The sequence below is a fragment of the Halichoeres trimaculatus genome, unplaced genomic scaffold (genome assembly GCF_033239565.1).
Source record: "Halichoeres trimaculatus isolate MK-OKI-2021-1 unplaced genomic scaffold, fHalTri1.1 fHalTri1_scaffold_15, whole genome shotgun sequence".
Lineage (NCBI taxonomy): Eukaryota > Metazoa > Chordata > Actinopteri > Labriformes > Labridae > Halichoeres > Halichoeres trimaculatus.
In genome coordinates, this window is record NW_027437193.1 from 8,972,287 (window position 1) to 9,083,571 (window position 111,285).

At 39.9% G+C, this 111,285-nt stretch overlaps 2 protein-coding genes across 4 annotated transcripts; one reads left to right on the forward strand and one right to left on the reverse strand.

Moving 5' to 3' along the window:
• The first annotated feature begins 3,758 nt into the window (after nt 1–3,758).
• LOC141804624 (acyl-coenzyme A thioesterase 3-like) lies at nt 3,759–9,445 on the forward strand. 2 transcript variants are annotated; one of them, XM_074689161.1, is made up of 4 exons: nt 3,759–3,821; nt 6,757–7,235; nt 8,266–8,453; nt 8,530–9,445. In XM_074689161.1, exons 2-4 carry the CDS (start codon nt 6,779–6,781, stop codon nt 9,136–9,138), a joined length of 1,254 nt encoding a protein of 417 aa, XP_074545262.1. In that variant the 5' UTR covers nt 3,759–3,821; nt 6,757–6,778; the 3' UTR covers nt 9,139–9,445. The 2 variants fall into 2 exon arrangements, with proteins under 2 accessions (XP_074545262.1, XP_074545261.1); XM_074689160.1 differs by lacking the exon at nt 3,759–3,821 and adding an exon at nt 3,906–3,961.
• Nucleotides 9,446–9,842: 397 nt separating this feature from the next.
• Nucleotides 9,843–82,530, reverse strand: zeb1a (zinc finger E-box binding homeobox 1a). 2 transcript variants are annotated; one of them, XM_074688434.1, is made up of 8 exons: nt 82,410–82,530; nt 33,975–34,151; nt 21,892–22,044; nt 21,348–21,550; nt 18,829–18,946; nt 15,794–17,562; nt 14,948–15,125; nt 9,843–14,807 (listed from the first exon to the last, which is right to left on the reverse strand). In XM_074688434.1, the coding sequence occupies exons 1-8, from the start codon at nt 82,465–82,467 to the stop codon at nt 13,210–13,212; spliced, it is 4,254 nt and encodes a 1,417-aa protein (XP_074544535.1). In that variant the 5' UTR covers nt 82,468–82,530; the 3' UTR covers nt 9,843–13,209. The 2 variants fall into 2 exon arrangements, with proteins under 2 accessions (XP_074544535.1, XP_074544536.1); XM_074688435.1 differs by lacking the exon at nt 82,410–82,530 and adding an exon at nt 80,893–81,101.
• Nucleotides 82,531–111,285: the final 28,755 nt, after the last annotated feature.

Sequence of the window (111,285 nt, forward strand, 5' to 3'; positions counted from 1 at the left end):
TTTCTGTCCAAACATTAAGAAAGAATTCAGAGAGAAAAACAGTCAGATTTGTTGCTCAAAGCCACATTTGCATTTTTAGTTCATTAAACCGCATCACTGTTTATTTCATTCTGACTGTCTGACCTGCCCAAAACTCCTCACACAGACTTTCAAACATCTTTTGTTCGTTTCAACACGCTTTTCTCTCTGTGTTACCTCTGCTCCCACTCACAAGACACTAAAGCCCGTCTTCCAGCTCTCAAATACTTCATCTCTATGATGAGCTAAAGAGTGAACATATCAGGTTAGTTCGGCTTTTTGTGGAGGTACAAGGTGAGTCACAGTGAAATCCCATCCTCCCTGACCTGCTCTCCATTTACAAGACAGATGGAGGCAGCAAACACTTATTTAACTCAACCTTTAACAAAGAGAAAAAGACTTTTCCTCTAGCTGTAGGACCCACTATGATAGCAAACACTGAGGGGAGGGATTATTATGTGACACCCAGCTGCTTCACAGCCCTGACTTACAGCAGCATGGCTGCAGGATGTGGAATAAAGAGATGGAGCACTGCCAACTCATTACCATTTTGTTTGAGATAATGCATAAAACAGGAGAGATGAGCAGGATAAAAGCAGAAATTAAAGTACGAATGACTGGTTTGGAGTTAAAGGCAGAGCTTTGTCTGATGAAGTAAAGTTGAGTAAAAGGTTTGAAAGGGAGGGAAAGTGAAGAGGAGGAAGAGAGGAGTCTAATGAGCTGAAGCATCGCAGCAGGAAAGCACAGTGCAGTTTGTTCTTCTCACACTCTTAATGACTCCTACTAAAGAAGTGACAGTGATTTTCTTTAAGGCTGCAACTTTGACTAAAGGTTTTTCTCTTACCAAAGACTTTTACGGGCATTTACTAATGACTTCTTTCAGGGCTTTTACTGCTGAACTTTACTGGATCACTAATGTCTTTTTAATGACGCCTACTAACAAATGGTATCAAAGATCTTACTTCTGATCTCACTGTCTCCCTCTCTTTTGTCTGTTGAAGTTGTTTGAGTCATGGGTCAGACCCCCTTTTTTGCTCTAAATTGACATGATAGCATGACACATCCATGATGAGAATCTCCCATTCCACCACATCCCAAAGGAGCTCTATTGGATTGAGATCTGGAGACTGTGGGGGCCACTGGAGTCCAGGGAACTCATTGGCGTGATCATGAAAGCAGTCTCAGATGATTTGAGCTTTGTGATGTGGAATGTTATCCTGCTGGAAGTATCCATCAGAAGATGAGTACACTGTGCTACTGTGGACTTGAAACCTTGCTCAGTTGGTACTTACAGCTATGGTCTAAGATCTGAAAACCAGTTTGGCTGATGAGACACATTTGAAAAACGCAGCTTCTCTCACCCCTCCCCTCCATGTTCCAAGATCCCGCCCCCCAGCTCTATCACCCTTCTTCGCCTCCTAACAACACGCCCCCTCCGTCAGAGCAAGAAGCCGGCCGGCAGAAAATGTAACAAACAAGACAGTCATCCTCCTTGTAACACACAGTGGTAGCTTTTTCAATTGGACCGGCGCGATCCAAACCATGAATTAGCCGGCGAAGCAGGTCTGTTGTTGCAACTGCCAGCTGATCAGAGCAGAGCCGACTGTGGGCGAGGCTTCACCTTTCTCGATGTGTCTTCACCAGCTCAGTTTACAATGCTAAAGATGCGTGGCTAGCTTATGCTAAAATCTATTGACAGAGCCTAACCGTTCCAACCAGCAGCGTTCAGTCATTAGCCAGTATAGGCCCAGACTAACCAGAGTTATTCAGCTGACATCTCCCACTGTGGTAAACAAAGTCATTACCTGTTCAACAGAAACTCAGCTGTCTTGACGTCAGTCTTCAGTCCCAAATCCCTCTGCAGCTTTTTCCACTGTTCGTACATTTCTCCAATATTCAGTCTCTGTTGGCACCTGTATTGCTCATAATTCTTCCTTGCTTCAGCCTTTTCCTCAGCAGCTAGCTGACGTGAGAGGGGTAGTGGGGAAGGACGAGGTGGGACAATGGGCATGATGGTGCGAAGCGAGGGAGACAGGGGATTGGATGGACTCACGCATCGGACTGGTCAACTAGTATGCAGCTTTGCAGCGGATATACTGAATGGATTTTTTTCATTCTTTTTGGTCTTTATATTGTGTAGATTGGACCATAGGACCATAACAGCCCTATGAACGGTGTTATTAAGATGGACAAAGCTTCAAAATTGTACACCATAGCTTTAAGGACCTAAAGTGTGCCAAGAAAATCTCCCCCACACAGTGGTGTAATGGGACTTTTGATACTTAAGTACATTTAATTTGAGCTACTCTAATATTTTTGCTCAAGGGAATTTTTTGTGACTTTCAAGTACTTTATAGACCACTGCCCCCACACCATTACGCCAGCAGCAGTGGCCTGAATGTTGATACAAGGCAGGATGGATCCATGCTTTCATGTTGTTAACATCAAATCCTGAGCCTAACATCTGGATGTGGAGCAGAAATCCAGACTCATCAGACCAGACATTAGTCAGTCACTGTTTTCACATTCTGGCGAGCCCACATGAAGTTTCAGTTTCAGTTTCTTTTTCTTAGCTGATAGGAGTGTCACCTGACCTGCTGCTGTTGCCCATCTGCTTCAAGGTTGGACGTGTTGGGAGTCTGAGTCCTGCACCAATAAAATGATGCCGTCATAGTTTTTCTGCAAACTGGTTTCAGAACAATGAAGGACCTGGAATAAAATTAGCTCATCCCTCAAACACCTCAGCTGCTCGCCTCAAACTAAAGGATGTGTTGTGGTTGTGATTATTATTTTGCATTGTTACGAAATGGTTTATGGAAATTATAAAATACCCACATCCTGACATATATATTATACATAATACTGCTGGGAAATACATTTTGTTTGTGGAGGTAATATGGAGCCGTGGGCCATAAAGCCTTCCTCTAAGCTGTTGTGCTTGTGAGGCATAAAAGGATAATTTATTGTTCTGTTTTTGTGCTATCCATGCACTACCGGTGGGCTGCTGTCCTGGAGATTTATTCAGGATCTTTGCTTTACTGGCCCACTTGAGTAAGTTACTTTGCATAAAGACATCGATTAGACACCTACTGTATAGTTAATGCAGGGACTGTGTCTGCAGCACAAAGAGGCTGAGGCTGAGTCACACGCAGACAAAGCTGGTCTGTGAGCAGCCGCAGAGGGGCTGGTGACGGACTGCTTCTCCCTGCGTGGCTGCTTTAACGACAGGCAGAAAACTCATTCGGCAGGATGAACAAATCACTGAGACCAGCCTCAGCAGGCGTCACTACCTCACACAGACAATACCACTGCTCCCTGCTGGAAAATCTATATCTCTGCCGGAGTCTTTGAATAAGAATGAAGGAGCACATGTAGAAGCTGGAGGGTTCATCTATGCAGAGACTAGAGAAGAGTGTGAGGGGAGAAACAGGAGGACGTCATTTGGCGTGCTGGTTACACGTTGGTGCAGCCCAAAATGACTAACCCCCATCTGGAACATTAGACAGTAAAAATGTCATGTGTTGTCTTTGTATCCTGTCTTTTGTGGATTCATCTGTAGTTTCTTTCTCTGTTTATTCTCTGTTTCTTCTTCTGTTTCCTGTTTTGTTTTGTAGTTTTTATTCCATGTGTTTGTAGTTTAGTTTCCCCTCCTCTTTGATTTCACTCACCAGTTCCACCTGTGTTTTTTGAAGTCTCTGTTTCCTCCCTCACCAGTGTTTCTTCTGTGCTTCTGGTGTTTTTTGGGATTTTTAGTTCCAGTTAAATTATTATTATTAGAGGTCCACAAATTTCATCGCACTTAGGTAATGATTAGACAAAGTTTTTCTTATTTATTTGAAATTATTCCTGAAATTTCATGAGAATTTAGTGAAAATTAGCACACAACTTCTGTCCAGATTCTGTTTTGCAGTGCGCCTGTACTTGCAGTGTCTATCACATCCAGGTAAGGCCAATTCACAACCTCACTCTTGGTGAATATCACATCTGAAGCCTTCAGTTGTATCATGTAAAACATTATAGGCCTAATCATAAAGGTTTATCATTTTGCATTTGATCTTAATTATGCATATCAAATTCTGTACTAAAGAACTTGGTGAAATAAAATGACAAATAGCTAACTACCAACTGCTTATTGGGAAATTAAATTATTCACTTAACATTTCAAAGGTAATTATCAGAGGAAACAATGAACCTAACTTCTTTATTCAAAATTAAGCAGCTATTCATCACCATAGCAGAAACACTGGGATACTTCTAAAAACATTTTGTGGTGGGTTGTGATTTAATTTCAAATAAATTATTTGCAATTTGGAGTTAATTTCAAAGAAACTGGAAAAACAGTAACCTACCAATTGAGACTGACAATAAATTTGGACATTATTTCAAAGTAGTTACGTGCTATTATCAAAGAAATAATTAAAAACTTTGTCTAATTATTACCTAAGTGTGATGAAATTTGCGGACCTTTAAAGTAAAATGTTACCAAATATTTTAGCAGGTGACACTCCTATCAGCAGGAGTGTAATTTTTAATATACAAAGGTCATCAAGAGCTCAAGTTGAACCTGACAAGTCTTTGAATTTAGTGTAGATAAAAATGAGGCAGACATTTACAAAAAAAAATGCAAAAAAAGAAACTTATATTCCTAGAAGATTTCATCAACAGATGTTGCTTTTGTTGTCTTTTTGTAAGCTGTATGGATCAATTTTCAAGTTCGGTTTATACAGCTTTTACATTGTTTATAGAATGAAGTAGAACAAAATACTCACCCTGAAGGCTTTCTTGATCCAAGCAGTGCTTCGGGAGATATTTAGATCCAAAATCGTGCAGCGTACGTCCGTATAGTGGGATCCATCGGGGCATAGACAGCGCCGCTCTTAAAACTGCATTAATCATCCAAAAACTCGTGTTTTTCACCAATATTCCATCATGGTCCGCTCCGAGATAGTCCTCTGTTGCAGTCCGTGTCACTCCAGACAGCGCTGTGTGGCTGTAATGACCTCTGAACTCATGAAGACTTTGTTTACGTTTGCCCCTCAAAGAAAGGAATCAGCGTTCCAGAAAGTACTGCGCATGCGCAGTCAGCTCTCCAGAGAATACTGCGCATGCGCTGCACGATTTTAGATCTAAATATCTCCCGAAGCACTGCTTGGATCAGGAAAGCCTTCTGGGTGAGTATTTTGTTCTACTTCATTCAATAAACGATGTAAAAGCTGTATAAACCGAACTTATCCTTTAAGACTCAGTTTCCCATGACCACTGCCACTCACTGTCACAAGGGTGTTGCTTTTGCTAAGAAGTGCATTTGCTTTGCAGAGTGGATCTTCTTTTTTTAACTTGTGTTTTTATAAGAAAACTTTTTGCAGGATACAAGGTGACAAACAGCTTAACCTGTGATTTAGCTCGTGCTCCATCACTATCCTGTTTAGCTTTCTTCTGCTTTTCTTCTTCATTTTTCTTTTTCTCATTTTAGCTCCAGTGTCTAACATTATTACAAAAATAAATCCAAGAAAGTCTGTTCTTTTAAAAAAAAAAAAAAAAAAAAAAAAAAAAGGTATTTTGCTTCTTACTGCAAAACTTTCACAGTCTGAACTTTTAGTCCACATATATAGATTTGTGTTCTCCCCGGAAAATCGGGCCAGAAATACTGAGGTATAAAATAAAAAAATTATATATTTTGGCATTGATGATCTTATTTAATTATATGACTTTTATAAATCTAGAAACAACACACCTTTTTTTTTTTTTTTTTTTTTTTTTTTGGCTTCTTCCCCCTGTGTTTCAAGGTACTTTTTGCCAACTTAACTCTTGTACAACATAAACTGCAATAGTTACTCCTAATTTTCTAGATTTAAACTTTTTGCCCATGGACCATTCTTAAAAAAATAAAAAGGGGAGTGTTCTTGTTATCATCTTCAAATGGTCCAAGTTAAAGAAAAATGAGAGATACTTGGCCTGACTCCCAGCCAATAAATATTAGTTTTATATTCACTTGAATGTTTTCTGATGGACAGGTGAGGGAGCAACCATTGCTGAGTTTCAAATTGCATAGTTTATGTTTTATTCAAACAAACATAACCTTTTCCTTTATTTGCCTAAAACTATTGATCTTGGTTTGTTGACCCTGGAGGGCAGAGGTTAGAGCAGTAGAAGCTAACATGAGGTAACTTAGGGTTATGTAACTGTCATGTAACTTTCTTGCCACTTGTGAGAGAAGTCCTGCAGTCAGTTCACACAAAGGGAAAACTTTACAATGAGACATCTCCAGTAAAATTGACAGGCAAGTGACGTTAATGTTTGTTTCATAAGAGGTAAAATGTAGCTCCCAGCTTTTGCAAGTTGGTGTTTACTGTGTGTTTGTATTTATTTGATACATTTAGATTTCTATTATGCATTTAAATTTGAGTGGAAATATTTTATTTCATCTTTTCAGGACTAAAATAAATGTGAAAAAGATCCCTAGAATAACTCAGTGATTTAAAAAAATGACTGAAAATTTACTTTTTTATGACTTTTTAGAGCTAAAGTGGATTAGTGTTGCTGCTTGTAGTGTGTGCACCATACAAACATTACACAAATGAAGGCCACTTAGTATGTGGAATTTACCTGTAGTTTTGGTTATAAACAAAATGCAGTAAAACTAATGAGAAATCCATAATTCTTAAAAACCAACCAGTTTTCCTGTCAGACACATGAAAACATCATTATGCTGTATTATATTATTCTTCTGTTTTGCAGAATTTGTGAACCCTGGGAAGAGATGTCCTCTCAGGTCAGACTGAGGCTGCTGCCAAAAGCCAGATGTCTTTTCGATGAGCCTGTTCAGGTGAAGGTGGCCGGGCTGAGGTCCAAACAGGTGGTCACCATGAGAGCCAGAGCAACTGATGAGAAAGGGGAGATGTTCAGCTCCTCAGCCACCTACAGAGCTGACGGAAACGGAGAGATCGACTTAGATAAGGACCCCTCACTCAGTGGGACGTATGTTGGAGTTGAACCCATGGGTTTGCTGTGGTCCATGAAGCCACACAATTTGCACAAAAAGTTTCAAAAAACCAAGTCCTTAGATCCCCATGTGGTGAAGATTTCTGTGCATGAGGAGGGGGAGGAGGGGGAGATGCTGGCTGAGGTGATCAATGAGAGGCTTATGATGGCAGACGGGGTCAGCAGGCAGCCAGTCAAAGAAGGAAATATCCGTGGTGTCCTGTTCACTCCACCAGGTTGGTGTCTCTTCGCTTTAGTTCAGTCTTTTCTAGCAAAAGATGCTATGAGGAGGATCTGTTTTAATTGGACCGCATCGCCACCTTCTGGCCTGGAGTCTCCGCACACTGTCGTCAATTACTTTTAGCGAAGTGTGTGTTTGTTGTGGAATTAAACAGACATTGGATGGAAACAAATTTTCTTTGTTATAGGCAACTTTTTACTGGATAAAACGTGCCGAGGTGAGGTATTTATCAGTACAGTCATGTAGCGTTACGGTGTGAAACGTCACATCAAGCAAATGTACTAGCTGGCTTGATGTTGCGCTATTGTCAGCCCGGTACTTTGATGTATCTGTAGGCTACCATGACAACAACACGGTCAGTTTGTGTAGGTAGTTTAGTAGCTGTCTATGTTTAGCGCAGCTGGCAGCCCGGTGCTCTAAGACATGTCCGTGAAGTGTAACGTTTGTAAATCCTGGTTTGCTATGTCCTGCCAGTCATCTACCAAGCAGAGCTAACTAACGTCGCTCTTCATTTTATTGATAGACTCTCAAGTTTGAACAGACCACTGCAGAATAACTGCTGACTGTGGGTTGGAATGAACATTATCACACACAGTTTAGCCCTTTTAGCCTTTAGCCTGTGTGTTATCACTCTCCTGTTTATCTTTCTTCTGCTCTTCTGTCCTTTTGTCTTACAGATAGGCTCCTGTGTCCACCACCACTACAAAATCAATCACAGAAATCACTTTCAGCAGAGAAAAACACAGAATTCTCTTCTCACTACTAAAAGTGCCAAATCAATCCGGTCCTGCTCGACCTGACCAGGAAGCTAAGAAGTAGCATTTTGAAAGAACCTGTAACTTGTAATATTGGCACTCATTTTAAAGTGTGGATTAGAATCAGGCTTAAAACTAGAAGGGAGACTTTCACAAAATCACTTGGAAATTCATCAAAATTGTAAGAAAAAGTCAGAATTCTGACTTTTTTCCCGAATCCTCTTCTGTGCAATTCATTTACATTTGTAAATGTTCTGTCTTATTGTTCAGGAAAAGGTCAATTCCCTGCTGTGCTGGATCTTGGCTCCTTCATGTCAGAGAAGAGAGGGAGTCTGCTGGCCAGCAAAGGCTTCGTGGTTCTGGCAGCTGCAGTGTACAATGACAAGCTTGCAAACATCAGACAGATCCATCTGGACCATTTTGAAGAAGCAGTTTACTTCTTAAGACGCCATCCAAAGGTGAATTGATCAGATGACATGACACCTTTTTTGAAATGATCAGTTAGTGAAAAGTTTATGTATTGTCTTTCCTCAGGTGGGAAGCAAAGGAGTTGGTGTGATATCACGGTCAAAGGGAGGAGATATTGCTCTTTCACTTGCTGCTTTTGTGTCTGGCATTGAGGCTGTGGTTTGGATCAATGGCTGCTGTTCCAATGCGGCCATCCCTCTCCACTATAAGGAACGTCAGATCCTCTCCCCACTAAAGTTTGACTCCAGCAGGATGATTCACACTCCGTCAGGCGCGTACATGGGCAAGAATGTTGTGGATGATCCCCGAGCAGAGGAGAACAAAGACAGCCTGATCCCTGTTGAAAAAGCTGGGGGACGGTTTCTGTTTGTGGCCTCAGAAGACGACCTGAACTGGGACAGTAAGATGTACATGGACCTGTTGGTGGAGAGACTGAAGCATCATGGGAAGGAAAATTTTGAGTGCATACTTTATCCTGGAGCAGGTCACTCTCTGCAGCCACCTTATGAGCCGTTCTGCCCCTCAAGCTTTCATCGTACTGTGCGGGCTCCAGTTCTGTGGGGGGGTGAGCCCAGGTCCCACACAGTAGCCGAGGTCCACGTGTGGAAGAGGATCCAGGAGTTCTTCAGAGCCAATCTGAGCTGCGATGCTGCAAACGCTAAAGCCAAGCTATAGATGGAAACACAATAGGATGAAGGAAGGCTCCAATCAAATGATCTCTATAAGGTCACTTTGTGAATTTGCTGAAGGGACAACAGGAATGAGTGAAAACAGCAAACACGTAAACGTGGTTTATCATCATCCCCTGTTCCTGGGTAAGAGGTGCTTTGTTTTTTTTTCTATCAGTCTAATCACTGGAAAAATAATAAGGTGCTCCGCTCTAAAGGTATGTTGGTTTTGCAGCTCTCAACTCTTTCTGGTCTAAAACAAGGTGTGTTGGATGGTCTTTGAGCACCACCTAGTGGCAAAATATTTAATTGCAATGGATAAAAAAATCACCTTTTCTGAAGGTTTCTACAAATTTATTTACACCTGTTGGTTGTCATTGTTTGTAATCTGATTTATTCTTTAATGTAATGATTTACTAACAGTGTATCTGTTTCTGTAACCAACAGCACTGTGACAAGTTAAAGTCAAATGATCTAAAACTTTTGTCTTATTAAGTACAGATGGTTGTGATGGTAATAAAGTAAAAGTATGACTCTTTTTCGACTCATTATTATGTTCATGTTTGTTTTGAATGTGTCATTAGTTTTATTGGAACCATCAAATTATTTTTACTGCGCCAGAAACAAGTAAGATTAGTTTTTTTTATTCATTGGGGATAATGAAGTTGGAGGCTATGGAGTAAATCAAGTGACTCAGAGGTGCTTTCTTATATTTTATTGTGACAGGGAGTCATAAAAATGGAGCAAAACTAAATAAAAACAATACAAAAAGACAGTGGATTTACAAAGGGTGAGGACAGAACGATCGATATGCAGCCTTCGACAGTACAATGAACGAGTTGGCACAGAACAGAAAAACAGGGCGGAGGGATGATCTAAATTTGGCGTAGAAAGAAAAACAGGGAGAGTAACGGCTTCATAACAAGATCCTTCAGCAAAACGGCGACGACTCATGCTTTTAAAATCACAGAGTTTTAGAATTCAGTAGCTTCATAACGACGCAAAGAGCGGATGCACATGTAACAGTTTCTAATTCTCAATTCATTCCTGGCTTTTTTTTTTTTTATTTTAGCTTAAACAGAATTCATGTTTACAGAATACATGTTTTATCTTTTTTATATTTTTTTTGTTGAACAAACTTCAGCTCCCAGAACCACATAATGGGCTTTTTCTGTTTGTCTTGAGATCATTTTTCATACTAAAATATATTATTGTATCAATTCAAACTACATTAATGTACACTACAATGTGTAATAAATAACCATTAAAGAAAATATAAAAATAAGACACATAAATATAAAAAAGTCTTCTAAAAACTAAACAGGTACATTTTTTTAATCTGTGAAAAGGGTTCTAATACTGCCATTGTTGAAAAAAAAAAAAAAACATACAGAGGACACAAAAACAACTTGAAACAGACTCATATTAAAACACTGTTCAGTAAAACGAACTGAAAACACCTTCAACAGAGACCACATTCACCAGCGTTTGTTACCTGAAGTGCGGGACAGCTTGCCACAATATTAGTCTTTTTAACTCTCTGAAAACAAGTGCAGACATAAAAGAATTTCAAATTTTACTGTGAAATCTTTCTTCCATTTTACCGGAAAATGAGCTTTGATTTCAATATTTTCCATTCTAACGTGATTTTTTTGCTTTTTAATATGTTTGAATTGGAACATTTCCTGTTTTCAGGTACTTATGTAAACACTTCAAACCCAATGTATCATTAATCAGTTTTTTTTTCTTAGCATGTGTAAAAAGCTGATTATCTCAAGTTTAAAAGGCATGTTGTATCCACAGGTAAATTCTACCTTTCCACCTCAAAGTCCTTTAAACTGTAGTTAAAAGGTGACTTTATGGAAGAAACTGCAGCTGTGCGATATTCCAAAACTAGTTGTGGGCTTTTAGCGGATGAAGAAGCACAACAAACACATCATATGTTAAAGGAGTGAAAGCACAGGCTTTTTAAGGATGTAAAATGTAGGAGTGGAAATTTGTGTTTGGTAATTAAAGCTCCTGTGAGGATCACAGGCGCCCCCTGAGAACAAAAAAGTAGCTTTTACATCTTTGCTGAATTTTTTCCTTTACATGAGCACAGAGTGGACCCTGAATATTTGCAGCAGGTTAAGTCTTTTTCTGATGCAGTTTCAGCAGCGTGCTGTTGATGGTCTGGTCTGACACCTACCCCCTCACTGCAGTTATAGACACTAGAAAATACAACACAGAAGCTGTCAGTCTTGCTTCTCGTAGTTTTGTTTGCTTTTGCAGGTCATAAAAAGGTATGATTGTTCATTTTAGTTTGTTTCGCAGTGTCCAAAAACTCTCAGAGGAGCTTTAATCACCCAGCTGAGAATACACAAATAATGAAAGTATACGCTATTTGATAACCATTTGGATTATCAGGGGTCAGATTGTCAGATTTGATTTGCTTAATTGGTGTTTTATGGATGTAAAATAACTTTCCCTAAAGCTCCTGTGTGGAGTTATTGACTGATTATGATTTGGATTAAAACCATGACAACCTACAAAGCAAACAAGACTAAATCAAGATCAACTCTTTCTATATTTAAACCATAATGCCTGTAACTCCTGTGAGGGGGTCGGTGTCAGACAAGGTAATTCACAGCACACTGAACAAGCATTTTTAAAACTCTTTTACTGCAAATATTTACAGGGATACATTTCACTCTTAAAAACACAGCTTAGTTACATTTTTACATATGTACAGGATAAAATTATGAAAGATGTAAGAGGTATCACTTTGTTGAAAGAAAGCGCCAAAATCAAGGACAACAGAAAAGTTCCTCACAAGAGCTCTAATGCGCCAAACCAACGATAAACATAATCACTATCCTGAGCTCATATGATGGTTTTCTAGAGCTCAGCAAACTTTCAAAGGCCATGAACATAAAAAAAAAAACAAAAAACAAACAGATTTCACAGTAAGCTTCCTTCGGTCATTGTGGCAAAAATCAGCTGTTCTGTGCAAGTCGACAAACATTAGTCAATATGAGTCTCTTCAAAGTAACAGAGGGACATAATACTGGCTACATGTGAGAAGAAGAAATAATAACACTGTTCAATGGCACTTTTAACAGCACACAGGTCTTGCATAAGGCTGGAGGCATTGGGGTGGAGCAGGAAACAGCCCAGCTCCTTCACGTACAGTATGACTTCATATATATTTATATATATAGATAAGCTAATAACACTGAAACACTGAGAACATAAGTCAACCAATAAAACGAGGAGCTTGGTAAGAATGGGAGCGTGTGTTTTGTGACACAGCTGAGCCTAAAGGAGGTGGAGATGACTCCACTCGCTCAGGCTCCACCAGCTTTCAAAACACAGGCGCCTGATGCTGGCTTTGAGGTTGTGACTCTACCTTCCCTGATTGGACAAATTTGGTTATGGCGTTCAGAAGCCACGTTCTCGTCCCTGACTCCCCATCCCGCCCACAACCCTCCCCAAGAATCCTTTGTTTTCTTTAAGGCTAACAGTCAAACTGAAAACAAAGGTAATGCTAGCTAGCAAAGACTAACACTAACACGAACAACATCTCGCTAGCTAGTGTACGTTTATAACACTGAAGGGCATACGATGCATGAGGCATGTATCCATAGGTAAACCAGGAATACTGTAGTGCAGAGGTTTTTGTTCGTAGAACTCAATAAAATACTGATTTAGGAAACTTCATTGGCAATAAAAAGGTATAGAAATCTTTCTCATCTTTACAGGTTAAAATGTTTTCAAAGGAGAACAAGATTAGTAACACTGATCAAATGAAAACAAACAATAAAAACAACCTGGGATGTCTCAGTAACAAGTCTAACAAGTCGAAGGGTGAGTTCAGCTTTAAAATCTGTACTTCTATAAACAATTTTTAACACTGATATTTTCATTTCCACAAGAAAAAAAAAAGTCTTTTTGTTTTTTTTCTGTATTCAAGTTCAGGCACACCTGGAGTTTGTACACAGTAGTGGACCGATATATTCAGGCAACCGCTGCAAATTTATGACTTTCCTGCGGTTTTGTCTTAGTTAACTCGAGTTTGTCGAGTTGCAGATTGGAACTGTTATTTGGCGTTTGTTGTCACTTCATTCGTAGGATCACTGATGTTGGTGGACGCTTCTTTTGTAGGATCACTGACACTGGTAGACGCTTCATTTGTAGCATCACTGACGTTGGTCGGCGCTTTATTTGAAGGATCACCAACATTGGTGGACGCTTCATCTGTAGGATCACTGACATTGGTGGACGCTTTATTTGAAAGATCACCAACGTTGGTGGATGCTTCATCTGTAGGATCACTGACACTGGTAGACGCTTCATTTGTAGCATCACTGACGTTGGTCGGCGCTTTATTTGAAGGATCACCAACATTGGTGGACGCTTCATCTGTAGGATCACTGACATTGGTGGACGCTTTATTTGAAAGATCACCAACGTTGGTGGACGCTTCATCTGTAGGATCACTGACGTTGGTAGACACTTCATTTGTAGGATCACTGACATTGGTGGATGTTTCATTTGTAGGATCACTGACGTTGGTGGACGCTTCATTTGTAGGATCACTGGCGTTTGTCGACACTTCATTTGCTGGATCTGTGATGTCTGTCGTCTCTTCCTCCATGGGTTCTGTCACACCTGCCGTTTCCTCCTCCAAAGGTTTAGCGATGCTAGTTGTCCCCTCTTCTGGAAGTTCAGCGGCATTTGTCGTTGCTTCCTCCAAAGGTGCTTCGATGTTTGTCGTCTCTTCCTCTGTTGATTTAGAGAGTATAGCAGTCTCTGCCTCTGTAGATTCAAGGTTGTTAGTTGTTTCTCCCTCCGTTGATTCAGGGATGTTTGTTGTCTCTGCTTCTGTAGGTTTGTTGACATTTGTATTGTCCTCTATAGGTTTACCAAGGTTAGTTGTCTCTTCAGTGATTTTTGTTGTCTCTTCCTCCGTGGGCTCAATGCTAGTTTCCTCCTCCTCTGTTGGATTATTTTTCTTGTCTTTCTCCACAGACTTGTCCATTGTTGTCACGTCTTTCTCTGTAGTTTCTGCCTCCTTGACACTTTTGTCTGTTTCTGCTACACAGTCTGCAACTTTTTCAGTACCCTCACTCGCCTCCTTTCCTCCGATTGTTTCCTCTGTCTCGTCCACCATCATGTGATCCTCCTGTAGCTCCACCTCAACAACATCATAATTTAACTCTGGTTCTGCTTCTCTTTGCATTTCTTCATCAAACTCCTCCTCCTCATCTTCTTCCTCCTCCTCGTCATCATCAAAGTTTCCTTCATAGATCTCACACTCGCCGTCATCAATCTGAATGACCCGGATGTCGTCTACGCACATCGCCTCATCGTCTTCCTCATCCTCGCTGTCTCGCTCGTCTGAGTCCGGTTGAGAGGGCGGGGTGGTTGTCCGGCTGTCAGACTGCAGTTCAGATCCAGGTTGGGTCATCTCCGTACTGACCCTGCGTGGACCTGGATCTGGTCTCAGCCCGTCTTTCTTGCAGTAGGAGTAGCGATGGTTCATGTGCTGGGAGTAGGAGCCGGAGTGAGAGAAACGCTTCCCGCACTTGTCACACTGGTATGGTTTCTCCCCAGAGTGCAGCCTGGTGTGTTCGATCAGGTGGTGTTTGTGTTTGAAGGCCTTCTTGCAGATGGGGCACTCGTGAGGCCGTTTTCCTTCAGACAGAATATAGAGTCAGACAGAGACACATGCTACCATTTTCCTGCACAATAACCAAAACTAAAAAGAAATGTGGGACTAAAATAAACAGATTTATTCAACTTAATCAAAACAACAAATTTATTTTCATTAATACCTGTGTGTTCATATTTGTGCCTGATCAGGGAGCTGGTCTTGTGGAAGACTTTGTTGCACAGATCACAGGCATAAACGCCCTTCCCGAGCCGAGGCCTCTTCGCCTGAACAGCTGAATCTGGGTCCACACCCTCCTCTGTCTGGGCTACGCAGTCAGAGCTATTTTCCAGATTCTCCTTCTGTGAATGAAAGAAAGAAAAAGTTACTTACTACCTTCACCACAAAGGTTAAGTTTTTGGGAGAGCTTGTCTGTTTGTTTGTGAACAACATAACTTAAAAAGTTACAAACAGATCTTGATGAAAGTTTCAGGAAATCTTTGAATTAGGATACGAAAGAACTGATTAAATTTTGGAGTTGATCTGGATCACCGTCTGGATCCAGGATTTTTTTAAAGGATTCTTTATCATTGTGAGATTGGACCGGTTTTCACCATATGTGTATACAACTCGGCAATAAATGGTCAGATTGCTTTGCAAAACAATACAAGACATGGTCACCACAATTTCTGACAGATGTAAAAGTACGATCCAGATCCTGGCAATATTCTGGATACTAAGATTTGAGTATGAAATATGTACTGGGTCATCATAATTTTCAACACTTTCAGGTAACAAATTATCGTACAAACCTGCAACTAACACCAAATTGGAGCAGACAGTCTGCTGAAAGGGAGTATCACATTAAAGAAGGACTAACGTGTTGGTGACAATCACAATATGCTTTTCTAGTTTCTCTCTGAGGTTTTGACACTGAATGTTTATGCTTAGAACCAGATTAAACATGTCAAAATTTTTGTCAAAGATCAAATAATGTTAAAGTTGAGAAAAATAGTTTAACGCTACCAACCTTGTGTCCGTTGAGTACGACGGTCTTTGCTCCAGTGGAGTTGCTGGCTGTAGCGGCATATGTGTAGGTGAGCTGAGGGATGAGAATGGTGCGTTTAGCTGTGGTGTTGATGGAGCCGAGACAGCCCACCGTGCCCTGACCGGCGATAGCCACCAATGTGGGCAGCTGGGCTGCGGACACAATGTTGACGGGTCTCCCGGTCTGAGGGGTGGTGACGTAGATGGTTCGACCCTCAAACTGCTCCTTCCTCAGACAGGTCAGGTTTAAGGGCTGCTCCTGCTGTTTGTTGGGGGGCGTCTTAGTTTCCACTGTTGTTGCCATGTGTTTGGGTACGGAGAGATCAAGCGGCTCTGCCTGAGAGTCCAGAGCCTCTGGATCTTCGGGCTCTGTTTTAACGATGACTAGGTCTCCATTAAGGTTTAGTTGTGAACAGTCTGAGGCTTTGTCAGATTTTTTTTGAGTGCTGCCTTCCTCTGGCTCTTTACTCTGATCAGAGGAAGTTGTGTTTACAGCTTTTAAAGACACTGCTGTAGCATTATTGCAGTGTTTATGCACATTTTTCCCAGAGTTCATCTTGGCAAACCACTTTCTGACCACATTAACAGGAATACTGACAGACTCAGAGATCTTCTTCAGCTCCCCCTCACTGGGGTTGGCGTTGGAGGCAAAGTGGGTTTTCAGGAGCGAGAGGGGGTCATCTACAGGCGGCTCCTCCAACGTCACCCCAGCCTCACTCAGCAGATCAGCGAACGAGGGGTCCAAAGCAGCCGAGTCAACCGCCTCCCCATTGGCTGCTTTGCGGTGCTGGAGTAGGTGCAGCGCCTCCAGGTGGTCAGGACAGTCATCACAAAGTAAACACGTACTAGAACTGTTCACTTTTGGCATCTGAGCTGTTTGAGGGACTGACGTCTTGACAGTTGTCTGCTGTGTTTGTGTGACCACCTCTGCCTCCATGATGTCCACCGACTCTGGCTCTGTCTTCACAATGGAGAGGTCAGTCACTCCTGGGGTTGGCGGTTTATCCGTTTTGCTGGGGGTGGGGGCTGCAGGCGTGACGACACTGAGAGGAAGAGAAGGGGGATTGTTTTTGGCAACAAGCGATGCAGGCTGGGTCGTGGCAGTGGTAGCAGTTGTGGGGTTGATGCTGTAGTTGATGATGATCTTTGTGGTGCCGTCGTGATCCACAAACGCAGGCAGACTGATGATCTGCTGCTGAGGCTGCTGGACCACAATTCCCTGCTTCCCCTGTGCCACCACACCATTAGCTGTTCCCAGCACCTGCCTGAGAACATTTCCGTCCATTGCCACCTTCAACACATTCTGTAAGTCATTCAGATTAATACTGATGGGTGACATCAGGCCGACCGTGGGTACGACCATGGCCACTCCTTGAGGCAGGGTGGCGGCTTGAACAACGGCCGGCTGTGTTGTCCCGCCGTTCACCACACCGTTTGTACCAGCTGACGATGTTGTTGTTGTTGTTGTTGCTGCCATCGCAGGCTTGCACGCTAATTCCACAGGTTCAGATTTGATCTGGGTGACAGGGAGCTGCTCCTGGAGGGGTTTGCTTTCAGTTTTCTCTTTGAGGGTCAAACGGGCCGGGGCGATTGCCACCAGAGTGGACGGGAGTGGAGGGGGTTTGATCAGAGTTCGAGGGGCACCATTGGGAGGTGTGGCACCCACACACTTCTTGCTGCTGATGTGGGAGCTGTAGGAGCCTGAGTGGGAGAATCGCTTCTTGCAGTTGGAGCACTCATATGGTTTCTCACCTGTGAAAGCAACGCAGAGGAAAATGAAACACTGTCACAAAGACGCTCTTTAAAATCTTAAAATGACTTTAGTCCTCAATCTTTTATTGTTCTCTTGTTGGTCTCTTTCCTCTATTTAGAGCTTAGTTATCATTGGGGTGTTGACAAACATTTGCATCTTTGAAGTACTACAAAAAATGTTATAGTTGCACTGAAGAGTCACATTTGTATTCTTTTTACTTTAACTTTAATCACTTGTACTTTTATGACACTGATAGATTTATCCCATTTAAAACTATATTGTCAAAAACAAAACAAAAAAACACATTTTTAATTGGTGTACTTTTACAAGAGATCTTCTCTAAGTGTCTTAGATCCTAAAAAGGCCGCTTTTATCCTTTCTTAGGCAGGATCTTTAATCCTTCAATTCTAATAATTGTAACCTGTTATCTTTTCCGTTGCTTCATATTTTTTAATTCTCTTCTGTAATTTTTTTTAGCTCAAATCTTGTCCTCAAATTTCTCTGTAACTTACATTTTTTTTAAAGAAAAGTTAGACTTTTAGACTTCGACTTCGACTTCCTTTATTGTCATTACGCACATAACACAACAGTGCACTTGGAATGAAATTTCATTGCAATGGCTTCCGGGGTTAAAACAACACACGGTGATATGTCCATAAATAAGTGAATAAAAAATATGAAATACTTAAGTGCCAGAATAAATCATACAAAAATAAAATTTACAAAGTGTATTGCACTGTTAGAGTGTGCTATATAACCAAAGTTTATTGTTATTTCATACTAGAAAGACAACAGATTAAAGTTTACAGGGGAAAAAAATCCGTTTTTGATTTTTTAAAATAATTTTAGAGGTAAATTTTGTACAAAATACTTAAAAAAAGACAAAGAAATTGTACAATAAGGCCATAGTTGCTGCACAATTCAGTTACCAGTAATATTTAAGTTCCTATCGCATTGTTTCAATACTCCCTGTCTGTAATGCTGTTATTTGCATTTAATGTAATGATTAACATGTTCCAACCTTTAATACACAGCATTTCTTAACTGCTATATTTAGTCCCCTAAGGATAAAGTCTGAAGTCAGTGTGTAGATTATAGTTTTGCTGGAGTTGATAATTCCTATCACTCACCAGCAAACACAGTAAAAAACAAATAAGTAACTGTACAAAGCAGCAGGTGGCCTGTTTAAACTTTGCCAGACTGTGGCCTGACTGCGAGTGTTTGTGCAATGACTGAAAACGGCCGTTGCTGCAGTAACAACTCACCGCTGTGAATGCGCAGGTGCTCCTTCAGGTGGTGTTTGTACTTGAAGGCCTTGTTGCATTCGTTACACTTGAATTTACGCGAATTAGGTGCTCCTCCTGTGGCCTGGGAAACGTGACGCTGGGACAGACAGATAAATAAAGATCATTAGAGTTGAGCTGGAACAGAAATTATGCTTTTGCTTTTCTGATCTCAGCAGTGAACTGCTAGTTTTTACACAGCTGCAAAAAAAAAACAGGTAGAGCTGTGTAAGAAATCAAGACAGGAATTAATGCTGCTTTTGTTGCTGTGGAAATTTATTTATTTTTATCCCAGAAAACTCTGTAAGTAATGCACTTAAATGCATATATTAATCTGAAGGAAGTAAAATGTCTGTCTGTTTACAGTTAATGTTTGCTTCATCATGTGTCTCACTGTTGTAAAACTTAGGGAGTGGATGAAAAAACAACTTTTTTTTATTTAAAAAAATCCTATATATTTGGATTTTATTATTATTATTATTATTAGTTAATTTAATCTAGATTTATTTTAAGTGTTGAGTTTTATAATAAAACTGCGTTTTCTTGTCCCTCAAACCACTGTTGTTATCTAATCCACCTCAGTTTAATTTTCTTGCGCACGCAGCCGCAGAGCCCTGGGTGTCATGGGAGTGGGCGTGGCTTAATCTCAAATTGGTTGGAAAATAAATAACCCCGCTGCTTGTCTGTGTATGGGTCTGCTTCTGAAAAGGAGGGACCCTTTATACATAAAAGAGGATCTACAGTTTTGCATGGATGGTAGAACAAACCCGTAAAATTATAACTTTGCAAATCCAGCCAGGATTTCAAAATAATTGACATACTTTCCAATAGGAAGAAGGAAAACAAAGTTTAATTAGTACAAAGGTTATACCGAGTAAATAAAGCTGTTTAATAAATAACTAATAAACTAATTTGGATTGTAAAGAAAGTTTTGCGTTGAGGTTTCTTTGTAAAGACAAGTGCAACCTTACCTTTGCAAGAAAAACGTGCAAATGTGTCGGTTTTTCTAAATACTTAATGAGCTATAACTTGGGTTTTCTTTCTTTCTTTTTCACTTATGCACGTAGAGTTTTGCACGTTGCACGCGGTCCAGAAACTGTCCGAAGGTTACGTGTATTGCATAGTTCTCTATCCGTAATCCAGAGCTGATCTATGGAGGATGTCGTGTGTTTGCCGCGGGCTGTATGAAGCTTTTTTAATCCAGCGCTGGATTTCCTCTTTTCTTCGTCCCGATCCGATCGACCAGCGCGGGACAGAACAAAAGGTGAGTGGACAGGTAACCTCCGTGTCAGGTGAGCCATGAGGCGGGATGACGCCCCTGTCCCAACATGCAGCACGGTGTGACGTCACCGTTGTCTCTGTTTATCCTTTAGTTAGACGCGCGAGACTTTTCTGTGAATGGAGGCGCAAACACGGAGGAGAATGGAGGATGCGACATGATGGATATTAACACCAAGGAGGTCAGACAACTTTTTATTTTGCTTGGTTTTTCGAATGAACTGTTGGCTGGATTTGTCATCACAAAAAAAAGGGCTACCCATAATCCATTTGGAGAAAGTTGAAGCATTTTCTACCTTTGAGCAGTGTTGCAAAACGCGTTTTACCTGCTGCTCGTTTTAATCCTGTTAAGAAAACACAGAAGCAAAGTCCAACAACGCCAACAAATCACAAGCCGCATTGTCACACTCACAACAACGTCACAATACAGCCTCCTACTCTGTCAAAACTTTTTCTGCCCATGTCTGAATTATCTATACATACAACTCTTGTCTGTTACTATCTTTATCTTAAACCCAGAATTATTATATTTACAAAATTACGAATCTGCTCTTAAAATGTTGTGACCAGTCATGGCCTGGTCAGAGAGGAGTGAGCAGTTGTAGTAGTTGAGTAGCTCCAGTTAAACATATCCAAAACCAGAGATATGCTGCAAGTTGTGAAGCAATGTGCACAAAGGTCAACAGCTCAAACTCACACTTTCCCTCAAATCATCATGACCCTGTTTTATGATGCGTTTATTGAGTCTGTGTCGTCATTTTCTTTGGTGTCATGGTTCTGTCACCCATCTTTAGGGGAAAGAAATTCTTTAAAGCAAATGGAAAATTGGTCAAGTCTGCTAATTGGGGGGGTCACAGCCTTGTCCAGCTTTCTTGTTCACCAGACTCCAACAGCAAAATTACTCTTTTATTTAAATTATGGTTGATGGAGCTGGAATACTTTTATAAATCATACTTTTAAGATTCTGACTCTTTTGGATGACTTCATGTTATTTTTTATTTTGTAACTGTCATAAAGGATATTACCGTATTGCTGTAAAACAAAGCTAACAATTGGTACAAATACAAAAAAGAAAATTAAATCAAATTTAAAGTAGTCTTAACACCAGTCTCTTCAGATGAGATGCTTTTCTTATAAATGAAATGATCTCATTTCACTCCAGCCTGCACGTTATGATGTATCTGAACATAAACAGAGATGATGCATTCAGGTGTTTCTGTTACCGGCTCCCTGTTGTTCCTGTGGTGGGTCATGTGCCTCTCCAGCTGCGAGCGATAGGTGAAGGTGTAGCTGCAGTGCGAGCAGCTGTAGTTGTCGTCGCTGGTCTCATGGCGGTACTTGATGTGCTCCTTCAGCGAAGCGTTGCGCTTGTAGCCCCGGGAGCAGTAGGGGCAAATATGTAGCTGGGGGAAAGTATCTGGTGTGCCTGTTATGGATACAACAGAGAGGAGGTCATGTGGATGAGGCTTTATTACCTGATGTTCTGACTGAGTAAACTGGTATCTTCAGTCAGATAATGTACTTTTAGTACAGCTTCTGCAAACCTTCCTCACCCTGTGAATGCTTTAGTGGGCGGTGCACTGTTGAAGCACTTTTGTGATGTGGAATTTGACAGATGAGCCCAATTATTGACACTCTCTAACTGCATGCAGCGCTCATTATTTTTTACTTTTGATGCCTTCACTTTAGACTTTGCTTTAATACTTGAAAACAAAACACTTGATACCAAAGTGAAGCATTTGCATTTTTCCTCTGTGTAAATTTTACCATTTTCATCAGCGCCTCCTGTCTCCGCTGGACTCTGATCATCCTCTGGAGCTTCAGGGTAGATAACAGCTGTGTCTCCTTGCTGGAGAATCTCATCTACCAGCATGTCCTTCACCGACCCTTCTTCATCTTCTGACACACACTCCTCCTTCACTAAAACAGACACACACAAAAGTTTAAGGATCATTTCAGCATGAAATCTTCAACAGGCATGTTGGGATGCTGTTTTGCAATATCACCACTAGATGGCAGCAGAGAGCTCCTTAATACTTCCCTTTGACCACACTTGCTACCAATGTAACACATTTCTACAAATTTTCTGCAGAATCTTAAGTTTATATTTATAAATCAGAGTTTCCAAAGTAGGAGGACAAAAGAGTTGGAGAAAAACTACTAATGTAGCCACCTGGAAGAAAAAAAATCCAAATGTATTCAAACATTTTTTAAAGACAGAATTTTATTTTCAATAATACAGAAAATTGGCTGTCTAGAAAAAGAAAGAAGTTTCAAAAAAATAGGAAAGCGACACTTTAATAGCTGATATTGCATGACTTCTCTGACCCCTATTCTGTATGAAACAATTGCAACTGTTCAGAATCACAAAAGGTGACGTCTCACTGAAGTCCTCAGCTGCAGCAGTACCAAGCAGACTGTGAAGGAAAAACATAACCTTTATGTGAATGTATAATAAAAAGAGTTATGTTTCCACACTGATAAATATTCCTCCCACTCTTCCTTCCTTTTCTCATCCTGTGTTTGTCTTCCCTCTTCTCTTTGTCTCATCTCAAACTGTGAACTGTGACTTTAAACTTCTTGTAGCACTGTTTGTGTAAACAAACTTTTCTCCCCGTGTTACCTTTAAGCTGCAGAGCGTCTGTTGCCACAAACGACTTTCATGACACAGCACTGGACAGCCAGTGGGTTTAGTAAGAGGGGCGGAGGCGTTACTTCACTTAGTGTGTGTAAAAATGTTGATAAGAACTCGCAGTGAGGTGAAACTGCGGCCAGTGTTACTATGGAGACAAGGCATTTTGAGTGCAAGCAGGACGAGTGCCAAAGGCCACGCCTCTTCCTGCTGAGCCGTGTCAGGGACAGGTGCAGCTGTGTGTGTGTGTGTGTGTGTGTGTGTGTGTGTGTGTGTGTGTGTGTGTGTGTGTGTGTGTGTGTGTGTGTGTGTGTGTGTGTGTGTGTGTGTGTGTGTGTGTGTGTGTGTGAAGCAGGACCAGGCCGGGCCCCGTTAAGCCTCATTTTAAACACAGAGATCTCTGCTTCCCATGATCTCATCCCAAAGCTTTCTAAATCTCCCCTTTCTCCTCAGAGACGCACTCTTTTACCTTTTATCCCCCTCTCTGTTCTTCACTCTTTCTTTCCCTGCCCTACCTTTTACTCATCCTCCTTTCTCTACCACTCTTCTCTCTTTTAGTGTCTCTTTTTTCTTTTTTTTTTCTCTTTTACAGTCTGTCCTGGAGTCTGTCAGCAATAACACTGAGCACAGATTCAGTGCTGTGTCTGTTTAGGTTTTGAGTGAATGACTTTATGGTTGAGTAGAGCCTGACGCACAGTTTCTGTAGATGAATGGGTAAGAAGAAATAAAACATGAAGCTAAAGGTTTGAGCTCTTTATGAGAGTACTAAACGAGCAGATGGACACAGTGTGTTACATCAGACATGGAAAAGACTGGAGACTTAAAAAAAAAAAAACAGACATTTTCCTCTTGGTTTGTAGTCTCCGAGCTGAGGTACAAAAAGAAAAAAAAACTTCTGTTTTAGATTTATTTGAAAAAGTAAGCAGACAACTTTCTGTACACGTATCACCCTCTGTCGCCTCTTCTTATTTATGATGATCAATGATGAATCAGCATCAGATGGTCCGTTTCTCTACAGAAGTTTTATCCCGCTTATGCTGCATTCAAGACAAATTAACACTCAAATTTTGGACTTTCTCCAAGAACAAGTCAAAGTTTCTGCCGGCAAACTCGGGGATGAACTAAGCTGCTGTCTGGTGACTCACAAATAAAGCAGCATCTGTAGAGGTTGAATGGTTAAAAGCAACAAATAGTGTATCAGTCAGACTCTTATCAACAAAGCAAATTCTATCGTTAAGAAACTATTCCTTTGCAATCAGCTCGCATCATCATTGTGAAACAGAATTCAGTGGACATTGGATTATTCCACAACCAATAGGGAATATAAAGAGAGAGTGTGACAATTAATTCTCATTCCTGCAAAAAATAAATAAATAAAAATCTGAACTTAATAAAAAAAACTGTAAAACTGGGCAATATGACCTCAAATTGACATCACCAAAACTTTTTGGCCTCTTGCAGTGACACTATTATACCACAGTATCACACAGTGAACAGGGACCATGCATGTAAATCCATTGTGGCCCTCCTCGCCCCCTTTGAGGGTCCCATACAATGCTCATTTTCTGCAGTTTAATATGGATCATTGATGTCTTCATGAAATGGTAGTAACATGTTTTGGTCTAAAAAGCCAATAAATCAAGCACAGCAGCATTGTTTCCAGGCTCTCATAGCCCCTCTGTTCAGAACGCTCTGATTTAGTGGGCATGACCTTCATATGTAAATGAGCCACCTCTGATACCGCCCTGCTCTTCCACGTCACTGAGAGCGGCGCCACGAGCTCCGAGTGCACAATGTTTAGAAAACAGCAAAGCTCGTTTACCGTAGGGGAGGGGAGTGGGTGGGGAGGAGGTTCAGGGGTACCTGCTCTGAGGACCAGTTGGGTCAGACTTGCTCCTGATTGGTCAAGAAAGGGACTCGCTGATGTCGGCAAATCCCCAAAATTGAAACAGCTCGTTTTAGGTCAGGATTTTACATTCACAAGCACTACTTAGTACAGGTTTGTCATTAAATATCACATTTTGTGGGCTGGGAGGAAAGCCAAAGACCCACAAATTTCACTAAAAGACTTAATAAAAGACCTTTAACCAGCCTGCAGTATGACAATACCTGACTCATGACTATTCATGTAATTAAAATGTTTTCCCTGATCAAACTGAGCTGAAGGGAAATGATTTTCAATTATGACCACAAGCCACAGCCACAACCTGCTTCTGTGATATCTTGACTTAACGTTAACAGTTCAGCTGGTCATGACAGTAGTTAATCCATGATGTAAATATAAAAAGTGTGTAAACTCAACAAACAACAGTCATTACACCTTGGCCAGCCATGGTTTTTGTTTACACTTGCTGTTTGCACCTGAAGGCTTGCAAAGATTTGATTACAGGTGGGAAATTCCAACCCCAGACTTTGACTGGAACACAGCTTAAGCTTAAGACTCTCCAGAAAAAACCCAGTCTGTCTCATTCTGCACCATTTTTAAGCGCTTCAGGAACTAGCTGTTTGTTTTATCAAACATCAGAAACACTGAAAGACTTCCTGAAGTCCTCACACGCTTGAGAAATGACACAGTTTGATTGTTGGCTGTTAAAAATAACCTTGAAAGAGGAGAGAAGTGATTTCCTGTCACTAATGTTTGGGTTTGCGTAGATGTACTCTTACTTTCCATCCAACATCACTTTTTTCTTTCCACTTTGCTGTCGTCTTTGCGTTTTCTCCCTTTAGATTCTGTCTTCTACTTTTATTTTTTGCTTCTTTTTCTTCACACTGCTTCTCCATCTTCTCTTGTTACTTTAACCACCATTAATCTTTTTGTCTTTAAGCTCCCTCCCTTACCTTTCTTTCCTCCTGCTTCTTCACCTCCCTCCTGTTTTTCTTGAGTTCCCTCCATCTCTCCTCCTCCTCCTCCCTCCTCACTGATACACCTCTCTGCATATTTTCCCACCACACTCTACAATTACACTTAATGCCTCACAGAAAGCCACGCAGTAATGACGGCCTGGACCGTGCAACAAGACACACATGTGGAATATCAGACTGGAATGAAAACAGGAAATCATGTGGTGCACACACACACACACACACACACACACTCGATCAGGCAGAGAGCTACACACGCGCTTCCTTGAAAGAGTCTAAACACACTTGTGCACATTGCTGTGCACTTGTGTACCTTGCCAGAACCTGTCACTGTGAGTCCGTGGTGAATTATAAGGCAGGATGGATTGGAGCTGCAGTGCGGCCCAGACTGCAGGGGGAGTAACGCACACTAATCTCTCACCAGAGGAGTGATTCAACGCCAGCTGCTCCCTCTGCTTTCTCCAGACAGCGAGGAAAGAAAGGGGTGAGAGTCAGACAATCCAAACATATCACGCAAAGCCTTAGAAGAGTTCTCGTTGGAGCTCTGCGGGGCTGCAACTTTTCAGGACTTTTCCATCACTTCCCTCCAACACAGGAGGAGACCTTTCACCAACTCCAAATGTTTTTCCTTCCTGGTTTGTAAATTTTTTTTAAAAGGAGCTGACTGGTTTGGTTTTCCTGCAGGCGCTGCTTAAAAACAGAGGTAACAGAGAACTCTAAACAGAGACAATGAGCTAAATCAGGGGTGGCCAACCTGCGGCTCACGAGCCAGGTGTGGCTCTTTGCCTTTCGGTGTGTGGCTCTTCAATCCATTCATAAAAATATATATATATATATATAGTTATGAGTAGCTGTGTGTCGATCAATCTAAAATAGTGATAAACTGATGCCAACATTGGGATCAGTGTTGATCAATATTTGGGTGTACAGATTGATACTTAAGTTTCAGTTTCTCTTCTCTAGTACAAATTTAAACACACAAACAAAATTTGGAAATGTATTGATTTTCATTTTATGTCATTTCGTTTATGTGTGAGAGGAAGTGTGTTTGTAAGACCCCGTTTGTGACGTAGCTCTTTGCAGTACCACGGATATTTTTGTGGCTCTTGGTCTCTGACTGGTTGGCCACCCCTGAGCAAAACTGTTGTGAAAGGGATTTTATTTATGTGTCCCCAAAAATCATTCAGATTCCTCTGCCTATACTTCACCTTCAAATTAGTTTTTAGCAGAACTGATTCCAGTTTTTTTTATCTCGACGAGCAAAAGAATCAAAGAATAAAAGAGTCAAGAGCTAAAATCACAACAGTGCTTTACAAACTCCAACTTGGAGCCAAAAGGCTTCAATAAACTGTAAAAGCATCCACAGAGATCTGCGTGTTTCTTCCATTACCACTTTGCCTTCTCAGACCACCTGTCGATACCTGGACAAAACCTCTTCATGAACAATAAATCTTTGCTTTACATTTCTTAACCTGTAGAGTCTGAAACTGGCGCTCTTCTCCAAAAACTGTGCTCCAAAACCTGACAGGTCAGCTGGATGATGTGGACATGGCTTGGCCAAATTTTGGGCCAGACTTCAGGTAGAAAAGTTAGTGCAGTTAGAGATTGTACTAGAAATACAGATAGTAACTGAGTTTGGAAAGAGTGTGGTTGCTCCAATTTTGTCATCTTTTTACTGTTCCTAAAGAAGGAAGAGGAAATCTTCATCTTTTCTTTTGTTTTTGTTTCTAACATCCCAAGTTTGACATTAAAATCGTCTGTTAGCTGGACTTACTGGAGCATGAGGTGTAAGAATTAATTAAGAGTTTTTTTCCTTAAAAATATAAAGAAGTGATGCTAATGTGAGGGTGTACTGAACAACAACAAACTAAGCAAACAGGCCGTGGATAATTAACAGCTTATTATTTTCAAAGCACCAGGAAACACTCCAAACACTGAGGAGAAGCTTTTCACATCTTTTCTTTAGCTGGATTTTAAGTCAAAGAGGAGAAAAACAGACACAAAAGCACAAGAAGGCAATAGGAGAGTAAGGTAGAACACCAAAAGAGATAAAGAGGGATCAGTGACTGCAGAAAAACAGAGAACACAGAGGAGACAAGAGCCGGCTGGGAGAGGGAGTGAGAGGAGAGTAAAAAAGAGAGCTAGCAGCACTCATGAGCACTGCTCACACCATGTAAGGCTTTATTCAGAAACAAAGAAACAAGCCTTGAGAGCAATATCTCCAAGTGTCACATTCTCACCGTCTCCATGGTTTTAGTGTTTCCTGCTTGGCTGAAGCTGACTGCTGTTGTGATGAAGGCAGATGCTAGCGTAGGCTGAGCTGTTTGTGGGGAATCGTGGATTACAAAGGGCGCCGGGAAGCGGCGTAAACACGAGCCAATCAATCTGTGGTGTTTGGTGACGGCTTGGTTTTACCTCGGCTTGTTAAATCTTGTGCTACTTTTGCTGTTTGGTGCGTATGAATGCTGAGGTGTGTCATGTTTTTCAAAGTGTTCTTGTTTGGCGCTGATCCTGCAGACTGTCTCACTGAAGATATCAGGAGGTTCAAATAAAGGAATGAAGTATTTAGAAGAATTCTGACAAGCTGCTTAGAAGCAAAATAACAAAACGCTTCCAGAAGTTTCACTTCTTACAGCCAGGGGAACTTTTGAAACTATGAAAGAGCAGAATAAGAGAAACAGCAGCAGGACTGATGAGAGACTTCAAGTCCAGCTTGATGCTTCGTGTATAACAAAATCTGCTCCATGTTAATCTACAAGTGGACCTGCAGTCAAAACAAAACCTGTCTGCTCAGAAAAAGCAAAGAGAGGATAGCTGACTCAGCTCCCCAGAGGCAAACACGATCTGAGCACAGCTAATGAGGAACTTATTAAAATGATACTTCTCTCTAATCTCAGTCAGCACCGCTGTCTTTAAGACTGAACATCACAAATTCAAGAGAGGAACTAAATAAAAATCTGAAAAAGTTTTTATAAGTTGTGGATTCACTTTTGAAACATATTCCAGGTTCAAGGTTCTTTTTGAAGATATGTTTGGGGCGTGATTTTTCAGAGCATGGGGTAATTACGGTGGCCCTAAGAGCTCACAGTGCTGCAACTTAAGAAAACACAAGCAGAAAGACAAAACACAAACAAATTGAGAAAAGATCTTCATCAATTTGACAACCCGTGCACAGCATTTAGGAAACGTTCTGCAAAGACCACAACACAACACGTTAGAAAAACCTACTGAAAACAAACTGCAACACAATGGAAGTGTCTCCAGAGGACACTTAAAGGTGAAGCATATGTCCCAACATGCTTCTTGACGGGAATTTTCAGTCACAGCTCTAAAATGGTTTTCTTTCCATCAGTTGTGAAGGAAAATGAGATAAAAGTAAGTGTTTTTGATCTATTTAACATTGTGGTCGCATGATTCAAATATTAGCCTATCGCTGTGACTGAAAATCATAGACTGTATAAAACATGAATGTAGCCTCCGCGACATCACCCGTCTGTTCCTGAAACTGTGAAATGAAGCCAATCCGTGGACGCAGCCGCATTTGCTATGACGCCGGCTGCGAGTTCTTCTTCGAGCACCCACAGGTAGCCCGGTGGTCACGTGACCTGAGCTGTGTCTCTGATTGGGAAATCAAACGATCCTAATAACTTCTAAACCGCAAAGGTTGAAAAAAATTCACTCACCGTACAGTGTGTGCTGATAGTGAAATCAGCGTTTTAGACCCAAGCCGTTTTTGGAAACAGGCTGTAAATTTGCTTTTTAATGCTGTAAAAGTCTGTTTTTATGACTGGGTGTGTGCATGACTTCCAGTTTTTCTGCAGCCCGCCTCAAGCGGATTCTCGACGAACAGCAACTTTTAGCATTTCCGCACAGGCTTCATTTTTACTAACCGGATGTTCCCCCTTGCTGAAAATCTGCGTCAGCAACAAGAGTAAATGCACATGTGCATCACTTTTGAGTATCCTCTGGAAACACTTCCATTGTGTTGAAAATGCATTTGCAGCACGTTTTTCTAATGTGTTGTGTTGTGTTGTGGTCTTTGCAGCGTGTGTTTTCTAAATGCTGCTGTTGTCAAATTAAAGATGTTTTCTCAATTTGCTTGTGTTTTGTCTTTTGCATGTGTTTCTTAACTTTTAGCCCTGTGAGCTCTCAGGGCAGATAGGGTAGATAATGGGTGGACTAGGAAACTGGAAAGAGGGAGTGGATGATGATTTGTGGCAAGGCACTGTATGGGACAGGACACTGGATAAAGCAAGGAGCAGGGTGAGAGTTGGAAGTGATGTGGCAAAGAGACGGCTGGCTGGATTCAAACTCGGACCACCAGTATTTAGAATTTAGAGTTGGTTGTAATTTAGAATAAGTATTTAGAGGAAAAATTACCCAAAGTTTTCACACATCAAAGTTTATAAGTTGTCGCAAAGTTGTCAGTGCAAGATGTCTTGTAAAGTTATATATCAGCAGTAGCTGCAACTGGCATGAGCACCTAAAATGCAAAGTGCCACAGTGTAATATGAAACTTGCAGAAAGTTTACCAGAGACAAACCTTTAAGCTTAATAACTATGAATGTATAGCACTTGATGGCCGACCTCTTCAGTTAATGTTATTATAAACAGATTTTAGACTTATACTTTAGACTGATGTTATTTTATGGGTCTAGGTAAATCAAAACTGACTGAACACATCCACACACATAATAACATACAGCAGGTGGTCCTGTCCAAACTTCCTGATCCAACAGGAAGACATCAAGTCATTCTTGTTAAACAGAGGAGAGCTTGACTCCAATCTAAGGACAGAGATGACAGGAAGTGATGATAAAGCTTATTGCTGTGTTTTTATGGGACAGAGAAAGAAAGAGGGGCTGATCTGAAGATGTGCTAGTGTTGTAGGCAGATTATATTTCAGGATCTCTCAAAGAGTCAGAGAGGAGATGAGAGAGAAGAACATCTGGTTGTTTGTGTGCTGGCGTTCCCCAGGGCTGAGAGGAGGACTGAACTAATCTGATCAAAGAGAGAGCGGGAGGATCATCAGCGGGAGAAACCACACCCCCTCTACGCCGAGTCAAAGCAGACATGTTGCAGGCACGTTGCGTAACACCATAACAGGTTAAATTAATAATGGTTGTCAACAGTGTCAGAGAGTCTAAATTTGAACTTGGTGACAACCTGCACTGCAGCTTTGTCAGACAGTGTTTGTACATCGCTCCCAGAAATGATTTTGTTGGGTACGTTTCTCAGTCTAGTCACAGTGAAGAGTTGGTCTTTATTCCTGACACTGTCTGGAGATGCAGGCTGTATTTATGATGGGCTGCATTTGATCTCAGAAGTCTGAAATTTGGAGATGCCGATTGAATAAGTCATCCAGAACGCCCCAAGAAATCCAAACTCCAACTTGGAAACCCTGACAAACTGTTGTAACCCTCAGCTTGTGTATCAGGAAGATGAAACATCCAACTTCTGAGATAAATAGAACACGCCATCCATCAGCTTACACCCTTTGGGGAACATGAATCTTAAAGTTATGTTGCTAATTTACAGCTAATGCTTTACTTTAAACTGTCAACCTTCACCTAACGTCTTCTCAACCTTTTGTTCAGCAGGGTGTAGTTACCGAATAAACTGGAGCACTGTTTGTGACATTGAATGAAATTCAAAGTTTTAATTTTGCACAGATACGGTAAAAAAAACTGTAACTTTGTTGACTGTTTGAATCTGGGTGTGATTTACTCCACTAGATTCTCAGAGGCTACGTTAGAGAAGTAGCTTTGGCAGACATTTGGCAGTTATTCGTAGAAATCTGTGACATCTCTGTCAATGTGCTGTGTAAGAAGAGTGACATTTAAGTAACATTTTTTTTTGACCAGCCTTTGGTTTACTTGTATGATAATCAGTATCTTGAGAGCAATGCTCTAACCTCCAGAGAAAAGGCAGAGTTCTCAGTGTGTGTGAGTGATTCTATGAACAGGGGTACATTTCATGTCCATGGGGTAAACCTATCAATTTTACCAAAGATTAATCTCAAGCAATGACCAATTTCACAGTGGGTCTTTAGGGGATACTTTCTTTTCATTTAATACAGAAAGTGAACAGGTTCCATACTTTATTTAGCAAAAAATGCAAATCATAGATTGGAATTTGCAGTTTTTGTGCTGTTTGAGTTCTCAAATGTCAAGTGTGCTCTTCAAAATTAACACTAGGATACATGTTTGTGAATATTATTTTCAGTGTTGTTTGTTCAAAATAATCATTAAATTAAACCTTTTAAAAACTGTTTGATTAATTTATATGGGTAAAATAATTCACTTTGTACGTCTCCGAGAAATCTGTGTCAACTGTTTTACCCACTGAAAAAAGGCCTATAAATCAGCAATGGTTTGATCCAGTCACATGACTTAAATCAGATGAGGTCACATCCGTTGTGGTGGCATGTTTTAACTCCTCCTCATCAATATTTCATCAAAATGATTGTCTGTACAGTAAACAGACTGGCCTTTTTATTTTTTTATAATTTTATTCTATATTTTGCATTTTGCCGAGCAAAACAGTGTTGTTTAACAAACTCTGTTATAAGATATATTGTTTTGGCATTTATTTGGGATACATTATGGTTGTGAAATAATTGAACAACAGAAAAATAATCATTAGATTTATCGTCCAGTTAATCGTTAAATTAGTCGACTAATCGATAAAATAATCGCCTGATTAAACGTTTTAAAAATGATCGTTTACCCCCAGCCCTACTGTACATGGTGCGCTTTAATGTTCGTCATTTGTGTTATCAACATTTTTCTGCCGTTCTTACTATAGATGTTAAAATGACCAAACTGTGAAGACAATGTTCAGAAATATGAGGTGATTGAGGTCAGGTGGAGCCATGGTCAAGGTCTGCAGTACAAGAGCCAAAAAAACTTCAGAAAACGTCATCTGTGTTGCCCATCATAAAATTTAAGAAACAGGTTTGTCCTGTCTACTGAGTTACATCTGATTTTTGTGCCACAATTCTTTTAAATTTTGGCTGAACTGTAATAAAAATCATGAGACACAGTGAGTGTAGTTTTGCATAGAAATGTTGAATAACTCTAATTTAGTAAAATATGGATTTATGTTGAAAAATAGTCACAACTTTTTTTGCATAACACAGTTGACAAATGCTCATAATTGTCTTAATTACTTAATTTTTTAAGAATCCATTAGAGCTTAAGCTTGCAAACTAATGAATTTAACATATTCCATGTGTATCGTTTGCATCAAATTGAATATGAAGCAAAAAGAGCACATATTTTTTCACTTTTTTGTGTACCTGAAATGTACCACTAATTATAGAACTGCTTATGTGCAAAAAAGGTCAAAGGGCTTCTCTTAAAATATCAGCGCAAAGACAAAGGCGTTGATATTTCTGAGTATAGATTATATAAACGTCTCTCCTTCGCTTGACTGGATTACAGTTTCACTCTGATTTTCAGTTCAGCACTCATCACTTTGATGTCAGCTGCAGCTCTGTAATCTCATCCAAGCATCTCTTTTTATTTGCATTGTGCTGCGTTCTGTGTAAAGCCGAGCAGTAAATGTTGCCTCCGCTGCTGTCACACCAAACAATAAAAAAGTGGAGGGAAAGCGGGTTGTCACACAGACAGTTGACCCAGATAACGGGACCCCTCTGCTGCGTTTGAAAGTCTTTTAGCTCCATTATTTTCTGTCTGGGTGTAGAGGCAGCATTGTGCAGGGTTGTGTTTTTCCAAGCTCAGACGCGACTGCAGAAAGAGCTTACAGAAGAAAAGCACTTTTCATTTTAGTGGTGACTTGACCTGGACAGATTACTCTATTATTAAAGGTGCGTTAGCCTGTTAGCGAGTGTTTGGGATTGAGCTGTATGTGAGCTGTAGATTATACATAAAACCTCTGAATGCAGTCAGGATGACAGATTATTGAAGCATGTCTACTTTCCATACTCCCCTTCCTTTCTCTTTCTTTTTCTCTGTATTCACTTTTCTGTTGATCTGAAAGTGTCACAGCGCACTGAGCCGCGATCATGTTCAGCTTACTCAGCCTCCAGCTTTTACACACAGCAACACTGGCAGCAGAATGCTTCGTTTGCTTTCTATCACATTATTCAATTAAGAGGCACGGGCTTAAAAGACTGCACTGTATATGCACCACCACAGTGAGCAGGAGTCTGCGTCTGTGCTGACTTGGCTCCACTTGACAACAGTTGCATCCCCACCTGTTCTAAATCATCGACAAAAACAGTCGCAAGACGATGGTGCTACCAAACACTGAGCTGTCTCTGTCCTTTCTCACTTTTACTGAATTAATTCTAAGTCTGCAGCTGAAACCCAACTTTCTGAGAGCTTCTCACCTCCATTCAGGGAGCCGTTGAGGGGTAATACTGTTGTGATGGCATCCTGACTGTCCTGCAGCGCGGTCCCATCGGTGGCGACCTCCGGATCCTGCAGGCTTTCATCTTCCACAATGTGTAGCTTGTCCTCATCATCTGAGTCTGAACTGGCCTCCAAGCCATTGTTGAATTCTGTCACTGCAGAGAAAGAGGAGACAGAGATGGAGAGTTTTGAAATCTGTACCACTTCACTTTTTATTCTGATTTCCACTGCGGTGGAGCCAGCAACCTGCTGCTGCTGCAATCAGACTTGATTAACATTTAGGATGCAAAATACAGAGAACTAACAGCAATCACTGAATGCAAAACACAACATGAGTGTGCTTAGCAGCTGAGCTGCATGCAAAAGAAACCTTTCAATGAGCCTCAGTAGGAAGGAGTCCAGTGTTACTGCCCCCCTTCTGTGTCCCTACTAACACTTGAGCACCCTCATGGTTAACCTAAAGAGCCTTTGAGCTCTGCATAATAGGTCCCACAGGAACACACACAGTGAGGAAAAAGCCACAACAGAAGAGTTACTGTAAAGGAGGAAGCGTGTTTGAAACTGAGTTGTGAAAACTATAAATATGAGGATGTAAGTGTTCAAGCTTCAGCTGCAGACATTTTCATGTGAGAGGCTCTGTGAGGATTTAATAAGTGATCGTAAAATAGTCTCACTTTAATATATCTGCCTGTTAATAATCCACAATTTAAAATCAAGTGTGGCCTTTTTTAAATTGTATTTCTTACATTGTCAGGTCAGATTTTCCCAAGAACACAAATTTACATCAGTAGACTTAAAGTTCCTTTGATGACACTTCGCCGGCAAAGTTTAGCAATGAGAAGCAAAATCTGCCATTTTTCTTGGGGAAAAGGATTTCTTGGATTTATTTTGTAGTAGTGTCAGACACTGGAGCTGAGCTGTCAAAAAGAAACAGGATGTAACAGCAGAAGAAAGCTAAACAATAGAGTGACAGAACACGGCTGAAACTGAGTTTATAAAGTTTACTTGTTGCCATATTTCAAACAATGACTCTACTTAACTACAAATCACTTTATGGCTTTAACAAGAAAAGTAGTGTAGTGTATTCCAAAACAAATGTATGTCTCAGCAAGAGTCACGTCTTTACAGCAGTGTGTGATGATGCCTGTGGTGCTTTTTCCCAGAAAACACGATTCTAGCCAAAGGTGTCACTGCTAACACCAAATGTAAAGTGTTCACAGAGCCTTCAAGGTAAGAAATGATAAAAAATGACTAATTTCTAAGCCAACTAAATGTGAACTCATATTTTAACTAGTAACTTGTCTAAAGGTGAGAAAACCCAGCAACAGGTCATAGAGAGACATAGATACTAAGTTCCTCATAACCAGAAAAAAACAAAACCAACTTTTCTAGGGAGCTTTAATGCAAAAAGGCCTCTTTTAGGTGATATCAAAGAAAATCTGTCCAAAAATATTTTCCATGATCTCTTATCACAAAATTCAAATTTGTGAGCCAGACGTCTCAAAACCACATTACCAGAACAGTTCAATTTAACCCTGACCACAGTAAACCAGGTCTCATGCCTTCACGTTTTCTTCCATCACCACTTTGAAAAACATAATCTTCATCACATCGATCAGTCTGAGACTGGAGGTACACACATTTCTTCCTCTCACCATACACAGAGGAGACATAAACGAGGACAAACGGCCGCCACAGGGCAGAATAATCACTTGTATATCAGCCTCAGAAAGCAGATCTATTTCACACACTGCTGCAGTTAGTGAGTTTGTCTGAGGGGTACAGCCTTTAATGGGCGCTCAGGGTGAAAAATGGACCAACAGAGCTGGTCTGAATACACTCAGCAGGAGGTGTGTGTGTACGTGTGTGTGTTCAGAACAAAAGTTTTGGATGATGAAGACGTGTAGGTGTACTGGGGTTAAGTGATGATGATGCAATAGATATTTAATTACTTTCTCACTGTCGGCACGTGTGCACTTATGACTGTGTGTGAGTGCAAATGAGTGTGTGTGACTGAGAACAGTGTGTGAGAGGGTGTGTGTTGAGTCCCCGCAGGGAGCTGTGCGTCTTTGTGGAGGTGCTGAAGACGCCTAATGAGGAAGAAAACTCGGGTTGTTTGTTCACAGGTGACAGGTGCACACACAATGAGCAACCACGCACACACAAACTCAAGTCCCAAACCACAATACATGCTGTGTGTGTGAGTGTGTGTGAGTGTGTGTGTGTGTGTGTGTGTGTACTTCTGACTCTCTCATCATGAAACTAGAAGCAGTGTCAGGTTGCACCGTTACCCACTTGCTCAGACGTACACCTTTGCAGCACCAAATTTTGCAGACATGATCACACACACCTTCAGTAATCCACCTCCATCTAGGACACACCCTTACATACACACACACACACACACACACACACACACACACACACACGCACGCACAAACACAAACACACAGCGTCTGACGTCACCCCTCCAGGAGTGATGCAGTGGTTTCCTGAGACGATTCTGTCACAGCCCCAGACAGACGGGTGGAGCTTGGAATGTTGAGAGACTGTGTGAGAGTGTGTGAGAGTGTGTGTGTGTTTGTGTGTGTGTGGGGCTGAGATCGATGCCCGTCTGGATCAATGTGAGAGGCAGGAGAAGAAATGAGGACTAGGAGAAGCTGTTGTTTTAATACAGATGAAGAGGAAACTATATCAGGATGTCTTCTGCTGGTCGGTGTTTCTCATCTTTGAAAGTGTCGGACATCAGAGATCGTCTGAGAACAAGACAGCATGGCTCAGTGCCACTTTAATACCATAATACCTGCTCATATAGGTGGCATCTCACAGACACACAGATGGAGGGATGTAAGGATAAGGAGTCAAAGTTGGGCAGCATTACTGATTCGTATTTATTAATCAGTCTTTTTTAAGGATTCCTCCTTTTTGAGGAGTTTTTAAGCTAGTCTTAAAACAGACGACAGTCATCACTCACACCTTTTCATGACCTGAATAAGTTCATAAAGCGACCACAAGAAGGCAGATTTAACACCCATAAACGTGTGCACACAGCGGGTGTCAGATAAGTGACGAACAGCACCCTACCAAACGGTCATTTTCATCATTTTCAATGACAAAGATTCATAGTTGGTGATATGTTTGACTGTAAGACAGATTTTTCATTTACTCACTAATTTCACACAAGCTTAAAGTTCCACACAGGCAGACTGCACAAACCGAAACCCAAGGGACTGTTTATTTCTTGTTTTCAGTAAAAAACGCTTCCTAGACTTAAATATGAGTCACATTGACCTGACATCTTAAATGTCTCATTTTAAGATATCAAAAGATGCACATGAGGTCTGAATTGATAGTGAAGAGTGGAGGTGCGAAAAAAATATTGTATCCCGTTCACCTGTGATAAAATATTCCATCCATTCATTTTCTTAACCACTTATCCTGTTCAGGGCGCGGGTAGCTGGAGCCTATCCCAGCTGTCACTGGGCGAGAGGTGGGGTACACCCTGGACTGGTTGCCAGCCAATCACAGGGCTGACACACAGACAGACAACCATTCACGCACCCACCTAGGGACAATTTAGAGTGCTCAATTAACCTGGTAAGCATGTTTTTGGACTGTGGGAGGAAGCCGGAGTACCTGGAGAGAAATATTGATATTTCAATTCTTAATATTAATATTTTTGTTGAAAAAAAAAATCATTTTTTAGGTAAGTTGGAAAGTCCAATACATCTCCCGCACCTCCAGTGAGGTAGATGGCGCCAAAGAGCTACTTCGCTGTGTGTTACCCATAAACTGTATGAGACATACAATCTCAAAATATATTCAAAATATTTTATCTCTAAACTTGATGATGTGGGATTTGATGCCATAAACATCAATGTTTTCTCTCTTTTCTTGGGTCAGTTGGTTTAAAATCATTTAAGTTTAATTTTTACAGTGTAGTAGACTAATAAACTAATAATCAGTCATGTTTTGCAAAGTATTTGATTGATTGATTGATTTTTTATGTGTAACATTGGTTACACCAAGTGACTTATCAGTTTTACCAACTGGACACTTCTTTTGCCAGATATTTTTCTTCAGCATTAGTTTAAAGTCACAGTAGCGTAAGTGACAAATTTGACACACTTTATTTTTTCAAGTTAAGTGTATGAAACTCCGCATCTGACTTTCTTTATTTAGAACACAATAAAATAGAAGACTTGCTTTCAATCAAATAGTTAACTGTGTAGAATATCGCAATATATCACAATATTGTAATATAGTGATATTATTGTATTGTGACCCAGGTATCCCGGTGCATATGGAATCGTGAGGCTCCTGCCAATACTCACCCCTAGTGGAGAGGAAAACAGAATTACCTGCTGTATTTTATGACATATTAGGACTAAATATAAAAGCCTCCCTCATCATTTAAATGTAACAAAATTTATATATCATTTTTGATATCTGCAGCCATGATCTTTTGAATTTTATTTTTCTTCAGAGTGTGGTTTTCAGTTTATTATCTGTCATTACATTATGACCACCTGGGTTCTGTCACCTCTGTCAGATCCAGCATGTGTTTCAGTAATCTGAGCTCCGGCAGCTCCTCTCTTAGATCAGATAAAACAGGCCTTTTCTCCTCATGTGCATCAGTGAGCTTTAGCTGCTCACGATGCTGTCCTAACTTCACCTGATTTTCTTTCCTGGAACACTTTAAAGTTACTAACAAATGCAGAAAGGGAACATCCAGTCAGATCATTTCAGTTTCACTTTTTGAGGTCTGAGCGTTAGAATTTGACAACTTTTCAAACTTGCAAAGGATTGAAAAGAGACAACTGTCTCTCTGTCCAGTTTAAATACAGCAGTACTGCCCTCATTGTGTCTCCTCTTCAGTCAAATTATCTCATTAACAAGCCATCTCTAAAGCTGTGAAGAGCATCTTAATTCCCTTTCTCTGAGTGAAATGCTGAACAAAATTGTGCATAGAGCAAATATGAAATTTAAAATATTAATATAACGTACATGATGTCAAGCTGGAGTAATCGCAGCTCAGCTCTCACAGAGGTATTTCAGTCGGTCTAATTGTCTCAACTAAATGTAAATTCTGTTTTCTGGCTTTGTATCGATCCTTCGTTCCTCTGGAGGCAGTGAAACATTAAAGTGAAACATAAACTGAGCTGAAACCAGCTCTGTGTCCTGAGAAAGCCGACTGCAGCAACATTAAACCTCATCCCTCTCTTCTGTCTTTGGATTCAGTTACACACTGATCGGGTTAGCAGGGTGAGGATGCTGTGTGAGCTTCAGTGGCATTAGATCTCAGGATTTCTGGGTAATGAAGTCAGAACCAGAGAAGCTGTCCTACATTCAGAGTTTTTCAACATCTTGTGAAGCTCTAAGGGAATCTAATGATAAATGAAGAAGATATTAATGTTTATCAAGGGTGCAGTTACACTAATAACAGATAGATGGCAGCACTGAACACACAAGGGAAGAGAAAATGACTTCCAAACTAACTGAGTGTAAACACAGACTCACAGAGGTCTTGCCAGAACTTTCTGTGTGAGTGTTTGGAGGGAGTGGGGGGTGTTTGTCAGACAGAGAGTAGAAACCTGTCCACATCATCCTGACAATGTGTGAAGTCAACTGTTAATCGTCCATCTGGTGGATCTGTGAGGAGAGGCCGGCTCAGAGAGGAGGAGGTTAGTCTAGACTTTAGCATTCCTCTTTTTCCACCTTTCCCACCGTCCATCTGCTCCAGAGTTACCTCTTTCAGATTCACTTTACTTTATGATTACACACAGCATTTCTACTGTTATGAATCTTAAAACTGTTTTAGAGTATCATTAATGGGGATTTTTTTTCTTTGTGAAATAAGTGAGAAAATCTAAAAGGCTTGGTTCTGCATTTTGAATCTTTAATAAACAGCTAAGTTCTCAAAACTTAAGTAGAGAGCCAAAAAGCTCCAAGAAATACATAAAATAGAAAAAAAAGGCATCAAATGATCAGATTTTAGTTTTCAGTGATGTTTTGTTTTTTGTGGCAACGTCAAAATGTTCACATCTATTTATAAGAAACAAATACCACTCCTGTTTAGACTGATTGAATTTTCCAGTTCACTGCCCACAGCGTTGTAAATATCAGGCTGAAATTTCCCATGAATTAATACCAAGAAAAATTCACAAAGAGACGTATGATGGAACACTAAGACAACGGAAATCCCAATATCCTGTCCACCATCATCTGTTATCTAACCTTTATTTCATGAGGAAGGCTGACTGAAATCAAAAAATCTCTGCAGTAAGATCTAAACAAAGGAGCAGCACCACAGACAAACAAATACCATGATACAGTGAAAGTGGGAATAAACAAATTAAAAATACTGAATGAAATAGGTTTTAATGTTACTGCAGTAAAAACACTGTGCTGTAAATCTGTGTCTCGTGTCACAGCACACATCTGACCTTCAGTCACAGACAATAAAAATAGACATTTACCTCAATCAACATTTTTATTTCATTAATAAGAAATGCTGTAGTTTACAGCCAGCAGCAGAGTGTCTGACCTCTCCTGTGTCACTATTAGTTCAGCTTCAGATTCAGGTCACATTAATTTTATTATAAGACAAGAACAAGAACAAGAAACATGCCAAAACACGATTAAATAACAGCACCATCTCTCTCTGCACAGAGTGAGTCAGTCTGCACCAGGACACGTGACCCTGCAGGGGAAATCATGTGTGCCTCTGACACACCACAACACAGACTGGACCACATGGTCGCTAACTGGGTCAAAGGTCAGCGGCTGAGCAGCAGGAAAAAGGAGAGGGAGGAAGATGGAGGGGAGCCACAAATAGAGGACAATCAGTACAGTGCTGATGGTCTTAATCTAACGTCCGGTCAAATGTCAGACACACTTTTCAGTTATTCTACCTTAAAAACAGCAATGTCACCAATATCATTCCTTCTGCCTCCTATTTTTTAAGTATCATATAAATCATGACTTAGTCTGTTGTATTCTATTTGCAGTTGGTATTTTCTGTACCCTCTCAAAAACAGAGGCTTGCAACCAAAGAATTTCACACCACTGTTACTTGAACAATTAAACAAATTCACAATGTGCTGCTCATAAACATAACATAAAAAAAAACATAATAAAAATAATTAAGCTTGAGGTCAAATGAGCTACAAAAAGAAGTGCAAGAACAACACCACACTAAAATGCAAAGTGCATTGAAAGATCAAACGAATGCACAAGTAACAGCCATCAGTGGCAAGAGGAGCCGCCAAAGTGTTTTCAGCAATCCTGTTAAATTAATGAGATGAAAAACCAACATGGATCATTTTTATATCTCAGTGTGATTTGTTATTTGCAGCTGCACAACAGTGTATTGTTGATCAGGACAGCTGAGCTGATGATTGTGTGAGATAGATAGTGGAGGTTTGCTGGAGATATTCCACTTCCTCTTGATGAGATAGAACACAAGGTCATAATAGTTAACTAAAACGAAACTAAAAACGAAAACTAAAATTTTAAATACATTGCAGTTAACCCAACTAATAAAAACTACAAAAAGAAAACAAAAACGACAAGTAAACTAAAACTGTATCTAGTGTTCACAAAACTAACCAAAACTAACCAAAATAAAGGACAAAATGTCCTTCGTTATCGTTTTCTGACAATATTGATAGCCTTTAGGATTTGACTCAATCCGCCACATTTTCCCAACCAATTTTACGACAGTTGTCAGTGGCGTACAGCACCATCATGGCGACGTACTGGGACGTGCTTGTTTACTGCACTGACTGGCTGTGCGCTGTGCTGTGACCAAACGTAGTGGAGCAATGAATCAGAGCATCTGTAAAAGTTTAATTTCATGTGAGTCTGACTTTATTGTTACAGAGTCCAAGTTTCTAATTATTGAAGCTCATGTTATATTGTTTTATATAATTTATGTTTATATCTATTTATATCTATAATATTAAGTTTACATTATTTTCTAGTGTTTAAGGCAGCAGCCAACAGTTCAGTATCAGCATTGACTGAGCAGTGAGCATGATGTTGGACTTGAAAATAAACAGTATGACAAAATATTTACTGTGAACTTTTTGAATCCTGCACCTGGTTAATAAGGTATGAAAAAACTAAAACTAAACTGAAATTAAACTAAAACTAAGCCTTGTTGCAAAAATTAAAAACTAACTAAAAGTTAACTATAATGACAAATCCAAAACTATTATAACCTTGGTAGCACACTCGTGAGGACCCTTTACTCTTGACCTCTGATGTGAACCTTGTAGTAAAGCTCCATCATCGTCTGGTAATAGTTGGAACATTTCCATACAGACTTCAGTGAAGGGCTCACTGACTCACAGCTTTGCTACAAAACCACCAATCAGCTCTGTTTTACATGGCTTCAGCTTGTACAGGTAACTAATAGAGAGCGAGTAAGTCATCACCACTTATCATTAACTGAGGACTTGATGAAAACCTGCGCCAGCTGAGGAAACACAAACACACGAACACACACATCTCACTGGCATAAATGAAGCTCTTCTGTTTAGGACACGTTGACTGAAAAAGTGTGCGTGAGCAAAACATCAGACAGCGTGACAACACCTCAACTAGTCTGCTCTGTGTGTGTGTGTGTGTGTGTATTGAACCGGTGCAGCTGTGCAATGTGGGACATCTGCCAAGTCCCTAACAGACAATTACCCCACTGTGTGTGTGTGTGTGTGTGTGTGTGTGTGTGTGTGTGTGTGTGTGTGTGTGTGTGTGTGTGTGTGTGTGTGTGTGTGTGTGTGTGCCCACAGCACACCAAACACAAGAGTGTACATCACCATAGCTGTCTGTCTGCTACTAGATGTGACCAGACTTTAACATGGTGAGCAGCTGCAGAGAGAGTCAGCCCTCTTAAAGAGACAGGCACACGTTTCCTCCAGAGCTAATTGTTCTGAGGATGAGGAATGTTCACTCAGAAGCATCAAAGTTTTTGATTTATCTTTTTTTTTTTTTCTTTAATCAATACAGCTTTAAAGTTTACTTTTATCATCATCATCATCTTACTCATACTTCATTTAAATCTCTCCTTGGAGAGTCTTTTGCTGATACTTTTACAGCCTTTTAAAGCTGCTCTTTGATGGGCACAGTGATTCACAGTACACAGCAGATACTTGTAATTTGAACAGCAAAAATGTACAGTGAGTGATATATTTTACTGTTTTTAGCAAGTAAGATAACATTTTCAACAGAAAACACTGCCTCCACAGGTGCAAGTCTAAATCTGCAATGAAAGGAAGGATATTGATTTGTCCACAGGGGGCGCCAAAACTGAGACGAACAGGAAATTCTTCATAATAGCTTTAACAACTTCTCAGAACCCAAACCACACCTTTGAATTTCTTTTTTTCTCTGACATAGGTGCAAAATCTCTGTTTCATTTTATAATGGATGGAAACATCACAAATGTAATAAATCAATATTTGAAGCGAAAACCAGCCAACATTTAGAATTTTCCATTAATCATATAAGGAAAAATTGGCCTATGCAAAAGTTGTGTTTGCTACCTCTGGTTGAGTTTTTCCAGAATTTATAGATTCAAGGATGAAAACATTTTTCAAGCAATAACAGATCAAATTTGCCAGATTATGCTTTTTAATAAAACATTGATGTGTCGTATTTTACAGATTCGAGCACTTCTGCTTCATGACTAGTTTCATAAACCAAATTATGACATATGACAAGTAAATAAGTGGAATTATCAGTTTTATTATTTGAGTCCTCTCTTCATAATCAAAGAGCATTCTGTAAATTTACAAAAAAAAAAAAAAAAAAAGCACTGATCTGGATGCAGTCCCTGTGTAAGTCTCTATAAAGCAAACAACCCTGCTCATAAAAAGCTTCCTGAAGTAGACGAACAGTTTCTGGAGAGAAATACAGAGTGTCAGCTGATTTGCTCTGCAGATTTAAACTTCTCTCTTATCTGTAGTCCACAGTGGAACAGGAACTACTTCATTTTTATGCATAAAAAGAAATCAACCGTCAAATTGATCACCAGGTATAAAACGCACCGCAGACACCTATAAGAATGAAAATCTTCTTAACAGCTCTGTCCTTCAGGAGATGTTCATTAATTGTACATTAAATTAAAACAGTTAACATGTCACTGCATCTCGGTGCCCTCCAGGTTATAAAACAACTACATCAATGTAAAAAAAAAAAAAAACAGCCTTGGTTGCAGGACTGGAAGTTGTTAAGTCTGAAGCACTGACTCATACTCCTGAGGTGTCTGTTAAAAGTCGACATCATGAGGTAAGAGTGGGGCTGCGTCATCCACACAGACAGGAGAGGAGGGGCGTGGCTCTTTGGCACAGCACACCGGCTTTCCATGCCCACCTCTCCATAATAAAACCCAGAGAAGAAGAAAGTGTACATGCACTGCACTGCAGAGCTATAAATGCACCAGCTACACACACACACACACACACACACACACACACACACACACACACACACAGATGCAGGAAAGCCCCTCTAGTTGCAGCCAGCAACGAAAGCCAGAGGACAGGGCAGCCCCTTGTAAGAGACTCAGCATCTGCCACACGTGTGTTCAGATAATGTATATATAGATGTGTGTGTGCGCAGGCGTGTGAGTGTGTGTGTGTGGTCTCAGCAGTGGCAGAGAAACATAATACTTAAGTGTGCATATGTATTTTTAATAACTGAACAATTAATCTGTACAACTCTCTTTTGTTCTTCACTGAAGCTTAGAAATGTGTGTGCATGTATGTGTTTATTTGTGTGTGTGTCTATGGAGCAATCAGGACTCTCCAGCTGCTTCCTGCACAGCCCAGGTGCTCAATCAGACCCAGCCAGACCTCTCTCTTCTTCTGTCTCTCTGATTGCTGGGTCGGGCCCTCAGCACACAATACGAGGAACTATTGAAAATCTGAAGTGCCTGATTCGACCTGTTTGATCCGGAAAGGAACTCACACTGAGAAAAATACTTTCACCCTTAATTGGACCCTAGCGGCTGCTATTGCTCAACATGCTGACATGTTCACAGGGACAGTGTGAAAATATAAATCTAGGGTAACTATATTTTATCACTTTAACATCTTTTTAACATTACGTACCAACAATTAGCGCAGCTTAGCAACTGAGCTTTGTTAGGAAGAGACAAAACCTGAGAACCAGCCTTGAAGTTTCACATTAACCTCTTAAGACTAGACACGCACCAATCGATCAGTGCTGATTTCCTTAATTTTGGGGGATCAGTGATCAGCCCATCCTAAATATTATATACCTCCGGGAATGTCTGACAACCAGCCATTGTCGCTTTTTGTTCTGAGACCTAAAACTCAGGATTTATTTATTGGTTGTTTCAGTTAAAACATTACTATTTTATTGTTTCACAGGATTTTCAATAAAATGATTGGAACATTGAAGGTTTATGCTGTCAGTTATTAAAAAATTAAAATATAAAAATCAGTATCAGCAGGTCAGGCTTTTTAAGGATGGGTGATCGGCCAGGAATTGTACCCCAACTTAAGACCCAAGCTTTTGTCTGGTGTGCAGTTTCTAAGAAACCTTGCCATTTGGAATTAGTAAGACCAAATGAGTATAACTAAACGTGGTCATTGAACAGGAAGTCTGATTATTTGTGTTATGGGTTGATCTAAAAATGTTGGGGTTATTTTCTCTAAAATGGGTGTAACGTTGTGATATCACCAAAAGATGATGTGGGCAGTGTCCCTAAATGTGGCTTACAGGTTAAAGTTTTGAAAAATTAAGTATCATGGGTCTGAGATGCAGAAATATAATGTCCACATATGTGGACACTGCATCTTAAGAGGTTAAATCATTCTTACTATTTTGAAGTGTCTCTCGTAACAAAACTTAGTTATGTATCTCACAACAACACATGTTTAATCAGCAACTAGCACATGTACATTATTTTTCTTATTACATGTAATGTGGTTAGCAAGCAGCTTTCTGGTCCCAGGTTCCTGGTTTCAACTTCATATTCAGTGAAAAGGTGATTTGAATGCCCCTCATACAGTCCATTTAGCCCAACAATACTCTGAAGCTGATTTTTTCGTTTCTATTCCACATTGTCACTTCCTCCTCATTCCTGCTTCATCAGACCCACTCGCTGTCTGTCTCTCCACTAGAGGCCCTCTGAATGTTTTCTCCTCTCCCAGTCACCTCACTTCACCAAACAACCCGCCCTTCCTGCCCTGCAATAACCTCTTTTCCCTTCAGGCCCAGTCACCTGACCTTTCCACTCACTCACTCACCTGCTTCACATTTCCTCAAATCACCCCGGTAATACAAAGAGCTACATTTCCACTGGTGCTCTGCTGCCGTGTTGTCAAAGTCACTTCTGTTTTCTATTTGCTTTCTACCCTCTCAATCTATGTTGTCTGAGACTTCAAACCTCAAATGTGTTTTATGTTCTCTGATGTGATCCAGCTTTGGATTTTCTGCTTTCCCCTTTACACTTCCCCTCTTGTTTAGGGGCTTGTCTGGATCATCTTTCTGTAAGCTTTTGTTGGCTACAATAATTGAACTGGGGAAGAGAGCACTTTCAGAACTATAAGTTGAGGTTTGCTGTTGGTGCAGCCACATTCTGAAAATGTAGGATGACAAAACACGAGTTTTGCTGGATTAATGTCTCAAAAAAAACAGAGATGCCAGCCTCAATCAACAGCCAACAACGCAAGTTCTGATCAGTGTTTAAAAAAAAACAGCCTAACTTAGTTTTAGATCATAAACTTTAACCTCCTAACACACCTCATAAAGTTCACCTGCAAACACATTACAAGGATTGTAATCTGAGGTGAAACACTGATTACTCTATGTCCCATTAAATAACCTGAAACACTTCCTGCCCCAGTGAACCAGCCCTCAGATGATGTAAGTCGTCTGCACCTGTTTCTGCCCTCAAACTTAGTTTAAAATTCATGTAATATTTGAAACAGCAATGACTCTTAACCACTCAAACAAAATAAAAATTTCATGACTTCATTAAACATTCAAGCAGCAGAAAGGCATACTGGGGGAAAATATATGACATGGTCACTATGAAAACTACTTAAATCTCCAACAGCAACCAAACAAAAATTACCTTCACAGGTTGCATTTTCATATTTCCATACAGTAAATATAAGCATTAGAAAATGACTCTATGGGGAATTCTCTTATAGCAGCAAAAGTCTAAAGCAGCTTTTACATCATCTTTAAACTTCTCAGACACTATGAGGTAACTTACAGGTGACAGAAAGAGGTGAAACACCATGGCTGATGTAATTTCCCCAAAGCTCCCATTTACTGCAAGTGCAGCTGACAATACGCTGTGACTAATACCAGGACACTACACCTGACGTGACTGCCAAAAGACGGAGAGTACAAGGGTGTAAAATGAGGGAGGGACTTTTTGCAGTGTTAATGAAAACTTTAACTCCACATTAAATAACTGTGACCATATTTAGACCTCAGTGATAGTGGGGAGTCTCAAAACTTTCCCTTCCAATAAATCAAAAAATTCAGCAAAACTTTGTAGGCCCCGGCTGGTGTAATGTTCATCTGTTTTTAACAGTTACACGTCGTTTACAAGAAATCTTTGCAGTTGAAAAAAAATGCTCTTGATCTCCTAGTCTGACACCGTACCCCTCTATCAGCAATTCATGACATCCAAATTTAATGTAAAGACCATAAATCTTTGTGCTGATGGCCTTTGTTGCTTTTTGACCTCATATAGACATCAGTATCAGTTTCAGTTAATCAGCAGCTAAAAACTCATGGCAAGAGCTTTGAGCCTCTGTTTTGAGAGAGGTTCAGCCAACTGACTGTAAAATTCTTTTTATAATAAAATTAATTGTTGTCTGATACAACGTCTGTGTTTTATTTATGATGCAGGAGCTAAAACTGAAGAGAAAAAATATGGCTGATAATAATATTGAGATTTTAAACCTTTTTTCTGGTTCATTCAAATAAGTTTTGCATCGGAAAGATGTTGGTTGTAACTTTCACCCCTGATGTGTACAAAGATTCTCAAAGACAAAAAGTAGGGTAAAATTTGTCTATTTTGAGAGCGATTATGAACATCAGTTTTGTGACTTTCTTGGCAGGATGAATCTTTGAAAGTGTATGTGTGTGTTTGAGAGTGTGTAATGAGTCAGGATCCAGGGGGTGGCAGTACACCGGGGTATTACATAACCTTCTCAGCTCTGATCTCAGTCCTGTTACAGCTGCCTGGAAAAACCAATGATGTGTACCTCTGCACTACATCATCATCTGTTTAAGCCAATGGAGTTCATCAGTGAGTCATAGAAGCACTAATGAGTGAGGAGGTATGGATTAAAGCAGCTCCAGGCCAGACTTTTGAAGAAAAATCCAGCCGTCTCATTAAGTCTTAAAGTAGGGCTTTGAGTTGAAAAGGTAACTCTAATTAAGATGCTTAGTTTAAGTTCTTGATTCAGCTTTGGGTGTCTGTGTACAGAGAGGAGTATCATAGCTCCTTTACAGCAATAAGTATGTTTTTTGTTTCCATTTTTAATATTAAGGTCCCATATTATGCTCCTTTTCTGCAGTTTAATATGGATCATTGATGTCTTCATGAAATGTTAATAACATGTTTTGGTCCAAAAAGCCACAAGCTCCGAGTGCACAAAGTTTATAAAACAGCAAAGCTCGTTTACTGTAACATTACAGGCTCAAACAACAGGCTAACCGCAGCTACAGTTAGCATCCTGAAGCTAACACAGAGACAGGGGGGACACTGAGGAAAAGCTCTTACATCTGCTCCACAGCACACAGCATTTAAAATACTCACATTTCCAGGGTCTCAGGTTTGTTGGCGGATGGTTGGTAATGCGCCTGGATTCAGGACCAGTCTATTCGCTAGCCCTCTGTTGTACTGTCCAAAGTTGGAAAAACAGTCGGCCATGAAGTGACTAGCACACAAATGTACAGTTTTACTGAGTGTAGCTGGCACATTTCCTTGATAAATGAACTCTAGTCACTTAGTCTTGTCTTCCTCTGAGATGGGAAGCTTGTGCATGGAACCATGTGGCTGTTTACAGCCAAAAACAGCCACACGCGCTGCTGGAGAGATTTCTCTCCAGCAGCCGGGAGGGGAGTGGGCGGGGAGGGTGTTTGGGGGTATTTGCTCCGGTGGACCAACCAGGTCGGACTTGCCCCTGATTATTCAAAAAAGAGAATCGCTGACGTCGGCAAACCCCAGAAATTCCAAACAGCTCGTTTTAGGTCAGGATTTTACATTCACAAGCACGACTAAGTACAGGTTTTGTCGTTAAATATCACATTTTGTGGGCTGGGAGGAAAGCCAAAGACCCCAAAATTTCACCAAAAGACTTAATAAAGTGTTTTTTGCATAATATGGGACCTTCAACTTAACCTCTCAAGACCCAGTGTCCACATATGTGGACATTGCATTTCTGCCTCTCAGACCCATGATACTTCATTTTTTTAAACTTTGACCTATTAGCCACATACAATGGCCAAGTTGTTATTATGCTTATACGGTCTTACTTATCCCAAATAGCAAGGTGAATTATAAAATGCACCCCATACAAAAGCTTGGGTCTTACGAGGTTAAGTACGAGGACCTTGTGTGAACAGAACGCCAGGTGAAGTGTGATACTGCAAGTAAACATATCAGCAATGCTTTGGGAGGAAAGCAGAAAGCAACCAAAAAAAGAAATACTACTTCTGCTCACCTGAAAGTATTTTCAGTCACAGTTCAACAAAGCAAGTGAAACAGAAACACCCTTAAATTCTCTGGTGTTACACACTTGCAGAGTACTGACTGCCAGCAAACAACAAGAATAACTGCGATAAAAAAGTCAGGTTTTGTACTGAAAGTTTTGTTTGTCCAAAGGAGCCTGATTTATAACCAACCAAAAATTTCTCACAGGATATAAACTTCCAATAAGGAACCAAAAGCACGAGGTTTTGCCTTACTATCTACCATTTTGCTGTTGCCAGTTGCAGGGACTTTCTTACCCTGCACTTTGACCTCTGACCTCTGACCTCTGTTTGAAAACAATGGGTTAGCTTCTGTATGAAGCTCAACACTGAAAGACACACAGTTAAAAGTCTTGCCAATACATCAGAAGTTATCTAACGTACTGAGTGTGTCTTTGGTGTTCAACTGCCACATTGACTTATTATTACCTGTGAGACGCAGCACACACACACATACACACACTTGTGTTTAGTTGTGACAAGTGACAGCTCAGCAGGATTTAACTCTCCCTGACAACAACAGGTTCACACGCTGACATGCTGCTGTTATGGATTTACTCCCACACACACACACCTACACACAATGACATGCAGTGTAAACACAGCTTTGACCCACATATCATAACAGCGTAACATGTCAAATCTTCCTTCACGTGCACCCACACAAACACAAACACACACAGGATCTTTCTGTCTTAAAGGAAGGTGTGTTTTCTTCTATGAGCACTCTCAACATACAGGAAGTGACATATAAGGTAGCAGGAGAGGGTAACTGGTGAGTGGTCACTTCCTGTTACCTCAGTAACTTCCCTCCTCTCTTCCTCTACTTTCAGGTTGACTCTGGTGTAAAAAAAATACATCTCACAGACATTTCCACATTTTTTCATTGGGCTGATATAATTAAATAGTTAATAAATATTTTGTTTTGTGAAGTGGCTGTGGCTGCAGCCACCTGGCATTAGCATATTGTGAGCCAGTTCAAATGGTAGGTAACACTTCATAGTGCAGCATGGTTTTTCAGCATTTTGATCTAGAGATAGTAGAAAGGGTTGTTGAGCAATGTCTGTTCAATTTTGACTATTTTCTGACCTTTTTACTTGCCAGTCTTTAAAATTTAAATCTAAATATAGAGGAAATTAGTCACTACAGAGCGTCTCTGATGTTTACCAGTTTAGAATAAATGTGGCTGACTTATTTCCACGGACTGATGTGATTTGACAGTTGTCCCTGGCATCACTTTTTGAGTTGAAAATGAATCACCACTGTTATAGGGTTTTGACAAATCAGAATGGAGTATTTTTCATGACTACATAATCGTTTATTTTGGTTCTAAATGCAGAAACTGGTGTCTAACCTCGGGGTATCTGTTAGTATTGAATACTGATTTGATGGTAGTGCTCTCTGTTTTAGACATCTATCCGATCATTTCAGTGTGAGGTTAAAGTGAGGCCAGGAACTGTGAAGGCTGTGTAAAGCCGATGAAATCAATGACGATGACGAAGAGACTGTAGTTAAGCTGTGTTTGACCTGTGAATGTCTTTTACCACAGCCAAAAAAATGTTTTCACAGCCAAAGCATTTCATTTATTGATTGCTCTGAGGTTATTACCACAAATAGAGGAAGAGATTGTAAAATAACCTGCCTGGTTTTGAATACAACTGGAAAGAAAAAGGTGTAGAATTAGCCAAGTAAGCAAAGGATTATTCGATCATCTAAGACACTTTTCATTGGCTCTTGTTCTGTAGCTATAAACACAGCAAAAAAACACCAAAGATGACAGACACAAACACAGATGGAGGGCACAGCCCTGTGGCTATAAGTAAAAATCTTTTGGGCTTAATGGACCGAGCCCTGTCTTGTTTGCCATCCGCTCCCTTCTGATTCACGTTGAGGAAACAAGAACATCACTAACAGCACCAGGCTGCTGCTGGAAACTCCACACTACAGGTCCAGTTCTTTTAAACGCGTGGGAGGAGAAACAGGAGTACTCACTTCAACACAACAAGTACCTAAAAGCCTGAAGCCTGTCATAGAGAGAGTGTGTAAGAGTACGAGTATGAGAGGTGTGTGAGGGATGAGCTGAGCAGGCAGTCAATCACGTAACCTGCACTGTCATACTCACTAATAAACTCCCTCCCACTCACATGCACACACACTCTCTCTTCCTACACACACTCTGTAGCTCTCTAAAACACTCTGGTTCTCTCTGGTACAACCACTCTGTCAGGGCGTTTCCTCGTCTTCCCTCAGCACAGCGGCTGCAGAGGAGAGCGCACGCTGTGGCTTTAATTTGATTTGATACTCAAGTACATGCATTAATCTGCTGCATCACACACACACTCACTCACACACACATATACTGTAGACACACTAATCTTCTCTGTCAAAAGGCCATCCATACCAGGTCTACACCTGGATTAAGGGGTTTAAACAATAATCTATCATGGATGATTTACTGTGTAGTGCTGCTGTTTGTACACTGAAATTACAGGGATTTAGCTGATGTTCAGTCAGAAACAGAGCAGAGCTGCAGACAAAAGGCTGCCAGGGTCATCATGAATGACACTCCAGCAGAAAGCTTCACACAGTCCATTTCTAAGCCCTTTTCCCCAAAGTTTGCTGAACGCTGTGGTAACTTCTTCAAGCTGTGCGTACGTGGTGTATGGTATATTTATTTGTTGAACACAGGAGACAAATCCTGCAAATACACATTATAATTGAAATATAGTAGAAATAACTCCCTGAATTGTATCTTTCTGTTTGATTTATCCAAGATAAAAATTGGAGTCCCACAGGTCTGACAGCAGCAACAAGAAATGTTTGCTTCCTTTATCTAATCCATCACAGGTTTCACTGGGTACTAGGGGTGGGAGAAAAAAATCGTAGTATCATAATTTTTTGTTTAACAATTTTAAACTGTGATTATTTTTTTCAAATGTATTTTTTTTCAAATCTAATTCCTTCATTTTAGTATTTGTTTGTAAGCTGGGTTGGAAAAAAGCTGAGATGTCAGATCCCCTTGATAAAGTGTCAAAAAGTGACTCATATGTGATGTGAAGTTTTGGGAAAAATATGGTTCCTGATATAGACATCATTCAACCTTTTTTACTTGGTTTGGTGTTGAAAAAGCAAACCAAAAGTCGCAAAAATCAGAAATATCAAAGAATTGCAATTACAATTCAATCAGCACCCCAAAAATCGTAAAACAATTGAATTGGGAGAAAAGCGTATCGTCCCAGCCCTATTGGGTACTTTTCGGAAGATATTAAGTTTGAGAATTTCGTCAAAAGTATTGAAAAGGTGATACATCTCATACACAAATTGAGAAAGAAAACTGGAATTCTAAAAAAGAAGTCACAAATAAATTAAAAATAAAAATGACTGATTTATCTTAAAAAATTCTGAAGACTATATTTTCTTGAGGTGATTTTATATGAGTTTTTTGAGTGGTTCAATATGCAAAAAGAAAAGAAAGTATGGGCATTTCCACTTAAGAGACAAAATAAAATAAAATAAAAAAAACATCAAATTTCCAGGGAGTTTTAATTACTGTTCGTGTTTGTACATGGGCCATAAATATTAACAGACAGGTAAAAAAAAACATTACATGTTAAATTTCAGAAGCAGGAACCGGATCGTACTCAAACTAATCAGTTAAGTATGAAGATGTTGGATTTTGGGGTTTTTTTTTTCATCAAATAAGTAGTTTACATCTAAATTAGTTAATTGAAATGTCCAATCTGCATTCAACAGCCTTAAAAGGTCAGAAATTGAGGCTCGCTTCAGCTTTTATTTGCATTAGCATGACAGGAGCCTCACAGCAGTGATGTAAAAGACCTGGAGTCAGAGTCAGAAAAGGAGCAGGTGAAAACTGTTAGCCCCTCCCATCACTGAAACTTGATTTAGGTCTCAGGACTCCCTCTAAATGCTATTTAGGACAAACAGAGTAGCTGTTGGGTTCTCTGCTGGTGTAACATCAGTCACCCATGAGTAAGAGGCTAGCAGGCTAATCACAAAGAAGTAGTCTGTCTGTGTGTCTGACCCGCTTCCCTGCAGTTTGACAAACAGCCCGCGAACCAGAGGCTGGATTTTGGCAAAATAGCCCTCTGAGTCTGAGGGTTTAGATGAAGGGCAAGACCTGAAGTCAGGCAGAAAATAGCTCAAGAAAGATCCATGTGGATGTGTGTGAGTGCGTGTGTTGAAGCGTGTGTGCATGTGCGAGCAGAAGCGATTAAGAGGAGCTGGACTGACCCCATTTTCTACCAGTCTCAAAAGCAGACCCGTGGGGATAAGAGACGATGGAGGTTACATAAGCTGGACTCCCTGAAGTCGCTCACATATATAGATTAAAAACCTCAGTCAGTGCACACAGAGAGTGACTGACAGTGCAGACTCACTGCATGCACTGCAGGGGGCAGAATTCATGCATAAGATGGGCTGAAGCAGAGCGAAGGAGGGGGTCCAGTGGGTCCAGCAGACAGGGGGTAGTTAGCGCCTCCCATTTAGCTCTCAGCTCTGCTGGATCCAGTCGACTAGTCAGACAATCTCTGGAACACTAGGCGGAGTGAGGAGACCTGCCAGAGAGTAAAAATCAATCTGATAGCTTGAGTTTCCACGCCAGGGGCCACACAAGAGCCCGACCGACCAGGGAGCAACTGATTCAATTTACCTAAGAAGCCCAGCTGTTACTCAGAAAGACAGAGAGGGAGAGAGACAGGGAGAGAGTGTGTGTGGATGTGTGTGTGTGCATGCCAGGAGAAACTGCTGCTCCTGCACTTTTCTTTCTTCTCTCTTTCTTTTTGTAATTCCATTTTTATGTAGGTCTCCACTTTGGCAGGCATGTGATTGAAGACTCCCATGCTAAATCTTGTTGCCTTGCTAAATGGGTGTGCGTGTGTGAGCACATGTGTGCGTGCATGAGTGTGTGTGCACTGTTTTACACAGCTGAGACTCATGACAGGCTATATATTATCCATACATCACCTCCATGTGACTCTTTGATTTCATTATAGGCACAAATAAAGTGCCGTGCACACACAGCATGACCTGCAGTGAAGGGGTTCCTTTCAGAAAGCTGTTCAGGGCTCATTTTGCTGCATCTTACTGTAAATACAATCTGCAGCAAGTAGGCCAAAGTGTACCCGATGTTGTCCAGCAATGTCCAGCCTATTTTGACAAGTCTGAAGACAGATAATCTTTAAAACGCACAACAGGACCCATGACTTTTATCATATATTGACAAATAGTTTCAGGCCAGTAGCCAAGTATTTTTTGCTAACTGTGCACCCTTGCCTTGCTGCACTTTTTGCATCAGCCCATTGTAAAAGTGTATTAATTTACACCGCAACAAGACTGCAGCAAAGACAGTTTACTATTAGGGTTTGGCATAAGAGGCTTGTACCTTTTAACTCTGGCACTCCTGCATGTTTAACTTCCTGTCCCACGTAATATATTTTCTCAAGTAAGCAGTATGAAGAAAAATCCTTGGGCTGAATTAAAGGACAGTCAAATTGAAAGTGAAATGTCATTTATGGAGAAAAGCAGCAAATAGGTGCAGCTAAAATGCTGAATAATGCCAGGCAAAGCTTTCTACACATCAGCTGCTGCCACTTGCTCTTTCACTTCCTGTCCCCTAGAGAGATACGAGTCCTGACATCTCTCCTGCTCTCAGGTCTATTACTGGGAAGTCTGAGTCACCCAGAGGGGCTGTATCTCTAAAAAACACATCACAGACACAGCAGAAGTGATGATTTCAAGAAGAGACAGCCAAAGTTAATCCTGCGAGGTTGGGTAACTCTGTACCTGTAGGTAGATTTGGTGTTCAGTAGAGCTGAAACGATTCCTCGAATGATTCGAGGTACTCGATTACAAAAAATACTCGAATAATTTTATCTGCCTCGAGGAATCGTTTAATTTTTAAAAAGATCAAAGAGTGGTATTTTAAATAGAGCTGAGGCCATATTAATAGAGTTTTCAGACCCCTCAAGCTACCTCTTATACAAAATAGCAACTAGCAACAAATCTAGCTTCTTTTCTGGAGTTTGGAGACTAATGGGTCATTCTACGAAACGGGCGCCATTTTGGTCCGCAACATTTGATGAGATGTACAAGGCACAAAAAATGTGTCAAATAGTGTTTACAAATGTTGGAGCTACCAAAGCAAGTGCTCTTATTGACATGCTGTGTCAGAAAATTCTATTTCTTAAAGAGAAAAATTTTCATTTGAAAAATAACTGCTCTTTCACTAAATAAAAATGTATTTTATCCAATTACTCGATTTATCGATGGGATTTTCAGTAGAATACTCAATACTAAAATATTCGATAGCTGCAGCCCTAGTGTTCAATGAGTGTTTACCGTCACTGGAAATCATCACAGTTATGAGTCTCATCCTGGTTTTATTCATATTTGAGTTATGGAGTATTAAAGCAGAGAGATCAGGTTAAACCTTGCTTAAATCAGGCTTAGCACTGCTGAACGGCAACATTGCATCAAATATTTTCTGTATCCACCTCATTGTTTTTTTGTGTTTTTGTTTGTAATTAGTGGGGTCAATAAGTGTGGGTTACATGAAGTAAAAAGTGAACTGAGATGAAGAGCAGTTTCTGTGTGGTAAAACATATAAATAGTGGACAGTAGACAAGGAGAGTGTGTTGACCATCATGCTGATGGTTACTTACAGCATCTGTCACCTCCCATTGAGCAGAAATGTTTTAGTGTAAGGCCAAAGAGAAGTGAAAGTGCGGCCAAGCTGAGGGGTGTGCTCCACCAATCAACGCTAAAGAGGGCGTAAAGGTCGCTACGCGGCCACGGGCGCCTGCTCATTGTGAAGGAGCTGCGACCAAGCATGGAGAGGCCACCTCATGAGAGGAGGAGGAGGTGGAGGAGGAGGACAGGTCAGTGTGCTGAGGGGGAGGGGGAGGAACTCGGAGCACATGGCAGCTAACCACATGACACACTGAGGGGAAAAGGAGAGAGCGGCTGTGCTGTGTTTAAAATGCAGCCATGCACAGAGTTGGAGCTGCAGCTGAATCCTTTCATTTGGATCTGAATCAGTTCAGATGGAAAGAAGTAGAAGCAACAGAGGAGACTAAATGTAGACAGCGGCAATACATGAGAATTTCTTTCCTAGCTCTGACAGCCTGAATGTCTGCCTCTCCGGTGTTAAAGACTCCCAAACTCTTGAAACTGCTATATCAATCACTACACTTTATTTTGCACAAAATCCTGCTACCGAGCCAGCAGTCTCTGACTGTGTGCAAGAGATACAACAGATTTAGTGTCAATGCTCAGACTGAAGCACAAAACCCAACCGTCTAACTACCACCCACTGAGCCAGACGGCACAGCACTGGGCAGTGAGTTGAAAAGGTTTTGACCAATTTGACCAACATAAAACATCATGTAACTCCTGACCCCATTATATTGTCACAACCAAGCCTAACAACACTTTTCAGTCTCATCCTGATGTCTTCAAGATTTTAACAGTTAGCGATTCAGAGGATGTGACAGAGAGTGGAGCAGAGTCACACACAGTGGTCACAGTCCCTTTTTACACATCTGGATGTTAGACAATTTTTCGAAATGTAGTGAAATAGCCTCTCATTTTTCAGTTTAGCCACATTGTTTTTTTTACCAGTGCTGTCTCTGTTTACCTAATGTCAATGTTTATCTGCGACTACTCCTTTCTTTCTCTTTCATTCACCTGTGCCAGCTTTTAATTGAGTTAAGACAGTAGATTTGTGTTTTTTCATTAGCTTTGGTGCTTTTTCATACTGAAGAAAATAAAAACATTCCAGGTTGTAATGTTATAAAGCAGGTTGTATTGAAAGTATTGAAGTAATTATAAGTTTGATAACCGTAATAGCTTTGACTACAGTGGCACATTCCCTTTTAATAAAGGTGTGTAGTAATAAAAAGAAAAATACAGATGAGAAATTTGCTTTTTCTTAATTTCTTGGTTTCAAAATGAGCAAAATCATTTTGAGATTGAATTATAGTAGTCTGCTTTTATTTCTGTTGAGTCATGAATACTGTTTAATTCAATCTGTGATGTATGAATGTAAACTGAATGCTTTACATGTCAATGTAGAAACACTGGAGCAGGAAGTCTTGTGAGCAGCTTATTATCCAATAACACATGCCTGCAAAATGCGCCTAAACAACACCTTTACTGACACAGACAGACGCTGCACTGTGCATCTTATGATCAACAAACAAACAACAGCCATGCAGAAAATGAAACAGTAAGAAATCTCTTTAGATTTGTGATTTGTTTTCACAGTCAGAAGGGATTTTCATTTTTATTAAAGTAAAAGTTTTTTGTGAGAGTAAATCTAGGTCGGCACTGTGTTTTGGGATCTCAGCATTAGTATTTGACCTAGACTTTAACGTAAAAAGAAGCATCTAGACTAAAGGAAAATGTAAAGTTCATTAGAAACTTCTGTGAGAAAATTTTAAAAGTGTATCGATTTTGGTGTCTCCTGTTGAAAAGTAGAACATTTTGTCTCCTGTTGATTTCATCCAGTTAGGTATAAAGAGTGTTTTATAACTAAGGATCTTAACTTAAATATTTCAACCTACCATAGTTTAACAGTCAAATATAGGACCTTGAGTTTTTTTGGCTTTGGAAATGTAAAAAGGCTTCAGAGCATGCGTCTGACAGCTATACCCAGGCAGTCATAGCTTTGTTTTTGTTGTTGTTGTTCAGCTTTTGTAGTTCATGAAGAGACATCAGCACCAATTTAAATGTGCTTCATAACCAACTAAAAACTCCTCACAGGAGCTTTAAAGGAATTAAGTTATCAAGCATCTGCTCCTTCACATCTGTTAGTGATAAATCATCAAAAACAGCGAGAAGCTGTGAAAGTGCCATATTTATATAAACTCCACCTGTGAGAGAGAACACAGATAACACACTTTGATATTTTACATCTTCTGACAGCTCTTTCATAAAAATCCCAAACTTCTTCAAACCTTTCTTAAGGATGGAATAAACTTCAAACTTCTTTCAAGTTTTCAGTGAGTGGAAAGAAGCCTGTGATTAGACTGGCCGGTCTCCAGGTCCTGAATGAGTCCATGTGTATGAATGTGGAGTGTAGCAGCTGAGCCTGTGTGCTGAGTAAACTTTCCTTTGATTAGAAAAAAAGTTTAGCGATGTGATACAGTACTTTGTGGTTGAGGGAAAGAAAGAGGGAAAAATGAAAGTTGAGCTGCTGCCTTTACCGTCTAATTAGGAAGTTAGTTTAATGGTCAAATCTTAGCAGGTTTAAATTAAATAAGCATTTCCTACATCATACATTAATGTTATACTTATCTGAGGGAGAGGTGGATTTACTTAATTGTTAACAGCATGTTTTGATTTTCAAAAGTCAACCAAGTTTAAATTACAGCTGTCTCCTGCTGTCTACCATGACCATTAGTTGCTCCTTGGTACTGCTATTTTTTTATAAGCATGAAGCATTTGAATGATGCAAATTATGGTCAAACAAATTATCAATCATTTAAACTACCACTGATTAAGGATGTCCCAATCCAATACACTGATCGGTATTTTTGGAGGATCGGATAGCATCAGATTTTGTTACGAGATTGGAACCAATCCAGTTTTTACGTGTTTTCAGCACCGTCACGCTTTACGGCTGCTGAAAATCAAACCATGTTGCAAACATGTCCGTTATACAGGACTACTCCCCTTTGGAAAGCAATTGAATCACCGAACAGAGTATGGGATTTATCAGAGAAAGGTATAGCCAAAACATATCATGAAAAAATTGGAATCGGTGGTGGCCAAGCTTCACCACCTGCCACTACTAAGAGCTGTAGCTTCAGCGTGTGATTACTATGACTCTTTGCTATGTTATGCTATGCTTTGCTATGCTATCCAAATATTTAAGCATAGACTACACCTGGCATCATAAGTCATGGTGTGGTTTGTGGGGATGGGAGAAAAAAATTGAAATTTGATATATCGATATTTTATGTTTGACAATATCAAAACCTCTGTAAAAAAAAAACTTTAAAAAAAAATCAAATTCTTCATTTCAGTCTTTGTTTACAAACTGGATTGGAAAAAAGTTACCACTTTTCTCCAGGAGAGGGTGAAATGTATCTCACTGACTCATACAATGTGCATTTTATGAGAAAATATGGCTCCTGATATAGTCTGTAGGTTTTAATGTCGTCATTTAACTTTTTCACATGGTCTGGTGTTAAAAAAGCTAACTAAAAGTCACAAAAATCGTAAATATCAAAAAATCGCTATTTAAATTGAATCAGCATCAGCAATAGCATATTGTATAACCACTCAACTAGAGAAATGCTCAGGAATGTTGAAATTGTCTTGCAAGAAGGACCAGAGGCTGCCGGTGCTAGCTTTGCTACAGCTAGCCATGCATTGCCTCCGGGGCTGTCATCTAACGCGGAAAAGGCGCAAGGTCTGCAGCTCAAGTTGTGTGGATCCAGGTGTGAAGTTAAAGAAAGTCTAAGCCATTTCTTTCTAGGTTAAAAACCCTGACTGTGGACATCACCCTGGAACCACTTTCCAAAAGTGGATAAAATAGCTCCACTGTGGGAGGAAGACACCTTTCTTAAACCCAAACAGCTGGAACAAACCCAGCAAGCATCCAACCTTCCTCAGTGTCCTTCACAGTAAATTCCTTCTTGTTCCAGAGAGGCAGTTATAGAGTCGATCATGACCTCTGACCTCTCTGTGAGGAGGCTGCATTTTCTAACAGGTATCAATCAACTGTTAGATTAGACTGTGTCACAACACGGTGACCGAAAGGATTCATCTAGGCTGGAAAGAAGACCGAGGGGCATGTGCCATATACAGCGCTGCTTTATGACCTTTAACACCGGTTTCAGCTCCCTGTCTCTGTCTTCCATCTCCTGACGGTCTGGGTCTGAGAGTGGGGGTGGGTTAGGTGGAAGACAGTTAGTATCCACTCACTTGGGGCTCTCATCATTACTAAAAGCTGAGAGTAAAACCTGGAGAAGCACTGCACCAACCAGCCTATTATACCATTGAACCATCCACTGCTTTGCTTATTATTTCCTGGATTCATCACTCCCTCCAGGATGTTGTGAAGTTGCGATTTGCAGGATTCTTCAAAATTCAGTCGGTCTAACTCTTCTGCAACCTTGCAGTTTTTATAAAACCCTGCTGCAACTTTCCCACAAACCTGATGAATCAGCTCACCCCCAACCAGCATCGATATGTTCAGCACAACATACTCTCTGATATCTCAAGTATTGATCCTCTTATGTTCAATGGAGGGCTTTGTTTGCTGTCCCTACACACAACACTTTGCTTGATTCCTCCTTTAAACTGTTGATGCCTTTTACACTGACCTTCACTTTAAAGACTTCTGAGGTTATCACAGTTTAAATGTCACTTAGGCTCACCGATTAAGTCTTTAATCACATGCAACACTCTGCAGACTCCCTCAGCTTCTCCCTAACTGCTTTGGCCTTAAAAACAGTTATGATATAATGATTATCGTAAAAGGAAAAATGATGGAAGAGACAGAGCTGGAGAAGAGTAGAGAGTAAGCACGCTCTTACCTCCTGCACATCTTGTGCTTCAACCCACACCCTGAGATTTCCAGACATGCTTCAGTTGCAACTCGTGATGTTTTTCTAATTCAGACTAATCTGATATCCATGAAGCTTTTACTGGTGCTGTACAGACAATGTCCTCTGCGCTATCAGGTCATGTAGAAGCACTCTGCTAATTATACGACTGATCAATAAGTACAGTCAACATGTTTCCTACTTCACCTGTCCTCATGGAGACAATAAGACAGACAGTGTGGCTGGTTTTCCTTGCATGACGTGACAAAGCTTGAATTTCTGCAAGCACACCCTCAAAAAGATCAGGCATTTGCAGAAAATTGCTGTGTAACAATCGTTTTTCTCTTTGCTTGTTTAAGCCGGATGTTTGCAGGAACTGTGGCCTGTTTTGCCAAGAAACTCTGCTTTCTATTCCTTTCTGCAGAATGAATGTTTCCTGTCCCTTACATTAGTCACGGTGAGCTCCAGCAGGAAAAAACACTTCCACCTTATCAATAATAATCTCTGTGAGCTCTGATTTATGCCCCAGCAGGTACAGCTGCACTGCTGTGGTCATGATCTAACACTCCTCCTCCCCTCGCCTGCTCAGTATTCATATCACATGCGCTATCTCTCCGACTGAAACCTCCTTGGGAAATAGGTCGGAGAACTGAAGATTTTCCACTGCTTACAAAGGACTGCTTAGCATCAGTAAAAGCTGAGCACTGTGATGTGCAAAACATGACATCTGAGTGTTTAGCTGCGTCTCTGCTGGAGTTTGCTGCCTCTGCAACACAGGCCAGCCTGTGGGGGGAGTGTGTATCGCCCTGAGCGAGTTTCTAGATCTGTGCTTCAATTGGCTATGCTACTCTAAAGTAAGTGCTAAGCTAAGCTAAGCTATAGACCAGACGGGCCTCATGAAGGTCTTTTCTCTGAGCTTTGAGTAAATATGCCAAAGCACACACACACATACACACATAAGATATTGCTGTCCTCACAGAAATGCTCTTGGGCAACACAACTGACCTCAGAGGTCTGGGCAAGTGAGGTCAACTACATGCCAACTTCAGTCAAAATGTTTACACTCTGACATGAACCTTGAGTCTGACCTCATATCTGAAATAAGGGTGGCAGAGAGGTCCAGTTCTTCAGAGTTAAATTACATTTTTCACACTGTGCCCCTGAAATAGTTATTACCTCCGCCAAGAAGGTTATGTTTTTCTGAGAGTTTGTCAGTTTGTCTGTGAACATAACACAAAAAGTAACAAACAGATCTTGATGAAATTTTCAGGAAAAGTTCAAAATGGAATAAGGACGAAGTAATTCAATTTTGGAGGTGATTCAGATCACCATCTGGATCCAGGACTTTTTTGAAGGATTCTTTATCATTGTAAGATTGGGCTGTTTTCACCATATGTGTATATAACTCCACAATAAATGGTCAGCTTGCTTTGCAAAACAATACAAGGCAAGGTCACCATAATTTCTGACAGATGTAAAAGTATGATCCAGATCCTGGCAATATTCTGGATACTAAGATCTGAAATATGAAATATGTACTGGGTTATTATAATTTTCAACACTGTCAGGTAACAAACTATCGTACAAACCTGCAACTAACACCAAATTGTAGCAGACAGTCTGCTGAAAGGGAGTATAACATTAAAGTAGCACTAAAGTGTTGCGCGACAATCACAATATGCTTGGCGGAGGTCTGCGCTCTCTGAGTGCTTCTCTTGTTCTTATATATGAAACAATGTTTTAATATTCAAACTAAAAAGTTTAAACATCACATGTTTTCTCATCCAATTGAGATAGTTCCTTGTTGATCTGGCTTTTCAGGCCCAAAGTATCAGCCATGCCATCCATGTTCAGAGAGATTATAGTCTCTGTAAGTATCTCTTCTTATACATCTTAGAAATGCATAATTGCTTTTGCACTTGTAATCATGTTTTCTCTTCAATCATCAATATGTAAAAAAACATGAAGCTGAGTTTGTCCTGTTCATGTTTTCCTGCCTTGAAAATACTGGGACTTGTGGTTATTTCCCTGACTGTTTTTCATCAAACTAAGTTGACGAGTACGACAAGAAATTAAAGTGTTTTCAATACCTGAAATTCATCCAATACACCTCATTATTTTTTTGGTGGAACCGTCACTGCAAAGCCCAAACGTTAGAATCAAGCTTTCATGAACAGGTGTGTGTGTGTGTCCTGTCAGCAGCATCCTTTAAACACAGATGGAGAATATAAAGGGCAACCTCCACTAACAATATCTCCATCTCCAAATCCAGCAGGCTACCTCACAGCATCCCACCGTCTGACATTGTACTACTTAATCAGTCCACTGTATTCTTGGCAACCCTCGTCCACTGTATGTCAAGTGCTGGCAGCAGCCACGGTGAGCTCCACGGGCCACTCTTTGGCAAGTAACCTCGGCTGGCATGGCGTTCCTGTTGGTGCTAAATGAGGACCATGCCGCTGCCGTCTGTAGGCCGAGGAGACTAGCTAGCTCGCTTTGAACGGCTGTCAGCGAGGGACGGAGTCAAGCTGGGAGATGAGACTGTGCCCGGGTACCAGAGAGCTGGCAGAGCAGAGGGGAGGCTTCATGTCTGAGTGGAACAGAAACAAACAATATCTCCATATGCTGCCAGCCGTTAGATTAACAGTTCAAGTGAACCTCTGGGGGGGCAGGGGGGGCACAGCTACAGGCGAGATATTTTCAACAACAGTCTGTTTGGTATAAAATCAAACAAGTTAATCTTTATGGCACTGTTTGGGAACATTTCTAACCAAGACTTTAACTTTCCTCTTTTGAGATCAGAAAGATTTATTTTAACATTTAAAGAGTGTTACACCCTCCATGTCAAGGCACAGGAAGCAGCATGTACACACTGCAACAAACACTGACCTGTTTAGAGAGCTCATAATGAGATGCTAGCCTACTTTTTCTTTACAGGTGTGTTTAGGGAAAACATCCAAAATAAACACCTCAAGGCTTTCCTCTGCGTGGCAGGCAGTAAAGACAAAAGCATAATCCTAAACCTGCAGGCGCACAAAGCAAACGCCCCAGATGTTAGGCAGCCTGTGAGGACAAACGCATGTTTCAATGTCTGTGTGTGTGTGTGTGTTAACCCAGTCACACAATGCAGGGAGGAGGGGAAGGAAAACACACGAGCAGACCGAACCTTCCGTACGCAGTTTAGCAAAATGTCAAGCACGTTCAGATCGCCGCGCTGGACCGAAATGTCAGCCACACGAGGCGGCGAAGAGGCTAAACAGAAAAACACCGCACAGGTGTGAGTGCAGAGAGAGAATGCCAGACAAATACTTCTAATCACACCTTCTGGTCACATAATTACCCAATTTGACTTCAGTGTGAGAGGACACAGAGGGGTTTGGCTTCAAAACACCTTGACCTTTATGGGTGATTTTCACATTACAAACCATTAAATTTGATTCTGTGCCTCTGTGTTTTAGTTAAAGTTTGAAATAAATTCCCATATTTTTACCTTTTTTAGCAAAAACAACGCAGTTTTCAGTCAAGTCAACTTGATTCTTGGTTCTGTGTTAAAAACCTGAGTAAAGACTTGAAGTTAAAGACACAGCTTGAGAAGAGTGTGTGCTCAGACTGACTCGTTCTGCTAAGAGGAGCCGGGCAGGGTGCAGCTTTCCTCTCCTGAAGTGTGCTATAATATAATTATGCTGGAGGGCTGCATGCTCACACCACAGGAGGAGAGTTTTATATCGAAGGCAGCCTGCTGTAACCGTGTCAGGTGGTATTTATGAGACCTGTAATGGGGCTGAAGCCTTGGCACACCTGCTACGCCAGGAAGGGTACACTCGCACATTAGCACACACTTGTGCCCATGTACTGAGACAGAGACGTACAAGCAGTAACCCCTGACTTTACTTGTTTCCGCCTGATTTTTTTGCTTAGTTATTTGCTGTTTTGTTAGAAAAATCAGAAAACAGCACCAGAAATGTCCATAAAGAAACCTTGAACACTTTGACCTGGCAGATGAAAAGACGTGAAACCAAAACAGAAAAAAGACATTTGTGTTTGGTGGTCCATTTCTTTGTCTAACAATGCTTCTTGGAAATAAATGTGATACCACTGGAAAGCCTGTTTTTTTTTCCTTTTTAAATGGTGCCAAGCTTGTAAGAAACATGCATTTGTGGGAAGAGCAGCAGAGCTGAGTGTGTGGGATTCACCCATGAGAAATTTGCCAAATCTCCTCTGCCAATGCCAAACAGGTTATTTGGCTGTTGCTGTTGACTCTTGTTTTGAGCTTCTGGTATAGACATGTTTAGATCAAAAAAGGAGAATTTTTATATTTGTTGTCATCTTTATCAAATTTTGTCTTGAGATATTTATTTGACAGTTATATTCTCATAAAACAATGATACATTCAGTTTGAATAAATCTTTATTTCATTTTAATGTACAAAGTCTCAAAATCCTGAAGTTGCAGAAACATAATTGTCAGTCTCTTCCTCGTGTTAGGTAAGAAAGAATGTGAGATACCCGTATCAGGTCAGATCAGTATTGACTTTTATCAAAGCCTGGGTATTGGTATCGGTTAAGGATGCACAATACATCTATATCAATACCTGCCAGCCATTTTCAGAGCATCTTGACAATCTTTAAAGACCCAAATTATATTTTTTTCTATGACTTTGTAAACACCTAAACTACCTAAAAAGAGTGGACTCTCGTCTTTGATGTCTGTCTTCCTGTTTTTGATCCAAAAAATAGACAATATGTACGTTTTGATCGTGTTCATCCTTGAATCCTTGCCCTGATTTCCGTCATCTTTTTCTCTCATGATCACATCACTCTTTCTCTCTGTAATACTTGGACACATCATCTGTGTCGAGATTGTGAGATTGTTTTTTTTTTTTTTTTAATTTACCAATATTGATATCAGTAAATATCAGTTATCAGCCAAAACAGCAATATTAATATCCGATATTGGTATCGGCTAAAATGTTCATATCGGTGCATCCCTAGTATAGGTAGTAACAGGTCTTAAAAAGTCAAAACAGTGCATGATGACTGGTGCATTGCTCAGTGCTGTTATGGCCTATATTTTGTCAAACATGTACCTATATATTTATCTTTTATTATCATAAGATAGCAAGAAGAATGACTTAATTCTTTCCTTCTTCATTCAAACTTCAATGCACATCTTAAAGTTCTTTTTCTGTTGCCATCAAAGTTTATACCTCAGTTTATTCTCCGTGGGCTGTTCCAGGCAGAGCAACTTGTGACTAATGAACCTCTCTGCAAGCTCACCACAGGTTGGGAGACTACCTCCAAGTATCTGTGAGCTCACATTAAGATGCCTGCTGCATGAGACCAGAGGGGAAAACAAACAACGTTGATGAAATCCAGTCGAAATGTAAAAAGTTGCAGCCTCTGAGCTGCACCTGTGCCAACTCTCCTACACCGATAACCCAAAAAGGAAAACTGCAGCTCAGCCAGACTTCTGCTCAGGGTTACATACTTGATGAGGGCAGGAAATTAAACTTTTTTTACCCGTAGGCTGTATTGGCTGATGGTTTCCTAAAGTCAACAGCTAATTTGCAGAAACATGGACGATGCCAACGATTTAAGACAGAGGTCAAAATCTTCATAACTTCATATTTTAAAGCCACTTATTTGAGTCGAAAACACACTAGACTGGCATTTCATGGAGGAAGTTTTCAAATGCTGTCACTTTCATATCATGCAAACAAACAGCAGTGATAAACTTCAACACACTGGCCAGGTGCATGGTTTTGCATCTAATGTTTGATCCTTCCTGTGCAAAATGAAGATGACAGTTTACCTCTGCAGGTGTAAGAATAGCTTGGAGTTTCCCCCACAGTCACTCAGCACTGATACAGAGAGCAGACATGGCTACGATGCCTGTTGATTTCAATTTTTCCAATGCAAATGAAGTAAACTGTCCAAAAAGGTTTCTATCAGTGGGGTCAAAAAAAGGCCACACCATGACTCCTGCAACAGAACAGCATAGGAAACTCTGTTTCCTCTGGAGGACACACAGTCGACCCCGTCACTTACATCCTGTGATAACAGACACACCTCCTTTAAACAAACCACAGAATCACACACACGTGACTGATACTAATCACTTTGGTCTTGTAGCGTTTTAAAGCCAGGCTACACAAACAGAAAAACATGAAAATATGAAGACTCCTACTGTGATATTATCTCATGCAAAGCACCAACAACCACACAAACAAAAACATAGCAAAAACACAAGAAGGAGGACAGGAAGATGAGGGAGTGTTGGCCTTGCCCCACAGGTTTCCCCACGGTGAAGGTAGGGGGAGCCAGAATCCCACAGAGCAGCAGCCGCACAAACACAGAAAGAAACTGATGAGAGAGCCTGCGGCGTCGTTTGTCCGCATCTCCTGTAGACTGAACAGCTGACACCTCAGCAGTCACGCCACAGCGCCGACACTGATGCCAAAAGTGCTTTGATCAACAGAATTTCTCCAAAGTGGATAAGCAGGGTGGCAGTGACAGTAGAGACTCTGAGCGCTCAGCAGAGACAAAGACCAACAGTAGAAGTGAGACAGAAAGCTGGATTATAGACACAGAAATGGATCACGGTAAAACACTTTGAAGCTGTACAGTGAATACACAAAGTGGCACGTACTAAACACTAAACAATGGTGGGGATGATTGTTTTCTTCATTAATTCATGATCAATCTGCTACTACTGTGCTCCAGAAAATGTCAGGCAACTAAGAAATACATATATCTGTCCAAAACCAACATAAATACAATGTACTGTGCATCACATTAAGACAAGTACTGAAAAGTTTTACATTTAAAAAGCTAGAGTTGTTTTTCACTTAACATAATTCAGTAATCAGAAGTCTTAGATCTTGCAGCTACATCTGTTCATCTGTCTATCCATACCTCACAGGTATCAATGATTTCTTAAAGTGATACTCCGGAATGGAACAAGTTGGGTCCTATCACAAGGTTTAGGGCAGAAATTACCCCTACAGTAGTGTTTTCTTGCAGCAGAAGCCCAGGGCGCACGCACTAAACACCCCCTCCCTGCTCCTCTGCCGGTTTCCTCTGCACTCTGACGGGGCCACTTTTACTTGACCAAAAACACAAATAAACAGACACCCACTGAAAAAATCTGACATCGGTCTGCATTCACGCTTTATTTAGAGAATTTTCAGCGCGTTACTTTCACACAAAAACACCGCTAAATAAGGCACTAGTTCTTATAGTGTCATAAAACGGCGCTACCTCTGCTGCAGAGCCACAGCTGACTACGAGACGCTTGCCGCTTAGTGTATCAGTCCGTGCGTGCGGCGTGCCAGATATAAACAAACGCAGGTAGTCTGCCTGGACGAAGAGACACGATGAGAACTAGAGCCTTGTTAAGCGAGTGTTTTTGTGTAAAAGTAACGCGCTGAAAATTCTCTAAATAAAGCGTGAATGCAGACCGATATCAGATTTTTTCGGTGGGAGTCCGTTTATTTGTGTTTTTGGTCAAGTAAAAAATTGCCCCGTCTGAGTGCAGAGGAAACCGGCAGACGAGCAGGGAGGGGGTGTTTGGTGCATGCGCCCTGGGCTTCTGCTGCACAAAATCACTGCTGTAGGGGTAATTTCTGCCCTAAACCTTGTGATAGGACCCAACTTGTTCAATCCCGTCGTATCACTTTAAGCTGGGCTCAACTACCAATAGCTGGCAAGGTGGTGATAACAGGAGGAGGAGAGAGCTACACTTCTGCATAAAAAGTACACATTGCTGAATGCAATTCAGGTTTGCCACAGGAACACAATCTAAGCCTTTTTCAGTGTTTATTCTTGCACAGAAAGCAAAAGCAAAACCATCTGAATATCATTACAGACTTAAATTTCGATCTTGAAATTTTAAAAATTTAACATATTGTTAATTATTCAACACTTACAGCAACAAGTATTCAGCATAAACCAAAGCCCCACACCACAATGCAATACCTGTCCTTATATTAAGCTTTAACATATAAAACAATAACTTTAATACTAAAAAACTAGTACCAGACGAACACATTTTACAATCATAGAGTATAGAAAACTAAAGCTGCTTAGTACATTGGTAAAATCTTGATGTCTTTGATGTAATGTTGGTATCACTTTGTGTGATTTCACACTGCATTACTGCGTTGTAGAAACATGAGAGGCTGAGATATGTGTCACTAGAAACTGAATTCATTTATATTGAATTAGAAATGCTCAGTTTGAATAACTGCAATGAAAACAGAATTTGAAAAGCATGATTAAAAATCAAATGTAATATTTTGAAATTGAATCTATTTGCTTTGAAATGCTATTTTAATCTATTTGTAAATCCACTCAATTTTATTCATAATAAAAAAATCAGGTTTCAACTTAATTTCAGATCAGTGAGACTGAGCGCTTACTCACAGATCGCCTACCCACATCTGCAAAAACTCTTTTGTTGTCCGTGGCTTCACTCCTGAGCTGATTCTCGTAGCAAGAGTACAAAGACGAAAAAAGGGAGCTTCACATTTTTTCCATTTACATCTGCGGTATGCCTCTAATGGCAACAACTGGTCTTTTGTTACACCTCTGTGTGTTATACATTACAGATAACAGTTGTGTAAACATCCTGTCTTGCACCAGCGACATGTAAAAGCTTTATATCAGAAGGAAACACATGAACAACATTTTCACTGTCTGGCTATAAAGTCACTGTAATGAGACATAAATCAGTGACAGAAGAATAACGTGTTTGAGGATAAAACTTGTGCAGTGTGACTCTCAGGCCTCTCTGACCCCCTGCTGAGAGCATCAGAGGGCGAGGTGATGCTGTTATTGTCACAGCTTCGGTGCAAACGTGTTGCTTCATGTCTGCAGCTCATCAAAAACCCGCACACTCGTCTCATTCAGCGGCCACCTCAATTACAGCAGCGTCACCATCGGCCCACCATCCATCCACCCAGTCTGGGTGTGATACATCAGGGCCCGGTGGCCTCCATTAGCGCTCCTCCTCAGGGACAGGACAACCTCTAAAGCGCAGCACTCAGGGAGCACGCTGAGGCCCTGCACTTTACCCTAACAGCTTCATCAACGCCGCATCCCCAGAGCCAGTCACACACACTGACACAAAATACACACACATACACAACCTCTGGAGGGCCCAATTAGCAGCCATCACCTGTAATTCAATAACAACACTCCCTTTCTCTCAGCCTCTGCAGCTCTCTCCTTCACACAGCAGTGATTCTGCTGCATGATTTAGAAAGGAGTGTGTCGATAGAGCCCTACATCAACCAGCAAATCTAAATCTGCACTGACACTTTATTAAGGGATTCAATAGACATGCATATTTTGTTTGCAAGCACGGGATGTCTTCTATCGCTGCTCCCTCTAAGTCACATTTAAAAGCGTCGTACATCATCATCCCTGCAGCTCGGTGCCCACAGGACACAGGATGGAGCAGAAACACAAAGAGAGAATTCAAACTCCACTAATCAAGTTTAGCATCTAATCAAATCCTCTGTTCCAATTTGAGTCCTTCACTCACACCTCCCACTCTGCATGGATAAGAAAGAAAAACAAAGAACAGCTTTTCCTTTACCAAACACATCTCCATAAATAACTGTGTATTGGTGTAAGCACTAAGCAGGCAGGTTTGTGATGTAGAAAACAGTTCAGGTGATGTTTCTTTTTATAAATGTTTTATAAATTATTTTATGGGCAAGTTTGCCCGTTTCTCTCCAAACTAAAACATTTACTCACGCAAAGATGGAAGCAGCAGCTACTTTTATCAAGTACCAATCATCTTATCCAACGAGCATTTTAACATGAGGAAACAGAGAATACGTCCTCTTATTTCCCTCATCTCAAAGCGACATGAACAAGGGAGCAAATTTAGCTGAGCAGTTAAATGACACACACAACTAGGGATGGGTACCTTTCACATTAGAAAAGATTCGATACCGATGCCCAGGACCTGGCAATCGGTATTGGTGCTCAACGGTACCAATTTTCTGTACTTTTTTGTGTTTATGTGGTAAAAAATATCAATTTGTTTAGTTATAAACTTTTTTCTTCAATTTGACATATTTATTCTTCAATATATAACCTTCCAATGCTGTGTTCATGTCCAGTAGGGATGGGTACCAAATTAGGTACCATGTTTAGGTACCTAAATGCATCCTAATGACTGTGAGGGAGTGGAAGAGTAGGAGATTTTCCATGCTGGACATGAACACAGCATTATAAGGTTAAAAACTGAAAAATAAATATGTTAAGTTGAAAAAATAATTCATTCAAAAAAGTTTTTTATCACATAAACACAAAAAAGTAATAAAAATTGGTACCGTTGAGTACCGGAACCGATTGCCAGGTACTGGGCATTGGTACCGTATCGTTTCAAATGTGTAAGGTACTGATCCCTAATCTAGCCTAATCTACCAGCATGAAAAATTGCCTACTCTTCCAGTCCCTCACAGTCACAAGGATGTGTTTAGGCACCTAAACATGGTATCTTATGATTTTACATGAATCAGTACCCAGTACTTTTGACAGAATTTGGCCAGTACCTATAAAAGTACCTAATTTGGTACCCATCCCTGTGCATGACATCATCTTAAGCCAGAGTTCTATCCTCTAAAAAAAGACAATGGATGTTTTTCTCACATGACTATGACAATTAAAATACAGTATAATTCATTTAGCATTTTAAACATATTTGATAAGCTAATAGAAAAAAAGTGACCCACGAATGATTGTTGTGGAGCCGTTTTACCAACAGAAAACCCAACAGCACATTTATTCTTGCTTAAATATCCAAGTTGATAAGAGGAGTTGGAGATAAATCAGCCATATGAGAAATAACCAATAATAACAAACTCCATTACTAAAACCAAAGCACAGGAAATCATTGTAAACAACAACTCCATTCGGATAAAAATGAAGCTATTAGGACTTAAAGTAGAACATAGTGAAACAAGCATATAATAATGAACTACGCTGGAGCAGTGGAAGTAATAACTGCTTCATTAGAGCTATGAATGTAGATTATGCTCAAGTGCTTCAGGCTCATGAGAGTCGAGAGACAGTCTGGATAGAACAGGGCATCTGAATACTCAAGAGGTGAGTAACACCAGCAAAAACCTTGCAACAACCACTCTGATGATAAGTGTGTCTGTAGTTTTCACAAATAGGTAATTTAATGTGCTACAAATACAGGAAGCTTGTTGAGGAGTTGGGGATGTTATGCACATATCACCCAGAATGTGGGTCACGTGTATATCAAGTGGTCAGAAATAAAATAATATCTGTAACTTGTTCCAGAAATGAAACAGCAACAGGTGAAAATTGAATGAAACCCATCACAAGTGAGCGAGCGGGGAGGGGATGATGATGTGATATCACGAGACTGGGCGTAGCTGGCGCAACGGTCTGCTCACCAGGTTGTCCTTTTCCACTCTGATGATACTATGAATATGTCCAATCACATGCAGCTCTGATATAAAGAAGAACTACTGCCACAGTCTTAAACTTTGCTCCATCTGCTCTCCATCCATCCATCCTCCTCCCCTCAGAGAAAAGAGAAAGAGCTAAAGAGACATACTTTCTGTTCTACCCCTGAATCATCTGCATCATTCAAGAATGTTCATAATTCATCAACTTGTCATTTCTGAGCAACTCTTCTGATCTGAGACAAAATAAGACCTGACCTGGAAATGCAGCCTCAGTTGAAGAGAGGAGAATAAATCACTCTCCTCGAAGCTTCTAATCTAATTCTCTATTCCTCTCCACCTGTCCTGCTGCTGCTGCTGCACCCACTCCAGTCTCAGGGGGGTCTTTACTGAGTCCAGGCCCCTCCTAACCCACCTGTCCACTGCTCATGATTTATGTCTCCAGAGACGCAGGGGCTGCTGGGAGGCTGCTTTTTCATTTTACTGCTTTTTAAGATTTAATCTCAAAGACATCAGAGGGTGGGGCTCTGTTTGAAAATGATAATAAAGCATTTTATTTCAAAAACAAAAACAAAAACATTTCAACATTTCAACATTTCAACATTTCAAGATACTCAAAAACATTACACAGATCAAAATGTTAAGCTTTAACTTGTTGGAATCTAAAAAAATACTGTGACCAAAAACGAGGCACAAAAAAATGATGTCTTAACACATTTTTCATTACAAGAAAAAAAACATTATTTCAACACTCCACCAGCCTCTAGATTAGGACTCTAAATTTAGTTGTGCTTTAACTTTGAAGTGTTTCCAGTGTTTTCTTTATCCGTCTCATTGTTCTGCCGCCTCGCTCCTCAGAGCGCCACATTTCTTTTCATTCCTTTCCATACACCTGTTCCTTTTGCTTCCACCTTTGAGATGTGTCCCACTTTTAATGGAAACAAATCAAAGCAAGCAGCCTATCACAGACAGACCTCGTTCCACTTCGATGTCCAGCATGCACAGGATTATGTCTCTACTTATACTCGACATGTACAGAGGTACACACAGCTGTGGCTGGCTGTTGAGCCTGGAGGCAGGCAGCAGCTTTGGGCTGCGCTTTCACTGATTTCCTCTGAGCTCCTGGAGCCCACAGCCCTCTGTTCTGCCTCTCAGGCGGCAGGAGAGAATAAAGAGAATGGAGGATGGCAGGAAATGTTAATTTTTAGCACCACCAAAGGAGAGGGAGAGGGGTTTCCCACCGGCTGAGTGTGAGAGAGTGCTCCCCCTCTCCCACACACACACAGGACTTTGAAAGGGACTCTTTTTCTTCAGCCTGAATGCACACAAAATCACACAAACGGATAAACACAAACACATCTGAACACTTTGCACACACACACACACTCCTTTGGTGAAGTCTTGAGAGGGTGTGAGTTGGGGTCCTGGTCAGCAGCAGTTGAATAAAGTGGGCTTCCTCTCTACAGGCTGTCTGTTTCTCACAGCTCAGCCGGGGTTAGCATTAGCACCTCAGTGCAGATTAAAGTTTTAGCTGCTAGCTGCTAGGGGAGCCTCTTGAATACATGAATATTCAGGTGGTTTAATGCGCACGATGAAAGGCGACAGCAAAGCAGGTTACTTGTGGAAATGGGTTAGGCCACCTTTAAGAAGAAAGTGCTAATGCGACTTTGGCAGTTCTTCTCAGATTTCATGCTCCAGTGGAGCTGGATGTAAACTTCAGGTCTGGGTCTCTGTTTTGGCTTTGTGTGGAGCGTAGGCGGCAGCGAGTAACTCCATCTTCATATCGCTTATTTAAAGCAGCATTGAAAGTTTGGAGGAGTTGGCTGTAGTGTAATCTTGTTTTGAACTGATCACGGCAGACTTGGCATGAAACAAATCTTTTCTATGACTCTTAATGAGCTCTTCCTTTTACATTTCTGAGAGCAGCAGCTTTCAAGTTTCACTCTTTTTTTCCAATTAAAGCAATAAAAGGACATGGATTTTTTTTAAGTCTATTCAGGAAACACTGAAGGAACAAATAAGATCCTTTATCTTTTGCAGGCATCATAACCAAATACTCATATTCAATTTTATTTTGACAATTTGAAACTGAATGAAGAGCCACCCACCTAAAGGTCTTAAGGTTCGACAGCTTTGGTCTCGCAAACTCTAGACAATAAAGATGTCCTTCAGCCTGATGTTAAGAGACCTGTAGTTGAGAACTGAGATCATTAGTGAGAAGTATGTATGTGTTAAAGCCTTAAAACAAGATCCATATCTGAGGTGTTGACTTGTTTTGAAAAGCACCATTAGTGCAGTTTAGTTCCCGGAACATGTGGCTCATGTGCTTTCAGCTCCAGGGCTGCTCCACTGACCTCCGACCTCCCTGTGGAGGACTGGGTGGATAAGGGGGGCTATCCTCTAAAATCTCTGTTGCTGAAGCTGGTGGCAGGCAACTTATATTTCCAACCTTAAAAGGCCAGAGCTCTGAGTGCTTCAGATTAATTGAATCTGAATCACGTCATGAGTTTGTTTCAGTTTCATACGAAGCTGAAGGGCAGTGCAGTGCACGGTTCCTCTTCCGCCTCAGATACAAATAGAAGCTAAGAAGCAGATCACACCTGCATGATGTCTGATCAGTCTGCTGGATCACTCACTTGTGAAATGATTAAGATTACCTTTCTTATACTTGACTCAGTTGATGAAGTGTTTGATATTGTGGTGATTTTTGTTTGGCGCACCCTGTTGATTTAGAGCGGACTTCACAGATGTGTTTGCGTGGAAAAACTCAGAGGCCACACTGTAAACCAAAAGCCACAGTTGGTGTTTTTCTTTCTGATCATAGTCTCATAAAACTTCAAGGGTTGGAACTAAAGATCATATTCTGTTGTTTAAATGGAGAATTTTACCTCCGCCAAAGAGGTTATGTTTTTGAGAGTTTGTTTGTCTGTGAACATAACTCAAAAAGTTACCAACGGATCTTCATGACATTTTCAGAAAATGTTCAAAATGGGATAAGGAAGAAGTGATTAAATTTTGGAGGTGATCTAGATCGCCGTCTGGACCCAGGATTTTTTTTAAGGATTTTTTTTAAAGGAACATATGTGTTTATAACTCCACAATCAATGGTCCCAATACAAGACAAGGTCACCATAATTTCTGACAGATGTAAAAGTATGATCCACATCCTGGCAATATTCTGGATACTAAGATCCAGAATATGAAATATGTACTGGGTCATCATAATTTTCAACACTATTAGGTAACAAATTGTTGAACAAACTCGCAACTAACACCAAATTGTAGCAGACAGTCTGCTGAAAGGGAGTATAACATTAAAGTCGGACTAAAGTGTTGCATGACTAACACAATATGTTTGGTGGAGGTCTGTGCTCTCTAAGTGCTTTTCTTGTTTTGTAGTGAGCTGACTAAAAAACTGTTGTACTGAATGACAGTGCTGCACAATTTATTGCAATTACATTAATATCACAAATGAGTATTCACAGCAAAAAGTCTGAATGTATTGTAAATGAAAACAAAAGAAGTGTAATAAGAAAAAGCAATGCTTGCACTCAGCACGGTCACATTGCATTTCCTGGATGGAGGGAACTGAATTAATGCTTAAACAGCATTTAAATGCAGTCAGGTGAAGCTATGGCTGCTTTAAGCTGCCCTCAGATTGAATGGTGAGAATTTTGTGGTGAAAGCCAACCAAGCATTCAGGTGAAGAACACAGACATAAATCTGAGTTTTAGCTACAATCAAATTTCTTATAGAGATCAAAATATGTAATGATCAAGCATTAAACCACTGTATTCAGTTTTCGTGCAGCAGTGAATAATGTCTGCAAATACTTTTGTCTTCATTAGGCCGTATAAAAGAGTCTTCTCTTTACACCTGATCTGTCAAGGTGCCTTTATCTAATTAAAACACAACAGCATCATCACGAACCTGTGACTCTCCCTCACAGGCTCCACCATGTTAATGCATGTAAATCCAAACAAGCAGTCCTGTGTTGTTATGCAAAGCCTAAAGGAAACTAGCAGTTTCCAGCCTTGATGCACACAAACACACACACAAACACACACACACACGCATACTGCTCAATTAGTCACAGCAGCAGCAGCATCAGTAGCCCTGATGCACCTCCCCCTCAGAAACGTAAAAGGCGAGGGGAGGGGTTAATGCTGACTCGCTAAAGATGTCCTGTAGTGCTTTGTCATTCCACAGGCCCATTTGTGCTGGGGAAACAACACACACACACACACACACACACACACACACACACACACACACACACACACACACACACACACACAAAGCCTTAGGCTCTTCAGCACTTGGAGAAAGTAACATGAATGACCAGTGGTCAAGGATCAATTAACAGCTCCTGTTGACCACAACCACTTCTTCTAGCACTCAGGATTGCTTCCTCGCCTAATGCTTCTTCATACATCCACTAAATGCACTACAAAGGTGGACAGAGCTTACACACTCACATCTCACCTGAGCTGTACAGAACACATGACAAAAACCTTCAAACTCCGGTAAATAATGTGAATTTAAAGCATTGTTACACCATGTTTGACCAACAATATTACACACAGTGCTATATTGATGATTTGTTATCAGAATATGAGTGTACCAGGATGAACCCAGCCATAGGCAGAGCGTGTTATCTAACAGTCAGACACTCACATGACTCCTCTGCTCAGTAGAAGCGCTGTAACTGAAACACCTCAGGGTGACCTCAAAAAAGGTTCATTTATGCCGAGAGGACTGCAAAACAAGCGGCAGTAAAAGAGTGTGATTTGATTGTGTCACATTGTGTCATGGGCTGAAGCAGAGTAAATCAAACAGCATTGATCTGAAGGTATGAGCTTGGGCTGAAGTTTCTGGTAAGATGATACAAAGCTGGTTTTATGCACAGTGCAATACATTAATAGAGTATTACAGCATCAGCATCAAGGAGAGCTGAGCAAATACCGCTCATCTATGCATCAAACAACAGCCAGCTGATCAAAGAGCTTGTCACCACACAGTAAAATGAATGCTTTGGAAACTGTAATTCAAAGCACTTTCATATCAACATCTTTTTCCATGACCTGATGGAGAAAACAGCAGTCTGCTAACGACACTTATCTGAAAACACACTGCTTTCACTGTGAAAAGAAAAGAACAATTTGGCACAGCACCCGCTGGTATAAAACATGATACATGAGACATTCCTGACAATGGATTTGCACAACTCTCCCAGGTGGCGCCAATATAGGCAGCAAATGAACAGAAGAGGCAGAAAACAGGATGCTAGATGATTAATGGGTGTTAACAATGCTGAATTTATAATCCTAATCAGCCCTCTATGTGAGGAAGCCGATGTATCTAAAAACATAAGACCTCAGGGATGCATGCTATGCTTTGTGAGAAATAACCCTTAATGTAAACATACAGTTTTGCATGATAACTACACGGGTCATGTTTCCTTAATTCTTCAGATACCTCTGCAGGACAGGGTGGACAGGCGCCGGTGAAGGCCAGGTCCCTGGCAGGGTTCTACGTATGAGCAGTACAAGCCTGGGAGTAGGCCGCTGTGTTTATCCTGTCAAGGTATGTTAACACCAGGCTGCATTCCTGTAGTCCCTAAATTGCAGTGTTAGATTACAGCCCAGCTGAGAGTGCACTGGTACACACACACACACACAAACATGGAGTAGTTTAAAGCAGGAGGAAAGGCGCTGGATGACGAAGCTGTGACCAAAGTGGCAGCAGCAGAAGGGCAGGGCCGACACCTGACATTTACAGGGGAGCTGCAGAAGATTACACAAGAGGTGGAGACTGTGGAGTGACAAACTAGCCACACTCCTTTTAGTTATATCCTAATCTAAAAACAACAGAATGACTCTTTAATGCACGCGCTGCAGCTGCAGCTTACTCTGATGTACAGTCCGAAGTGTGTTAAGGGCTTAAATTAAGCCAAAACAAGTACAGTAAGTGAGTAAAGAAGGCTGTTAGAGGTCTCTGCAGGCCAATAGCTAGACGACACTCATCATTTACTGTGCTTTTATACCAGCGTGTTTACAGCTGCTGCATGCTGGGAGATCATCTCTATAAAGATAGGAGGCAAGGCCAACTGTAAGGCATCTATCAATAACAGCAGACAGGTTAGGTGGAGTGTTTAAATCTAGGGGACAACAGCAACACTTGAACTAAAACTGATAAACTAAGTCTCTGGTCCTTATCAGGTGAAATGCATTGTGGGATGTAAACATAAACAAAGGGAATTACTCTGAAATATACAGTTGTTGAGCAAGAAAAGAAATACAACTACTTTAAAAACCTGTGCAATTACTAAAATTGAGATTCCTTTAGCTAACCATGTACCAGTGATATGTTTACAGATCTGGCTCACTCAGCAAAGCTTTGTGGTGCAATGTGAAACTGAAACTCATGTTAGACCCAGGGCCATATCCCAAGGGGTGGCCTTCCTTGAAACTTGACAAGTCACCTCAGGTACCAGCCAGAAATCCTGAGCTAATGTTGGCCATGTTAAAAAAAAAAAAAAAAATGATCAGGCTGGCTGTAGCTTTGTATCATAAAGCAGAGCAAGTTCCTCTTGTTGATGCCTTAAGTTGTCACTTTTTAAAACATTTTGTGATTCTTGATGAAGTCAAAGAATCAAACATAACTATAAAAGATGTGTGAAACTTGATGCTAATGTCATAACATACAGAAACAAAGAGAGCTGATGCTGTAAGTTGTGTGTGTCCATGTGTCTGCATGGTCTGGACACACCCCTGGTTTGTATCCTTGAAATCCAATAGCAGGTGTGAGTCAGTGTGTGCCTGTCACACATTTCGTTTAAGGTGCTAATTTTTTCTCAAACATCCACTCAACAGATGACTCTCTTTTTATGATTCACAGTATTTTTTTTTTCATGTGCTTAAATTTTTGGATAAAATACAAACTGCATTTGATTACAACCCACTGGTAGAGCTGGATGTTTTGATTTTTTTAAATTGATGAGTTATCTAGTTCAGTAAAAAATAAGTAACTACTTTTCAGTGCATCATATGTAAAGTATGCTTCTTTATGTTTTTTTCCTACAAGTAATTGAAATTAATATCTTCAAATTTTGCACTTTTTGGTCAGACCAAAAAATTTGCATGTAAATAAACTTTAAATTATATATTTAGAGTACTCAAGAAGCAGGTGAACCATGATAGACACAACTTTAAGCCTTTGTATGGAGCTGCTGATGATACCTGCAGCTGTTTCAACAACACAGAGATGACAGGTTAATGTCTGGCACATGAGCTCCTTTGAAATACAAAAGAGAGATCAGGCTGTTGCCTGTCACACTGAGTCTCGTGCGTGAAAATTACAAATGACTAAGCGTTTTTTTTTCATAAAGTTAATTTGTAGGAGACACCAACAACACTAAGAGATGAGTTGTACTTGCAGCAGATGAAAGCAGCGTGTGCAGAATCACAGCACCTTTTGCCATCTTGACTGTGCGTCCCGTTACACGAACAATGATGCGCTCCTATCACAGGATGATCTCATTCCAGGTTGAATGTGTGGAAATTAAGCGGAATAAGATGCTTAGGAATACTCTTGTTGAGATTTTGAGCTGTACGTTTAAAAGCTGTGACGTTTAAATCGGTGAAAATACACCTTTATAGGTGTTGCATCACCTTGCGTACCTGGCTGTCTCCGGTCCAGGGAAAAAAAGGCAGCAACCCCGCCTTCACTGCAGTAATGGTACTGACCGCCATTCCCTTCCGCTCACCGCTCAGGAAATTGTATAACGAATCACCGCAACACAATAGATGGAAACGAGAGGTTTGACGGGGAGCCCTATACGCTCTGTTATTGTCCAGGGTTAGGAATAACACAGGGATAACCACCTTATGCACTGCTCGTTCGCCGTGCAGACACACACACAGAGCTGCAGAGTGCACTCGATCAAACACCCAGTCTCCACATACACATAGGATACATAAAAAGCGGAGATAAAGCATGCACAAGTGGGTCAGAAATCCGTGTCGGTGAGATAAATCCCGCGAGAATGAAAGCAGGCGAGCATCCATGCGAAACTGGCACGGCACACACGGTGAAACTACAAAAAAAAATCATCTCTACCTGCACAAGTTGACATTTGGAGCGATTTTCAGGCTCCTCACGAAACACTGAGGCTTTATGAAACGACGAGCAGATCCTGTTCCGGTAACGGAAGAGAGCCGCAGGTGTTATTTCTGTTTATTTCTAGGCCATTTGCAAGCCCCGTTATCCGCGTTCAGGTAAACATGATGATGATGAGGATGATGATGGCTCCTGTACGGACGCGCAGAGTCACCGTCGTGTCGTCAGCAGGAGAAAAAAAAAAGGTGCTTTCCAGCCCCTCGGCTTACACACATCATGCCTCATAACGGTGTCTAAAAATATATTCATTTATGGTTTTACTTTTTTATTGGCTGATTCTGTGTAAGAGGGGAGTACAGGTAAGGAATCGGCCAATGAGGGACAACCTACGTTCCAAATCTATTTTATTTCCTTTACTCCATAACAGGTGTACTCAAAATACGAGAGTGAAAGGTGCACATGATACTTGAACTTCCCCTGTTGGTATTTTAATAATATTTAATATACATGAAATCTTTGGTCGTATTAAAACATTAGTTTTCTCAAAACCTTTGCACAGATACTTCAAAATTAAAGTCGTACAACTGCTAAATAAACCCAATATAACAACTTTTATAATGTGCATAATACAGCTTTGTTCGCCCGAATGCATGTGTGCAAGGAGAAGCTGCTTAATAATAAAATTAGGATCAATTTGCGCAGCAATCGACCGGAAACTAACGCCAAATGACTAAAATTACAAAATAATACTCCTAATCTGGTGAGTGAGATTAGAAACTGCACCCAGGAAAAGAAAGGAATCAAATCAGAAGGATTAGAAATATGATATGCACTCTTACCTTAACTAAGAGAACATGTGGTGCTGCAGTTGTAGCAGGGAGGGGTGTACTGGAGATAATATAAACATCCCATGTCTTTTCCATCACCGGAGCAGCAGTGAAGCACACCAAAGCCCATGCCAAAAAAAATCTCATAACAACATACTTCAACGTCCGGTTGAGAAAACCCGATTAAGTTGAGTTATCAGGAACAAGCGAGAGAAACTGCACCATCCGTAAGCACGAAACAAACCCCGCACCAACCTCGCCCTAAAGAATCAAACACTACACTGCAAACTGCGTTCAACGGGCCACGTTGTTGTGAGAAAGCCCCGCAACCTGCCGCCAAGTGTTGCCGAGGGTGGGAAAGTGGCAGAAAAGTACCGAAACAAGGAGAGGAAAAGTGGAGAAAACTTACAAATTCAAGCAGGAATCAAGCGCTCCTCTGGTTATTATAAGTGACGGATAACGGTTCACTCAGCGAGGCGGCCCCGTGCACCGCTAGGCGGAGAGAGAAGCCAACCAGGTATAACGGTACACCACCACCCTGGGATATGAACACACCAATACTCCGTAAAACTCCGACAAACGAGCTCCAACTAACTCCCAGAAGTCTTCAGAAGGAGTTCACCGAGTGAAAAGCTCCCCTGTAGCCCACTTGAGTCGCCCAGAGGCGGTAACGGAAGAGTTTGGACTTACCGCTGCTCCTCTTCGGGTTCGCCTGTTTTCTGCGCTTACACCTGGGGCCATCCGCCATGATCCTCTCGCTGAGTATGAAGCGCAGCCGCTCGCGAGTCACCTCCTCCCTCCTCCTCCTGTCTCCCCCCTCCTCACCCCTCCCTCTCCCCTGTCCGCTTTACGACGTCACCTTCCACCAGCAAAAACACCTGGTTTGCGACATACTAGCTGCTTTTACGGCATCACTTTCTCGAACACCTCAGCACGTGGCCCCTCCTACTGGCCGCTCGTGGGTGGGTGTTTTCTGGGGGTGGGTTCCAAACGGTGGTCCCGCCGCTCTGTCAGGGACGGCAACCAGGAGAATCCAAAAAAAAAGAAAGGTGTTTCCACAGGTGGGAAAGAAGGAAGGTGCTTTACAGTTCAAAATGAGGTTGTTTTCTCAGAATGATAGAAATTAGATGGGTAAATTAAAGAAGGTAAAAGCTCTAATAATAATAATAGTAAAAGCATATAATTAAAACAGCAGTGATATTGTTAGATGTGGTAAAGTTTAGTAAAATAATTAAGTAAACTAGTGATAATACGGAAAATATGGTGATACATATTAATACAATATAAAAGCAGTTATAAAACAGAAGATTCTTTAAAAAAATTTAAAAAGTTGAAACAAAACATAAGGAAAAAGTAAAAGTGAGTTTAAAGGCAATATGAAGACTACATCACATAAAAGCAAGTCAGAAAACATGTTTTATAAGGTGATTTATAAGGTGAAACTGATTCGGCTTTACTCAAATTCTTTTACTTGACAAGTTTACTTACTCACTAAATGATCCTGTAGGCACTGTATAGTAGCATATCACTGCAAATTCTATTGTACAGTAGATTTATGGTCCTGAAAGTTGCTGATTTTTGTAAGCTTGATGCTATTTATCATAAAAGTATGCTATATAGAAAGAAATCTGAAAGTAGCCTTTACTTTTCATGCTATGATGGTATTCTTGTGTAAGCTTACTATTAGATTAGAACTGACAAAACAAATTTGTTGCAAAAATTAAACGTTTCATAATCTCAAGCTGTAGTTCAGCCATTTCTGTTTCAAGAAAACATTAGTACACATTCAGGGTAGTGGATCAAAAACATTTCTGATAACAGATTTAAAGCCTGAATTAACATGCAGATAATTCGAGAATTACAAGGATTATAAAGTTGAGGAACCCAGAGTAGGCAAAGCAATGCATTTAACCCCTTTGTGCCTGAATTGATTAACAATTATAAAAACAGATTGCTTTTATGTGTTTTTGCATTCCTGCAGATGTTAAAATAAGTGGAGATTGTAAATTTAAGTGTAGTACATGTAATAGTTGTAACTAAGTTATATTTTATATGTAGAAATAAGAAGTTCATCCTCTGACCAACGTATTGTGACATAGTGAATCTGATATGATCTTTGGTTTGTGCAGAATTAGAATTAATGGGTAATAATGAGATACAAAGGTCATTTCAGCTGCATCAAGACCCAACAGGGTATGTAGCAAATTTGCAACAACAGGCATCAAGGGGTTAAGTATAGGGAGTAATGTACTTTTATCAACTTTTATTTCTGTAACCGAATATAAAGTGAAAAGTTGTATTTCATCAGTAAAGTAGAAGTAGTGTTAAATGTAAACCCACCACCCTTTCGAAGTGTGTCCATTAGAATACTGTCAAAGCTGCTTTAATGTCTATTTATCACAGAAGTTAGCTATGTGGGAATGGTTAAGTGAAGGCAAAATCAATCTCATTATTTTCTGAGCTCATGATTACATACACAGACAAACTCTGAGCACTGTTTTGCCCTCAGCAGGGTCAGACGTTTACTGACAGTTCACGGCAGGTCAGGAGAGAGGCCTTCACAGTCCTGTCGTGCTATTCTTGTACCTGCCGATGATCAGGTTTCCAGTTCAGACGCACCAGGTGCTGCTGTGTGCCTCCCACAGACGACAGGACTCATCTGAATCTCCTATTGTGGGCAGAAGAGGAGGGTTTAAATCCAACCGCAGAGGCTTAACGAGAAGGACAGAAAGCGTGAGATTATGTGCATTTTTCAAAGGTGTTTCATTGTGAGCGTGCTGTATTCAGCAGCTCCACTCAACATGAATGTGCTCGGATTGAAACTGCAAAAACAATGAAGGCAGGAGAAGTATTCAGAAATTTTACCAAAGGAAGAAGAGCAAAACCAAATGGCAGAGGTACTATATTTCAGGGAAAAAAAGCTAATGAAAGTACCAACAGTACCAAAATTGTTTAGAATGGCATATTTTTAGACTCATAATACCACAAGATTACAGCTAATTGATAAATTTATAAGCAGCAGTGGGAGTATGGGGGTTGGTGGACTTAACTCTTACTATAGCTGCTAACTATTTGACTCATAGTGACATTTCAATAAATACTTAAAATTAATTTTATTCATAGTTTGCTTCTTTTTATCTGTTAGTCTTAATCACATTAGATTAACTCAAACTCTAATTTTTGAGTTATCCTCCACCAGTTTTTTGCAGTTTGAAGTTGACTGCTGAACTGATAATAGAGAGCAAGAGTAGATAATGTGCTGAAATTATTGGCTACAAAGCAAAAGATAAAATTAAAGAGAATGAGATATTTTAACAAACTAAGGGAAAAAGGCAGAAATTCTGTTAATAACATATTTAAGACATGACCAACCAAACTTAAATCTGAGCCTTCAGTCTTTACTTTTTCACAAAGATTTCCCTTTTTGGAGTTAGACAAAACAATTATCTTCACTGACAGAAAAGGTGAAGTCAGTGATACTATGAATCTTTGTTCCCTGAGGTCAAGCAGCACCCTAACCTTGATTTAATGACTGATTGATTTAATGATGATTTAATTTTTCAGTCACTGCACAAAATAATGGAAAATTTGACCTTACAGGTTACTTAAAACATGTTTTTCTTTTATCAGGATTCCTAGAAACTCACTATTCACCTCTATAGTTGTTTTTGAATTAGCACTTAGAAATGCACTGCAATGAAATGCATTGCAAAGAAACGCAACACATCGCAAAGAGACGAAACACATCACAAGGTGACACATATCAGTGTAACACATCTCAGCAATCCAAGATTCAAGATTGATAAAGCTTTATTGGCATGGATAGAAAAACATTGTTGCCAAAGCATAACAAATTGGACAAAAGACAATTATAAATAATATTTCCATAAATGGGGTACTACTGAGCGCCGGATTCAATGTTGTTATGAATGCACAATAGGATACCTTAAGTATCACATCGCTTTGCATCACATCATATCATGTTGCATTGAATGGTATAAAATCACGTTGCAAGAAATGCATCCCAGTTTAACCCACTGCATCTCATCACAACACATCCATTTGCATCCTATTGTATTAAATCATATGATATTGTCTTGCATTGCAACAAATCATATCACATCACATGAAAATATATCTATTGTGTTTTATTGTATCATAGCGTATTGAATCGTCACAGATCATGCCACAAGATACAGACAGTAGTTATCCACTTATTCTTTGAAAATGTAGATTTAATTTGAATTCTGAAACATTGTTGCCACATGATATTTTTTTATTGCTTCATTGTTACAAAAATCATCATAATTCTATTTTAATAATAAAGACTCACTTTCCCTGGAGGTCACATAATTACATTAAGACACAGACTCATGGTTTCTGTAAAGTATGATCAGTTTGAACTAACACCTCAAACCACCTCCAACCTTCACCGTCACATCAGTAAAGCTTTAAATGAATGTATTTCCTATTTGTGGATCTCTGTCCTATACATCACAACATCTCTACAGGCAACTGCTGCCTGTGATGTGGAAGGAAATGGATGCTATTATTCAATGCTAATTTAGTATTGACATGACTATAGAGCTCAGAGGGCTTTAGCTTTTTTTCTCCCTTTTAATGGGTTCATTTGTGTATCTGCTGAAAAATCCTTCTCAATGAGTATTCAGACAATAAACAGAGTACTGCCCTTTGAATGAGAGGTGAACCCTGAGGCTAAAAGTTGTTTTCTTCCTCTCTCTTAGCTGTTTCCTTTGTCATGCGTCAGGTAGGAGGCCAAGCTCTAGACTGAATGTATTGATCCAAGTGAGCTTTACAGGAAATTTAACCCCTAAACCTGGTAGTCGCAGAACTTCACTCCTACAATTTATGGTCATGAGGACCATAGGAAAGTTTGGCGCTGTGAGGTTATGAATACTAGGATGGAATAAGTATACATGTTACAGTTTGATTGCCAGTACATCATCAATTTCCATAACATAGTTTAATCTAGTTACTAACATCACTGCACTTTTATAACTAACATTTTTAAACGTATTATTATGTATCACAACATACAAAATAATTAGAATAGAATTTTATTATATTGTATCTCATCATATTGTGTCCTTTTATATTATAATGCGATATACCATGTCATGTATATATTTTGTATCACAGAACTTTGTTGTATAGTATCCTATCAAAACATACGGTATCTATTGTTGCTTAATGATTCGTATTGTATCATATCATACCATATGGTACCAACCATATTAAATGTATCGCATTGTGTTACATTGAATTACATTGTATCGTATACTATCAATCCGTCAGTAGTATTGTATAGCATTGTATTGTATAGTATTGTATCTTATCTCACAAGGTTGTATCCTATTGTAACCTGTTGAGTTGTACGGTACCATATTGTACCGTATCGTATCATACCCTATCTTAACCCACTGTATCATATCGTATTGTATCTTATTGTGTTGTACAGTACTATATTGTAATGGGTTATATCATACTGTATCACACCATATTGCATTGTATCGTATTGTTCTGTATGGTAGCGTATCCTATCATACCATGCTGTTACTTAACCCCTTCCTTTTCTAATAGCTTGTATTGTATTACATAGAATTCCATTGTATTGTATCTTATCTATGGTGTTGTATTGTATTGGTATAGTATTGTACTATACAGCATCCTACCTAATATCTAATCATACTGTATCGTAGTGTATCCTATTGTGTCACATTGTACCGTATCGCACTATACAATACCATATTGTACCGTACCGTACTGTACCATACCATACCATACCATACCATACCATACCATACCATACCATACCATACCATACCATACCATATTGTATTGTATTATATTGTATTATATCATACTGTAGCGTATCATATTGTACTCTATTGTAACATTGAATCATATTGTGTTGTATCTTGTCCCTTTCTATACTATTCCATTCTGTAGGTTATCAGAAGTAATGGTGACAATAAATCACATTATATCATGTTTTACTGTAGCATAACTTATATAGAGGATAATGTTGATCTTATTTCATAAAATTCCCATTGAACCTCTTTGATTCTCAAATGCATAATATATCCCTCTTGAGAATTGCATTTTAAAGTTCATTCAGATAATACGTTGGACGTAAAACTCCAGATTATCGACCTAGCACAAAGGTAGAGTATCGGTCTCTTTCTGTGATAAACATAACATTTCCTACAAATAAATCAATTAACCTCATCTCTACTCCTCTCTACTCGTCTCTGCTTGTCTGTAGAGATGGTGGAGAGCAGAACAGATGAATAATGTAATTTTGTGTCAGGATGAGTAATGTGGGCACAGATCACTTGTCTGGATGAGTGGCTGGGGAGTTAATAATGGTGAGTTCTCACGTTTATAAGGCAGGAAGAGAGGAGATGGATCATCCTCTCTCCCCATTAATGATATGCTATAAAGACTGTAGCTGCATGGTGTTATGAATACAGAGAGGGGCATGAACCTGAAGGAAAATATCTACAGGGAAATGTTTATGATTTGACAAGGTTAATATAAGGGTCAGGTTTGAAGTCCCACTTCTGTTTAAACTTTGCATAAAAATGTCATCACACAGATCTGGATATAATAATTCTTCGAAGGGACTCATTAATCTGTTTTATGCAGGGGAGACAACAATGCCTATTTCTGAATGTTTAAAGGATTTTCTGTCATACAAAGTTCTGTTTTATTGATCGCTGATTGATTGAGACAGCTGGAGCTGAGCTTCAGATTGTTGTTGTTCCTGTTACCTGAGATAAGGGTGCTGTTTAACAGGACAAAGTCTGCATTGGGGGTTTTTGGTTGCAGACAGGTAAACAAGGGAACAGTTGGATGACCTCCCTCTCAGGTGTGTGTGTGTGTATGTGTGTACATCTGTATGTGCTTGGCTTGGAAACCAGAGGGTGGTCAGTTCAAGCCATCGCATTGTCCATAGTATTAAAGTAAATCTGGCTGCTGTAGAAGTGCTCTCTGAGATACTGCCGAGAAACCTATTCAGCAAGGCACTTAACCCTCCAGATAAGTCGTGCACCCACCTGTGCACACCCTGACATCTGTCTATTAATGTTTTTGCTTGGAACCATGATTATCCTTGTGTACTTTTATTTCTGGCCTGTATGTGTGTTTATGTGTGGCATGATCAAAACTTATCATTAATCAGCAAAATAACCAAGGGTGTCAAAAGTATTCACATCATTTACTCAAGTAGAAGTAAAGATACAAAGGTTTAAAAAGACTTCTGTAGAAGTTGAAGTATCAACTCAAGCTTTTAACTTAAAGCTATGGTCTACGATTTGGAAGCTTGGTCATTATCTATAACACCGTTTATTCAGCCATTATGGTCTGATGGTCCAATCTACGCAGTATAAAAAAAATCCATTCAGTACATCAGCTGATAAATGGCATAATAATTGACCAATCCGAGCCCCTGTTCCCTTCATTTCGGATTTGTACGTGAGTCCATCCAATCCCCTGTCTCCCCTGCTCCGCACCGTCCTGCTCATGGTCCTGCCCCGTCCTTCCCCACTACCCCTCTCACATCAGCTAGCTGCTCAGCTACTGAAGCGTCATGGAGCCGGGGAAGACCGAAACCAGGAAGCTGTTACTGTTACCCTCCACAGGGAAGGGAAGAAAGTGAAAAAGTTTCAAGGAAAAGGCTGAAGCAAGGAAGAATTATGAGCGATACAGGGTGCCAACAGAGACTGAATATTGGAGAAATGTACAACCAGTGGAAAAAGCTGCAGAGGGATTCGGGACTGAAGACTTATGCTGAGACAGCTGAGTTTCTGTTAAACAGGTGGTTACTTTGTTTACAACAGTGGGAGATGTCAGCTGAATAACTCTGGTTAGTCTGTGCCTATACTGGCTCATGATTGAACGCTGCGAGTTGGAACGGGTCGGCTCTGTCAATAGATTTTGGCATAAGTTAGCCACACATCTTTGGCATCGTAAACTGAGCTGGATCAGACAAGCCGAGAAAGGTAAAGCCTCACACACAGTTGGCTCTGCTCTGATCAGCTGGCAGTGGCAACACCGGACCCGCTTTGCCTCGCTAATTTATGGTTTTGATTGGTCCAATTGAAAAAGCTACCACTGTGTGTTACAAGGGAGATGACTGTCGTGTTTGTTACATTTTCTGCCGGCTGGCTTCTTACTCTGTCGGAGCAAGAAGCTTGAAACAAAAGTGTCAAAGCACTGGTTTCAAAATTACTCAAAGTATAAAAGTAGAAGTATATTAAGGGGAGGGGCAGGTTCCATAAAGGACAAAAGCTTAGGCTGTGCCACTGGGGCCTATAGTCCATAGTTCACTCCTGAGTCTCTGACACAGACATTTTCGTACAATGCTACATATGTCTGTTATGTCCTTGCTGAAGTGTGGTGTGATTTGTGCCCAAGCGAGACTGCATGTGGGCACCTTGGTTTATGTGCATTGGCATTTGTGCAAGTCTACGAGTTTTTGTCTGCTGTTATCATGTTACCATGTCATGCTGTTATCACTCTTTTTCTCTCTTTTCAGTGATTTTAGGATAGTTTCTACTTTTTAGGTGTGTGTCTTTGTAAGGGATGACAAGCTGGATTGAAACAAGAGTAGTGAGGCTACTTTTAAAACCTGTGGAGTAGAAAGTACAGATATTTGCCTAAAATGTATAAGTAAAAGTAAAAGTTGGCTAAAAAATAATTACTCAAGTAAAGTAGATACCTCAAATTTTTACTAAAGTAAGGTAACAAGGTATTTTTACTTCTTTACTTGACATCTCTGAAAATAACAGATATCTGTCTGTTTTAGATGCAAACTTGTAAAAAAGAAAAGAGGAAAAAACTAGACCAAATGCTCACTCTTTCATCCAACATTCGCTGATTTGCTCCATGCACAGGGGAAATTTCCTTGGCTCTAAAAACCTTCTTATAAATTTAAAACTGATGGATGATGCTTCCTCTTAAATTTGTTTCGAAATTCTAATTTTTTTCCTGTTGCTTGTTGACCAAATCCAGATGAACACAACAAAGATCTATGTTGCAGTCACTCACACACACCCCAACCCTCTCCGTCACCTTAGTCTGAGTGACACAGAAACACACCCACCCTCCTCTTCTTGTTCTCCTCCTTCTCTTCTTGCACGACATTCATTTCCTGCACAGTGACCATCCTCCTCCTCACATCACAGTGCTGATCAATAGGCCTGTGTCCAGTTCAGGTGATGTGTGCGGTGATAACCTGGCCTGTTGGCTCTGTTCCAGCAGTGATAGAGGAGCGTCCTTATCGTCCGGTCTAATGAGTCACATGCAGGAACAGGAGCGACTGATGTCATTTTGCATCACTTCATCTCCACAGGGACCAGACACACTGCTTTTATTCGTCTGTGTGTGTTTGTGTCAGAGTGCAAGTCTTTCTGCATGCATAGGTGTGTGTGACAGTGTTTTTTCCCCCACATGTGTGTGTGTATATGGATGTGTGGTGCTTGTCCTGAGGCACTGCCTGCTGTTCAAGCCCGTACCTGGAGGCTGACCTCATTTATGCAGCTCTGCAGCTCTGGACACTGGGAAGTCACATGACCTAGTGATCCCAACTCCCTACAGAACAAAGCCTCTTTCTACAGACAGGCTGACTTTATTATCAGTTTCCAGAGCTTTATAGGAAGTCTCCTTCCTGTAGTGGAGGAGTTCCTGACCTTTTAGCCTTATAACCCTTGAAAACTTAAACACTGCCAAGCAAAAACACTCTCATCATGCAATATGACTTTTTTTTGTTGATTACCAGAGAGAAAAACAGACCAAAACCTGACATTACAGATTGGATACTTCACAAAGGATGGCTTCATATTCATTGTATTTATTTATTTAGTTTTTTTACATGAGCAAATCGCAGCTTTAATATACACAAGATGATCCATGCGACCTGTATTGGTTTTGTATCATCTACATTTATGACAAGGGCATTAAAAATATGCAATGAAATAATTAGTACTTTGATTCCTTAATTTTCATTTATATATATTATGTTGTGCAAACAAAAATTTGTACTTGGGAAGATTTGTATTGCATATTTAAAATGAGTAAATAAATAGATAAATAATATTAATAATAATAATAATAATAATAATAATAATAATAATAATTATTATTATTATTATTATTATTATTATTATTATTATTATTAATATTATTATTATTATTATTATTATTATTATTATTATTATTATTATTATTATTATTATGATTATTATTATTTGAAAGATTAAATTGTTTTTAAATTGAAAAAAAAATATATTTTCTTATTATTTTTCTTCTTCCCCTTATAATAATAATAATAATAATTATTATTATTATTATTATTATTATTATTATTATTATTATTATTATTATTATTATTATTATTTGAAAGATTAAATTGTTTTTAAATTGAAAAAAAAATATATTTTCTTATTATTTTTCTTCTTCCCCTTATAATAATAATAATAATAATTATTATTATTATTATTATTATTATTATTATTATTATTATTATTATTATTATTATTATTATTATTATTTGAAAGATTAAATTGTTTTTAAATTGAAAAAAAAATATATTTTCTTATTATTTTTCTTCTTCCCCTTATAATAATAATAATAATAATTATTATTATTATTATTATTATTATTATTATTATTATTATTATTATTGGTGTTATTGTTATTATTATTATTTTTTTATTATTATTATTATTATCATTATTATTATTATTATTATTATTATAAAAATAATAATAATAAATAAATAATAATAATAATAATAATAATTATTATTATTATTATTATTATTATTATTATTATTATTATTATTATTATTATTATTATTATTATTATTAATAATAATATTACTATTATTATTATAAAAGGAAGAAGAAAAATAATAAGAAAATATATATATTTTTTAAATTTAAAAACAATTTAATCTTTCAAAGTAGAAGACTGACCCAAAATTTCCGTGGAGAAATTTTTCTGGTTTCATGTGATACTTTTATTTTAAAGTTATGTCAAGAAGAGTCAGTTGTTTGGAAAATAAAAAAAGTAAATTGCAAAGCTCTTTTCCCATCTCTGTCAAGAGGAAATAGTGTGAAACTTCTTAGCAAGGGAAAAGTTTGTGCTAAATCTGTCATATTTTTTGTCATGTGTAGGATTTCATATTTTCAACAGCTGTTATGATTTGATTCTTTTAATGTGTACCAGGCCTAACCTGATGAATACTGTGTCATCTCAGCTCCTCAGACCCTCTGAGCTCTGCTGTCATTTTAACACAAAGCCACTTTTGATTTCTGACATCATTAAAGGTTGATCAATCCATTTAAACTGCCTTCATCCACTCCAAACACAGTGTTTAATACATCCAAACATGTACGCACAGAGAAACACATATGTCAGCACTCCATCACTCCCTGTGTTGGACCACTTGCTGCACATTCACTACAGGCGAGCGCTCTGCCTTTGAGTGTGAGCTCACAGTGAATATATGCATGCGTGGGAAGATGAAATATTCTATGCATGCAGGCATGCAAATTGAGTTGAATTAAACCACCTGCCATGGCGAAATGTACGCACACCTAAGAAAATCTCATGCATACAAGTGGAGATTTATGTAACAGGCGGTACGGCTAAAGAATTACGTCTTTACAACCCTTCCAGCTGTGCAAGCTTCGCTGCTGATACACTGTGAATGATACATAGACTTCAATTTTCAAGAACCCTTGACACAGACTGTGTATATTATGACATCTCTTCATGAATGAATATCTACCTTCAGTGGTATTCTTCTTTTTATTACAGAATTCAGAAACATAAAGATATTTCTCCAAGACAATCCTCTGTAGTCTCAGATCCCCTCAGTGATGACCTCATCCTGTCTCAGCCCCGGTGTATGATGGGATAGGGAGCAGTGCTCTGTGTCTGAGCGCACTGTAAGTCACGGCGAAGACGACTCCATGACTCATCCCAGTTGACATTATTGAACATGAAAGTCAGACTCGCTGCTCATCGTGATTTCCCTAATAACTGCAGGGAAAAGAAAAGAAATGACGGAGTTCAAAGAAAGGGAAAAAAAATCCTATTTATAATTTAAGCCCTGAGCAGTTAGTGGAGTTATTGAGAACACTGTCTGTCTTCATGCACAGGTGGTTCAAATAAACGTACATATAGAGAAAGCCACATTATGGCACATCATTGTTTTTATATGTGGATTGTTAATTAAAATTAAAGTAACAGAAAAGAAGCATAAAAACAGTACAAAGCCACTTTGGCCAGGGGAAGTCTCTCATGTTTCTGGATCATATATTCATGTGGTCTTTTTTTTCCCATTTTTTTATTTTGTTGTTGTATTTTCTTTTTTTAAAAATAGATAGTTTCATTGTATCCTATTATTTTCTATCTGCTTTTTAATTGAATTTTATTGTTTTCTTAAAATGTGTTTTCTCTGTAAAGCACTTTGAATTGCCTTGCCTCCTCTGTGCATGGTGCGGTTTTAAACCTGAATGCAGATGTGAGCAGCATTCAAAATAATAATATAATAGTTTAGGGATGTGATGTTGAGTCAATGCAGTGATTTCCACTACAGAGTCATGGTTGTTTTTAATGCAGTGCTGCTAAAAGATGACAGCTATCAAGTATCAGTTTATGGCCCCGTCCTTTTTGTAACATTTCTCCAGATTCCCTGAATAGTTTTTTTTAATTTATACTGTTAAGTGCTACTGTTTGTGTGGTGTTTCTCTCCCTATGAACTTCTACATCCCATAAACACCCTTTGGGTTGTGACAACACGCTGTAGATTTTGACATCACTAGATTTTTGGCATTTCAGGCTGATAAAACATCTGTTGACTTATCTGCTTATGCAGTTTTTTTTACAGAGTTTTGAAGCTCATCTTTATTTCTGAGAGATACCGAGTCCACTTAATAATTATAATGATAATGCATTTTATTCATAAGTGCTTTTCACAGACCCAAGGACACTGTGCAGGATAAAACAAGAAAAAACAAAATCAACTATCAATACAACTATAAAATCAGCAAAATAGGTGGAGGTCAGGTTTTGAATGTCTGGTGGGAGGGAGTTCCAGAGCTGGGGAGCAGAGCGACTGAAGGCCCTGCTCCCCACGGTGCTGAGGCAGGCAGAGGGCACAGTGAGGTGGGTGGAGGAGAAGGATCTGAGGGAGTGAGCTGGAGGTGGGATGTGGAAAAGGTCTGATAGATATGGGGGGCGAGGTTGTGAATGGATGTGGATGTACAGGAGCAGTTTGAATTCTATCCTATGCTTGACTGGGAGCCGGTGAATCTGCTGCAGGATGGGGGTGTGATGGTGGGAGGGGATTCTGGCGACAATGCGGGCAGCTGAATTCTGGGCCAGTTTGAGTTTTTGGAGGGACTTTTGCTACCAACCTGTCAAGATTGAAATTTCTATTTGGATCAAAGTTTCAACATGTCCGTGAATGAAAAGGCCTGTTAGAGCCTGATGTCTAACAACGGCTCAAAATGTAACAAGATGCTCAGCTCAAAAAAGTAATAACAGTTATTACTTATTGGGTTTAATGGCATTTGCATTTTTTTAATTGCATTCTTTTATTACATTTCGGGCTCGCCACTTTTGCTACATTACCAACCAGTTATTGCATTTTGGGTTGTTGTTACAAATCAGGCTCTAACAAGACCTGAACAAGCTTGACTTACATCTTATCAATTACTAAAAACTTGAAATCTATGCGGAGTGTCCAAAACTTTACAGCACATCAGGTATTTTTCTTGTACCCATTACTATGGTGGCCGATTTTCAAAAGCAACAACACGAATGCAAAAGCCACAACACAAAGGAAGTTAAGAGGACAGTTATCCTAATGGACACAGAAAAGTTATGAAAGTAAGTAAATAATTGTTTTATTTTTTTTACTATTATTATTATTTTTTTTTATCTTAAGCTATGATAAATAAAGCTGTAATGCTAATGTCATTGATTCATAAAGCTAAATATAAGTTGATTTATTTTTCCGGTAAATGAAAAAATGTAAGTACTATGAAGGATATTACAAAGTGAGACCCCCACAAAGCTTCATAGATGAAGTTAAAAAAAAGAAAAACAATCATTTCCGTACTTTCGCAACTTTTCTGTGTCTGTTGGGATAACAAAACCTCTTTTAACTTCTGTTATGGCTGTATTTTTGTTGTGTTGTGTTGTGTTGTGTTGTGGCTTTTGCATTCATGTTTTTGCTTTTGTAAACCATCTGACATCCACGGGCCACCATACATTATGTCCCTATAGCTACCTGTTCAGAGATGGACACACCATGTTGCCATATTTCAATCCACTGAGCACATTTCATCATCCTGCAGGTAACCCTCCGCCTTGCCTTTCACCCTGTCATCATCCTCAGATCAGCAGAAACCATCTCCCCTCCACCCTGAGCTGTTTTGACACTAATTGCACTTTGTCGAGATCAAACCGCCTCACAGCGTTTCCTCTGCTCACACAGAAATTCACTCTGACACTTGACACTCAGAGAGAGGAGCTTCATATCTCACACATCACACAGGTATCTGCTACAACGTGATAAAAGCCAAATTCAATATTCAAACCTTTTTTTTTTTTATTCCCAACCTGCCATCCTCAAGCTCCTCAACCTCAGAGTCACTCTTTAATCTGCTGGATCTCATTTAAGGTGAGTAACAGTGGAAAGAAGCGGCAGTGTTTGATGTAGTTTTTATTCTGAGGCGTGTTATTTATGATTACCGGTGAAGATTTCCTCTCTGAAAACCAGCAAGGAAATCTAAACTGAAGAGAAACCAGGTTAGAAAATACGTCAGGTCGGTCTGCTTCTTTCTCCTCTCACAGACAACAGACGTCTGATATTTTTTATTCAAATGTTCCAGGAGTCAGTCAGTTTGTCTGTTTCAGATTGTAGAAAAAAAATGAACTGAATAATATGAAGAAACTTTTAGCTACTATTATTAATGATTGCTAGTCCTTTTGCAGACCAGACGCGCATTTTTCATGGGAATATTTTGCATGTTATTTATTGTTTTTCGAACCTACTGTTTTTCAATGCAAGCTTTCACACAGCAACATTCTTTCCCTGAGTAAGAATTGCATCTTTTATTTTTCGGGTCGAGGTTGATTTTTCCAAAGTTTTGTTGCGACGAGTACAGATCGAGCCAATCAAAACGCTTGTTGTCGACAAGTTATATACCAAAACATTCAACACTGATTATGTTCATGTCTCTGCACCAGGTTCTTCACGACAAAATACATAAAATCTACAAAGACAGCAATTGCAAAACCATCATTTGGAGGAGAAGAGCTGCTAAGATTGAATATGTCAGCTCCAAATTTTATGCAATTTTGTGTCGTTTATTCAAGTCCACATTTGTGTGAGGCTTCATGCATGTCTATGAATAGATTACATTACATTACAACTTGATAAATGTGAAGTTTCCACAACAAAGACATCCCTGAACACAATTGACCAAATGACACTTAGTGACAACATTCATAGACATGCATGAAGCCTCCTTCAACGTAATGTCAGATGTCATGTATTGACCTGTAGTTTAGTAAGACGTGACTGACGCGTTACATAAGCTCAGTTTGTAAAAATGAGACTGGATAAAAGTGTTTAATAAGATTTGGAGCCTTTTGCTAAAATATTTCATGGTAAGGACAACTCTCTACCCAATGCAAACCCTTTTTCTACATATATCAACCCCTTATTACTGTTAACAAGAGATGCTTTGCTACTAGTTTAAAGAGAGGGTACTTTGCTTCCAATATTTAACATGCATATAAAGTAAAAAAAAAAAAGTAAATATATAGCCGGATATTCATAATCAACATGTACAGATTTGCAAACTACTTTATAACCATATGTTTAAAGAAATCCCTGAATCGGTAAACTGTAATGACAGATTCTGTCTTTTTGGACTTGCTGAAATGATGAGGTCATCACATAAGGATCTCTGATCTGGCACATGACACATTGGAGGGAGGGGCCTCAGACACAGAGGTCTACACAGGCTTCCAGAAGGCTAGCCAATCAGTGGGAAGTGTGTTTGTGGAGTTGATAGTCTTAAAGAGACAGTGGCACAAATAAAGCAAATCAGACAGAGGATGAAATATTTTTATTGATTTTTTTTTTTTAATGTATTTATTTATTTAAAAAAAAAAAAAAACTAGTGTGAGAGGGAAAGAACTATTTTTTTTAGCTGTAAGTCAGTAAAGCTACTACAGAGGAGGGACAATAAGAAGTATAAAAAGCACAATACGACCCCTTCAAGTCTGGAGCTTCTTTCAGACCAAGGATGTGACATAATGTAAGAATAAGAGCATGATGATTTACAAACAAAGCAACCTGAGTGTAACCTAAGAGGTGGATATAAACTAAGAGGTTACCTCTGGTCTGAGAATATGAGATGACGCGTAAGTGCTAAAATCTGCTGTTTATAGAGTGTCCACTTGAGGCTGGCTCTGGAAATACCAGAAGTCACATACACACCAAGCCAAAAAAAGCCAAACCAAGAAATTAACCTATTTACAGCCTGGTTAAAAAAACGTGTCCTATCTGAATTGCTAATTTCACTGTCTGCACACACTGTACGAGAGGTGATATTTTTTTCTAACTTGGCAGTTCAGAGGGTATTAAAATAGTGAGCTCGTCCAATCAGAGTCATAGCCCAGGTCACGTGACTGATTGGCGCCCTATAGCTGTATGCAATGCCCTTGCCACTACCAATATGGCCGTGTTAGCAGATGTGCTTCATTTTCCATTTCAGAAACAGACAAGTGATGTCAGGGAGACTATGTCCATGTTTTATACAGTCTATGATATAAACAAACAACAACAACAAAAAAATGCTAAAACAAAGAAGAACTTGTGAATAACATGTTCTCTCAGACTTGCTCTACACGTATGTTTCCTCTCTTCTCTCTCCGTCTCTGTTTTTATCTCATAAAACACCCAGCAGCTCCTCTCAGCCACTCCAGACTTGACCCACATGTAAACATCACTTTGAGAACAACCACTCGAACTGATAACTGACCCACAGCACTGCCCGCCGCTCGCCTCTCTGCCTGCAGGACGTCTTCTCTCTGCTCCTCCCTGCGTTACCTCGCCAGGAGTGCCGGCAGCACCTCGAACAGGAGAAGTGCATAAAGGATTAAATTATGAATGGAGATCCAGCCAGGCAGAAGGAAATGGTTGTGATAATAGCATGACAGCATATTTAATTTGGAGATAATTGCACTTTGGGGGCTTTTAAGGGGCTCCTCTCATACTGGCATTTTTAATGAAATGGGCAAATCAGAGCTGTTGTCACCGCACAGCTTCAGAAAGAACTCGAAGGTAGATTAAAGGAGAGCTACAAGATAAAAGAAATGGCAGCTATTTTATTGATTCAGTTCATCATCTGAAGATGGAAACCAGATCTTTGCAGTGCCATGGTCATCTTAAATCTCTCTCATCTAAATAGATTTGTAATTCAATGTTTTCATTTGGGAGACTTTTATTTTGTAGCAGAAGAAATCAGATCCCAGCTCAGTTTCTTCTCCATCTTTATCTTGTCCTACAAACACACCTACACTTTTCTTTAGCACGTCAGACTTTCAGATCCAACCTACACTCTGTGCTGTACATCCCCCAAAAAATGTAACTCATATTTTTCTATAATTGCCTGAGTGGAAGTGGGTCGAATCCAGCGTGTATCAGGAATCGTGAGATCAAAAAATGCTTGCAAAAGTGTGCTCCAGTTTCTGCAAGTTACAAAACTGATGCATCAGAAAGTTTGATCTCACAGGGACAAAACTAAAATCTGATGAATGAAGAAGACTGCCAACACATGCACACACAAAAAAACAAAACAAAACGTTTGTTAGTTAACAGTATAAAAAATGAGCATCTTTATATGTCAGTCAATCAAACCATTCTCCTTCCAATAACAACACTCACTTCTCACAAAATGCAGTACGCATTGGTCTTAAAAGAAATCCTCCACACATTCAAACAACATGCATGTGAACAAGTTGTTCCCCTCTTTTTAAGAACGATATACATTTCTTTTCAAAGTGCACACCTCCCAACCTTTTATTCACATGCATCTGTTTTTCATCAGTGATATATGTTCTCTGGCAACATTTTCTTCCAGTGTAGGAAGATGTTTAATGTTCCTCTACGTCTGTGGAAAGAATGAGGTCTCAAGGTAGACTGAATGTTTCACTCTGATGCTCTGGACCAGTGGTTCCTGAAGTGGGAGTCATGAAACCCTGATAGAGGGGTCACGAAATGCTATGTGAAATGAAAAACAGTTCATGGTTGCAACTATTACTGCAAAAATCTAAAGAAAATCAGGGTTATATCTTATATAAAGCCATGCAAACTATTTTTCCTCTCATTTCTTTGTTGCAACCAAGGGGCAACATGCGGTTTACAAAAATGAAGCCAATGTGGAAGTGCTAAAAGTTGCTGTTCATCAAGGATCCACATGAGGTTGGCCGCAGAAAACCAGAAAAGCAACATACCACATACACACCAAGCCAAAAAAAAAAAAAAAAAAAAACGACTTTAACAGCTTTAAAGATCATATTTACAGCCAGGTTAAAAAAACAGCTTGGGTCTGAAACGCTGGTTGGGTGGGTGATTTTTTTCTAACTCTGCGGTTTAGAAGTTATTGGGATCTTTTGATTATCCAATCAGAAACAGAGCTTAGCTCACATGACTGATGGGCGCCCTATAGCTGTTAGAAATGAAGCTCAAAGCCAGTGTCTTGTCCAATGTTGCTGCATCCCCAGATTGGCTTCATTTTACAATTTCAGGAACCAGACAGGTCCAGACTGCGTCCCTGTTTTAAACAGTCTATGGCTGCAAGAAGACCTCTGAGGTAACTCAGGTAACTCAGCCAGAATGACAACCATGTCACTGGTGTCAGATTAACTTAAGAAACACAGCACTTTGTGCTCATAAATAATCTAATTTTTGCAGGTAAAGTAATATTTTTGGTTCGTTTTCCTCTGTTTTTGGATCTGCCTTTTAGTGCATTCCCATAACAGGGAGTCACCAGACTCTGGTACCAATATTTAGGGTTCACAGACTCTACAGTTGGAGCGGGGTCACACTGGCCATTCAAACTGTGCCCTGGCACACTTCAACCCTGAAGTCCAGTTCATTTGGCCAGTGTGTGTCCACAAGTGTACCGTACTCATATTCTGCTTTGGCATGCTTCAGAGAGGTGCACTACAGCACGGTACACTTCATGCATAAGGCGCTTCCATGATGTATGTTTGCTGGGACCACTCCTCCGTCTTTTTGAACAGTTTGAATTAGAATTTATCTATTTAATAGGGAGGGATGATGCAGTTTAACATAGTTCACAACAAGACATGAATCCAATGTACTGCACAGAGAGTTAATAGCGAATGCTAATTTCCAACTCGTGTCCCTAGCTGGGCTTTTAAAAAACTAGATCATAAAATGTGCATTTACCAGCAATAAAATGAAAAGAAAGAATTACACGATTGCAGTAGAATAAGGATAACATCAACAACAAATTCCCAGTTCAAAACAGGAAATTAAAAACATGGCAGACTAAAAATGGTTACAGCTCTGTTTTGCTTTCAGCCAGCACTTGACCTTAACAGTGAAGGATTTTAAGTCTGTGTTCAGTTTGATTTCAGTTGGTAATGAATTCCAAAGTTTTCCCCCTTTAACAGAGACTGATAAACTGGCTGTCAAAATGTTCTAGCAGTGTTCTCTGTGTCTTATTGTGCTTTATGTAAACAGACACTTCATGGTGACATAGGTCGTGTGTGTGCCTTAAGTCTGGTTCATAGCACTGGGGGGTCATTGTGACCTTTGGAGACATCCTGCTTTAGACCCAGGTAAAAATCACAAATCTTCAAGTCAGAACTGAAAACAGAAAAATCAAACATGGAAAAAATCATTCTCAAACTTTCGGGATGCTTCAAACATTACTTCAAAGGGAACTTTAAATTAAGTAATAAAAATAAACCAACAGGTACCATTGGTCAAGCAATGATTCTGGTTTTAGCCTCTTTGAGCTCATGGTTTTGGACTTGTTGCCTGAAAATGAGTGACTGTGGTTCTTACTTCCTAATTATCTTTTTTTTAAATCTGTTTTTAAAGAAAAATACAAGATGTTGGGTTCAACTGGCAGAGGAATCGAGTCTGGTACCAAGGTTGGTCCCGGTGTTCGGCCCAGATTATCTTTAGTGTGAGCTGATGACAGATCAATCTTAAAGTTTTGTCCCAATCATTTTCAGACATGTTTGATATTTATTGGGATGATTACACCACTAATTTTTGCTCAGGATGACAAAAGCCAATCAGAGAAAGCCGGCTTTAAGAGACCCTTAAAATGATCAGAAGTTATCAGAGATTAAATGTTGTCCATGTCACTTCTTCATCCATGTTTTTAGTCTTTTTTTCTCTCATTGCAAATAGACAGACAAGCACTGCACTGGTCTCCGATCTTGTGCTTTTCTTTCCATTCACATGATCATTTTTATCATTTTCAAATCTTGTGTGTGTGTGTGTGTGTTTAAGATTTAAGAGAAGATGATCTGACAACCCATTTTCAGACCCTTTTAAGATTTTTAAAATCCTGGAGTGTTAGCCAGGCTTAAAGGAATGATGATCCTCATCTTTGATTTGACAGCAGCTTATACTGTTGAAGTGGATCTTCTGGAAAACTTCATCAGCTATCATCAGCTTTACTTGTTAATGTAACATTTAACAATATGGTTACCCTCAGACTCAGTGTGTCCTGAAAATAGGTGTAATATAATACTCCTGCAAGACCTCACTCAGGGATGAAATCACACTTCTCCGCCATCTGTTTTAAATGTTAACAGACAAAAACAAAATCTGTATCTCTAAGTTAGATGTAGTTTTTTTGTATCATATTAATGAGATAATTCATGTGAATGCTTTGACTTTCTCATTAGCATACTATAATGAGGTGATACACCTGCTTCACTCACTGCCCTCTTCTTTTCTTCCTCTTCTGCGGCAGCATCAGCGTGCTACACCGACATTTACAGCCAAATTAATACAAAGAGACAACCGTGACCTCCTGAAGAGGAATGAGAGAGTGAGGAGAGAAGGAGAGAGCTGTGCTTTCCAGCTGTTTCATTCAGCCATCTGTGGAGTCAGATGCTTGTAAGGCTGCTGGAGGACTCTCTGCTCACTACGACGAGCACAAGTGTACATCCTTATTTAACATGCATGCATTATCATCATACACACAGTGCACACACACTTTTATATTTAACATATATTTCTCTCTCTTCTTAATCTTAGCTAATACGGTCCTGCCTTTTTCAGCTCAACTCGTTTCATCTGGTGCATGAAATTACATAACAGCCACAACAGACAGAGACAAAATTAATCTTCACAGAACAATAACAATAAAACCACTCAGTTACGTTATGTGTCAGGAAGTAATGTGGGTAATCTGAATCGTTCACATGAAGAAAGACTTCAAAACAGAGGAATTATTCAGAGGGGACTCCGGTATTAACATGTTACATAACCAAGAGAGCTCCCCGCAGAGCTGTTTTGTCAGCTGTTCATTCACCCTAACAGCTTTGGTCACTGTTCCCCTCAGCGATGCAATAACAATCAATCAGAAAATACAGCGTGGGTTTTAATTAATCTGTTAAACGAGCGTCAAGGCTAGAAGTTTGACGGGATAAACACGCTGAGAAAGACAATCGCAGTGGTGTCCAAAACAATATCAATAAAATGTAAGACAGACTTTTCTCCATCATGGTGTATTAAAATCAATCCATCCATCCCTTTCCATCAGCTTATCTAGGGTTGTGTCTCAAGGGGCAGGAATCTGAACATGTTGACCCAGACATCCCACCCCCCAGGATCACTTTCCAGCTCCTGTTTCAGGGTCCTAACACCATTCCTGACCCTGACTCCAAGACTAAACCTAATGCAATAATTTTATATACATTATAAGTGAATTTTCAGGAATTTTCCCTGACTGAGTCTAACTGTCATGAATATGGGCAGAAATATTTGTCAGAAGCAAACATTCTTTAAAATATGTCTGATACAACATTTATAAATGTCAACAATCAGTTTTTAGTGTTGGTAGTCATAAACCAAGCTAGCTAGCTAGCTAGCCATGTGGGCTATGTAATTAGATTACACTATTATTATTTAGATTAAAGTCAGAAACAAATAACATCATTCTTCTTTCAAGCTAGCAAGGTTAAAGAAGACAACATTATTCAGTTCAAGTTTCTCAAAGTTAGCTAGCTAGCTGGCTAACTAGCTGGCTAGCTAACTGGCTAGCTAGCTAGCCTCTAAAAATTATACACATTTTGATGAGTATCTCTTAGAATCAAATTCAGATTCACAATAAGCTTTGTTGGCATAAAGATTTTTTAAACATATTGCCAATGTTTAAATAAAATAATTTAAAAAAATATATTAACAATCAAACACATGTTAAAAACTAAAAAGTAACAACAGCAAACTTAGATAAACCAAAAAACAATCAAACAAAAAATACATACTTAGATCATATATTTGCATACCATGCATTATTTGCACATCATGTATTTGTTAGTTTAACTTAAATGTGTCCACTACCTAAAACTAAACCATACTATCAAATATGATTAGGTCATTACTTTCATGAAAACTTACCTTGACAAGACTTCTAGACCTGAAATCCAGAAATGTGATCTCAGTGGAAATGCTGTAGGCTGGTGAAGAAGAGATCGACCAAATGTGCTTGGAATGGTTTGCACATGTGATTCATGATATACAGTTGAATTCTCATACATTATGTTGTTTCAACCAAGATCATTTTTGAAAACCTGGTTCAAGTTGATAACAGGAAAAAAAATAGATAAAAATAAAATAAGAGACAAACATTTCTATATTCCTGAGACAGTTTTTCCCAATAGAAATTTGCCGGAAATTTTCTACCCCATTGTAACCCTCATTACAACAATCATGAACTCTTTTTTAAAAACTCATGTCTGAGTCCACAACTTCATTCAGATTTCTGGCTTGGTCAGTGGCTTGTGGCACTCACTCTTAAACCCTCCTATTTAGTTCCAACTTACATTTAAGGGGTTGCTAGGTGACACCCTGTTGGCTCTGGCTGCCTTTAGCAGCAGCTCTCTCTTCTTTGTCCATTTCTTGTAATTTTTTCGTCTCTTTTTCGTAATCTTTGTATTTGGAGTGGATCATTACTTTGTATGGCTCATTTGTTGGTCATGGACACTAAACTTTTTGTGGCTTCAGCGATATTTTTACTACTTCTTCTCCTGTGTTTGCCTGGAGATCCTACATGTAACCATGGCTGCATTGTTTACATGTGAACTCAGCTGTTAGCAGCCTGTAGCATGTCAGTGCTAACTGGTGTAAGGCCTGATGATTTCCGCAGTGAGCTAAGAAGTGACAACATTGACCTGTCCTTCCATCCATCATTGGGAATCTAAGATTTAACTCCATTAAGATGGAAGTAGTGTTAAACAGAATAGGCCCCAGGATGGAACCTTGAGGGATGCCACATAGAGTTCTGTGTCCTTAGATGTAAAGTTATCCATAGATTTAAAAAATGGCTTAACATCTTTTTGAAATTTTCTTACAATACAACAAAAAGTTCTTGAGGTCACTGGTAGCATTTATTCTGCCAGGTTACTTTTGATCTACTGGATACTATGGTTTCCCAAATGCACAGGTTACATCTTGTCGCTGTTGTGTACAACTTCTCCCGCCGAATCAATCAGATCAGCTGAGCAGTGTGAGGGAGTAACATTTTGATCCATGACTGCTGCGGTGTCTGGACAGCAGAGGATTATGTTTTACTGACATATGTGTTATTGTGAAGCAGGATGATTGTCAGCAAGCTGCCAGGATAAATACAAATAATAAAAGAAAAATCTGTTGCCTCTCAGCCGGCTTCATGCTGTCAAAAACCACCCCATAAAGCGAGCTGTTTCCCTCCAGCTGATCGAGCAGATGATGAGAGTGAATGCCAGGATGCTGTGAAGATTTGCAGAGCTGATGTCTGCACACAACAGCAGAGAGGAGTCGGTGAGATCCGTCCATGTACCTGTCAGCCTGAAATGATGGCTGACTTCCTGTGGGCTGCAGAAACACTAATAGTCTCCAGCTGGACCAGAGGAGATCTTCACCCTGTGTGTGTGTGCATGCGTGTGTGTGTATGTGTGTAACAGCAGGAAACCTTACACCTACGTGAGGTCAGAGGATGACTTAAACACATGTGAATTTCTGTGTTCACCTGGTGTGGTGCTTTCCCAGCAGCAGAAAAGATCTGAGGCTTGAGGCACAAACCTGCAGGCTTCACGGTCACTGCTGGAAAACTCTCTGCCCCTGTCAGGTACACGATTTGGTGAGGCTTTCAAAACCCAATCTCTTATTTTCTGGAGACTTTGCAGCTGCATTAAAAATACGCTGCCAACACTGTCTGCTAACATCATGGAGCTCCACTGGGGGATTTTATGTGTAAATAATGGACAGATGTACTTTATAACAACCAGACCAGGAGTTACAGAGAAAGATCATGTGGCAGGAAGAGGATGGAGCAAATGTATGAAAGAGTGAGTGTGTTTCAGATAAAAATGATCAGACACAGCACGGTTTTCTGCACAAATCAATCCATCCAGAGTAAAACTGAGGAGATACTTTCATGGAGAGAGGCGACGTTCAGCAATGAAAAGCAAGATCTGAAAACAATTTCTTGGAATTATTTTGGTGTAATATCAGACACTGGAGCTGGATTGACAAAAAGAAAAAGGAGGTCAGAGAAGGAGACAGCTTAACAGGAGAGCGATAGAGCAGAAACTAAAACACTGGTTAAACTGTTTGTGATAATGTTCGATCCAACCCACAGTCAGCAGTTATTCTGCAGTGGTCTGTTCAAACTTGAGAGTCTATCAATAAAATGATGCGTGAGGTTACATTAGCTCTGATTGGTGAGGTTGTAGTTGGTAGATGAGCACTGGTAGGACATGAGCAGGATTCAGACACGTCTTAGAGGAACAGACTGAGTGAAGGTCTTTGCACACTGAGTCTATTTTAAAAAAAAAAAAAATTTAAATCTGTAACCTGAAAAAAAACTGTCACAAGGACACCTTGCACACTAAACCTGATGCATTTTTTTACCTATTAATTGTGATTTTTTTTTTCGTAAGATTTGAATGGATTCATCAGGCAGTGACAATAATTTGGTGGTTATTTCACCACTTCTGAAAAGCAAAAGAAAACACTGGGTCCATCTGCTCCTGAAAACAAGACAAGAGTAAAGAGAGTTTCACCTGCTGGTAAAGGAATCACACAATTATCCAGATCACTTTCAAGTGCATTTTTAAGATGTCAATTATGATCCATTGTTCGCTTCATTGGCACCACACATTAGAAAAAGAACATTGATTTCTCAGATGCAGTGGAGGATTGCGGATCCTGAGCTGGCAGGATGTTTGGGGCAGGCACACACACACAGACAGACACAGCTAGCCTATGGTTTCTCTATTTAGTCCAACAACCCCAGAAACAACCTGGATGAATGCAAAAAAAATGCAGAAAGTCAAAACCTGTCCTGAAGGTTCAGGCGTCATTGTGTAAACATGATAGTCTGCTCAATTCAACTTTTGTACCCTAAACCAGTGGTTTTCAAAATGGAGGCTGTGGTCCCCTGGGGGGTCACCCAGGAGCACAAGGGGGGCCTCAGAAAATGGGTATAAAAATATTCATGTTTCATTTATATTTATATTTCATTCATTTTTTTCTTATGTAACCTTTTGTCCTCAACATACAAAACATGAAGTGCTGGGTTCATGTTTTTGATTTTACCTATCCAGCTGCAACTTCAGCATAACCATGTCATGATCTGTGTCAACCTGGCAGTTTGTGCCTATTATTAGGGGCCGTCTACACAACAATGGTTTTAAGCTAAAACACAAAAGTTTTGTTCATTTCAGCCTCGCGTTTACAGGGAAACTGCATTTCAGCCGACCTTTTGAAACGGCCTCCAGAGTGGGATTTTTCTGAAATTCTGCCGACACCGTTGCCGTGTAAACAGTAAGCTGGCGTTTTCAGTGGAAACACTGACGTCACGCTCTGCTTCGTGCGAGTGCATACAACAGGACAACAGTACCGTTGTTACGATCATCTTGAAGTACAGTGTTGTGCTTGTGCTGCTGAATCTGCTGAATCTGCTGATTGTCTTTCAACAAAATATGCATTTGTTGCTACACTTTTTAACTTAGTATTCCCCAGATGATCGGGTCAACTGTACTTTGGTGGAGATCTCCCAAAAGCGGCTTCTGGACAAGACAGTTATAGCACCACCTACAGGCCTGGAATGCTTACTGCAGCGTTTTCAGTCCCTCAGCGTTTCTGTGTACACGCAGATTTTTCTCACTGCATTTCCACTGCGTTTTAACATTTTCAGATGAAACGTCGTGTAAACGGGGCCTTAAGCTATCTAAAAAAACTAAACTAAACTTTGAGGCTCCTCCCTTGTCTAACTACTAGCTACATGTAAGAAAGGAGTAGCTAACCTTGGCTGACAGAGGACAACAACCTACTTGTGTCAGTCTGGCTTTTGTTTTTTAATAATTTTCCTGTTCTAAACAAATGTAACAATCGTTGAAAAGTGAATTAAAGATAGGAAATACATTCTTAAAGTTGACATGTCATAACTTATTCTGAAGCATTGTTCAGCCAGAAGCAAATACTGTTGTAGGGGCATTAGCATAGTTAAGTTTGGGAACCTCTGCCCTAAACTACGTTTTGAAGGTTTGATTGTTGTCACGTTTCAAACAATAGCTCTGCGTTACCACAAATAAAAACATTACTTTGTTGCTTTGCAGTAGAGAAGTGTTAAAAAGAAGATCTACTCTCCTGTTACATGCTTCCACCTTGGAAAGAGAGTCTTTGGGCTATGGTGCTCATGGGAAGTGGAGTCTTTATCCTAGAAGAACACTATTGATTCTAGCCAAAAGTGTTCCTGCTATCAACACAAAATGGATGGACCTCACAGAGCCTTTAAAGAAACTTGAGTTATGTTTGGAAGAAAAGATTAAAAGACTCGATATTTGGTATGAAGCAAACAAGAGGAGCAATATGATTCTTACACTGGAAACAAGTCTTACATGAGGCTCTGAACAAGCTTTAGTTCATCCAACACACTTTTTAAGCAGCTTCTCACCCCTTCCCCTAAAACATTTATCCACCAGTTATTGGGGATTCTTTCATCTCAAGCAAGAACTTCTTCTTGTAATCCAGTCATGTATATTTCATTGCTCACACATCCACTCATCCTCATCCTATCTGAGATCACTTGCTTTGATCTGTTGGGGAAATGCTGCAGTGTCTCTCCAGGGGGAAAATACGAGCGTTAGCAACAAGTCTCTGACATGCAGCCAAGAGTTTCCTCAGAGGACAAACAACTCATACATCAAAAAGCATTTGGAAATAACTCCAAGTGATCAGTGCATCAGCACTATTAAGGATTCGTGCACACATATTTATTCACTTTGCACTGAAAGATAAGCAGCAATGTTTAACCCAGATCCAAACAAACACACACACACACAGGCAAGGGAACCATGTTGAAGTCATTACCAAACCTGCACGCTTTGGGCTCTATTTCTCAACCGCGTGCAGGTAGGAGCTGAAGTCAAACCTCAGCGCATACTTGAGATATCTGGCTGCAGGAATGTGTGTGTATGTGTGTGTATGTGTGTGTGTGCAGCGCTGCTTTCCATCCAGAGGTGTGTTTTCAGGGTCTCCAGGCTGCATGGAGGTCCCTGCTCCACATTAAAGCCACATGTCTCTGTTTTTCTTTCCAACAGGCATGTCGTACCTGCAGCTCTCTCACACATGCACACCGCTGTTGTGAGGTAAGAGTCGCATGATTCCACGCCGCTGACCGCCGTTATGTGAGTCTATGTGAAAGATTAATTGGTTCACGGTGGTTTGAGAAACATTTATAGCCACGTGAAATCTTTTCAGACCTGGGTGATGACTCAGAGAAGCAGTGAGGTAACCAGTAATGGAAACAATGACAGAATACACCGTTGCACTGGGCATATTTATTGAGATGGATACCATGAAACACCTGTGGAGAAAAAATGTTAACTTGCTTTTCCACTTTTATAGGTTTGTAACAAAAGATGAATATGGTGTGATTTTCATAGTAAGCACCACCCTTCAAACACACATCAGAAATTAAAGGTGCACCACCTGATTTTTTTTTTTGCCCACCTGAGAGAAGCAGTTTTATACGCCAACTGTTTTCACTTAGTTTGTTTTTTGCAACCCAATTACAAAGTCTTTGTTGAAAAGATAAATTTAAAAGAAAGGATTTTAAGTGGGTTTTCCCATTCTCCATTTTCATATTCTTTAATGTGTATTCACAGGTTTTGGAGGTATTTTTGAGCTTATGTGGTGACTTCCTCTATGACTGTGTCTGATTTCAACTCCTAAGAACTCCAAAGATTCAGCCATATGGCATTGGTTTTTGGCCTGGTCCTTTTAATACAGCGACTACTCCAGATTATCTTAATCTTATGAAGATATTGTGAAGTTTTATGATGAAGAACATTATTCTGAAAATCTTGTATTATTGCTCACACAGGCTCTCACAGAGTTGTTAACCTTTTCCCATCCTAAAGATGCTATGAGGAGGATCTGTTTTAATTGGACTGCATCGCCACCTTCTGACTCGGAGTCTCACGCCCACTGTCGTAAATTACTTTTGAGGAGGTGTGTGTTTCTTTTGGAATTAAATGGAGATCGGATCGAAACAAACTTTCTTTGTTCAGGTCAACTTTTTACTGGTTACAACACACTGAGGAAAGGTTTTTACTAGTACAGTTATGTAACGATACGCTTTGAATTGTGACATCAAGCAAACATTGTTGTAGCTGGCTATATGTAGCGACACTGGCAACCTGGTGCTCTGACGTATCTGTAGGCTAAAATGACAACAAATAAACACTGTCAGTTTGTATGTAGTTAGTAGCTGTTTATATTTAGCACAGCTGGCAGTCCAGTGCTCATAATGTGTAACATTAGTGAATCCTGGTTATGTCCTGACAGTCATCTACCAATCAGAGCTAACGTAACCTCACTCCTTGTTTTAATGATAGACTCTCAAGTTTAAACAGACCACTGCAGAATAACTGCTGACTGTGGGTTGGAATGAACATTATCACAAACAGTTTAGCCCCTGTGCTAGCCTTTAGCTTGGCTGTATCACTCTCCTGTTTATCTTTCTTCTGCTCTTCTGCCCTTTTTCTGTCTGACAGTTAGGCTCCTGTGTCAACCATCACTACAAAAGTAATCACAGAAATCATTTTCAGCAGAGAAAAACACAGATTTCTCTTCTCACTACTGAACTTCACTAGCCACCATGGTGTTGTCGTAGAGAATTGGACATGTTGTTTCTTAATCTGGTCCTGCTTGACCCGATCAAGAAGCTGAGACGTAGAAATTTAG

What these genes read in the sequence shown, in the direction of transcription:
- LOC141804624 (XM_074689161.1), top strand. Translation starts at nt 6,779, where the DNA reads ATGTCCTCTCAGGTCAGACTGAGGCTGCTGCCAAAAGCCAGATGTCTT. An exon ending in TGTCCTGTTCACTCCACCAG is followed by an intron (nt 7,236 to 8,265) that starts GTTGGTGTCTCT and finishes CTTATTGTTCAG; the next exon opens with GAAAAGGTCAATTCCCTGCT. An exon ending in TCTTAAGACGCCATCCAAAG is followed by an intron (nt 8,454 to 8,529) that starts GTGAATTGATCA and finishes GTCTTTCCTCAG; the next exon opens with GTGGGAAGCAAAGGAGTTGG.
- zeb1a (XM_074688434.1), bottom strand. Translation starts at nt 82,467, where the DNA reads ATGGCGGATGGCCCCAGGTGTAAGCGCAGAAAACAGGCGAACCCGAAG. An exon ending in GAACCCGAAGAGGAGCAGCG is followed by an intron (nt 34,152 to 82,409) that starts GTAAGTCCAAAC and finishes CTTTCTCTGCAG; the next exon opens with TGACAGAATTCAACAATGGC. An exon ending in GCACCTGCGCATTCACAGCG is followed by an intron (nt 17,563 to 18,828) that starts GTGAGTTGTTAC and finishes TTGCTTTCACAG; the next exon opens with GTGAGAAACCATATGAGTGC.